Source organism: Rhododendron vialii, chromosome 4a (assembly GCF_030253575.1).
Source record: "Rhododendron vialii isolate Sample 1 chromosome 4a, ASM3025357v1".
Taxonomy (NCBI): Eukaryota; Viridiplantae; Streptophyta; class Magnoliopsida; order Ericales; family Ericaceae; genus Rhododendron; species Rhododendron vialii.
In genome coordinates, this window is record NC_080560.1 from 33174876 (window position 1) to 33317648 (window position 142773).

At 37.5% G+C, this 142773-nt stretch overlaps 11 protein-coding genes and 2 non-coding genes across 22 annotated transcripts; 8 read left to right on the plus strand and 5 right to left on the minus strand.

Annotated features, from left to right (window-relative positions):
* Positions 1-4925: 4925 nt before the first annotated feature.
* On the minus strand, positions 4926-5789 carry LOC131322779 (transcriptional regulator SUPERMAN-like). Its single transcript, XM_058354236.1, has one exon. The coding sequence runs from the start codon at positions 5725-5727 to the stop codon at positions 4951-4953; it is 777 nt and encodes a 258-aa protein (XP_058210219.1). The 5' UTR covers positions 5728-5789; the 3' UTR covers positions 4926-4950.
* A 9179-nt stretch (positions 5790-14968) lies between these two features.
* LOC131323127 (NADPH-dependent aldo-keto reductase, chloroplastic-like) lies at positions 14969-25478 on the plus strand. Its single transcript, XM_058354766.1, has 7 exons — positions 14969-15202; positions 20494-20544; positions 22649-22725; positions 22947-23034; positions 23721-23996; positions 24170-24418; positions 25150-25478. Exons 1-7 carry the CDS (start codon positions 15083-15085, stop codon positions 25234-25236), a joined length of 948 nt encoding a protein of 315 aa, XP_058210749.1. The 5' UTR covers positions 14969-15082; the 3' UTR covers positions 25237-25478.
* Positions 25479-27126: 1648 nt separating this feature from the next.
* LOC131323924 (NADPH-dependent aldo-keto reductase, chloroplastic-like) lies at positions 27127-30331 on the plus strand. The gene is made up of 7 exons (XM_058355759.1): positions 27127-27258; positions 27562-27612; positions 27888-27964; positions 28195-28282; positions 28792-29067; positions 29310-29555; positions 30100-30331. Exons 1-7 carry the CDS (start codon positions 27127-27129, stop codon positions 30184-30186), a joined length of 957 nt encoding a protein of 318 aa, XP_058211742.1. The 3' UTR covers positions 30187-30331.
* Positions 30332-31864: 1533 nt separating this feature from the next.
* LOC131323269 (delta-1-pyrroline-5-carboxylate synthase-like) lies at positions 31865-42436 on the minus strand. Its single transcript, XM_058354975.1, has 20 exons — positions 42234-42436; positions 40233-40304; positions 40011-40114; positions 39270-39372; positions 38964-39125; positions 37840-38117; positions 37540-37690; positions 37122-37286; positions 36799-36876; positions 36359-36448; positions 35776-35862; positions 35563-35649; positions 35395-35491; positions 35185-35288; positions 34969-35044; positions 33124-33274; positions 32970-33038; positions 32693-32759; positions 32502-32572; positions 31865-32180 (listed from the first exon to the last, which is right to left on the minus strand). The coding sequence occupies exons 1-20, from the start codon at positions 42282-42284 to the stop codon at positions 32102-32104; spliced, it is 2142 nt and encodes a 713-aa protein (XP_058210958.1). The 5' UTR covers positions 42285-42436; the 3' UTR covers positions 31865-32101.
* A 13962-nt stretch (positions 42437-56398) lies between these two features.
* Positions 56399-64094, plus strand: LOC131324485 (uracil phosphoribosyltransferase). 3 transcript variants are annotated; one of them, XR_009199363.1, is made up of 12 exons: positions 56399-56596; positions 56692-56787; positions 58421-58499; positions 59509-59567; positions 60299-60376; positions 60536-60617; positions 60949-60997; positions 62455-62516; positions 62950-63017; positions 63489-63555; positions 63634-63681; positions 63776-63953. XR_009199363.1 is itself a non-coding variant. In XM_058356463.1 (12 exons), exons 1-12 carry the CDS (start codon positions 56462-56464, stop codon positions 63825-63827), a joined length of 858 nt encoding a protein of 285 aa, XP_058212446.1. In that variant the 5' UTR covers positions 56400-56461; the 3' UTR covers positions 63828-64094. The 3 variants fall into 3 exon arrangements, 2 of the variants coding, with proteins under 2 accessions (XP_058212446.1, XP_058212445.1); XM_058356463.1 differs by having other exon boundaries at positions 56400-56590; positions 63489-63544; positions 63776-64094; XM_058356462.1 differs by having other exon boundaries at positions 56401-56596; positions 63489-63544; positions 63776-64094.
* Positions 61875-61982, plus strand: LOC131324948 (small nucleolar RNA snoR100). Its single transcript, XR_009199529.1, has one exon. It is a non-coding gene; the product is annotated as a small nucleolar RNA snoR100 (small nucleolar RNA).
* Positions 64095-73133: 9039 nt separating the features above from the next.
* LOC131324487 (pentatricopeptide repeat-containing protein At1g12775, mitochondrial-like) lies at positions 73134-79790 on the plus strand. 7 transcript variants are annotated; one of them, XR_009199366.1, is made up of 2 exons: positions 73134-78226; positions 79343-79790. XR_009199366.1 is itself a non-coding variant. In XM_058356465.1 (2 exons), exon 1 carries the CDS (start codon positions 74082-74084, stop codon positions 74871-74873), a length of 792 nt encoding a protein of 263 aa, XP_058212448.1. In that variant the 5' UTR covers positions 73140-74081; the 3' UTR covers positions 74874-76895; positions 79343-79790. The 7 variants fall into 7 exon arrangements, 2 of the variants coding, with proteins under 2 accessions (XP_058212448.1, XP_058212447.1); XR_009199365.1 differs by having other exon boundaries at positions 73134-77836; XR_009199367.1 differs by having other exon boundaries at positions 73134-76895; positions 77681-79790.
* A 4499-nt stretch (positions 79791-84289) lies between these two features.
* On the minus strand, positions 84290-91290 carry LOC131322701 (PRA1 family protein A1-like). The gene is made up of 8 exons (XM_058354120.1): positions 90951-91290; positions 88793-88833; positions 88627-88705; positions 86302-86388; positions 86144-86232; positions 85968-86039; positions 85739-85866; positions 84290-84657 (listed from the first exon to the last, which is right to left on the minus strand). Exons 1-7 carry the CDS (start codon positions 91106-91108, stop codon positions 85763-85765), a joined length of 630 nt encoding a protein of 209 aa, XP_058210103.1. The 5' UTR covers positions 91109-91290; the 3' UTR covers positions 84290-84657; positions 85739-85762.
* Positions 91291-91338: 48 nt separating this feature from the next.
* On the minus strand, positions 91339-91412 carry TRNAV-CAC (transfer RNA valine (anticodon CAC)). Its single transcript has one exon. It is a non-coding gene; the product is annotated as a tRNA-Val (tRNA).
* Positions 91413-104648: 13236 nt separating this feature from the next.
* Positions 104649-116102, plus strand: LOC131324788 (serine/threonine-protein kinase ATG1c-like). 2 transcript variants are annotated; one of them, XM_058356906.1, is made up of 13 exons: positions 104649-105319; positions 107623-107743; positions 107830-107888; positions 108580-108644; positions 110419-110512; positions 110588-110668; positions 110865-110973; positions 112166-112238; positions 112330-112706; positions 112807-113162; positions 113921-114164; positions 114734-114804; positions 115574-116102. In XM_058356906.1, exons 1-13 carry the CDS (start codon positions 105092-105094, stop codon positions 115838-115840), a joined length of 2145 nt encoding a protein of 714 aa, XP_058212889.1. In that variant the 5' UTR covers positions 104649-105091; the 3' UTR covers positions 115841-116102. The 2 variants fall into 2 exon arrangements, with proteins under 2 accessions (XP_058212889.1, XP_058212890.1); XM_058356907.1 differs by lacking the exon at positions 104649-105319 and adding an exon at positions 106988-107433.
* A 6993-nt stretch (positions 116103-123095) lies between these two features.
* LOC131324789 (protein RETICULATA, chloroplastic-like) lies at positions 123096-129426 on the plus strand. The gene is made up of 7 exons (XM_058356908.1): positions 123096-124058; positions 124300-124398; positions 124901-125121; positions 125319-125388; positions 125605-125684; positions 127247-127311; positions 129005-129426. Exons 1-7 carry the CDS (start codon positions 123516-123518, stop codon positions 129196-129198), a joined length of 1272 nt encoding a protein of 423 aa, XP_058212891.1. The 5' UTR covers positions 123096-123515; the 3' UTR covers positions 129199-129426.
* A 1250-nt stretch (positions 129427-130676) lies between these two features.
* LOC131324791 (uncharacterized) lies at positions 130677-132327 on the plus strand. Its single transcript, XM_058356910.1, has 2 exons — positions 130677-131030; positions 131827-132327. The coding sequence occupies exons 1-2, from the start codon at positions 130893-130895 to the stop codon at positions 132028-132030; spliced, it is 342 nt and encodes a 113-aa protein (XP_058212893.1). The 5' UTR covers positions 130677-130892; the 3' UTR covers positions 132031-132327.
* Positions 132328-132859: 532 nt separating this feature from the next.
* Positions 132860-138299, minus strand: LOC131324790 (uncharacterized). The gene is made up of 7 exons (XM_058356909.1): positions 137877-138299; positions 136012-136188; positions 135768-135917; positions 134749-134850; positions 134593-134663; positions 134411-134478; positions 132860-133441 (listed from the first exon to the last, which is right to left on the minus strand). The coding sequence occupies exons 1-7, from the start codon at positions 138096-138098 to the stop codon at positions 133200-133202; spliced, it is 1032 nt and encodes a 343-aa protein (XP_058212892.1). The 5' UTR covers positions 138099-138299; the 3' UTR covers positions 132860-133199.
* Between the last annotated feature and the right edge of the window lie 4474 nt (positions 138300-142773).

Here is a 142773-nt window from a genome sequence, read left to right on the forward strand (position 1 = left end):
ATAAATTTGTATTGAGAATCCAAAAAGTTTCTCCAGATTTAACTTCTAGATTCTCAATTCTCCAATTCATCTCTCATTTAATCAAGATTCTTACATCTCACTAGAAGGTTATGAGTACGAATCCCCCCACACACACGTCGGTATTCTTCCCATAGACAAGCTTTTCCTTTCTTCTTTTGGGTATTCTTCCCTATGATGGACTTATTTCTGATATTGGTTGAGTTATTGGGTTTGATTATCTCGCGACACAATTGAAGTAGAGTCCCAGACTCGTACTTTGTACTTCATACATGATATAAATGATCTCTTCTATCGATTTGACTAAAAATTCATCTCTCATTTAATGGACTAATTGCCTACTTTAAAATGAAAAAACCATGGCTCCCATGTTGGGATCTACCCATGGTGGGGTTTGTGAAAGATATCCATAGTGTTGGGTGTCTTGTGTGCTTTACCCATAGTTCCACACGGTGATTTCAAGGAAAAACTCCCTTTGTATATATTCACACAATATAAATAAAGATGAAAAATCCAACACCTGTTAAAATCCAACCATGCATGATTGCGTCTAGTATCCATTCCGGTCTACTACACAATTCTTGCTTTCTCATGTTTGTCTATCTTTCACTAGTTTTCTTTTCCATTTTACAGTTGTGCTAGCTGCCATTGTCCATTTTTTATTTGCTTTTCAACACGTTAAGTCAATGATTTCAATTTCTCACTTGACCGTTCCTATTGACATCTTAGGAATAATACTACATTCACACTCATGATGACTCTTTATTTATTTCTACGGAAAAACCTCATCCTCGAGTGGTATCAAGCTCTTTTACTACACTATTTATAGTACTCCATCCGTGTTTGATGGTCTCTATAGATCTCTGTCGCTATCGAGGTCAAGAAGATGACTGGACCACTTGAAATCCGAAAGGAGTACAAAATTAGACGGGGTACTCGATCGTTTTGGCGAAAACCTCTTCTTTTCACATTGGCGCCAACTTAGGAAGACTGGGCTCATTCCCAGTTCCGTATGGCCCAGTCTCGTTTTAGTTTGAAGCTTCTGTGAGGCTATTTCGAGTCTTTAAAAAAAAGGGAAAATGACGGTCAATAACGTGTTTTGATAATTAATACTTGTCAAGGACATTTCAGCAATAACAAATATTCTCAGCATATCCTTAGCGGGTATTAATTATCAAAACACGTCATGGGCTCTCATTTTCCCTTTAAAAAAAAAAAAAGTCGAAACCATTTCAGTTTGTAAACTTTGCTAAGAAGATTATCGTCCGCTACAGAACAAATGGGCTGCCAAATTTCTTTTGAAAAAAGTGGGCTAGTTTGAAACTTTAACACGCTATATTTTCTTGCACAACTAGTTTCATACCAAACTGATTTCTGGCATGCATTAATATTGGTCTTTTTTTTTTTTTTTTTTTTTTTTTTGAACAGCAATTTTTTTTATTAATCATTGAAATTGTTGCAAAGACTAACAAGAACGAGGAGAACGGCATCATATTCCTACACTAAACTAAGAACAATCATGTGCCCAGTCCGAGACCTAATCCCTCAAATATTGGTCTTTTCTTATTCTTTTGAACTTAACTTAAACATGAAAGTTGTCCTTATTTGATTTTTTTTTGCATTTGTTAGTTTTGCGCCAAATTTTTGTGAGTTATTGATTTGTCTTGACAAGAGGAATAGGAAAAGTAAAATTTTGGCACTTTTACCCAAGTATTTTGACAAATAACCACTTTTAGCCAAAAAAAAATGATATTTTTTCACTAAAAAATAGTTATTTCTCAAAATACTTGAGTAAAAGTAAAAAAAAAAATTTACTTTTCCGATTCTTCTTGTTGAGACGAATCAATAACCCACAAAAATTTGGCACAAAATCAACAAATCCAAAAGAAAATTTAAATAAGGATAAAATTCTCAAATTTAAGTTAAGTTCAAAAGAACATGGCCGTAAAGTGTACAAAGTGAATAGTTCGTATAATTTTATTGGGCCTCAGAGAAGCCTACGAAATTCAAAATTGGATAGGACTTGGACCACAAGACACTGCATAAAAGCCCATTCCCAATGCTCTTAAACTTAAAGCTACAGATCCAATGAGTTTTTGTTTTTAATACGTGTAGTGGTTTCAGAGAAGGTTGTTGAAGGCAAAAACCAATGGTAGATTACAATTTTGGATATTTCGATAAATAACCTTTTCAAGGTGTAAAAATTGTCTTTTAGTGTAAAAATTATACATAGCAAAAAACTGAAAGACAAATTTTGGAGGGCCGTTATAAAAAAATTAGAGTGTCAATTATTTTCCAAAGAAAAAACATGCAACAAAGAGTTGAATGACAAATTAATTACTCCGTAATAGATAACTTAGAGCTGCTAAATGAACCAAGCTTAAGATCGTCTTGTGTTTGGCTTAGTTAAAGCTCATTTGAGATTGACTCGTCTCATAAACAAGTTAAACTTAAATATATTTTTGAAATTCGTTATATTTTCAAACCAAGCTTAATCAATCATCTGCTCAGCTCGTTTGGCTCTATTATCACCCTACTTGCACTACTCTTACCTATCGTTTTCCGTCTTCTCACTTTCAAAAGCATCATTAAATTGAAATACCCTCATCGAAAATGACCTCAAATCGATCATTCAGACAATCTTCAAATTCACCTTTCCTCGAGAGGAAATAAGTGCGCTAGCTAGTAGAATCCAAAATGATAGTTTTGTAACTTGAAAAAGTTCCAGCAACGCAAATTTCCAACAAGATGCTGCCAAGCATCCCCGCTTAGCAGCGTTGTCGAGCGGTCTATCCGGCCGTTCATCTCGATAATCGACGATTTAGATCTTAATTTAAGTAACGAACGGTCTAAATTTATATACACTCGAATTAGATTCAAGCCCTGGATCCGTACCGAGATGAGCGGCCAGATGGGCCGCTCGGCAGCATCTCTCATAGCTACTACTACCTAGCAAGAATACATTAGGTAGAGTTAGGATTAGAAGGGTTTCATTCTTTATTCCCCTCTCTCTTAATTTTGTATTGTTTCATTGTACAGATTAGGATTAGGGTTTGGTAGCTAATTTCTAGTTGCAGAAGGGAAAAAAACAAAAAAGGATGCGTAGTTTAATTGCGCCAATAAGTCATGACACAATATTCTCTTTGAGATTTAAAAAAGTGGAGTGATTCCCTGGCCGGAGTTGGTGGGCAATCTTGGAGGGATATTGAGAAGTAGACAGAAAAGTGATTAAAAACCAAAGGGAAACAGTACACTTTATTGATCATATTAAGCTACGTTGGAGTACTACTAATATTTAAGGTGTGGGACACTGGGAAAATAGACAAATTCACATTCCATATTTGGATGTGGATGAGTAGATGACATGTGCGCCCCACTCGAAACAACGTTGACCGATAAACTTTGATCGATTTTAATTTTGAAAAGTGTTTTTTCCTTAGACGCAACTGCAACTGGTATATGTACGTAAAGAGCCATAAGTATTTTGGGCCTACTTATACATGTGTAGTAGGCTTACACAAAAAATAAGTTAACCTAATATTAGGGCCCCATCTTTTTAACAATTCGGGAAGATGACGGTCTAGGACGTGTTTTGATAATTAATACTCATCAAGGACATACTAAAAATATTTGTTAATGCTAAAAATATCCTTGGCAGGTATAAATTATCATAATACGTTATTGGCCGTCATTTTTCCAAAAATTGTTTTTGCTACCCGAAGCCGCCGCTTCCTTGGCTTGTGCTGTAAGCTCGTAATAGCACTAATCTACTGCAATGCAAGCTTAGGGCCTTGCTCATTTTGGGGTTTCAAAATTCTTGGGCATGATATCTAACAAATTTTTTTAAATCTCCATCAAAATCCAAATCAAACAGGGTCTAGATGTCATTTGTGTGCACTTCCTTTGTCACATATTGAAATTCCTAATATTTGCTTGAAAATTTCTAGCAATTATGAATTCAAGAGGTCTAGCCTTTGGTCCAACGCTGGCAATATTAGGAGTGTAAGAAATGAGGTGAGGAGTTCAACTCCTCTTCCAAATCTGTTATTCTAACAATTCTGACTTTTGAAGATAAAAGAAAAACAATTATGAGTTATAAAAAATAAAAATAAAAACTCACAATTTTCTCAACCCAGTATATATATAACATTGTAATTATATCACAACCCAAAATGATCAATTCGTAGGAGCCGGTATTTATATCCTTTCATATCACTTTCTAATTTCTATAATCTCTTTTGAAATTAAATTAGGAAAAAAAAAAATCTCTCTAGTTCTTAGTTTTCCTTCACTTACATGCCTCTTCATCCCAATGGATTCAATTTATGGCATACAATGAATTGAAAGCCTAACACCAACCAGATATGGTTTTCAATCTTTCTTGTCACATCTGTGAATAACATACTTTTTTGATCGGCCAGAAGTATTTTTATTAATCTTTGGAAGGATTACAAATATTAAAGGAATCACGAGCACACCTGCACACGTCACCGAGAACCAAAACCAAAAGGAGGAAAGATGTTAACCAAAAACACCCCAAGCAAACACCAAAAATCGAACAACCGCTAAAAGCAACCCAGCGACAGGCGACACCAAAACAAACTAAAGCCAAGAGACCAACTCCAAAACCATGACAAACAAACCGAAAGAACAAAACCGAAGAACTGAGAGATTGGAAAAAATCTCTTTTGAAAATAAATCTCTCTACTCCTTAGTTTTCCTCCACTCACATGCCTCATGATCCCAATAGATTCAGTTGATACATACACTTGAAAATTAACATGCATCGATCAGTCGGATATCAGTTTCAATCTTTCTTGTCATCTGTAATAACATAGTATTAAATCAGATACAATTACTCAGAAAGATTTATTTTTTTATTTTTTGTGATAAAAGACAGATCAAATAAGCAGAACTTAAGTTGTTTCTTTTCTACATCACCTCAGGCTGATGATATCCGAGCCTAAGCTCAAGATCTACTTCTTCTTCTTCTTCTTCCTCCGTTGAGGTAGAACTAAGCTGATCAAGTACTTCTGATTGAAGAGGAGTACTATTTCGATCACAACTTGAATTTGAATCAGTAGTTCTCCTTCTCTTGCAACTCATACCCTCCTCCTCCTCCTCTCCGTCACCGGCTGGGCGAATTTGACAAACAACCATCTTCAAATTTGACCGCGATGTAGGAGTGGACTGGATACGAAGATTTTCGATAGTATTCGGAGGAGATACAGTAGGGAGAAAGATCCTTTCATCGCGATTCTCTTGTGTTGCAAGCAGAGCTGGTGAAAAAACCCTAGATGCCAACGAGGGCGATGAAAAGACAACCCGGTCAGGTCCGGGATGATTAGGGTTACAACCTAAGGATGTACATGGGTTTGGAATGTGGTCTTGATCATGGTCTTGGTGTTTATGAAGAGTTTCGTCATTGTGGGGATAGGGAGACTGGTTTAGTCTCACCCTATCCCTCCGGTGGACATTCATGTGCCCGCCCAGGGCCTGAGCTGACCGGAACTCTCGCCTACAAAAGCTGCAAGAATACGAACGCGGAGGCCAAACACACCCTCCAATGAGCCCGCCGGCTGCATCCACTGCGAAAGCCTGTTCTTCCCAAGAATCGCGATAGGAATTAGGGTGGGTTGGAGGTTGAAGATGAGAGATGGAATTATATTTTCGCTTCGACCACGTCCATGAGTCTTTTGTTTTCTCCATTGCGCAGCACTACAGGCAGGGATGTGATTGAAATGATTGAAAGTGATCGAGAGAGAATAGGTGGAGGAGGAAAATATATATGGTTTTGAAGAGAAATGTTTGTAGTTTTTGAAAGATGGTTGTGGAAAGGTGATATGGTGGTGGGAGTGGGTACTGTAGTTTTTTTGTTTCAGTATATATAGCTACTTCATCGAAAAATTATTGTATGCTCCTGGAGTAAATCCACTTGGTGCTCCAAATGTTACGTATACGTGTATCTTGTGGCAGGGCGGGGGGAGGGTAAATGGGGGTGGGGTGGCACGTGCCGCCCCTGTTTCAGAAAACCAATTTTCTTTCACACTAGTGGAAGTCGATTTGATATTTATTGGCACTTGAACAACTTGAATTTTTACGCAGTCAATGAAAAATAGGAATTGATATAATAATCGATGTGGATCATATAAATAATATTTCATTGACTCTTATTTATAGGCCACAAAATAATTGAACCAAAAGCCTTTATTCTTTTTTTAAAAGAAAACTCTAGACAAAGCCTATTGTTACGGTACACTTCCCATTTGTATTTTTACGATAAATATGCATGTTTTGTTTGATTTTCATTTTTGGGTATTTTAGTTTTGGTATTGTGTGAAAAGAAAAATAAAGTAATGATAAGAGAGATGGGTAATGAGTAGAGAGAAAAATAAAAATAATAATTAGAAAAATAGGATAATAATTGAAGAAAAAAATAGGATAATAATTAAAAAATAAAAATAAAACAAAGTTAAAATAAAAAACAAACAAAGCCGCAATAATTATTAGTGTACTTCCATCGAAAAGTGTCACCTCTTTGTCAAATATGTCCTCTCTCTCCTAGTCTTCCTCGGGCCTCAACTTAGATGGGAATTATAACTACAAGGAGGTTCTAGTTGCAAAAAGTTGAGGATGAAGACATGCATTTTTATTACTCCATTTAAGCAGAATCTCTTAAACAGAACAATCTTTCTTCTTTATTTTACTTGAAGAGAGTTAGTATAAAATATATAGCTGGGGAAGAAGGTATGTGTCCTTTTGCATTTGTCTCATCTTTCGGAGCATATGGATTTAGGCCGTGAACGATAATATATGCATGCCAGGGGTTTGTAGGAACCGCAATGCGCTGCTGCTCACCTGGACGTGGTGTCATTAATCTGTTGTTCATGTTCGGCGCCGTTTGTGCTTGAGACTCCGTCTCAAACACATGTGGCCGAAAATGAGTGAATCGACAACACCATATCAACGAGCCACGATGTGTCACCGTTTTACAAAATCCTTCAATCATAGTTGAACAAGATTTTCGATTGAAACTTAAGCCGTAAGAAGTTGGTTTGAATACAAAGAGAAGCTACTTTCTACACCTTCACGAACCCAACATTAATTAGTCTTACTAATGCTGGTTAATTAATCACTTAATGATGGGTAATTAACATTAACAATTAATTAAATAGTTGCTAGTACATTGATAATGATGTCTGCTTAGTTATATAAGCGGGCTTTTCCTAATGGGAATTCACTACGGCCCGTTATTTTGGGCCAAGCAATTTAGATGCAGTCTCTAGCTCACAACGATATATGTTTTCTTTTTTGTTGGTCAACTGCCTGCACTTAAGTACCTGTACGTATATGTGCTCAGGGTTCAAATGCACGCATCTATTCTGAAACTAAAAAAATCACAAAAAACTATCTTCTTACAGCTTAGCTCCAAGAATCGGACGAACACTTGGAGCTTCGTGACCCATGCCTTGCCTAAATAAACTTGAGAAGAGATAAAAGTACCATTCTACCAATTTTTGGCATGAAAATGGTGTCAAAGAATGATTGAAAGGGATGGGAGCAGAACATTCATAAATTGTTCATTGTTTGATTGGCCATGTATAGAACGGTTTTGCTATACTGTGCCCAGGGCGTAGCAATTGTTATTAGTATTAAAGAAAGAAATGAATGTGCTAAGAAAAAGAGAAAACCGAAACCCCCTATCTCATCATTTTTCCTTCTTCCAATTGTCTTCGGGTTGGTGTTGTGCAGTGAGGTGCACACTTTTGGGCCATCGGATCGTGCATCCGACGGCTCGAACCTCATCTCGGCAACCAACAACTGAGAGCCGTTCATTGCCAATATGAGATCCAAACCGTTAGATACATGATCCGACGTCTCAGAAGTGCAACACGATGCTACGCATACCACTGCACAACACCATCCCCCAATTGCCTTACGATACCACATGGTTGAGTTTGGACTAAAAGTAATTGTTAGTAGTATTAAAGACCGTGGGTATTACTTAACCTTTTTTATTTTTTTTTATTTTTATGTCACATATATCATTTGTGTCGACGAAAAGAACTAGTAGAACAATATAAATATAGAAATTGAAAAAAGTTCGTATAATATGATGCTAAAATGCTAAAAGATTCTCTTATTTTTTTATTTATCTTTTTGGAACTTTTTTCTTCATTCGTGAACTTTTTTCAACTTTGGTCTACACATTTACACTGTTATGAGTCCTCACGTCGAGACGAATGACGTAACGTAAAATGTGACTTGAATCTAGTAAAAATTAAGAGAAAACTACTACGAAGACCGAGACAAAAAGACACCAAAATAGATCTAACTGTTACTATTTTCATCCCCCATGCCACGTTACATGTTTCTATCATTTTTAGGTTACTTCTACCAAATAGAGTTGTTTTTTCTTAGTTTTTTTTGTGTGCCTAGCAAATTAGACTTTTCCTTGTATCAATTGATGTTGCATCTATTGCTAAGGGGACAGTTTTAAACTGCGCTATATCCGAAAGGTAAAGTAGAAGAATCACAAAGCTTTTTGGATCAACAGAATCCAAAATAAATGTCTGCTCCGTACGTAAGTTGATTCAAACACCTGAGTCATAAGATACACGCTTGTAAATAGTAACATACAAGTAAATCAGTGTTTCATGAACCAAGTTAACCAACCACTTTAATCATGGCATTAGTGCTGCCCATGATCCAACCACTTCAATCATGGCATTAGTGCTGCCCTTACTCTGCTTGTTAGTCCAAAGGTTTCTATGGAATACCTTATTGATTTTGATGATAACAAAACATATTTTATTGGAATTGAAATATAATTAATATTGTAATATTTGATACTCATTTGAATTATTATTTATTTTATAGGATTTGGTTGAAGTACACATGGGAACATTCTACACCAAATTCCTATGTATCTCCAATAGTCAAGATTGAAATCAAAAGGAAGAAGATTAAAAGGACAAATCTTCTCCTAATTTTTGATTGGCTATAAAGACCCATATGGAAAGCAAATATTAATCAAGGAGGACAATTGAATTAGTATTACTTGAAGCTTTATATTATTTCGGCAAATTGAAGGCTTGATTGTAGTTGATGTTGCTCAAGATGGAAGATGTAAACGTTTGGAAAGGAAAAGGATTGGAGCTCAATATTTCCAACGGCCAGTGGAGCTTCCACATGTCTGAAGTCTTATTCTCCAAGAATAAATACAGTAGAAGAATGAAGACAATACAACACATCTCTGGAGAAAAAATTCAGTGAGCTTTTCTATTGCGAATCTCTCTATCAAACCCTACGCTTACATCTTGAATATCTACAATAGCTTGAGTGTTGTTTCTTGAAGTTTATTGTAAAAGAGATTGTACACCTTTATTCGTATTCTTGAGAGAATTATCTTTTTGTGAGTGGTTTTGGAGAGAAAATCACTTGAGGATTAGGTGTTATTAGCACCGGAGTCAAAACTAGTTGGGTTAGGTGTGACTAGCACCAGAGTCAAAATTAGTCGGAGCAATTGGGGATAATTGTTCGTTGTAAATGTTGTCTAGCACCCGCGAAGCTAGAAGATTGTCACTATTAGAGATGGTGCAGCAAATCTCAAGTTGGACACTTGGAGAGTGGACTAGGCCGTGCAGTTACAGACCGAACCACTATTAATCCTTGTGTTCGATTCTCTCTTCCCTACTCTCTTTACTTTCCGTTTTGCATATCAATATTGCATGAATAAAATAGCATATCATTGAAATTGGAATTGTAGTTGGATAAATTGCAATTAGTTTTTTAAAATTCCGCGTTATATTTGAGCCCTCCTCGGGTTGCTATTTGGACCAACACTGCTGATTACATTTGTTTTTTCCCCTTCTTATGGACTCTACCTCCGTTCCTAAATAAATATTCGGCGTGCAAATTTAGGATTTTTTTTTGTTAGAATATTCAAAAAAATTCACAACTTAAAAGAACTCATTGATATCTATTGATTTTGTGAAAATAATTTGATTCTTTTTACGGAAAAATGCATATTTTTTTTAAACGCCTAGATTTGTGTGCCGAACATTTATTTAGAGACAGATTGAGGGAGTACTGTATATGCTCGAATGGAAATAATAATTGTTTCACTGCAATTATCAAAGCATGATTCATCAAAGTCATTGAATAAAATATACAGAAACAACTTCACTTTCTCATAAGTCACAAAATACAATATTTAAAAAGGAAGAAAGCAACTTTGATGCATGATCAGGACACTGTAGTTTAATTATTTAGTACTTGTTCTTAATCAAATGATACATGCCAGATAAATAAGTTGTGATTGGTGTATGCAAAGCTGTGCAGTTTTTCGTTCACCTTCCTTGGAAAAAGCAGAGCCTCGCGTCCTGAGCAGAAAGCGCCTCGCGTCCTGAGCTGAAAGTTAAGATGCGGCTGTTTTAGGCCCCTAAAAATTTAGGCATATATTAAGGGCCCCTCGTAGCTACTTTGATACCCCTCATAGTGTTTAACCAGTTGGTTCAGTTTACAAATGAGTACAGACATGAGGGCCATAGTAAACTTCAGCTAGCGGGGACCAATTTTTTTTTAAAAAAATACTCGTATAATAAAGGGCCAAAACGAAAAAAGTGATCACATGGCAAGTGATCAACTATGAGAACATATATAATAAGTACTACCGGTGAAAATTTCGGACAAGACTCGTTAACAAGACGCGAACAGGAATATTGACACGACCCACCAACACACAAATTAATTAAACGGAACAAATACAGGTTGGACTCCTGCAACATGATAAAGACACGGATGATAATTTTAATTTATTGTGTTAATCGCACGTACATTAACCTAAAAAAGCGACTCGACCGTGACGCACCACAATGCGTCAAGGCGGCAATACCAACTCATAGCCCGCACTTGTGTTTTCTCATAAAGATTAGATTTTATTCCCTTGAATTTTTAGAAGATTTGATCTTCCAAGATCATGCTTGGTCAAGTTGTATCGAAAAACATCAGTGTAGTTTTTCCATGTCTAGTTATGGCTTACGGCATTTTTCAATGCCATAATTTTGTTGTTGCTGACTAATTTTTTGTTTATTTTATAGTTCCAATGTTTATGAGCGTATTGAATATTTGCTCATTTTGTTACTGAATTAAATAAACAAGTTATTCATGCGTAACAGTGATGTGTATACTTTTATGTACATATTAATAACAATTACTTAATGGTCACACTATCAACCCTAACACAATGTGATTTTTAAGCACATCGTGTTAGTGTCTAAGAGCATCCGCAATGGGTGTGTTATATTTGTGTATCAAAATATTTGTTAAAGTATGTGTTAGAATAAAAAATGGGTCCTACAAGTGTTTGTTAACTTAAAAGTGTGTTAGTATATATATGAGTACTTCAATGGGTTAGTTAGGAATGTGTTAACTCTTCAAAATAATGTATCTAAACAATGGCTATAATAAAAACTTTTACAATGACTATATGTCACCAACGTCATTTTTCTGTAATGAAGGAAAAGCCAACGGCCATGTTCCTGCCACTCCACTTCCCATTTAAAAGAATTATGCTTAGAGCATGAAATCCCATTGCCTATTTTGCTTTATTCTTACCTTTAGTGTTCAACGCATATATAAAAAAACAATGAAAAAGGCAATGGTAAATCAAGCTAACGGTAAATTTTCAAAAAAGAAATTAGTGTGGGCATTTATATTTTATGGTTGAAGTTTGAATTTATAGGGATAGGACCCACTTATTGTTTGTTAACTTCTTTGCTAAACTTGATAACCATACTAACACACTACTACATTTAGCACACTCTGGTACACTCTAACACACAAGCATTGTGTCACAAAAAATACAATTTTGTTTGTTAAATCTTAACACACACAATTAACGTACTAGTTAACAAACCCATTGCGGATGCTCTAACATACATGACAGGTTGATTTTGAACATGTAATCATTCAATCTCTCTAGGGCATAACGCGACGATGCTCTTAACTTTTCTCTACCAAACACTTGTGTGGGCTTCATATATTTTTTGTGGGAATCGCACAAATATTTAGGGGAGAAAGAAAGAGTTTAAAACACCATGTGGCAGGGCCCAAACAGCAAGCCGCAAATGAATAATTTTTCGTACGGTTCTAACAAGTGGAATGCGCATTGACGTGGCCCACACGAAGATTAGCCTAGCCGTAGGATCAGTGACAATCTCTCCTAATAGACGGCCCAAATCACGACTCTCAACATCCCATCCCGCCATTCCGGTCACAACGGAGGAAAACAGACTCAGGTGGACTCCTTCTGAGTTTTTTGTCGATTTGTCTAATTTTTGTAAACGAGTTGGACGAATATCCATTTTCTTAAACGTTTTATAAAAATAATTCATCGTGCATTTTCAAAATGCTCTATAGTACACCGCGCATTTCGAAAATACGGCTCCATTTGTTTGGATGTAAAACATTTTTGGGTAAAATATTTTACCTATTTTCCGCTGTTTGGCTAAAAAAAGAAGGACCAAAGGGGTGAAATTGTTTTCCTCTTCTTTTCCCCGTAAGTCATTTTTTTTTTTCGTTGCCGTTTCTCCCGTTCCCAAAACACATAAGCTAGCCCCCCCTTCTTCCAAAACACATACCCATCCCCTTCTCCCAAATCAAATCCAAAACGAGAGAGAGGAAGAGAGAGAGAGAGGGGACACGAGAGCTTCCTCGATCCTGCGATTCTCTACGGCATCTTCGCCGGCGACCGATCACCGGAATTCTCAACGGCAAGTACCTCTGAATTCTTCTTCCATTCTAGTTTTGAAAAACTTTGTCAATTTTTTTCGATCTAATTTGATGCTTCTAATTCATATTTGATCCATGGTTAGTGAATTTTTTTTGTTTGACAGTAGTGATGTAGTCTTCTTCTTATTGATTTTTTTTTTATACGTTGTGTGTCATGTTGTGCTGTTCCCCGCTATCTGTTTGATGTATTTACTCAATGAGCTCCAGCTGTTGGTTTATTCTCAGCTGATAAAACATGTGATCATGATGAGGAGTAGGATATCAAAACAATTTCAAAAAAGCTTGGGCAAGTTGCGGATGCAATTACTAGGCCGACATGGGATAGGCTTGATGTTCAAGCTCTTCACGATGAACTGATGAAGATGGAAGGTTTTGATGAGGCTTTTCTAGGCTCGCCTTTTGATTATTTGGTTGAGCGTGAAAGGCTTGGGAAGGCATTTATGGCGAAGAGCATTAACCTCCAAAGGATTTGGCTTGAAGATTTTAGCAGCCATAAATTTTGAAGTGAATTATATCTAGTGTTCTATGACTTACCAATTCTTGTTGCTAGTAGCATATCTTTTTATTAAAAAATCTTATTTGTTGCAAGGGTTAATTTGTATTTCAATTCCACTAGTAACGATGGATAATTGGGTTATTCAGTTGATGCTTTAGTTATTTGCATGAAATGAATCTTGGGTTATGTTCAAAGATGGATCTGGAGAGCTTATATGAATCGATTGCTTTAATTTGGGAACTGCTCAACTAGTGTATTCATATTTATTTTGAATGTGGTTTTAAAATGCTTGGGAGGTTCTTTATCTAACTTCAAATAATAGGTCAGTGCATAACCTTTGTGTGGAAAACTATTTTGACAACCAAACGATGGAAAATCATTGTTTTGAAAAATATTTTTCATGTACCAACCAAATACCGGAAAATAAAAGTTTGAAATTTGTTTTCTGAAAAAATATTTTACATGAAAAACATTTTACATTGTAAAATATTTTACATCGAAACAAACAGAGCCGTAATGTTGTTTTACAGAGCTTGCGTAACAACAAAATCCACTGCATCGCCCATTTTTAGGGATCCAGATCCTCTCCCCATATTCCTCTCCAACCATCCACCACAACTTTTTAATCCTAAGCTGCCAGCGCATTAATGAACGGATCGGACGGTTGATATGAAGCCAGCATTACCACTCCCCATTGTTTAAACAGCCCAACACCGTTTTGTTTTTCTGTCTAACGGCAGCCTGATGTTGCACTGTTGCAACATTTCCTTCCATATATATATATATATATATAGAAACAAAAAGCAGAGCCCTCATCTTCCCAAATGCAAAATCAACTCTCAAGCTCAAGCCCTCCGTTCAATTAGTTCAAGACTGATGCTAAGGCAAATCTGACTGCTATGATTCAACCCCATCTTCACAGCGGTAAAATATTTGTCTATCTTAAATCTCTGATTGACTTAGTTTTCTTGAGGTGGGTTTGGGAAAAAGATATAGGGGTTTTTGCTTTCATTTTTATACAATTTGAGATTTTGTTCAGATCTTTTGAAAGCATGAAAAAATAAGACTTTGTTTCAATTTCCATGCTGCTAATCGGAAGGATGAGTATTTCCTTCAAATTTAACTGGATGGGAACTGTTTGAAAACCACAAACAACCAAATTAATCACCATAACACGAGCATTTATGTAAAATCAAATAGAGAGAGAGAGAGCTTTGTTTATCTGAGAGAGAATTTGTTTTTTTGGATCGGAAGATTCGGAACAGAGAAAACTTGTGGGCGTAAAAATGGCTAAGAAAAATAATATCAAAGTGGTTGAGAGAGAGAAGTGGGTTCTACTGACGGAAAAATGGTTCAGTGTCAAGTTGTCGTTTGAAGGAAAAACAAAACGGTGTCGTGCTGTTTAAACATTGAAGAGTAGTGATGCTGGCTTCATATCAACCGTCCGATCCGTTCATCAATGCGCTGACAGCTCAGGATTAAAAGTTGGGGTAGATGGTTGGAGAGGAATATGAGGAGAGGATCTGGATCCCATTTTTATGGCGCATTTTACTATTTTTTTTTAAAAACGTTTGGTATTCATTTTACAGAAATTGGACAAATCGGCCAAAACTCAGACTCCCTCTTCTATAAATAGAGTTCTCTCTCCTCTCCTCTTCTATAAATAGAGTTCTCTCTCCTCTCCTCTCCTCTCCTCTCTCTCTCTCTCTCTCTCTCTCTCTCTATAGACTCTCACTATCCTGCAACTTCAACAACTAAAAAAAGGCTTAAAAAATGGCGGAAGGAATCCATTTCTTCCAACTGAACACCGGAGCTAAGATGCCTTCCGTCGGTTTGGGCACGTGGCAGTCGGAACCTGGTCTCGTCGGTGAAGCCGTCCACACCGCCGTCAAGGTTCCCTAATGCACTCCCCTCTCTAAGTTTTTTCACAGTATTAAATTTGTTTTTTTAGTCTCATTTCGTGTCGACTTACTTTAGGATTCCTTTTGTTTGACTTTGAGTGTTATCGGATGTTGCTTTGGCGAGTTGATTTTCGCAGGGCCTGCCCTGGATTTATTGTCCCCTGAACTAACCTGTATGGTGGGGCTCTTATAATTGACAGAAAAATAAAAGACAGAAGTAAGAAGTGAGTAAGACGAGTGCAGCTGAATGAAAATGTTGAGATTGATGTGTGGTAAGACTAGGAGCAAGGCCGGCCCAAGGGATTTGGATGCCCAAGGCTAAATTGTGGGGTGGTGCCCTACGTATTTTAGAATTAAACAACTTTAGACTTTATAATGCATGTTAACTGCTTTGTCACCAATTGCTAAAGTGGTTGGCTTGAATTCTACTTGACTTGGTTTTGAAACCTAGCAATTACAATAGCATTACTTTTGGGAAAAAACATTTCAAAAGAAAAAGCTATCTAGAAAACTCGAACTCGGACACTCCACATGAACTAAAATCAACTTACCATTGAGCTAGCAAAGAAATTTGTGTTATAAAATGAACAAATAATATATATACTAATTTACAAATAATTTTGGAGTCCCCCTAAAATTTGAATTTTGGCTCAGGCCTCTTGGGCCTAGGCCGGCCCTGACTAGGAGAAATAGAATTAGAAACAAAACTATTCATTAGATGGTAGGAGTTGTACCTATAGAAGATATGTTGAGAGAAATAGATTAAGGTTGTTTGGACATATTTACCTTAGACCCGCAAATGTAGTAGTCAAGAAAACTAACACGATAGTAGTGGGTAGTAGGGCTAGGAGAAGAGGAAGAAGACCTAAATTTACTTTGGATGTTGTCATATGGAAGGATTTGGGCATACGAAATACAAGTGAACAGGTAGCCCCTGGACAGAGCTCAATGAAAAATAGGATTCAAGTAGCCAAGCCCAATTGATTGAAAAACATTGGTAGCCAACCCCAATTGATTGGTAAACATTGGTTTGATTAGAGAATCTAGTCTTGCTATTTTTATATTTTGCTCATTTCGGCAAGGGGGCTCTGTTTATATACTACAGTATATTTGCCATACTTATTTGTCCAATTTCTGTAATGGTTTGGGGATCACTCCATGTTTGGTTGCAGCCTTTGCAGCTTTACAATCAGTGTTGCATAATGTTTTGAGATTAACTCTTTTGGAATCAAGAATCATTTTAGGACGACATGGTTTTCTATAATATATAAACGTCCTTTGTATGGTTTTTCATCTCCAACCATGATGTCAAATTTGAAGATGCCAAATTCATTTGAAGGCTAATGTGGTAATACTGACATTTCCAAATTTGACACCAACAAACCACCATCTCCAACCTTGATGTCAAAATCCAAGTACTCAAAAGTAAAAAAAAAACACCTACTTTTTGAATTCCAAAAGGCCGATAATAGTAGATTTGGTGCGAGGAGTCAAATTTGGCATTAGGGGTGGATTAAAGGAGGATGCCAAAAGTTACGGTTTCTACCCTAGGTAGGATTTGAAGCCATGGGTTAGAGATGTTTCCTTTTTAATAATATCTTGGAAAACATGTTGTCAAACTTGTCAACAAAACGAATTGTTTGAAATGTGTTTTGTAAAGCTGATTCTAAACTAGCAATTAAACCTGAATTTACCTTATTTTATTCAAGAGCCATAGAAAAATATCAATTGTATGGGTATAGGGATGGGTTTATTGCAAACTAGCAAAATTTGGGATGCGAAGAGTTAATTTCTGAGATGCATGCAACAGCCTATAAAAAAGTAGGTTTGGTTGTGTTGATTGTTTTTTTTTTTTCGATTGCCGAAGCTTGGGTTAATTAATGCGAAATCTGTGAAATTGTGAATGACCAAACCAAGAAAATCTCATACAGAAACATTAGTGAGGATATACTTTGATCAAATGGTTAAATTCGTACCAAGTGACAAGAAGTCTGATTATCTAATGTTTAGACAGAGTACCTAACAATGGTTAAATTTACCTCTTTGGGATAGCTAAATAGTCGTAAGTGAGGGATATACTTTGACATCTGATGTTTTGCATTGAGGCTTCTTGTAGAAGAACTTTAGATATCAATTGACACAAAATGTTTAGCATTAAAAGTTTGTTATATTGTTTGCTGATTTGATATTCTATATTTTCCGAAGGATATGCTGGTGCCTTCACCTCTTTATTTCTCGTTCTATATGTTTCTGTCTTAAAGTTGCTTGGTTTCACATTCATCTATGTCTAGGATATGCAATTCGTCTTCTATAGGGAGAGGTATTAAACTTGTCCCACATCGCTCATGTAAGCCACCTAAGTTTGGTTAATAAATTCTAGAGGCTACTTCACCTATTGCCAATTGGTTTTAGGTTGGAACCCTCCAAGAAATCTAACAAGCTATCATAGCTAGGTATTGGGTGGCCTCACCTCTCGTGGGAAAGTCTCTATCATCTCTGTCGCCCGAGTCAATCAGTCAGCTCCTGGTCTGTCACCTCCTCGTGCATCCAGGCTGCACGTGAGGGATTTTAGAGGCTACTCCACCTATTGCCAATTGGTTTTAGGTTGGAACCCTCCAAGAAATCTAACAAGAGGATCCTCTCCAATTGGAGAAAAATAACTGTACCATTCCAGTTATCAATTTTCAAGTCCCTCCCATGCCCACTTCCAGAATCTCAACCATGCCAAACATCACGTTACTTGAATATTGACAAACAAATGACCAGAACATGTTTATCTTGAAATGAATGAGGTCCGATGTAGTGTATCAATATATTTTGTTCCAAGATAAATGTGTTCCCAAATCATACTCATCGATGTCCCGTCAACGTAACTTTTAGCATGATTGATCTTCTCGACAAGCCCTATAAATGAGCAGTTCCAATCATCGAAGTGGGCCCAGGATGGGATTGAATATACCAAAATTGGAGTGGTCCAATTATTGCTCGAAACTAGAAAGGATCCTCTTCTGTCTATAGACTGTAGTGTATTGATAGGAGGATGGATCTATTGTATGGATCTTTTAGCATATTGATATTCTCCTCCTTGATTTGAATAGATTTTCTGTTGGATGGCCATATTGTTCCTTATAATTTTATTTGTAGATATTAAACTCGTAATTACCTGTGTTTGATAGTAGACTAAGTACATAAAATGTACAAGCAAAAAAATTGAAATGTTCAAAGTATTGTTTTCAAATCTACTAAGTACAGAAAATGTACAAGCAAAAAAAGGCAAAAGTACATAAACACCCCATAAAATGTACAAGCAAAAAAAGGCAAAAGTACATAAACACCCCATCAACTATCACTTTTTCCCATAGAGATCCCCTTACATTTAAAATCGCCCATACAGACCCCCTCAACTACTAGAAGTGAAAAAAATGCTAACTCCATTAACGGAAGAGTGTTGCTACAGGGACCGAATTGGGGGACCGAATTCGGACCGACGGCCGCCGGCGGGCCGTCTCCGGCCACCGGACGGCCGATCCGAGCCGTCCAAAAATTCTAAAAAAAAAAACCGAGGGGCCCCACGCGGGAATCAACGTCATCCGAGGTGTGTAGGGTGCTTGATCGGAGCACCCCTTTTCGTGTGTATATGTATAAATATACATATACACACGAAAAGGGGTGCTCCGATCAAGCACCCTACACACCTCGGATGACGTTGATTCCCGCGTGGGGCCCCTCGGTTTTTTTTTTTAGAATTTTTGGACGGCTCGGATCGGCCGTCCGGTGGCCGGAGACGGCCCGCCGGCGGCCGTCGGTCCGAATTCGGTCCCCCAATTCGGTCCCTGTAGCATTTCTGTTAACGGAATGGAGGAAATGACTAAGATACCCTTTTTTATAAGGCAAAAGTACATAAACACCCCCTCAACTATCACTTTGTTCCACCGAGACCCCTAACATTTATACTATACCCTTGTTCTATCAATCATTGTTCTAATCGTTTTTTTTTGTTTTATACAATTTCTGTTTTACCTACATCAATTATTTTAAAGAGAACCTTCTGTATATAACCCTAAAATTGCATCTTTCACTTATTTCATCCATAAAAGATTGGATTTCACCAAAAATAGTGTGAAAACCATGGTGCCGCGGTGGTTCTTTTACAGAGAAGAAATGAGAAGGAAAGAAGAGGAGGGAAATGAGAGAGGTGTGGGAGAAGAGAAGTGGAGGAGAATGGCGGCGGCGGCCATGGCGGCTACTGCGTTGCTTTTCTTATCTCCTTTTTTTTGTAACTTGTTTGGGTTCTTTAGAGAGAGAGAGGGGGAGGGAGTATGTATTGCAGGAGAGAGAAAAGGTCGCCGGAGTGGGACAAAACCAGTGGTTAGTCGGTGAGGGTATAGAGAGAGAATAGATTAGATGGAGAGGGAGAGATTACCTGTGGTTGAGAGGGGGGAGGAGAGATTACCTGCGCTGGTTTTGGGTTTTGATTGGAGGCTGTTTGTAGAGGGGAGAAAGAGAAGGGTTAGATGGGGCGTATGTATGTAATGCAACAAGGGTATTTTTGTCCGATTTATGGATGAGGGGGTTCATCACAAACGGTTTTGAGACGGAAGGGTGTCACTTGGGTAACGGAGATTAGTTGAGGGGGTCTGTATGAGCGATTTTAAATGTGAGGAGGTCTCCGTGAGAAAAAGTGATAGTTGAGGGGTGTTTATGTACTTTCGCCGCAAAAAAAATTGAAATGTTCAAAGTATTGTTTTCAAATAATTTTTCATTTAGCATCATTTTCTTCTATTTTTATGCTTCTTTGGTATCAATCAAATTCTGCTTCTTGTGGTGTTGTCTTGATTAGCATTCAGTCTTCTAAGCTTGGAAAAATATTGTTCCTTTTACCTTTTGATGAATGATGATACATTTATACGTTAACTTTGACTGTCTCTCTTCCGTTCTCTTTTTCTCTTTATCGGTACTACTTTATTCTCTGTTATTTCAGCATCCTGCATTAGCTTCATTTCATCCTCTGGTCATTGAAGTTCAGAATTTTGTTGTTTTTTACACAAACGTAGAACACTGATGATTCATTTTCTGTTGCGTTAGTTTCTCTGTATCAATAGATTCCATACTTATGATATCTACTCTTGTTGTGTCACATGATGTTATCATGGAAGTTTAGCCTTGGTCATCTTATACTTTCTTGACAACAATGGGATCTGTCAGTCGTACTATGTAGTTATCTTCACTCGTTTACAAAATAAAACAAATGACACTCAAAGAAACTTTTTTTCTTCATTGCAGGTAGGATATCGCCATGTTGATTGTGCTCAAATTTATGGCAATGAGAAGGAGGTATGTTCAGTATACTTTAGTCAATTGATTGTTGTCTAACATTTTTTATGAAGGTTTTTTCTAAGGGAAGTTTTTTCGATTGAATTGTGGAAAAACTTGAGCAGATGCTATGGTGGTGGTTTTATTCATTCTTATGCATGATAACTAATCAAAAATCAATAACTGTGATCGTTTGAGCCTGGAAAACTTATCAAATGGTTTCTAACAGCTGAAATATTATACATATAGTTTGTCCTGATATGATGGCTAAGTATTGCTCTTAGGTACCAACATGAGAGTTTATGTTGGCAAGATGAAAGATGGGCTGTGAAGTGCTGGGGTTTCGTAGAGTTCCGAGTCTTCAGATTACATGTGTATTAACTCAACTAGGATTTGTTAGCTTGGCAATTGCGTGTTTAGTTATTTTACTTAGTGCAACTTGTTGGGGTCATCAGTTATTTTTGTCTTTTACAGGTAGTATGAATGAGCTATGGTAACTGAGCTTCTATTTTTGCGATGCTTCTTGTAGCTCATACATCGTGAGGGTTCTTTTGGGTGCCTTTGTTGTACTTGTTGCGTAGTTTTTGCCGTGCTAATTTAGAAGTAAAGCCTAATGTTTTCCAATGTCGGTGACTGTTTTGCTTTCACAAGCAAGTCTATGGCATTTGTAGACCCAAAGAACAGAACCTAGCCATCGGTTTAGGGGTACATATAACTTGGTTTTCTATTTCTCAGTGTGAAACTGAAAATTTGAAATCTAACAGTATTCCCGTAAAGTTTAGCTATGGGGTAAAAAAATTCTAGTTAAAATTTAAAAAAGTACAAAAAATTATCCATTGGAGAAGAAGTTGCATGATACATAAATGAGACTGGTAATTTGGAAGTATCTTTCAGATAATAACCTTAGATTTTGATCCTTTTTTTCTCAATTAAGTACTAAAAATTGGTACTTGGGTGATTTTCTCAATTATGTACTAAAGAAACTGATTTTTTGATGTGGTGCTCCAATCACCAGCATTATGTGGCCCAAAGCTCACCTCATGTAGATGGTAAGGACCCGGGGAACCTGCAGGGCAAATCTCTGCCGTCCATGAGTGTTATGAGTGTTTTCAACGGTCTGGATTCAAATGAAACTCTTCCCCGGAAAAGTTTCATTTGAATCTAGACTGTTGACTACACTCACAGGGGGGCTGTGATACGCCCTACACGCCCGGTAGTGCACAGTTCCAGATGGTAAGGATTGTGTTATCAGAACTTCATAGTACTACCAAAAAGAAACTTGAACACCTACCTTATATGATACCTTCATAGGCTTACTAACCCATTTGCTTTGACACCAATGGTGGAAAGAAGATTGCGGGCAGGGGGGCCATACCACACCCCCCACTTTTACCTAATGCCATTTTTGCTACATATATTTTGCTATTTAGGGGGGCCACTGTTTCAGTGGTATTCTGACTTCTGAGAGCAGCCACTTTGTGCATATATTGCCAAAGGTTAGGTCTGTCTCCAATCATCCCCCGCCCATACCCTCAATGATTGGGGATTAGATGGGTTATGTTATGTTGTTGTTGTTGTTGTATATTTTGCTATTTACTCTAATATTTAGTGTTTTGGCCCTTCAACATTTTGTTGATTTTACTTTAACATATACATTTTTACCACAATCCCTCCAAACTCAAATAATTTTGCACTTGGCTCCCTTTTTATAAAATGCCTGTGTCCGCCACTTTTTGACACCTCTTGAAAGATGGTAATTTCCTTCCATTGACAAGAGAGACTATGGGATAGGGCTTGAGAAAGCAATGTTCAGAGTAGGGTGTATTCTCAATATGCAATGCCAGCCATGTTCACTGTAGAACTTTGTTCTTGTATGATGACTTTACTATAGCTATAAGCAAGTTTGAGCCTTCTTGTGTATTCGCCAAACTATTGTGAATGAAAGATTAGGAATTGGGTTGCGGTCTTAGTTCTTCCCTGTTTCGTGATATAGGATTTATATTGGCAACTGCAGTTGTGGTAATTTGTGGTACAATTTCAATATCCTTCTCTCTTCACTGGTAAATATGATTGTGCAGAATGATATAAGCTTTTGGAGGCACTGATTTTTTTTAATGCCTAGCAGATTGGTGTGGTTCTGAAGAAGTTATTTGAAGATGGTATCGTGAAGCGCGAGCATATGTTTATCACCTCGAAACTCTGGTTTGTATCAATCTCTGCTTTAACTGGAATTAGTAATAACAGGCTGAGGAAGGCCATGTATAAAAATTTGTTCATGCTGAACTAGTATTAACAGGCTAAGGAAGGCTATATATACATATTAGGTTATGCTGTTTATTTTTTACGGAGTCTCTAAAGTCTCTCCTTTCTAAAACTTAGAGTTGATTTCAACTTCTGTGATTCAAGACTGAAATGATATGCAGGTGTACTGATCATGGTCCAGAAGATGTACCAAAGGCTCTAGATCGAACTTTGGCAGATTTACAGCTTGACTATGTTGATTTGTACCTCGTACGTATTGCCTCATAAAAGTTCAATTCTCATTCATGCCTACTTTTCTTTTCTTTTTCTTTTTTGTGAAACTTGAAGCTTAACATTACCATCCATGCCTACTAGGATTTGCAGAAGAATAGTTTTTCCCTTCTCTCCCATTTTTCAGAAAAGTCTGCTTTGCACTTTGGCCTGCTAAAAGTATAGAAAGAAATGTTACTGTATTTTGTGCATGTAGATTAAAAAATGAATCCTTACCATAGGGAATGAACATCCTTAAGACTTAGTGAGAAGAGATTATAATTTACGATTTCAGCAATAAGCATCCTTTGAAAGACTGCTTTATTGCTTCTTCAACCTTAAAAGTTGAATCAAACTCATGGCTAGATCATTTGTTTTTCTGGAGTTTGCTGATTCCGTCCCTTCGGCCTACTAAAATGAATTGATTAGATGTTAATATTTTGAACTGGCAGTTGTTTGGTGGAAGTATTTTGTCACTTTTTTGTTGGTGGTGTGCCTAAAGTTTTTAGTGGGAATTTAGGCAAAAGAATGCATTGACAAGGAAGAAATTAAATATATGTTCTAAAATCCGGACTTTCGTTATTGCTCAAAAGAAAATAGGATATGCAAAACTGATTTTAAAAAACACCAGAGAGTACCATGGATGTTTTTTGGGTTTGTATATCTGAAGTGCTTCTTTATTGAAGATCCATTGGCCAGCCAGGATGAAGAAAGGTTCAATTGGATTTAAGCCTGAAAATCTGATTCCAACAGACATCCCTAGTACATGGAAGGCAATGGAGTCTCTATATGATTCTGGCAAAGCTCGAGCACTCGGTGTCAGCAATTTTTCTACGAAGAAATTGGCAGACTTGCTGGAGGTAGCACGTGTTCCCCCTGCTGTCAACCAGGTTGAGTGTCATCCTTGCTGGAGTCAATCCAAGCTACGGGAATTCTGTAATGCTAAGGGAGTTCATCTATCCGTGAGTTGACAATCTTATAGTATTCATTATTTGCATCAATGGTATATGACAGGAAGATTGACCCCTCTTTGATTGGTTAAACGCCAATATGTTATTGTAATTCAGCTTTGCTACAAACTCCAAAACCTTTTATTTTTCTTCGTCTATTTGTCTTTGAATTTTCAATCTTTCAGGGATATTCACCATTGGGTTCTCCCGGCACAACATGGCTCAAGAGCGATGTTCTGCAGCAACCAATATTAACTATGGTTGCTGAAAAAGTGGGGAAGACTCCTGCTCAAGTTGCTATTCGCTGGGGCGTACAGATGGGTAACAGTGTACTTCCTAAGAGCACAAAGGAAGCAAGGATCAAGGAAAACTTGGAAGTTTTTAACTGGTCTATTCCCGAGGACTTGTTTGCCAAGTTCTCTGAAATTCAGCAGGCAAGTTATTTCGTTGTTTGTCTATAGTTCTCAACTCTTGTTCTTCTTCTTATGCTAATAGGCAATTTTCTGTACCAATTGTTTATTCACCGAGACTATAGAAGAACTATACATCTGAGTGTTATTACACTACTTAAGAACTTAAACCAACTGCCCTAGCTCAATTGGTCAATCATGTTATACTCGTTAAAAGCTGGGATTAATATTTCTCTCATGTTCGGCTTTCTTGAGTGATTTTTTTATCGTCTATTATGAGGTTTTTGTATTTGACTTGTGCTTCTTGGGGTTGTAGGTATATCTTCTTGCTTTCTTAAAAAATTGATTGTCCTGGTTGATGTAATTTTCATGATAATTGTATGTAGCCTACTACCGACTGACAAAAAAGTACATTACAAAAGGAACTTGGCATCGAGTACTTTAGAATTCACCCATTGGTGTTGTGCAGTGATGCGCACCTCCGAGCCGTCGGATCTCATCTCGGCAATGAATGGCTCTCTATCATTGGTTGCCGAGATGAGATCCGAACCGTTGGATGCATGATCCGATGGCTCCATGCTGTGCACACCACTGCACAGCACCATCCCTCAATTCCAACTGGGTCTACTCTCTCTCTCTCTCTCATGTGAGCTTCGGATTATGATTATTTTGTTTGCCCAAGAATTTGTTTTTGGATAACTCCTCTGTGTATAAATCTCCAGTTAGTAATTATGCCAAGTTTTCCAACTGTGCAGGCAAGACTTGTCCGAGGGACTTCATATGTTCACGAGACTTTGAGCCAGTACAAGACGGTTGACGAAGTCTGGGATGGTGAGATATGAGAAAACAGATCGTCAATGTCTGTGGCAGCAATAATACACGAAAACAGATCGTCATATCTTTACTTCACTCAGTTATGGCAGCGATGCTTGTAAAATTTCAGAAATTCTGCAACTGAAGATACAAATTTTAAAGACTTATTGATGGGAGTATGCTCCCGAGTCATAATTCTTATTCTCATTTTAGATATCTTTATAAGCCAAATGATTTTGGACCATGGAAATTTACTGGATTTACTTCTTTCTGTTCCGATTCTCGTTGCTGATCTTGTGCTTACTGTTGCGTTTACACAACATGCTTCTGTTTGATTACATTCATTTAGTTCGTTAAGGACGAGGATATATATGTGGGGAATATTTCAGGTATGCCTTGATTGTAATCTAGGTTGTATCAAGTCTGGGCTATGCAACCTGAATTGCAGCCGTCCTCTACATTCTGTCCGCGGGCAGCTTCTAGGTTCGTTAATAATTCTAGGTACCCCAAATAAACCTGTAAAAAATCATCAGAATCAAAGGGCGTTCTGGTTGTGGTTCCGTTCAACATATTTGTTGCACTGAAAGAGAAAAACTTCGAGGTTGTCCAACACACTTGTGGCAATGAAAGAACGAAATCAGAAATTTTCTACGGGTAACCTGAATTTGCCGAAACCAGTTCTGGAGCAGCGAACCAAAGGCCAAAGCTGCCTCTAACGGCTAAACGCCCGTCACTCGTCACCTTCTGTGAAGGAACACACAGAAAAGCCACAGTGAGAATACTGAACCTAGTAAAATACACTAATGGTCTCTAAATAAAAGGCAGAGTGGAAACCCTAGTTTTAATCCGATGCATTGAATTGGATCAACATGAAAATCTTAGTCACCTTGAAAATTTTACTAATGAACTTGACAAAATTGAAACTAGAAGTACTGAAATTGAAATAGTAAAAAAGTTGCTTAGGTTTTTTTTTATTTATTTATTTGACAGACAAGATAATCCCATTCATAAATTCAAAAACAAAATTGCTATGCTGAACTCTAGGATAACATGGCAATGCCAAATACACTTATAAACAGGGGTGGAGAGGTCTATGTTCGGTGGGCGTGGCACATGCCACCCCCGGTTCTGGGAAAAAAAAATTTAATTTTTACATTAAGGTAGTCGATTAGGTACTTATCGGTAGCTAAATAACTTGATTTTTTATTAAGATGATAAAAAACAGCGACAAAATTAAGAAATAAACAGTATCATAAAAATAACATTTCAATGATTTTCATTTAAAGACCACAAGATAATTGAATCAAGCCTTAAATCATTCTAACAAAAAAATAAATCCCAAGACAAAGTCCGGTTTTACGGTTAACTTTTTTCTTTGTATTACGTTTAACTTTTTTGGCCTGAGACTTAGGAGTTTTCTCGTTCTCAAGGTTTCAGGTTCGACTATTCTTGCCAGCAATTCTTAGGGTCACTTCATTCCTACGCGCAAGCATGTGAAACGGCTGTTGGAGAGACTGTAAGGATTAGTTCGAGGTTTACGCAAGTAAGCCCGAAACAACCTGCATTACCAAAAAATACATATATTAGCCAACTCCAATTAAACAGTGTCGCCCCTTCATCAAACATATGAAAGGCCAAAAAGTACCTTCCAGCACCACTGCCACACATTTGGACATGAAATGGTCAGTTGGTCACCATGTTTGCCGTTTTTTAAGCCTATAAATCATCTCTGGAGTGTTGGTTCGAAAATCTCTCTCTCTCTCTCCCTCTCTCTCTCTCTCTCTCTCACACACACACAGAGAGAGTCAAAAACAGAAGGCGCACACAGAGCTAGGGACAATAAGACCGATCATCTCCCATTGAGTACTCCTTTTCGTACGCGTTTCATTGGGTTTTACGTTGATTTGTGTCGTGAAACAATGGAAACAGAGAGTGAAAATGGACCTCTATACTTTGATCTTAACACCGGAGCGAAGATGCCGTCTGTCGGCCTCGGAACGTGGAAAGCCCCTCCTGGTGTCGTCGGTGAAGCTGTCATCACCGCCGTCAAGGTCCTCTCTCTCTCTCTCTCCATGGTTCTAAAAAAAAATGAGGGAGCGTCCGAGGGTGGTTTCCTTCTTTTATCGATCCCAAGTCATTGAGACTAATCTTATTTCATGGATCTTAAGTGGTTTAAAACAATGCGCCTGATTTAGTGTGATATATTCACAATGGTGTTGTGGATTTTAAGTTGGTTTGGTGTAATCATTTGCCGAGAGAATGTCACTAGAAATCTTCTCGTCGATCCGAGTTCAAGATAGATCATCTGAATTTCTAATCTTTCTGTTTTGTGATTGGATTACCAACTTGTGCAGGCTGGTTACAGGCATGTCGATTGCGCGCGAGCATATGATAACGAGAAGGAGGCATGTTTGTGTGACCCTATATACTTCTGTTCATCATGTTACTTCGCAACTCATACACTAAGTTTATTGTGATTTTTGCTCGCATGCGAAACGAGAAATGATTCCCCCCTTTTGTACATATCACTCCTTTTTCCATCCTTATTCTTGTGAATGCCAGTTTTGTAAAGGCAAAAAAAGGATTGTATGGGTATTATGTGAGAGTGTGAAAATCATTTCCCGTTATGTCGCATGTTCGAGTGATTTTGAGTGTGTTAGTACAAATTTGGAATTTGCAGATAGGATTGGCTCTGAAGGGACTATTTTCCTCCGGGGTAGTGAAACGAAACGAGATTTGGATCACATCTAAACTATGGTACGTTTAAGTTGTATCTTCTTTTATTCTCCTCTCTGTCTGATCCCAAGTGAAGAAAAACCTGTGTTAGTAATCGATCTCGATTTGATTTCAATACGTGTTCTTTCATGTTTTCTTTGTTTTCTGATTTTTTGCTTTGGAAATAGAGCAAAGAGATGGTTTATTACAGTCCTTTTTTTCAAGTGTCAAAGACCTGTTTTTGAAATTCTGCAAACGTGGTCTCGGTGCAGGTGCAGCGACCATGCACCCGAGGATGTCTCGAAAGCACTGAGCAGGAGCTTGGAAGACTTGCAGCTTGATTATATTGATCTGTATTTGGTATGCCTCTTTATCAACATTCCTTCAGAATTAAGACGGTTAACATAGGTAGCCACTGCCTCAGCCATGATCTGATGAACACCATAAGGCGAAAACCTGTAGTTCTTAGGTTGTGTTTGGATGGTGGATTTATAGAGGGTTTTAACCCGGAGAGGAAACTGATAGAGGAATCCAAAGCTAAAAATTTAGCATTTTCGCTTCAGCATTTTATTATCTTTTCCATTTTCTTTTCCTTTTACCGCAATATGTCCCTATAGGACTCGCATAAATTCATGATCCAAAGACAACCTTATTGTTGGCTTGGCAATCCCCACCTCACGAATAGGATTGACACTGCAAACTGCTCGTAATTTGGAGTACTATATGTAGCGTAGACATGAGCGTTGAAACAAACAATTCTGTACCTGCATAACAAGTGCGATTGGTACGATTCAAGGGGTATATGCTCAGTAAAATGTGCCAGCTAATACATTGGTGAAGTATTCCGAAACATGAGTTTGGTGTTACAGATACATTGGCCATTTCGGACAAAGCCTGGGTCACGCGGTTGGGATCCTGAAGTTATGGCTCCTCTGTGCCTTCCAGAGACCTGGGCTGCAATGGAGGGATTGTACGCGTCCGGTCAAGCACGTGCCATTGGCGTGAGTAACTTCTCGAGGAAGAAGCTGCAAGACTTGCTCGCTTATGCAAAAGTACCCCCTGCCGTGAACCAGGTCGAATGCCACCCTGTCTGGCAGCAACCGGCACTCCACAACTTGTGCAACTCAACCAGCATTCATCTCTCGGTAACTACAGAATTTCTTTGTATCATCATGCAGTAGTCCTACATCCTATTAGGTGCATTAGGTCTGCTAGTGTTCAAGACGTATCCTCATACGCATATTCTACTCTAGGATTCATAGTCTACATCCCAGGGCTAAGAATTTAGGACTACGACATGTGGACACGTACCCACACTTGACACTTGCATCCGAGTCCATATTCCGTTCACTAAAAGTTAAATTTATGTGATATGGTTGTTGTGCAGGCATACTCCCCTTTAGGTTCTCCAGGGTCATGGGTGAAAGGTGAAATCTTGAAGGACCCAACGTTGGTTGAGATTGCAGACAAACTCAACAAGTCACCTGCACAAGTAGCCCTGAGGTGGGGCATTCAAAGTGGTCACAGTGTTCTCCCAAAGAGTGTTAATGAGTTTAGGATCAAGGAGAATTTCAGTTTATTTGACTGGTGCATCCCTCCAGAGCTCTTCTCAAAACTATCTGGCATCCACCAGGTAAGAATGCCTCAAACAAGCGCGCATACATATGCATGCGAAATCCAGGAAATATCCAAGATTCGTTGTTTAGGGCTGCAAATAAGTCGAGCCGAGTGGTTGTTCAAACTTGACTAAAAAACTAATAAGCTTCAAAAAAAAAAAAAAAGATTTTAACTTAGTTCTCACTTGAACTAATCTTATATGAGCTTTAAACGAATGATCACGAGTCGAGCCCAAGTAGCTTGGTTTTTTTGAAAGCTTATGAGTTTCAAAACATGATTGAGTTTGACTTGTTCAAACAAGCTCTTAATTAGCCAAACACGACTTGAGTTCAAGTAGCTTAGTTCGTATAACAGCCCCACTTTTGTCCCCCTAAAAACTCTATCAACCTATCCTTTCGCACTTTTGGCCGCACAATATGCTGTGAACTTCACATGATTGCACGGCTGGAAGTGTATTTGGAATAGAGGAATGACGATTATGGGAACAAAGGATCTTGCAAAAAGGATTTTGCATACGAAAACAATCGGTTTCACGCCTGTTGTTATGTGTGTGTTTGCAGCAAAGGCTTCTCCGAGGGGATTTCGCTGTCCATGAAAGCCGAAGCCCTTACAAAAGCCTCCAAGAGCTGTGGGACGGCGAAATTTGAGATGAAAAGACAACGCGTCATTTTTCGCTTATTCTGAGAGATAGATCAAGTTCAGGCGATTTTCGGGCTTTATAGTTTGAGTTCTTCGCGAGAATGCCTTCCGTGCATTCTATTTTTCTTAATCTCTTTTTTGTTTTTCCTTTTTTAACCAACTACCTTAAGGGGAAGAGTTATTCTTAATCCTTTTATTGCCTTAAGTTGTAAACATGAATGCAAATTTGTCGTTATTCTTTATTCTGTAAAAGATCATAATAAAGGGTAATTGTCAAGTGATTTTAATCTATGCACATTCTTCATTCGATATAAAATCAATCGAGATCTTCAAAATCAGTCGTTCGGATCGTCAAATGGAAGGAAATAGGTTTAAAAAAATTACATCCCAAGATTTAATAATTGGTCCATTCTAAGCCTCGGTAAAGTCCATCTTCCTGTGATAGAAATGAACTAACAAATACCAAGTTTTTGATACTATAATAAAGGTACTCATTATTATTCCAAAGACTCTTCGCTATCTTTGTGTGCCCTATTTTGTGTTACACGAGAAATCGTCACATGGGGAGAGACTTTCTCGAACCCGTTCGATGTCAGAAGGGGTGTGTATCTTATAAGCCTAATGAAGAGGAATTTAGTGTCTGCCTATATACTCCGCAACTCAAATAGTTAGGGATGGCAATTTCACCTGTCCTGCTTTGCCTATGTCCCGATTGGGACGAGTTCCTGATTTATTTTTGGGGTGTGGGTTTGGGTTAGGAGATGAAATGAAAAACAAATCTCAGGCCGGAGGTCAGGGCGGGTTTAAGAGCATCTCCAGCCTTGATCCATTTTAAAACTCAAATTTAAAAATGGGGCAAAAATCACAAAAATCTCTCTCCAATCTTTGATCCAAACCCTTCCCCATTTTGGGTTTTACCCATTTTTTTGCCCAAATCTGAGACAACTTTAGCCTTAACCCATTTCTCCAACGGCTAGTTAGAGAGAGAGAAAGAGGAAGATATATAAAATTTGGGTTTGATGGTTGGAGATGTGTCTACCCAAAATGAATTTTAACCCAAAATTTGACTCAAATTTGAGGAAAAATATGGGTGAAGGCTGAAGATGCTCTAATACCTCCACCTCAGCATATGGTTCTTTTTAACGCTTGTTGTACTTTTATGTACTACAAATATTAATCTGTAGGGTCGGTCAAAATTTTGACCATTGACTTGAAAAGAATTTTGATTAGCCAACCATAAAGAAACATGCGGAGAGGCCTAGAGGACTGACACGAGGCCAAGGATCTGCGCGGGGACCCGTGCGGCAGGAGAATGGGCCCACAAGGGAGGACATCGGGTCCCGCAGGTCGGGCAATACCCTAGGATCCGCGCGGGACCCCGTGCAGTAGGAGAATGGGCCCACAAGGGAGGACATCGGGTCCCGCGGGTTGGGCAAAACTCTCACGGTACAGTAGTCCGCGGAGACCCCGTGCAGCAGGAGAATGGGCCCACAAGGGAGGACATCGGGTCCCGCGGGTCGGGCAAAACCCTCACGGTACAGTAGTCCACGAGAACCATCGTGGTGGGGTCGTGCGAGTCACAAGACTCCGAAATATTAGAGAGATCTCATTAAAATGTCAAGAGTCAGGGCGGGTTTGTTCTGTTTTTATGTGCTACAAATATCAATCTAAGCTAGACGGAAAAAAGAGAGCGTAAAATTGACGTTCCCCTGAATAAATGAGCAAGAATCACATCAAAGCTGTCTTTATTTCTGCCACAGCCAACTCTTTCAAAGGCTCCAAAAAAACTGCCCTGGCCATCATTTGTTGGCATGGTGAGTAAAAAGAGACATCATGAGGTCAAAAGAAACCAACAGGCTGAGACACCACAATGGACACAAAATGAGAACGCTGTCACGAGCGTGAACTCTTGCTGCAGTAACATCACTCGAGGCTGATGTCCTTGTGGGTGTATATGACCCCTTTATCACCGTCGACAACTTGGCCGCTACCTCTTAGAATCCTATATTGCAACAAAAAGGTAAATAAAGACGAAAGAAACAATGTTTCAAGCATAACCAAAGTAATTTAACCTCCATATATTGTTTGTGAGGGGGAAAATGTTAATTTCAATGACACTGAAGCGGAAATAGAACATTGAACAAAGTGAGAGCATTGGCATCAAAGCTTCCACAGATCATGCAAATGATAACAAACTAATTTCTTGAATTTTCCAAAACTCAGCTCCTACAAGCTTAATCAGCTTAATTGCCTAAATAACCATCAGTCGCGGTTAACATGAATTGCTCTTTGAGACGAAAACCAGATTGGATGAGTAAAATACCATCGTGTTGTTAACAACCCTTCAACTCCTACTGGACCTCGTGCATGAATCCTGCTCGTACTTATCCCAACCTGTCAGCCATTAACAATAGAACCGCCAACAGATGAGAAGAGGAAAATCGATTACGTTTTGAAAACGGATTACATTATTACTACGTATTTATCTTCAGCAGCATGATTGTAGTAAAGTACCTCGGCGCCTAGCCCAAAACGGGCTCCATCACAAAATCGAGTACTTGCATTATGAAAAACTGCAGCGCTGTCAAGATAGAATGTACATACTGATTACCACCATCAAAAATGCAAATTTTATTCAACATAAAAATCATTTAGTACAGAAAACAGAGGAAGTCACCGACAAATCCATTATTTTCTAGGATTAAACCCCCTATAACTAAGCACTTCAATGTAACGAACGCCCCTCAAGACGAGACAACCACAGATGATCTATGTGACAGAATATGCCTACCTGTCCACATTATGTAGGAAAACTTCAGCAACTTCACTGTCGTCTGCAACAATACAATCGGTATGCGCACTGAAATAAAAACAAAAACCTCAATGTTATAAAGCTTCTCAATCAATTTACAAACACCAATGAAAACTGAAAATTGCTGACATGCCTTCCATTTTTATGTATGTGAGCAATGGCAGCACCCACGTCGCTGACAATTTCGACTGTGCAAGCCCTCGAACTGTACTCATGGTGAAACGATGGTGCCTCTTCAATCTCTAATAAGGAACTGGCTTTTGGTCCACCATAAAGGGTAACACCTGCAAGGATAAAACTTAGGGTATTGAATCTGTCACTATATCATTGAACAATTTGCTTTTTTCTCATGTTCTCCGCGATACAGTACAAGACCGTATTTGCCACTTTTACTTGTGCCACACACTAGATAACTGGTGCGAACGGAACATGAAAATTGAAACACATTTATAATAGAGAACGAACCAACCAAAGCTGCAACATCCAACTACGAACGCAAAGGCTATCTCTTGCATTCCGCATTAGGACTTGCCCTTCTTGGTTACACATCTTTACTGGAAAACATGCCTATATTTATCTGTTGTCCCTGTTCTCTTCAATATTTGAGTCGACTAATTTAAGTCTAGCTGAAATAAAATGGACTCAATGATGGCTAAAATACCTTGTTGAATGTTGGAAGAAATTCCATTCCACTAAAAGTAGAATTTTTTCTCCCTTCAACATCGCAAGAAACACAAATAAGTTATACCTTATGTTGGTATTAGGATTGTGCATTAGTTCCCACTACTTCTACTCAACTGAACTTCTGGACAAAGCCTTATGTGACAGACTGCCAGCTTTCATGAAATTGGAAGCTTTTTTTTTTTTTTTTGAAACGGATAAAATTGGAAGCTTGGCAGAGGCTAGAATAAGAACAGAAGGAGATTGCAGAAGGTTCTAGAGCATCAAGAATTTTTGTGGACGTCTGAAAAGTCCACTTTGGTGACAAGACATATAGCTTGCCAAATCTTTTCCTTTTCCAAGTCGATCCAATTCGTTCACTCACTAGAAGAACTATTTACTTGAGCACAGACATTTCTGGAACACCTCTAACCTATGTACTAGCATCTGATAGAAAGATCTACAATGTAGTGGGAGGAATGAACTATGCTGTATACATGGGTGGACAACTTTTGAGGAGGCCTAAGGCGAAGAAGTGTACCCCTTCTTTGTGGGTTTCATAGAGCAGCTCTAGAGCAATTCTATGATAACCTTTCAACAGATCGTCCTTTTTTTTGGGTCGGTTTGGAGGAGGAAGTTTTCTTCCCTAGAATTTTGGACAAGGAATGTTTTAGCGGTTGGGCTTTTAACAACATTTCCCTCAGTGGCCTTTGAAGGCAATAACTGTGGAATATAGCCCTAAAAATGTGGGGCCTTGGAAGGTTTGGAGGCATGAGGACGTTGCCTAAATTGCCAAGAGGTTGGGTCGCACCTGCCTAGATATTTTGTATGAGTTCTCCATAACCTAAATGATAACCCTTGGATCAAGTTGCTTCTGGTCTTCCATTGAAGGGGTAGATCCGCAGATGGCTATATATGGGGATGTGGGCTCATGGGAGGCATGGGGTGCTAAAGTGATAAAGTGACCTTGAGAGCTTGGACACCCTTTTTCTGTATAATAGAACCTCTTTAATCAACTGTCTCTCTTGTGAGTGTGTGTGGGTAGCCTCTCAAAGTCTCAAGCATAAGTGAGTGTGGGGCCAACACGCTAAGACTTTGGTAAGGTTAGTTGACCAGGAAGATGGTTAAATTTGGTATTTGGGAGAGTAATGTATGTGTGATACATGGTCACGCGTGAGCAAAAGTCTTGTTCCATGACACTAAACCAACCATTTGGGTCAATGTGTGATACTTGACAAGCGATCAGAAAGTCATAGCGCAATGATCACAATATTTGATGGATATCATAAAGCAAAACTACTCGGATATTAACTCATACCTTCAAGTTGAAGTTCGTCAACAAGCTTCTGAAGTTCACCATTAGTTGACAAATCATGGTGCACAAGAAGTGTTTCCTGATAGAAAGAAGGTAACCCATGCTAAGGAACAAATGTGTGACAATTAAAAGTGAGAAATGTATGGACCATTAATTAATTATGCAATAATTTATGAGGTGCATAATGAAGAAATTGCTAAGAGTGTTCACTGAAGATACCATTGCATTGCAGGCTGCTGGATAATCTATCTTTGCATCCAAGACAATGCGCTTCGCCATATCCATATTAGCCGACTTGTCAACATAAATATGGCATATTCCATCTGGACACCAAAGAATCCAACATTACCAGAAGCTCTTTTTTCAAAATATTTGCTATGTAAAACCAGTCACATCTTGGGTGTTGATTATATAAGTGGAAAATTTTACCTGCATGACCAAGTACCGGAATTTTTGTCGAATTCTTTATTTCGGAAACAAGTCTGTTACTGCCTCTTGGTATTACGAGGTCTATCACATCGTCAAGCTGAATTATAAAATCAGTTAAAATAATAACCATATAAAAAACAATAAGAAAGCAACAATCTAAATGCCCACCTTGAGCAAATCAGAAATTTCTTCTCTTGAAGTCACGAGTCCAATAAGTTTTGCCCCAACAGTGTCTGGGATTGATGAAGTAATTACCTACAAGAACAATGAAATTTTCTAAGGGTAAATAATCGAGTTTAAAAGGAAACGGAAACTTGAGAAATGAAACAATCACAAAGTTTCTAAAACATTGGAGATAATTGTTGCCTGCCCACATCGGACCTTGTGCAAGATGGTATTTGAGCGCATTGCTTCCTTCCCTCCTTTCAATAAGAGACCATTACCACTTCGAATGGCTAATGAAGCTATCTGTCATTTGATTTCAAAAATGGAAGAATCGGCTGATAAACCATGCTTACATGCCAAGCAAAATGAACTTATCAAGCAAGACATAAGTCGATGGGTAAAGTTTGTAAGCTACTATGACTCTCTACAACTGACAGACCAAGAACAAAACCCAACCTAAGTCAAGATTGAGTCAAATATAGTGTGTGTCCAATCATGACAAATGAAGTATACTTTGCAACCAAAAGAAAAAACATGCAACTAAGTACCAAAAAAGGGACAATGTTGTACCGCATACTTAATTAGATGGCTAGCCAAATGAATGCACATATATCCTTTTAACTTGGATATACACTCAACGAATCAGATTTGGAGTTTAGAGAAATCAATTTGGCCAAAGAAAACTAGTCTCCCAATGACCCCAAAGTAATAATGTAAGAGAAGAAATGTTAAGCAAAACAAAACTTCCAACCAGCAAAGTATATTGCTGGATTTGGCAAGATGAAGTATTATTTGTTACCTGAGCCAGTGCGTCTGGTCGAGACTCAAAAACAACCAATAGTACCCCCAAAGGACAAGACGTCTTCTCTAAGACCAGTCCTTCTGCAAGCTGAATGCAAGAATAGTCAGTGATGAGTAGACAAAACAACAGCAAAGATACCCAAGATATCTGACATTTAAAAGACCAGTTCAATTCAAAATTGAACTCCAATTAGTTGTCTTACAAATTTAACCTTAATCTCCGTATAGAGGGAATGGTAAAATTTTCAGCAAAGCATTATTTACTTCAATTCTCCAACATCTACAGGTGTAAAAATGAGGTCTTGGTGTTCTCAGGATACTTGAGATAGGTATTGTACTTTTCACACCACATTAATAATTACAGTAGTATTTTCTTTAAGAGCCAACACCTATCCTTTGTAAATATCAACAGCATAATTCTACGGAGAATGGTCCCACCTCTGTTCGCTTCAAAACTTGTCCAACAGGTTCGTCCATTTCCGCAAGTGTACGTATAGATTTTGCAAGTCCGGAGATCTGCAAAATATGAGCTCTTTCTTGAGTATGAAATGATTCGTCAAAAGACTCAGAACCGCAACAAGGTAGGTAAACCTCAAAAAACAACAGAACAGTTCCCAAAAGAGAATCATCAAAGAATGAAAATAACATACAAGAGAATCCAGAGCTTCAAAAGGAAATCAAACTAGAAATGAATGGAAACTTATCCTCATAAATTGATGATAATTGATAGCACAGATTTTTACTATTTAGCATCTACTTGCCTTCCAAGGAGTCAAAGCCAAACGAGATATCAATGACCTGTCATATCCAGCACTCTCTGCAGCAGCAACATCAAGATCGTTTTCAACCATGATTAAGCCTTCATTTGCTTCCAATGAAGCAGCTATATCAAACAAAATTTTTGCCCTATCTTCGGAGGATAGACCCTGCAATGCAAAGCCGTCATCGAGATTATTCTGCTGAGTTTTTTGAAAACACAAACTGTAGTATGCATTTTTAGCAAAATTTCATTTCCTTGAGTTCATAATCATTTGATGGTGCTTTTTGGAAACGGGTTCTTGGACACACACACAAAAAAAGAGTTTCAAAATCCGCCAACCAAACAACTTTTCATAGAAAATTTGGGTTCAATAGGTGGTTGTGTAACAGAGAAATTCACCCAACAGACATGATGTCAACCTGAAGTTTTCTCGAACATTCGCGTGCTGCAACTGCCATTTCGCGTGAACCAACATCAGTTAGAGGAAGCCACGAATGTGCATCTTGATGAAAGAGAGTACCAACACGTTCTCCATTTAGTACTTTGGTGATGTTGTCAGCAGTAAAGCCACTTCAAGAAAGATGGAATCAGCTTTAGAGTGTAAACCAGTAAATCTATAGCTCAGAAACCGGCACATTCTACTCCCAAAGCAATAAACACAAGGTACTTATAGAAACTTTGATAATTCAAAAGTGTTGAGACAAGCATGACAAGTTAACCTGGCAATTATAACTGGAGTACCGGAGCAAGCGGTGTTAAGAGCAGCTTTTACTTTAGCATTCATACCCCCTCTTCCCACCCTGGACTTATCTCCGAAGGTAATTGCTCCTTCATGTTTTTCTTTTATGTATGTATTGATTAGCTTCGAACGTGGATCACTTGGAGGGCCACTATACAGACCGTCTACATCACTCAGCAAAACAAGAAGATCAGCTTTCAGTTCAAGAGCCAATAGACCTGCCAAACTGTCGTTATCCCAAAATATTCCAGAAGAATCCTGCAATTAGAACTTATGATCAGAATTGAGTATATAAAATCAATGCCAACATATAAATAAGATGTGTCAGGAAAAGAAATTGTACCAGAAGCAAATATACGTATGTACTTCAACTCAACAGGGTGTAGAGGTGTAATACCTATATTTTCTTCTTTCTTTCTTTCTTTCTTTCTTTTTTTTTTTTTTTTTTGAGGAAGAGTAAGAACTTCATTGATAAAAGAGATTACAACCTACTGTGTACATATAACTATATTTTCTTGAATAGTGACTTACAATCAAATTCGTTTGGGCCCTTCAGGTGGGTATTTTCTTGATTAGTTTTATACTTTTTTTCCCTATATAAGTTATGGGGACAGAGAAGAGTATTTTCATTCTGGAAAGAGGTTCTAGGCCCACATTTGTACTATTAGAGTATATTTTGGGTCCTTCAGGTGGGTATTTTCTTGATTAGTTTTATACTTTTTTTCCCTATATACGTTATGGAGACAGAGAAGAAGTATTTTCATTCTGGAAAGAGGTTCTAGGCCCACATTTGTACTATTAGAGTATATCGACGACTTATTTTATTAGGGAGATATTAGCCATCCATTTATTTTGTATAAAAAGAGGTTAATTGGCCTGCTATTTGTGGATAGCGCTTTAAAAGTTTGGGTGAATGCGCAGGAATGCGTGACAATGTTAGTGCTAGGATTGCCAATTTGCAAACCAAAATATTTGATGAGGAACTGACTAATTTCTTATCCTGTTCCATAAAGGACGTACATAAAAGGAGAAAAAGGAAAAAGAACAAGAACGAAAATCAGTTTAAGTTTGGAGGCACAAGTGAGTATAAAGGAGTGTAAGTACCGCATATGGAGCTCTCCTAGTACTTATTGCATCATTTTCATTGAAGATAGGAATGCTCCTGAGAGCTAACAATGAATTCACAGTTTGAGATAGCTGGACTCTGAAATCTCGAGACTTGAAATCATTATCCGTCACCAAAATTTGGGAAGATGTTATATCCAGCTGCATTCAGAAGGTTGCCACACAAGAACAAACATCAGAAAGGGCAGCATGCTACTTGTAGTTAGGAAACAGAGCAGTTATAGTTTTCCAAAATGCAAAACTGAACACAAGTTCTAGATCTGCTTTGAAATCGATTATTTGCACCTGGCTAAGCAAATTGTCATAAAGTGCCATGAGACCATTCTGTCCAACAGCTGCACAAGCCTTTCCGTCAAGTTCAACTTGTGGTTTTTGGAGATCAGCAAAACTGCAAAAAATTATCGCTTTTCTTCAGGTAATGAAACACTAGTGCTCGACTTAATTGCCGTCCCCAAGTAAAAAACCTTTAAAACGAAGATATGCAACACCCTTATCCCTCTTTGCACACATATCAAGGATTAATAACTTTCTTTTTTTCTTTTTTCTTTCTAAAGGTTTTTAAAAAAAACCTTTAGAAAGAAATATTCTCCCTTTCCTTGGAAAAGCAATTTCAAAGGAGGAGAACACAACATTGCAGTAGAAATGATGGGGACTTGGAAGAGCTGATGATCATTGAACATGATGATTGCCAAGGACAATCAAGTTTCCATGATTGCAAGTAATGGCATGTGTGATGGTTTGGAACATCGTGAGTCCAATTATTTATAATGTTGGTGTGTGATAAAATAAGAATAGACAAAAGATCGAATGTTATATATGTTGCCTTGCATCAACATGTCAAATTGTCAACTCCTCCTGCAAAAAAGGTAGGAACATATCTATGCAAATGCATCGACTCGGAATGAACCTTTGTCAGTGGAGGAAGAAATAGTGATGGATTCCTATGGAGCATATTTAAAGCCATATAGTCATTGATGCATCATATAACTGTGAAACTGATATTGACTACAAGGGAACCATTATAACCTGCTGTTGACTAATCTCCTATACTTGAGCCTCTGACGGCCAGCTCCAACAGCACCTGAAGTCACTAAAATGATTTCAAAGCCTTGAGCATTCAGTCCTTCAAGCTGTAGGAAGACAATTTAGAACATATTGATTAGCACTACCGACCATTATCCACAGGTACAGTAAACAAATTCTTTATCTTCTTGTTATGGAAAAAATTTCCTAATAAGCTGAACATACTTGCTCAAAAATAGCACCAACTCTGCCGACTGCCAATCTTCCATCATCCCTTGTAACAACAGCTGTCCCTACCTACATTACTCCATATACAAGTTAGAAAAAAAAAAAACTGAATCGTAAACAGTTGAAAATTACTTTCATGGCGACAAGGTTCCATATGTAGAACATTTGAATTATAAAAAAGAGAGACAAAAGTACAACAAGGAGGGAAAAAGGGGTTTCTTTTCTGGGTAAATTATTCAGCTGGTAAAACTGACGAAATTCATTCAGACCACCTAGATAATGATTCTGCCGCCCTATCACAATTCACAACTCAAACATGCTACAAAACCATTCCACAAACTCCTAGGGCCAAAATGATGAATGAAACCAGTTTTTTCCATTCTTCACTCCTTCTTGAGGTTGATACCCCATGGCTTAGGCCCAACGTACCCGGTACAAGAGTGACACAAGACTGTATGTACTCAAGAGATTGGTCAATACGAAACCACGAACACCATCATTAGCAGGAAAAAAAAATTGAATCTCAAAACTTCACTTTTAAGTTATGAAACCCAAAAGATGACGAAAAGATTTGAGGCAATTGAAGTACTCACTTGCTTGGATAATAATTACAATCCAACAAAACTACCATATTGTCTAGCACTGCCAAAAATCCTAATTGAACTCAACTAAGGCTTGTGTCATTATTAATTAGGTTGGATATATTTATTTATTTTCCTGCCATTAAGTTGTACTGGTCCTTTTTGGACATATATAACTTTCAATCGAAAACCTATTCTATGCCCTAGAGCACCGCCACGTGGTACCCCAAACTATTTCTCCACCACACATCTGTGTGGTCCCCACCACAAAGTGTGTGGAGCCCACACAAATGTGTGGTAGATAAAAGTTTGGAGACCGCCACGTAATGCCCTAGGGCACTGAATAATTACTCCTTTTAATTCGCCACTAATAAAATGATGTAATTTTCTAAAACAATGATTTCTCCACCAATCAAAAGATCTCAATTAGTTCTTGTAGCAACAATTTTCAAAACAATCTATAAAAGATAAAATAAAAGACAAACGGATTCCAGGATGTTCAGAATAGTAAAATTGGAACAAGAATATGGAACGAATGTATTATTTTCCATAAAGGCAATGACGGAGCTAGGATTTTAATTTGAAGTGGCTCTGTTCAATAGGAGTCCGTGTTATCCGTGAAAGTGTGAAGAATAATGTTACATGCACATGCATGTAATTAAATTTTGTTGTAGGCATTTTCCTTTTTAGAAGGTTTGATTAAACTCTCTTGTGGTACTACTGTGAAAAAAAATTGGCTCAAAATATGGGATACCCCAGCCCCAACAGGTAGCTCCGCCCTTGCACAAATGCCAAATATTCCAAACCTACGAGCCACTAGAGATTTTGCTCGGTTGTTAACTCTAAGCCCCATAATAGTTGAGATGTGCTGAAGCCGGTCCAGATACCCGAGTATAAAAACAAAACATGCGTACCTAGATATTTATTATACGTATACCTATATCTTTCTTTCTTTTTTTAGTTAGTGTGTATACCTATATCTATACTACTACGCAAATATCATTTTCAAAAAATAAAATCAAGCTATATCTATATGCATGTGTATCATTAATCGATATCTATATATCTATAGCAATATATATATATATATATATATATATATATATATGCATGTGTGTATGATACGTACGTATATGTATGTATAATGTATTACACGACTCGAGCACGTATGTACGGATAAACAAACGCATCAAAAGACAAAAACAGCGTACATCGATCTTCAACAATGCGGTCGACCAATGCGAAATCTAATGTCGAAAACTCGATTTGGATCGTACATGCAGAATACAGATGTACACACAACTACTCACCAAATATAAATTAATCAGATGAATCGATACAAAATAAAAACACGTCAAAGAGATTTATAAAAAAAAAAAAACACGAACGCATGCAATAATATTATTATTATCATTACCTTGATCACGACGCGCCTGACATTCTTGACGAAGGCTCGAGTAGGATCCATGGGGGCCGATTCAGAGCTGGGTCGACTCGGTCCAGTCCCAGGGCGACGGAGTATAATAGGTTAACTCGAAACTTTTTGGCTTCTTCTTCTTCTTCGTCGTTTCTGGTTTTTGGTCTTTTGTTTTTTGTTTTTTGTTTTTTGTTTTTTGGGGGGGTTTGGTTACGTCGTCGAGATTTTGGCTCCTGCTTTTTGGTAGAATTTGAGTTCGTTTGGGAGTTTAAAGTGTTAATGAGATATATCTTGATCAAATACTTGCGCAAGAATTGCTGCTGCTCCTTTTTTTTTTTCTTTTTCTTTTTTCAGATAAGGAAGAGAGAGAGAGAGAGAGAGAGAGAGAGAGAGAGAGAGAGAGAATTACGTAACAAAATGATTTTTGCCACTTGGCATGCAACTGAACTTTGAAAGAACGTACTCCTAAATTTTATTACTCAATAAAAGGCCATGTTCCGCTAAGTTTTTTAGATCGGAATCTTCTACGAGGATCCTCTATCTGTGATGACCGTGTGAAGATATTCATCCAAACCGTCCATATCGACAATCAATGATCCAGATGTATTTGGGTTTTTTGGCATTTTATCTCTATTCAAAACAAAATACGTGTTTGTTAGTTTTCGCGTCAAATTTTTGTGGACTATTAATTCGTCTGGACGAGAGGAATTGTAAAACCCAAATTTGTTTCCTTTTTCTCAAATATTTATAGAAATATCCAAGATAAAGTCTCAAAAGTCGGCTTTTTGGGTTTTTGGCTTTATCTATATATTTTCAAAAAAAATTTGGTAAAAATAAAATTTTCAATTCCTCTCGTCTAAATGAATCAATAATTCAAAAAAAAATTACGCAAAATTAACTAACTTGAATTTTTTGAGTGAGGACATTACTCTTAAAAAGCCCAAAAAGCTTAACAGAGAACAAGGGCACATCCCTCACTGGGACACCAAAGTAAAGGGTTTTTGAGAGATTTTTTTTATATATATTATCCATGTGTTCAGATCATATTACGTGCATTTTGACCGTCCACTTGCAGGTAGTTCAATTAAAGGCACAGCAAAGCTTCGGACCGTCCCTAAAGAAGTTGATAATTCCTCGAAGGTTTTGAACCTGAGACCTTAACTGTAGCAATGAGGGGTTATATTTCCTTAATAATAGCAAACCTCTAAGCCTTCACCAATTATTAAGATTGGCCCAATTGTTATTTATTTTTGTATTATATAGATATCTCTGCTAATTTTGTGTCGAATCTTTTTGGATTGTGTACTGCAGTTGTCTAACTGAGAGGAATTTAAAATATTAAACTATTATGACTAGTTAAAGACAAAAGTAACAAAAAAAAAAAAAACTGTTTTATTATTTTTGTCTTATCTAAACTTTTTTTCAAGTTGACATGTATGTTTTTAAATGTTTTTTTTTTTAACAAATACTGTAAAATAATTTAACAAAAAAATTAAAAAGTTCAGAAAAGACAAAAATAAGTCAAAATAAATAAGTTATGCATACCCCTATCAAATTATACACTTGAGGATGTATAGTGTTTATGAGTATAGTGTTCGGAAAATATTAGATAAAGGCTTCTTTTCTTTTTTTTATTAAGAAGTCTCCTAAGAGCAAGCATTAAACACAGCTAACCATCCCGTTTTCATTGGAAGTAGAAGTAGAATATGCTTTGATGAATATCTCTAGGGTTCTGGCATAAATAAATAAATAAAAGTTAGCTCCAAAATACCCTTTATTGATTTACGGAGTATTTTTTTTCCATCCTTTGTTTTACCTTTTCATCTCCTTGGCCTTGGTAAACCTTCATATTCCACCCCTTAAAAATAGAGCACAGAAACACATTTGTAGACTGTTTTTTCATACTCCAAGTGTCGCATTTGTACATTGTTCCTATGTACGTTAAGAATCAATAATGCGAGGGACACAATAGTACTCAACTACAATACAAACCACAACTGCCTGTTGCATTATAACTTTACTCTTGTCAATTTTAACACATTCCATATATGTGGAATGCTATATAATAACTTGCCTTTTTCTTTTTCTTTTCCTTTTTTATTTTAGTTCCATTTCATGCATGCTTTGCCACCTTTAATTCACTTTCTTTTCGTAATTCAGAGTCGCAAAGTAAGAATAAAATAAGACAACTGCGGAATATAAAAAAGAATGAAGAGGGTACTATTATTTCAGTTGATTTAGAACCTAGCTGTTACTTCAATATATTTTGGATTTTACTTTACACAAGCATGCAGAATTATTTTCAACTACATGTGTTCTAACTTGTGATTTGCTTAATAATTTGGGCAAGAGAATTGCTTCGTTTTTCGATATATCAATATATTTGGTCACCTCTAGCGTAGAGTTAATACGTCATTTGAAGAATAATAATCTGAAAGTCCGAGTATCGTACCCAAGGGAATATCATCATGGCTCGATTGGATTTGTAGAAATAAGATTTGCGGTCTTGAGACGGCTAACTAGGAATAGTTTGAAACAGAGAAAAAGTGCGAATGAAGTGAATTTTTAAAAACAGTTTAACTAAGCGGCTAGGTCTAAGGGATTTCTGTTGGACGTAATCGAATGCAAAAACAGTTATGCGATCTTTATTCAATATTGGAATTGATAACGAAATATTTAAGGATACGAACCGAGACCCATGTTACGCACGGTGCCCTTAAAACAGATTCGCGGCCTCACCGGGGTGCTAGAGGTTGAATTCGACGTCCGTCTCCCAAGGTAGCTTGGTTGAAAGTTAAAGTGTGCACCACGTTTGAACCTGCGGCGGACAGAATTTATGTGTGTAGTACTCTCTCGGATGAGAAAATATTTGAGTTTACAAATAGGAAGAAAAAACTCTGAATTTTGGGATTTTTCCAGCTTTTATCAACTCAAGGGAGGTCTGCCCTTCTATAGGCAAATGGGATAGGAAGAGTCATGCATGACCTCCTTTTTTCTTCAACAAGGTCGACAAATTCAAAGCATACTGAATGCAGTTTGAAAAATTGGATATCAGATGATCCAGCTCTTGCAGCATGCAAAACCATTTTGGTTTTTGCTACTGCAAGCAGCCCACGAGCCCTGTCCCTCTGGTCTGTGGCCCAGTTTTGAGAGTTGAGTTTTGTTCACCTTCCATTTAAGAGGGTGAACATTATCCTCTTTTCTATTGGTTAAAATGATGTGGACCCCACTACAAAGTGATGTCATGCTTACTCAAAAGTGTATTGCATGGTAAGCATGACATCACTTTATGACGCTGTCCACACCATTTCAACCAATGAGAGAGAGGGTAATGTTCACCCTCTTTTAAGGAGGGCAGTTTTGATTGATAATTTCTCATTCAATTCCTATGCATAGGAAATTATAAAGAGAAATGTTAAGTGCAAAGAAAAGACCCTTAAAGTGTACATGAACGGCTCAGATTTACTGTGCAGTAAATCTGAGCTGTTCATGTACACTTTAAGGGTCTTTTCTCAATTATAAATCCACTTGGACCCACCTCTCGAGGTGTCCGGGTCCCACTTAGTTTTGGCTCGAAAATGCCCAAAAAAATGTTGTGTACAAAACCCATTTTTCCAACAATTTCAACACCCACAACTCAAATCAATTAGCTTTTCTCGCAAATTACTCGGGTTGAGATACGTGTCAACGATCTTCCAACCGGGAAGATTTATCATTAAGCCCATTTACTAGAAAATAAGTCGAAACATCAAGAGAGTTCTAGTATTCATCTAGCAAATGCAAGAGATGACATAACTCCAAACATCGATGTGTGGCAAGTAGGCTTGCTCTTGCATACGCATGATCAAAGAAGTTAACACCGCCAAGTTTTGATAGACAAACACGAACTACCTTGATTTTTCAACTAAACATGAGAATTTATTGAGAGAAAAACATGATCAATTCAAGCTATGAAAGGCTAATCACCCCATGACCAAGCCTAATTAACTACTTAGTCATGCTAGAAATTGAATCAACAAAGCTAAATATTGAAAACATGATAGAATTCAAAATAAACTAGAGATTTATATAGATCAAGAGTGCAGCTACAACTTTAATGAAGAGTAAAACAATTAACTACAATTATCTAAGGAAGAAAAGTACAGATTTAACTAAGAAAATGAAGAACAAAGCAAGAATAAGCAGCAAGAAATGTAATCCTATTCTAGATCTAAAAAAGATGTTGTCCTGGGATATTGTGACGTAATGGGGTATTTATACAGGCCCACATTCGCGCACGAAATATCTCGAAAAAAATCCTAAAAATCCGCTGCGAAGGCCCTCGGTATCGATACAAGGGTTTCTTGTATCGATACCGACCATCTTTGAGTAGAATCCACTTGGCCGCCAAAACAACTCGGTATCGATACAGGGAATCCTTGTATCGATACCCTATATTAATTAGCCCTCTGGATTCTACTTGCAAATGAGTATCGATACAACATAACGTTGTATCGATCCCGCCCTCGTTAATTCAGGCTTTTTAGCTTCCAGCCTCTGGATTGGCTTCCAAAGGTCTTGGCCACTCGATGGGTTTTTGACTCTTCGTTCTTGGGTCCCGGTGGCTCTAATTATTGATCATTTTGAGTCTTGGACGCCTCCGGCTAGCTTTAAGCTTTAAAATCATCTTATCAAGTGGTTTTCCTACAAAATGAAAATAACATACCCTACGTGCAATATCAAATAAAAAGCTATATTAACTAAACATAAAATGATATAATTAAGGACTTAAACACCAAGAATATGCATTATTGGGTGCTTATCAAGAATGTGTTGGAGAAAAATGTGTTTACTATTTGTGATGAAACCAATTATATGAGTGCAATAAAATCGGAACTCAAAACATGAAAATTGATGGAAATAAATTGGTGATCAATGCAAGTGTTCATGTGTGACACTCTGTACTTAAGACAGATTTCGCCCCCGCTATGGTACTCACGGTTTGCATTGGACGACTATCTCCCAGCACTACTTGATCGGAATCCCCCCAAAGCAGCACTTCAATTGGAGGGCCTGGTGAACCATCGTGTGTTTGTAACTCTCTCATATGAATGGACTTGAATGAATGAAAAATCAACCCCTAAAAATGAATGAGGAAAATTATATTTATTGGCCAACTCGTAATTCTACGAAAAGTCACCAAGAAAAGAGGCACATCTGTTAGTGAATGACGCGTCTGTCCATAGCGAACAAGTGCCAATGAAAAGATGCAACTCTAAAATTAATCAATTTTCATTCACACTAAAATAAAATATTATATCCTATAATATTTTCCAACAGAATGCTCATCGAAAAAAATGTGGGCAGGAGAAATGGAAGTGGGTATTTTAGTCCAATTATTTGAAGGTTAGAGCCTCAAAACATGAAATTGGTACCATTATACCGTGATATATTACATTTAATATTGACAATGAAAAAAGTAAATGTGTTAACAGAGTTAAATACTCCTTCTTTAGTGATGCCCTGATAAGGGTACCAGCTAACGGGAGTCTTTCATACAACAGAGAAGGGCATTATTGTAAATGTGCAATCTTATGGACTCCAATAATTATAACCACCCAATAAATGGAGGTATCTATCACGTGTGAGACTTAAAGATTGCATGGTTTTTTTTAGACGCCTTTGCATGGTACATTATTGAAAAAATCTAATGTTTTTCATAAGTGAAACTGTGAAAACGGCAGTTGTTGTTGGTGGCTGCTGTTAGAGGTCAGTATTAGAGTTTAGAGGGGGACGACGGTTCTGTTGCTGTTAGTAGGGTTAGGGTTTTGTTCTTTTAGATTTGGGCTCGACCAAATTGGTGTTTTGGGCTTGTTCCAATTTCAAAGATTAATAAATATTTTCTTTTGTTGTTAAAAAAAAAATGCATTAAAGGCAAACAAAAAAAATTCATATTTCATTACAAATTTACAATAATGGGCTCTGGTGGATCCAGAGGCCTATACCAGGCCGTGAAGTTCTTTAAAAAGCTGGTCAGGTTCAACACTTCGACTATTTGTTGAGAAAAACTTGGCATTGGATAATTCTTTGAAACTGCCAATAAAATCTTTGTGAAACGAATTTTAATGTGAACTTTAAGTATGTTATTTACCCAAAAAAAACTTACAACTTTTAATGTGAGCAGTAGTTGTAATGCTGGAGAATGTCCCTTTGAATATTGAATATTGTATACTTGATTTACAAAAATGACATTACATATCAAAAGAAACAGTGTTTAGTGGATGTTTGCGAAAAATTATTTTGATTGATTTTTATATTTTAGCTTCCAAAATTCAGTTTACAATGTTTGTCAAAAAATTTACATAACTAATTTTTAGATTCTAAAAATCTTAAAAAGAAAAAAATTCTCAAAACTCCAAAGTGGGTTTTGGTAGTTTTTGAGATTCTACTACGCACATTCTCAAAAAAGAAATGAAATTCTCATAATATCACAGCTGCACCAACACAGGTTTCTCAACTTCTACTAGAATCATGAATCTAGAATCTGCAACAGAATCTGAAACTAAAATCTAAAACCTGTATTCACAGATATCGCGAAATTTAAAAATGCAAAAAAGAAAAACCTTAAACTTCGGATACCAAAGCTTTAATAAGTTATATAACATGGGGAAATCTCTAATTGTTGGAGGTTCATTTAACTGCCCAAACATCGCTATGAAAAGAGATAAGAACCCTACTATTAATTTTTTGAATTAACACACAATCAAATCGACAAAACACACACACACACACACAAAAACTGAAATCCCACTATTAATTCATAATAATAAGGAAGATGAATACAATGAAGGGCCACATCACGAGCCACAACTATTAAAAATTACACCTGTAAATATTAGAACACCAGTTAAAGCTAGAAAATGAACTTACACGATTGGCATTCCTATTTCCTACAAACAAAAAAAAGTGCGCGACGGGTAAGAAACTATAACACCTCGTCCCACGTTGAAAGTTTATATTGGTAATCTTGTATATGTAAGAAACCATACTTGGATTTAAACATTTTGGACCATGTGGTTAGGCACAGGAGCAAAAGGAGCATAGGACCAGGAGGTCACGTGTCCCCCCTGAATTTTTGGATCATGTCACTATTACCCCTTCAGCTGACATTATCTTTCATTTTACTCCCTAAAGAATTACACTAGTTCCTCTTTATGTATAAAAATTACCAAACAAATCACTCATATGTTTACAAATAATGAAAGCAACCCGTCAATTAATGTGATTTACAACCTCCTCTCTCTTAATTATAGTTATTTGTCACACGACTAGAATAAGATTAAGCTTTTGATTATTTAGTTTTTGTATTTGATCTCTATTAATTAAGTTGTGTTCTTAGATACTTGGGACTTTGATTTATAATTTAATTGTTAGGACCTTTCATTATGCTTTTGATTTCTTCAATTAATGGTAATTGTGTGTTAAAAGTAGGGAGCACGTCTCTATAATTTAAGAAACTAGTATCATGCTTAAGTTGGGTAAATATTTTGAAGATTGTGATCAAGAAGTAGCTTCTCTACACTTAATTCCTGACTCCGCCACTGGTTAGGCACCAACAAGTTACTGGGTCATTAGCGGTCTACATAAGACATTAGAGTTGGTATCAGAGCAACCATTGTAAATGACCATGTGGCTTGAGAAAGTTTAGTGGCCTAACCGCTTAAGTTTGAGGTAAAAGTCCCGGGAAAAGACCCAAGTAAAGCTGTAGTTTCTCTGACTACGAGGAAAAGACCTAGGTAAAGTCGTGGTGATTGTAGTGCCCAACCTCATGAGAATGCGAGGGTATACTGGGGAGCTCGTAACATCCCGTTCCACATCGGAATCTACCTAGGTTGTAACGCCCCGATTTTTGAAAATAAAATCGGAGGTTTTAAATATTGATTTCTAAAAATTTATTGAATTAAAATTCAAAATCCAAACCAGATAATACCCTAAAGTTTCGTCTATTACAAATTATCGTAGAAATACTGAAAATAGTCTTTGTGGTAATGAACTAAACAAAATAACAGAGCCATCTTCTAAGTTTGATACGGATCCCAAGCATATTCTGGCTCAGCTCCCACCTCTGGGTTATCTTCAGCATAAAACTGTTCACCTTCAGGATTTGGTGTCTCTTCTTGATTATCTGCAAAATCTGGCACGGAAGCCAGGCAATCCGTACCTGAGTGAACAAGTTCACCCCGAAGTATAATCCAACCCAACTACCCTTCTTACTTTACAGTTAGCATGCAACAGGATAATAATAGTGCGAAAAAGTAACACAGAGTTTGTTCCACATAATCAGTTTATTACTATCCATTAACTTGTCGTGTAATCTAAGATCTCCTCCGCGGGATCTTTCCTCCCCAACCGCTAGCTATGCCATGTCCCATGAGCTCACTTTCTTTTGTTGTCGCGAATTGCACTTCAGTTATGTACCTAGCGTGTATCCCTCTCATTACAACAAAAGAAAGCTTATCATGCCCGAATCATAACTAGGGTTCGCTTATCTTATATACCACTTCACAATCATCACTGGGCTTACTTTGCCAGTATCAATACATCATTCATCATTGGGCTTACTTTGCCAATCATCATTCATCAATCAACACTGGGCTTACTTTGCCAGTTTCAAACCATTACATTCAACTCATCACATCTCAAAATTCCGCCTGCAGGCATTCTAAAGAAAACAAAACTTTCCAATTCATCCATTACCTAGCATCGTCTAAGTGAACTCTATTCGCATACCAACCCATGTCTCTAGGGTCCAATCTAGTATTCAATTAAACAGTAATGCAATATACAACAAATAAATAACAATTAAAACAATTAATAAACAATGTAATCACGTAACTTATTATGGACGGGCCGTTGCCCTTAATCTTGTATGGTCACAATGTCAACAATAAAGTAAGAGTTTTAAAAGGAATTTAAAAGGAAAATTTTCTAGGCTTTTATTAATTAATTCTAAGATAATAGATTAATTAAAAACTAATAAAATACATTAATTGGATAAAAATATTGAAACATTTATCATGACCTAAATAAGAGTCCTACAGGTCCTATACAACTAGTTGAGTGTCAAAAGTTGGGTCCAGAAGGTCACGGGATTAATTTAAATAAAGACGTTTAAATAAAGTGTCCGAAAGTGAAGTAAATAGATAATAAATAATTTGCAAAATTAAAATATGCTACTGTTAACAAGATTTCATCTTCAGAATATAGAGAGTCTAAATAAAATTATTCGGGCATTTATAATAAGGTTATAAGGTCATAAAGAATTTTTGATTGAAAACGCTATAGAAATAACAATAAATAGTAAATTAAATAAAAAAAATATTATCCTAACAAGATATCATCTTTGAGATGCAAGAAGCTAGAAAAATTAGTTTGGGTGTTAAAACGTTGTTTGGAAGGTCGTAAATATTTTTCGTTTGTAAACTTTGATAGATAACGAACAAATAATTTAATAAATAGATAATTAAATAAAAAAAATATGATCTTAACAAGTTATGATCTTTGGAGTGTGAAAAGTCTAAGAAAAATAGTTCGGGGGTCGAAAACGATGTTCGGAAGGTCGAAAAGTGGATTCGAACCAAAACAATGTACACCGCAAGGTTGGACCAGTCAACCTTGCGGCTGGAGCCTCCACCGCAACATTGGCTCTGGTTCTTGCGGCCCGCAGGTTGCGGCCGCAAGGTTCGTGACAGCTTCGGTTTTTTTTGTTTTTCTCACGGTTTTCGATGCATGGGACCATAAGGGGCATAGGGTTAAGCATAAAAACAATAAATATACTTAGAGGAGTGTTTGGAATAGATTATACTACCTTGGTTCGGGCCGAATTGATTTTAAAACGAATTTTGAAACTTTGGAGAAGACAACTTCGGTTTTGGCGATCGGGGGACCTTGGGCTCGAATTGAATGATGCTTGGGGGTGCGTGGGGTTGAGGAAAGTGTTTGGAGTGGTCAATTCGGGTCTCGGTATGTCGTGGCTATAAAACCCACTTTTCTCTCTCTTTCTTTCTCTCTCTAGGACTCCATGGATTGGAGTTCGGTTTTTCTCCAATTCCTCTCTCTTTCTGGACTAGTGGGGCGTGGAAAATTTCGTGGTATGCCCTAAGGTCAGAATAATGAGGTATATATAAAGGAAAATTTTTAAAGAAGGGTGATAAAATTGTGTTTTAATGGGATTCAAACTCTTGGCCGAATATGGACGAAAAATAGGGTTAGGGAGGAAGTAGAGGTTGAGTAGGAAAGGGAGAGATGGAAGGAAATTCGGAATAATGCATGCATGCAAATAAAAGAAATTATAATAGGTTAATTATAATAGGATAATTATAATAGGAAAATTCTTATTTGTATTTATCTTAAAAAAAATTAATTTCCTTATTAATAACACTAATTAAATGTTATTATTATTGATTAAAATTTTCGGGCTGTTACATAGGTAACCTTGGGTGTTTAAAGAATCATGTAAGCTACTACTAGTATTTTGGGCCTAGCATTTTGGGTAATGTGGCTAGGCACTGATAAGTTATTGGGGTTGGTTTACAAAGGGCATTTCTTGTGGTATCAAAGCAACCCATGCACATGACTGTGTGGGCTCGAGAAAGTTTAGTAGCCCGACCACTACAACAAGTCTAAGGTAAAGTTTAAAAGAAAAGAGGAGGATAAATCTGTAGTGACTCAAGCTAATAGAGAAATGACTAATTTTACCACTAAAAGTTGAAGAGTTTGTAACACTTTGTCCCACGGGCCACACTAGAAGTGTACATTGGTGATTCTATATATAATGAGTAGTGCTATAGGTACCGACACCCGGCATAGGGAAATCGTACCGATGGTCGCGCCGGGCTATCTCTAGTCACCGGACGGCCAATCCGAGTCATTCAAAAATCCTAAAAAAAAAAAAACGAGAGGGCCAAGCACCCTAGACACATCGGATGATGTTGATACACTAAAAAAAAGGTTTTTAGATTAAGCACTCTAGATACATCGGATGCCGTTGATTTCCCCGTTGGGCCAAGCACCCTAGACACATCGGATGATGTTGATACACTAAAAAAAAGGTTTTTAGATTAAGCACTCTAGATACATCGGATGCCGTTGATTCTCCCGTTGGCCCCCTCATTTTTTTTTTTAGAATTTTTGGACGACTCGGATCAGCCGTCCGACGGCTGGAGACGATCCGGCGCGACCATCGGTACGATTTCCTTGCGGGCGCGTCGGTACTCATATCATTTTCAATATATAATGAACCATGTAAATTACTATTGGGCATAAGCATCTCCAAACTTGACTTTAAGTTTGGAGGTGTCAACTTTTTTCCCTGAAAGCTTACATGCAAATCAACACTCTAAATTTGACATACATGTACAACTTCTCCTTCTCCCACCATAACTTCAAATTGGGAGTTGTCATTTTTTTTTATGGGAAGTTTTATTCTTAAATGGTCACTTCTCTAAATAAATAAAGATTTGAAATTGCCTTCATAAATAGCATGTGCAAAGGTCATGTCAAATCCACAAAGGATTTGACCTTTCAAATTTATGGCATTAAATCAGAGCTAGTGTAGGTTTCAAAAATCACCACTAGTCCATCACGTGGGATTTGAAAGCTCCCATCGGAGATGCTCATTTATATTGACAGTGTCAAATTTTTTTGAATTATTGATTCATTTCAACGAAAAATTGAAAAACCAAAAACCAAATTTTTTCCTTTTAAGCAAATAATTTTGGAAATTTCGAAAAATAAAGCTACAAAAACTAGTTTTTTGGGCTTTATTTTGGATATTTTCAAAAACATTTAGGTAAAACTTAAAACTTTTGTAATTTTCAAATTCCTCTCATTGAGACGAATTAAGTAATTCACAAATTTTTGAAGCAAAACTACCGAATGCGATTTTTTTTAGTAAAAGTAATTTTTTTATTTTTACCTAAATATTTTGAGAAATAACCACTTTTTAGAAGAAGGAAAAAAAAGTCTAAAAGGTGGTATTTCTCAAAATACTTGGGTAAAAGTAAAGAAATTTATTTTTTTGATTCCTCTCGTCGAGAAGAATCAATAACCTACAAAAATTTGACACAAAACTAATTAATGCAAAAAAATTAAATAAGGACAAAACTCCCAGATTTAAATTAAAGAGCCCAGAACACCTTCTTAAAAAATAAGTATTTATTTCACATTTTCAAACTCAAAAATAATGTAAATGAAAAATAATTTTTCAATATTTTTGCACCATATTAAAGATCTCAATGAGATCTTTTAAATAAGATTCATTTTGCATATTTTTAAATTTCAATAAGCCTATCATTTTTTAGCTTGAAAACTGTATTTTTTAAAAATAAGTACTGATTTGGCGTTCAGAAATGAGGTAAGTTCAATAGAACTCAACTGGACATCTCTAGCTAGCTTTTTGGGCTTTATTTTGGATATTTTTAAAATGAATGTCCATTACAATTTCACTATCTCTCTCCCACTGTGGATGACCTAACACATACTTGTAGGATCCATTTTTATTCTAATACACCTTTTACATAAATATTTTAACACATAAATATATCATACCCCATTGCGAATAATCAACCTGTGGCACGGTAAATGAGGGAGAGAGAGGAGACAGACAGAGACAAAGGGGAGGAAGTGCTATGTGTGTGTCACGTGAGAGAAGAAGAGTGAGGAGATAGAAAATAAAAAAAGAAAAAAGAAAAGGAAGTGGGAAGCCGGCTGAAAAGTAAAGAAAAATGCTAAGTACAAAGAAAATGGGCAAAGTATTAACCCTTAAAGTGTATATGAATGGCTCAGATGCACTGCACACTGAATCGTCATTCATGTACACTTTAAATGTCATTTTTTTATCTATTTTCTTTGTCGCTTGCACTCCTCAAAAGTAAATGGTGGAGACCATTTTACTCTTGTACTAATGCACTCTAATTCTACCGCTACAACACTATTTTTTCTAAAAATTTATACACTTTTAACAAACAAAAATAGAGGCTCATTTTATACATTTTATGTCACATAACACGTAGTAATTTTTAACGAGAAAGACTTGTTTCTGGATGTGCTATAAACAAATGCTTAGGCCATCCACAGTGGTACAATTAAAAAATGATAACCAAAAGTTGACACATTAGCTTTTGATTATTCACTTAAGATGTTGCTAAGCTTAACAATGTTAAGCTTCACTATGGTCACTTTTAGTTCATAATTAAAATATGGGGTCCACTACAATTTTATTCGCTCCCCCCCCCCCCCCCATGTTTCCCGTCATTCACTTCCCTTCATTTACGTTTTTTATGACTTAAAATATATCGATTCCCTCTCTTAATTTTGAAAAAAAAAATCGGTGACTTCCTTCCCTCCTATTATGAGTTTTTTCTTTTTTTTTTCGGGGGTGGGTAGTACAAACAAGAAAGAAGAGTGAAACACCTTAATCCGGCGACGATGAATTGAATTGTTAATGATTGAGAGATATGAATTTCACTTTTGGAGGAAAAGAAAGAAAAATAATTTGTTGGCGAAGTGAAAAAGATATAGTGTAGCGAAAAAACTTGGCTACATAAAATTCTTATTCTTCAATTTTATTTTTTTAACCAAAAAAAAAAAAAAAAAGTGGGCGAAGAAGAAAAGAAGAAAATACTAGTTGAAACACGTGTGTATACAAATTTTGGAACTAGTTAACTTATGTAGTGTAAAATCCACAAATTTTGATTATTGAAAAAGGTTGTTAGTTTTGGTTATCCAAACTCCAAAATTTGATTATTTCTAAGGATGTTGCTAAGTTTGATTATACGTGAATAATCTTTTACACCAACATTGTTAATTTTAAAAACAATTGGCATTTGATTATACCACTGTGGATGGCCTTACATCACTCAATCGTGATCGTTCAAAAGTATTTTAGATGATCCAGATTTTAATGAAATTTTTTTAAAAAAAAATTAATTGTAACCAATCATAATTGAAAACGAATCTTAGACATTAATTATACGAATAAACCTTTGAAATTAATTAGTGCTGTAAACAACCTATTTACAGCGCAATAAAAAACAAGACAATCTCGCTTTTAACACCACCGCTAAGATGCTAGATGCTCTAAGAGTAACACCGAAGTAACATTTGAGGGGAAGATTGGGTGTGGCTAACCTCTCTGTAACGTCTCTAGTACACTCCAGAGTAGCTCTCTCTCTCTCTCTCTCTCTCAAATGGCGTGCCGCATCAATGCGCCCCTCCGTTGCCCGTCCAATGCGCCGGTTCTCCCGCCTCTAAACTACCGACAAAATTTTCGAAAACACAATCTCATTCCCTCCTCTTTCCATCCTGGTCTCAACAAGGTACTGGTACCAATTTCACACACTTTTACCTTCATCACTCCCCTCCCTCAAACCCTACTTTATCTCTCTAGACTCATTTGATTTCATTTTTCGTTGAATAGATTTCGTGTTCTAGTAATCAGCGGCGCCGTAGCTCTGTGGTGGTCAAGTCCCATACGACTATGCCGGAGAAATCACTCACAGAAAACAGAATGCTGGTCAGTGCTTCTTTCTCACCTTTGCTGAGGAAATGCCTAATTTTTTCTTTTGGTTTGTTTCGGCTGTGTTGGGATGGGTAAAAAAGCCATCTTTTCAGAACCGACAAGTTCAACCGTTTTCCTTCTCTAATTTAAGCTTCAAACAGAAAAGAGTTTTAAATTCCAGCTTTTCTAGCATGAATTCTTTCTCAGAAATGCAAAACCAAAAATCAAACAAACATTAGTTACATAACCCAATCACCAGCCCCAAGGGTTAGTCCTGTTGGTTGGTGGGTTTACTCCCCACCCATTTGACCAGGGTTCTTGGGGTCTGGCTACAAGAAAGTTAGTTTCTTCTGAATTCCGTCTTGGCGTGGGTGGTCTGTTTATGACCGGACCGAAGAAGAGATTAGTTGAGGTGCGTGTATGCTGACCCGGACCATCAAACCCAAAAATAAAACGCGATCACGTGGCACCCAAAAATCAATATCTCCATCTCAAAGAAGAGGAGATTAGTTGAGGTGCGCGTATGCTGACCCGAACACCGACCATCGAGGCGCGCCCCCCCCCCCCCCACCCCCCCCCCCCCCCCCCCCCATCCCCAAAAAAAAAAAAAAATTCACAGCAGCAGGGTGGCACCCAAAAATCAATATTTCCATCTCAAAGAAAATGCCCAATCTGCAAACCGAGAGCTTAAAAAGAATATGTTTTTAGCCGAATGAATTCAAAAATGATTCAAATATTGAATAACTCGTTTATATCTAGTACTTTGTGAAAAAAAAGTTTGGAGATTTTGAACCGAAATGCATTTTGTCAAGTATTCATTTTGCAAACCTAACACTTTTTTTTTTTTTTGGATGGAGAGAGTATTTTATACCAAAAGAATACACGTTTTCATAGGTTAATCATCCATTAGCAATAGTCAAACAACAGCCACTAAAAATTTGGCGGGAAGTTGTAAAGCAAAACTGTGATTTTTTGGTGGGATGTTAGGACCGCGGGTGGCTCATGCCATCCCGCCCTCCTTAAAGGCTCCACCTCTGCCAATGACCTATATATGTGCTTTGTTTTTGCTCCAAAGGACAGAGAAAGCCATTGTCACCAGGGGCAGGGGCCAGAGCCAGAATTTTTTATATGTGGGGTCAAAACTAGAAAACAGTTTATGGCAATTTACAAGCTCTATTATGGGGTCAAAAGAGGAAGTATTTGGTGCAAAATACAATATATCCTTTCAAAAATCAAAGGAAGTGGGTGTCTCTTAGTCACTTCACCTTGGTTGTCACCTTTCCGTTTAGTTGCTGAGACAATGCTGAAGAATTGTTTTTTTTTGGTATATTCTGGCTGTGTTTGGTATGGCTAAAGAAGGCAAGTTGTTTTTTGGGCTATTTGTGGCAGCAGTATTTTTGCCGTATCCTTTCTCTATTCTACCAGAAAGGCGCGAAAAAATGCTTTTTTAGCCTCACTTTTTTCTATAAAAAAAATACGGTTAAAATCAGGTGAAAGCCAGCTCTTTTAGCTTTGTTTTTGCTCCGAAGCCCCGAAAAACAGACTTGTTCATGCATCCCAAATCCATACTGATAGTGGAAGTGCTTTTAGCGATTGATGCATAGAGCATTAGTTTGATTGGGATTGACATAATTGTGTTGAATTTCAGGTGTTTGTTCCTCCACATCCGCTGATTAAGCACTGGGTTTCAGTTCTTAGAAATGAGCAGACTCCTTGCCCCATCTTTAGTGAGTGGCAGTTCATGCTAGTGCAGTTCTGTATAGTGTCCTTTTCATTGCTGTTTTTTTTTTTCCCACTTGTTATCGGAATAGAAAAGAATGAGACCTGAATTATATGCATGCCACAAATCAAGAATGTTACTAAGGGGCAATTGACCTTTCGCAATACTTGACCTGGCTGAGAATTTCGTTGCATTTCCTTGCTAGTTCTTATTTTCTCCATATTCAGTCGTTGAAGGGCTGCTTCTTCATTCAACTGTAAAATTGTTCCTATTCTTGCCTTTTTAGTTGAAAAATTAGAAAGGATGAACTGAGTGGATTTTTATTGTCGCGTAAATTTGGTGAATGGTCCTACTGTGGGATTGCCTCTTCCAAATTCGTAGTAGATGGTTGTCTAAACGATGATGCTAGATTAGGACACCCACTTAGTTCCCCTTTTTGCTCCTTGGTGAGGCTTAAAGAATCGGTGTGAAGTTTACATTTGGTTACTTTGACACTTGCGTTCAAGATGCCAGCCACTAGCCACTGGAGGTAGACAGGCGTGATAGTTATGGAGTTGCATTGATAACTCTAAAGTTAGGTGTGATATGTTTCCTGAGATGTCATGTGGTTGTTTAGCTTGTTTTTGAGTTCAGAATTCAACTAACATTTGTTGCTTCTCCTGTCCAATCAATAGGATTTACCTGATGCCACTTAGGAACTCTACCAATCAAATCTGCTAGTCAGGTTAAATTAGTTTTTGAGCTGTCTCGGAAGACGTTTTCACCTATGTGTGACTGCATTTTTCCGTAACTTTTAGAAGCCCGTAGTTATATTATTTTACTTGTTTGCATTTTGGTAGACCTTCTTGATATTAACTGTTTTGCGTCTGTTTTGGCTTCCAGTTTCCAACATATTTCATGTCCAGGTGTTGCTCTTTAAGGTTTTCATCAGTCTGAAAAATTTGTAATGTTTCCCTTTACTCTTTGGGAATTTTAAATACCGCATGTTCATTTATCTGCTGTTATAATCATTGCAGAAAATGCCATGGCAGAGTTAGGGAGGCTGCTTATCTATGAAGCATCAAGGGATTGTATGGTGAGCTTTATATTATGATGTCTTATTTTCGAGCAATAATAATGGGATGTATGCTGTTAGAAATAGTTCGTTTGGTGAAGCTAATAAGAAGTCAGATAATATTAGAATCATCAACTTATATGGACAAGTCGTAATCTGTTAACATCTTTTTCTATGAAGTCAATCACAGCTTATTTATAACAAGATCCCTCGGAGAATGTTGGGAATAGAGCTGCTAGAAAAATCCATAAATGTTTAATATTCATGACCGGAAGGATTTGGACTATAGCTTTATGGGTCCAAGCGACTCGAATCTTTCTATATATATACACATGCATACATTGTCTTTATTTCTCAACCCTTGGAGGATTTCCTTTATAAGTGATTGTGGCTGTGAGCGATTTTGGGAATCTGACACATCGGGATTTTGTTATTAAAAGGCTTCTTGGGTCGTTAGAAAGAGCTTGTGCATTAAAAGCCGTTTTGGTTTCTTTCGCTTTTTCCTTTCGGGCAGGATGGGTTTAAGCTGGGTGGATTTGGCCTACGCACATGTTTCTGTATTTGTTGTGGATATCTCGTAAGCTTTTGGTGTTTATTTCTGCGATTGCACATGTCTACCTGAAAACTTCAATGTGTTCACACTCCAATCGCTTTTGTGTTAGGTTATGTCATTATGAGAAACTTTTCTTTGCCCTAATGTTTATATATATATTTTGAGTGTTTTCGACTTTTTGTTTGTTTTTTTGTTGCAGCCTACTATAACGGGGGAGATTCAGTCACCAATGGGTGTCGCCTCTGTAGATTTTATTGATCCAAGGGAACCAGTGTCGGTTAGTATTTTAAATCTTCTAATCTTCACCATTTTAGCTCCTTTCTGTGTAATTGGTAGTGTGAATTATTTCTTTTCTTGGTGTTGTGTATTCAATCAATGAAGCTCCCTGCAATAGACTTGTTGCAATATTTTACTCACTATTCCTTTAGTTTTGCAGGTTATTCCTATATTGAGAGCTGGTCTTGCTCTAGCAGAACATGCATCTTCAGTTTTACCAGCATTAAAAACGTACCATCTGGGTAAGGAATGATTTTTTCGCTACAATAGAATGTATGATGTTATTTGGATAAGCTGACTATTATCTGTATCCGTTAAGTTCTTGGTGTGCATCAACATTTGGAAAGTTGATTTGAGTAGTCTGTACTCTTTTATGGGCTTCTGATGGTTATAAAATCTGGTTAATATTCTTGTTTCTTTTAGTCAATGATTTGCTTTTATGATTTTGTCATATCAAACAAATTTAGCTTGTCCAACTTAATGTGTTGTATGTATTGCTACTGCATCTGAAGGTTCATTAAGTTTCAGGTAATTTACCGTGGTTATAATTTGTGCTAATGTTTTGCAATTAAGGGATTAGCAGAGATGAGGAGACACTTCAGCCAACTGTATATTTGAACAAGTAAGAATTCCTGTAGTTGTGGTTTTTCCTTAAGTAGTTCCTTGTGGTTCTGAACACATTGTATTTTTCCTTTTTCCCTTTGCTTCATTATGGTTCGATTCATATGCACAAGAGACCCTTGTGCTTTAATTCTGTTGTCTAGTAACTTTTTCTTCCTTTGCCCAAATTTTTGGTTATTTGGTGCCGGTTAGGCTGTTAGGCTCTGTTTGTATGAATGTAATGATGTATCTTTTCTCGTTAAAAAATCTACCTTCTATTGATTTCCAATGTTCTGGGCCTCTGGCTAAATGTTGCAAAAGAAAAGAAAAAAGTTTACCAGAAAAGGGGAAAAAACCAATGACAGTAGTCAAGCTGACGTCTCCTTTTTCTCCCCCACAGTATTTTTCTCCCAGTGTGCGCGTCGCTTTTAGGTCTCTCTCTCTCTCTCTCTCTCTCTCTCTCTCTCTCTCTCTCTCTCTCTCTCTCTCTCATCAAATGGTGTAGGAACGAACATACCCTGGAATACTCTTATTTCCTTACTGAGATATGCTTTCAAAGAGCAGCCCACTGTCTACCAAATTGGCAGTTAAGAGTCCCTATAAAATTAGAGAGATCGAGAGTGGGCGCGAGTGATATTGAGTATGTAAAATGTCTTAGGTAATCTGTGCCATTAGTTAATTTACATCAATTTGGTGCGAAATTATTTACAATCAGCAACCAAAGTACGAAACAACAAAAATTAGGAAATAATCAAATATTATTGGGGTAGCAAAAAAAAGAGCCTTGGTGTATCGGTTATGTTACCAGATATCAAACCACACCAAGCATGATTAATTTAACCTTGGTGTTCGGTTATATCTTATATGTGTTTTGAGTGCATACCGATGCTCTGGACTATCAATGAAGGAAGCATGATAATGTGCACATAAATTGAATTGGGTCTCTAGGCCTGCCTTCTCTGATGCCATTTGGCTTTCATTTGGGAGCATGGTTCTGCAGTAAAACAGGTTTAGGGGGCCACTATTTCAGTGGTATTCTGAGAGCAACCACTTTGTGCATATTGCCAAAGGTTAGGTCTATCTCCATTCCTCCCTTGCCCATACCCCCAATGATTGGGGACTGCATGGGTTTTGTTGTTGTATGGATCCCCCCAATCCTAATGTGTAGTTATGCTTAAATGTCTTTGTTTATGACAATTTTTTGGTTACAAGTAAACCATTTGTTATAGGAAAGCATCAACATGTTTCGGTATTAATTTATTTTTTCTTGGAGGTTAGTTAACTCATAGCCTGCCGGCCCTGCCCCTTAAAATATATGGGCCAGCAAGCAGTACCTATCCACGCCAGTTTGAAAGGGCGGTCTCAGATGGTGTCTCATTCAACTAGACTAAAGAACTGGCCCACATTTGTACTCTATTTCACATGATGTGAGCTTGATGTTTAGTAACCCTGTTTCTGATATGGTGTCCTGTTCTGTAGGTTACCTGACACATTTCCTGAAGGATCTCGAGTATTTGTGGTAGATCCCATGCTAGCAACAGGTATTCTTGCTAGGCTTGAGCTCATTATCTCATGCTCATTGCATTTTTTTCATTCCAAGTTTCTTGGCCAGACTTGTGTTTCCATTTTTCACCAACTCCCACTGCATGCAATCGTTTGCTACAAAATGTCTTATGGGTTGTGGTTTATGACCATTTGATATTTGCTTTTTGACAAATTCCAGAATTTTTCAACACTCAAATGCAAACAGGAGCTGAATGTGGTTTCCATTTTCTGCTTCTTTGATAATTTTATCTTCCACAATGTTGTTTTCATTATGTATATGTACTGACCTGAAAGAACTTTTCTGTAGCATTAAATGCTTAATTTTTGTGCATGGGAATCTTTCTTTATCTTTTTTGGAAAAATGAAAGTAGCATTGACGTTGTGTCAACATTTAATATTTTATGTTATTGATCTTTGAATACATTTGAGGTGGTACAATTGTTGCGGCTCTTGACCTGATAAAGGAGCGTGGGGTTGACAACAAGCAAATTAAAGTGGTCAGTAAATGATTTACCAACTATCTCTGTCAATTCTTCTACCTGTGTCATCTTTAAGTAAATTTGCCTGAATATTGTCAAGACTCAAGACTAAATGCAACTTCCAGTATGAGTTCCTTTAGTGCACGCACTGCATAGAAAGACTTGAAAAGCAGGTCTCTACCCTTCCTCATCTAGCCCATGAAAAGAGTTTACTTGGGTATTGGTGCTCCTTGTTTCCTACAGAGAGCTCAAAACCCTGGTTTGAAAAATCATGCTGTTTTGCTTATCTTATAGTAAGATATTTGACAGGTTTTCAGGGGCTCAGAGTCGTCTTCTAGGTTAACCTTACAGAGGAGTCTGGAATTTAGGGGATTGTGATGGATTATTCACTGCATTTTCAATAATCTTCAATCTCGAAAATGTTAATTTATTTCCTTTCACTGTTACAATGCACTGACAACAACAATCTAACCTGCCACATGTAAGCAGGTATCTGCTGTTGCTGCTCCTCCAGCCCTTCAAAAGCTCAGTGAGAAGTTCCCTGGGTAACACAATTGTAATTTAAAGTTTGGTATAGTAAATATTCTAGTGAATTTTAATCGTCTTTGTTTTCACCACGCCTTTGATTTTCCAGGCTTCAGGTATATGCTGGAATCATTGATCCAACTGTTAACGAAAAAGGGTAAATACCTCCCTCTGTTATAATTTTGAAAACAATGAATCACCATATTTGTAAGGTTAGTGTCTAAATCTTACATTGTTTTGGCTATTCTCAGGTTTATAATCCCTGGCCTCGGGGATGCTGGAGACCGTAGCTTTGGTACATAAAGCCACCATATTGTAACCTTAGCCATGTCCATTTTTTGTCACTTTTTTCATTACTGTACTCCAGCAATTTTGAAATTTTGATCGTGCCGTTCATGAAGAGGATCTTGTACTTTTCATTCAGACTAAGGATTTTGAGTCGGCAGATTTGCTTTGGCTTGATTTAGTTCATGTACAACTGGTAGAATTGTGCTGAAAAACAAATCTATTGTCTTCTGTCATAAATTCTTGAGATGATTAATTAGATCGATTGTACATTGACGGCTATTACTTCATACTGCTTTTACTTGTCATACCTTTTTTCTTCTTATTTCTTTGCTTTTTTTATAAGCTGGCCCTAGAACTGTTTCGTGGGGCAACAGCATTTGTGGAGAAAGAGCTCACAAGTCGCAAATAGCTCGAACAGGATGCTCCAATCCTTCGGGAAGCTGGAGAGAGACGCATTCCGGGGGACCAATACTAGATGTACATAAGCTCACATCACTGTGGGTGTATGCTAATTGTACATACACATCAACCCTAACACCTTTTGAAGCTTCTTATTTCTTGTCAAGCTTGGCTCGAATTGGGGTTAATAGGTTTAAAATACATTATGAAAAAAACTAAAGAAGTAGAAACTCGTGATTAGCTTAATTAAAGCTCTTTCAAATTCAGTTTGGTAATCCAACCCCACAAAATTACATTCTCTTCATTTGCAGTTCCTATATTTTACTTTCCTTTCTCCTCTTCCCCTACGTACGCAACATCCAGGATTGGCATTGAATTTTTTATACAGGTGCAGCTACAGCTCACCGAACCAGGTTGAATAACAAAACAGGATTACAATATACTCCGTATGTCCTCCAAAACTAGATTACAGGTTGCAGGTTCAGCTCATCGAATAATCCTGTTTTGTCATTTTATAAAGACGCTAAGGCCTTGTTTTCACTAAATTCAAAGTTTAAGTATTACTTTTTTTGTTGTCTTTATAACAGTATAGGTCACCATGTCAAAAAATAAAAATAAAAATAACAGTATATGTCCTCCGAATTTATTGTTTATTTTACCCAACCTGCCTATAAAATTTTAAAAGAGGCTTGGTTTAGGGATTATAAATTAATTTACTCAAAATAAAGAGAAATTGGGTGGAAGAGACGAAAAACTCAGTAGGGCTAAAATTTGCGGTTACATCTGCATATTTCTCAGCAGGGCTAAAATTTCAATTTTGATGAGCAGGGATCAACCAACTACGAAGCCAATTGAGAAAACAAACTTTTTCTGCAAGTTGAGAAAAGAACCCAAAGGAAGGTTGGAATCTAAAAGTCATGCTGACTACTGGGAACTGCCAAGTTGAGAAAAGAACCCAAAGGTAGGTTGGAATCTAAAAGTCATGCTGACTACTGGGAATACATCGTTGTTGCTTATAGCTATAGCTCAAGAACAAGTAGAGGTAGTAAGTACTCAGCATTTACCCATGCTTTATGCTACAGTGTGTGTGTGTGTGTAACACTGCTATCGCTCCATGTCCCAACCTTCAGTTCTGGATTGAAAGTGAATTTAAATAGATGCCCAAAACAAATTAAACTAAATGGTACAACTCAAAAACCGCGACCCCTCCGCTTTATGTTAGGTGGCGTGCCAATGTATGATACAGCGTGTTCCCTGTTCAGTATTTTGACAAGTGATGCAGGATGCTCAAAATTCACTCATACTAAATGGTACGACTCAAACCGTGACTCCTCCGCTTTATGTTAGGTGGCATGCCGATGTTATGAGGTACAATTTGCTACAGAGCAATGTATGATGCAGCATGTTCTCTGATTAGTATTTTGACAAGTGATGCAGGATGCTCAAAATTCAGTCATACATAGGGTTAAACTACCATTTCCGTATTTGCCCCCAAAAAACCTACCATTCCAGCAGGTTTTGTATTCCTCAATCATTAAGCACAAATAACCCACGGTAAGAACCCACACAAACCATCCATGTCCACATATTACACATTATTGTTGATAAGAAGAAAGAGCATCTGAAAAGCAACATTAACGAGTGTTCCCCAAATATGAGCAGATGCATGGGTCTTTATTCAAACCCAAAAGCAATACTCAAGTATATGCAGGCATTACAAACTTCTTGTCACATAACTCACATTACCAACAGATCAAGATGAAATTAATTGTTGCACCCTTCCGTCCTCAAGGGCAGGCTCACAATGAACGGCTACAGAGATTCCTGCAAGAATGAAACAAGTTTTCTTAAAAACTATATTTCTCTTTCCGCACGGGCAGAATCTTTCTAAAGAATAAACTCAATTTTCATAATTAAGGAATGTTTAGAAGTATCTGAGTCAAAGCCACATGCAAATATGCAATCTATCTTGGAGCTAAAGATATTGCCTGGCAACTTAGTTTCTTCTACTTCCAAGGATACCGATGACTGGTACATTCTATTTTCAGAGATAACATATCGAAGTTTGTTATCATGCTACATTCAGATGAAGAATACGGTTCAAGGAATTAATATGATATCATCCCTTGGAAACATACCATCTTCTCAATGGTCTATCAGAGACTGCATTAGGAGAAAAATATAACATTGGTCTTGTATTGAGTTAAGTTTTGCAATACTGATGAGAAAAGAAAACGACTGAAACCAAACTTCATCACAATTGAGTATGGATCTGTTAAAGAAATTCGATCCCACATTGCTTCGGTATGGAATGGTGATTACTTAATATAATATTGGGACCTTTCCACCTAATAACTCAAGCTTTTGGAGTGGATATAAGATTTTCACAAGGTGTCAAAGCAGGGCCATTCCACCCACTTTTTAAAAATTCATAATCCACACCCCAAGATGACACATCCAACAAAAAGGCTGCATGATGATAAACTCACAAAGATGCTACATCTACAAGCTATGGAGCACGGACATGAATACGGACACGGGACACGACAATTCTAAAAAACTGGGGATACGGACACAGCAGGGGACACGCCACGTATAGATATATATTATTTATTTTTCATTTCTTCAAACGTTTAAATTGGAAAATGTAAACAATGAAGTGTTGAACAACTTAAGAGATCAAATTGCCAAATCATCACAAAGGAGCGGAACAACACCGATTGACAACAGTTGGAGAAAAGAACCCTAATAAAAAAACACACACAAACTAAACCATCAAAAGAAACCCTAAAGTAATTCTTTTCTCTTGATTCCTCGCTTGATTTCTCTCATTTTCTTGCTCACTTTGTCTTTATCTTCCGTCCAGCCACTATGGCTGGAACTTAAGACTCCCATTCTCCTATTTTGGAGGGTTCTTTGCACCATTCTTGTCCTAAGGGCGGTGTGTTCTTGGGTTCTCCGTTGGCTACGGTTTCATCTCCTAAGGTGGATACTATTGGTTTGCTTGAAAGGGCTTCTCTGCCGAGTTCTGATCATCTGATGGTGGATCCTTCTGAATTCTGATGGTCCTGCTGCGCGACAAATTAAAGAGTAGAATGCCGAAGTGAGGAAACTTGGGAGGAATTTGGAGGACAATGAGCGACTAGTGAATGCAACTAGGGTTTCTTCCCCTGCTGTACATAACGGTATGGTTTCTGGAATTCAAACTGTGTCTTGGGCGTATAAGGTAGCTGGAGGAAGTCCTGCTTCTTTACGCATTCACCTCCAGTACTTTTCTCCTGTTGTGGCTAATAATAGGAAAATTGTGAGCCCTCCTGAGGAGGTCGCTTCTCTAGGTGAAGCTAGATGGAAGGACTGTGTTGTAGGGTACTTTGTTGATAAGAAATTATCCTTTAAGGCTGTTAATTCCATCACTGATAAGATTTGGGGTAAATATGGGCTTATTGATGTTCTGTCTAATGAAGAGGGTTTCTATTTTTTCCAATTTGACAAAACTGGGGCTTATAGGGAGGTCCTCAAGGCTGGCCCATCGCATTTTGGGGGCAGGTTGATAATGCTCAAACAATGGCAGCCCCAAAATGTGTTTACAGAAAGACCAGTTACAAGAAATTCCCCTTTGGGCCCAATTCTATAATGTTCCTTTGGAACTTTGGACAGCTGAGGGATTGAGTTATGTGGCTAGAGCCGTAGGGATTCCTCTATATGCAGATACAATGACTGAAACGTATCAGAGGTTGAATTACGCCAAGATTGGTGTGGAAATAGATGTTAATGCTGAATTGCCTGAGAGCTTTGATGTGGTCCTTGCTAATGGGGCTTGTTATACGATTAAAGTTTGGTATCCCTGGAGATCTCTTAAGTGTGCAAGATGCAAAGTGTTTGGCCACAAGACCTGTCAATATGTTCCAGACTTCCAGTAGTGGTCTGGAGGAGGCCAATAATACGGTTTGGGTTGTTAAGGGTAATGGTCTGCCTTTGAATCCTCCTACTGCTCAGGAAGTGGGTTCTGTGGATCTGCCTGTTACTGGTACTGCTGTGTATTCTGTGGAAACCATCACTTGTCCAGAAGTTTTGGGTTTTCTTGATGGTAATGAGGTTGTAATGGGTAATGATACTATTGAGGGGAAACGTGGGGAGTTTTTCACTGGATCTCCAAGGCCTGTGGGTACTTCTGTTGAGATTGGTTTGGATAATATTCCTGTGGAGAAGGTTTTGGGCAATGCTTCTAGTACAAGTGATGGCAAACTATTATGCTACTAATTGCGTTTCTATTCTTGTAATCCCTCCGTCCCAAATTGTTTGCTCAGTATTCCATTTTGGGCGGCCCCAAAATGTTTGCTCACTTTCTGAAATTAGCAACAAAGACTTGGCAAACTACCAATTTTACCCTTTCTACTCCCTTTTCACTTTTGAATTGAATAAATACTCATTTTCACCTTTGAAGGGTAAGTTTGGAAATTTGTACACTTCCAAAGGCTTTGACTTAGACTCATTAAATTGGAGGATTTCCCGTAGTGAGCAAACAAATTGGGACGGAAGGAGTATCATTTTCGGTAAGCCACGTTATCATTAACTCCAACAGAGATGCACACATTAATCATCTACACCAATGCATAAACCTTTATCTCTAGCATGTTCACCCTAAACACAAGCCATCGTAATCTTGACCTCCGACAATAAATTGAAAGCACATAACCAAGATATAACAGCACCAATTTCAAAATTCAACAAATTCCAAGAATCTGAACCACAGAGCTATCCAAAAAAAACCATTCCCCAATTCCAAGCAATTTGCACACCCGTGCACACACAGAGACACACATGCCTAGCACAACTCTACAGTATAAATAATAGGGTCTGTCTCTACTTATAAAGAAATGTATGTCAAAATATAAAAATGTAAAACTTACAATTTATTTGGAGGTGGAAGTGGAGGTGCCATAGGCATCATCTTGAAGCAGTTCATCGTAGGGATCGCGCCGGCCCGGGGCCTGGCTAATCTGAGGGTCCCAGAACAGCTGCGCGTTGTGGCGATCGAACGTCCAGAAACCGTAGGGACGCAGAGGAAGGCTCCACATCTCCTTGGTTTTGTTGCACCGATCCTTTAGCGTGTACAGATGCTCCCTGAACTTTCGGTCTCTCTCCTTCGGGTCCTCCATCATCCTCAGTATCAAGTTCTCAGCGAACTCCATTATGAACCCCATATCGAATCGCCCTTATATATACAAATATATGTACCTGAAATAGATCAAATTGATGTATATGCACGCACATAAGCCCTAGGTATCAAACTCGAAACCCTAGCTTCGGAATTGAAATCACAAATGTTTCAGGATACAATTGAAATTCAAGTGGAATTTACCAACGGTAGAGGTAAGAGATCGATCGCACAGATATGTTACCCGTTTGGAACTCGCAGTTGGACGTGCACAATGTGAATGGAAGGTAGAATATAGCGTGAGCCTTGGTATTCGCAGGTAAAGATTATCACGCAAGGAAAAATATGTTTTACCTCGTTCCGGATTTCACAAAAATTTTAAAAAATACTCATAAATTTTTTAAATATTATTTTATGGGACTTTATAAAACATCAGTTCTAAGGGACATCGGTAAATATTACTTTTAGATTCATAAGAGAGAACTGAGCAGTTTCGCCCTACGAATCCAAAAGTAATACTTATCGATGTCCGTTAGAGTTGATTTTTTATACGATCCCATAAAATAATATTAAAAAATTTATGTATATTTTTCTAAATTTTTATGGGATCGAGAATGGGTCCAAACGCATTTTTTCTTGCGTGATTCCTTGCAAACATTATTTGCGAAAATCAACTCCAACGGACATCGGTAAGTATTACTTTTGGATTCGTAGGGCGAAATTGCTCAGTTCTCCCTTATGAATTCAAAAGTAATACTTACCAATGTCCGTTGGAGCTGAATTCTTCTAAGACCCCATAAAATAATATTCAAAAACTTATGAGTATTTTTTCTAGATTTTTGTGAGACCCGAAATGAGCCCAAATATATTTTTCCTTGCATAATTCCATGCAAATCTTACATGTGAATACCAAGGCTCAAGATAGTGTTTTGTAAGAACAGTGCTACCTACATAGACATTTTAGAAATAGATCATGCACAGATCAGTGTGTGGGGCCACACAAAGGATCCGAGCCGTTTATTAAATGTAAAATATTTTTTCAAAGACTCCCGTGCAAAATCAGCTGAATCTGATACTTATGGATACTTGATCCAATCATCTAACTTTTCATTAATATTTTAGAATAATGAAAAGTTAGACGGTCGGATCGAGCACTTATAGGTATCGGATTGCGTTGATTTTTGAGAAGGCTCTTGAAAAATGTTTTACATTTAATGAACGATTCAGATTATTTGTGTAAAATCCATAGTGGGCCCCACTCACTGATCTGTGCAAGATTTGTTTCTAAAATGTCTATGTGAACAGACTTATTAGACTTAAAATGGAATGTAAATTTAAGAGACTAAAAAATGGAACATGAATTCAAGCTTTAAGATTTGTAGGGAGAGAACTGAATGAATTGAATTTGCTGGGTAATATGCACCTATTACTAGGAATAACGTATCAGTTCCTATATCTTACTTTGGGTGCAGTTAAATGCAACTGCGAATTTTGCTACATGTAGCCAATTCATAAAAGGAAATATTTGGATTCCTTCTTATGAAATGGCTACATTTAACAAATTCGCAGTTGCAAATAACCTGCCCCTTACTTTTCTTTCCTTTACATCCGGGAGGACAGGATTGACATTGAATTTTTTTGTACAGTTAGCTCACCGAACCAGGTTGGATCACAAAACTGGATTACACGAGTCACTTTGTTTGGTTTTTCTTCGAGAAATATTCTCTTTAAATTTTTTAATTGTTTCGTCATCCGTATTTTTGCCTCTTTAGTGATTTTTTTATCGAATTTTTACTTATTTTTTTACTTTTTGAATATATACAGCGTACCTCAATTCAAAAAGTAAAAGGATTTGTTAAAATATTAAAAAAATGACTAAAGAAGAAAAAATACGCAAATTTATAAATAAAAAAAATTCAAAACTGACAACTAAAAATAAAGTGAGTATATGTCCTCGAAAAGTAGATTACAGGTTCAACTGCAGCTCATTGAAAAATCCTGTTTTGTCATTTTATAAAGATGCTCTTGTTTAGTTGTTTTTTTCACTAAAACTAGGGCACGACTATTTGCAGCACTTTATTTTCTTCCATAGCCTACTATATTTCGGTAAATGGTTGTCGAAAATCATACATAACATTTCGGTAAATAGCTGTTGAAAACAAGATTATATTTCGGTAACTACATGTCAAAAATGTGTTCAACTTTCGGTAAACAACTGCTGAACATACATTTTCAGTAAATAGCTATTGAAAAAAATATTATATTTCGGTAATTGGATGCTGAAAATATATTTTAATTTCGGTAACTAACTGTCGAGTATAATTGAAAATTTTTAACGGTTTATGGGAGAAAATAAAGAGTTGCGAATAGCAGCGCCCTAAAACTAAGGTAAGTACTTACTTTTTCAGTTTTTTGTTGTCTTTATTACAGCATAGGTCCTCCGAATTTGTTGTTTTTTTATCCCACCTGCCCATAAAAGTATAAATAAATTTCAAAAGAGGCTTGTTTTGGGGATTATAATTTAATTTACTCAAAATAAAGAGAAATTGGGTAGAAGACACGTCAGAGAGACGAAGAACTCAGTAGGGACAACTGAATTAAACCAGTTCAATTACGGGTACCGACCAAGGGTGCACGGATCGATATGTGGAATTAAATTTTGGGTCTTACACATATGATACAAGTCATTCATTAATTTAAAAATAACTTTTCGATAGGGGCTTGAAAAAATCAACTTAATCGGATAACTATAAGTATTTGATATAATGTTCTAATTTTTCATTCAGAATTCACGATCTTATATTTTGAATGAAAAATGGAAACTTTGAATCAAACACTTATAGTTGTTGATCGAGCTGATTTTTTTGAGATCACTTGAATAAAATTATTTCAAAAGTTAATGAATTATTTATTTGAATTCTAGGTGGCCCCACATACTGATTTGTACACCTACTAAGGCAGAGTTTTTTAAATTTTTTTGCCTAAAATATTTTCGGTTGTTTTTTACTTTTCGCTACTTTTTGTTGAGTGTTTTTTGGCAATTTTTTGGAATAATCATTTTTCTTGATGAGAGGAATTATAAGAGTATAAAAATATGAACCGATGTTAATAAAAGTTAACGATACTTCAGTTAAAAAACCCAATTGTTTGAACCTTTTTCGTTTTTAGGTGTACATTTTTTTTTTGGGCTTTTGGTAATACAGTAATTTTAAACTTTTTAGATTTCTCTCTCATTGACATGAGTTATTAATCCAAAAAATATTATACGAATCTAACAAAAAATTTAAAAAAACAAAACTGAAAAAAAAGTAAAAAAGTTTAGGAGAACTCAGCCTAAACTACCCGCGTAAGAGCATCTGCACGTGACTCTTTAAACAACTCTCTAAACTAAAGTAAAGAGAAAAATGAGAAAATGGACAAAAAATGCCCCGCACGCCTCTCTTCCTTCCTCTTTCCTTTGCAAAATAAATAACTTTACTACAGTGACTCTTTTGTTTTCACCCTTTTAACTATTAATTGAGTAGAGAAATGTGAGAATAAATGAAAGAAATATAAAATTATGAATATTTAATTGAGTAGAGAGTGAGAGTAAAAGAGTTTGATGCAGTAGACATTTTAAAAATGAATAGTTAAAATAATACAGTTAATTTTTAAAGTGTAATTTAGTCCAAAATTTAAAGAGGCCCGACGCGGATGCCGTAATTAATGCAATTAAAAGGAGAAATTATCTGTTCCCGACAGTGCAATTACATTTTGCCCTTTTCTCTGTAACGATATTATCCCAAAGAGCTATCCGAAACTTGTATCGATACTTGATATTATAGGACATCCAACTCCTCCAAATCCTGAATCTGTGAATTCACTTGCGCAGAGAGAGAGAGAGAGAGAAGAGATGGCTCAGATTAGTGCTTGTTCTCTAATCAGTCCCATGGAATCTGCTAATTACCGGAAAGGTAATCTTCTCTCTCCACCCTACCATTCATCTTTTCCCCTTCATTCTCATTCCCGCACTATAAACCCAAGAAGTTCTACTCCTTCTGCGACCATCATCAGCCAAGCAAAACGCCAACCCAATTTTGAAAGAGAAATGCTTCGGAAAGAAAAACCCAGGTCGAGGGATCTAAGGGTGGAGCAAGGTGTTCCAACCATTGTCAAAATCAGTAAGGCGTTGACGATTACTATGAAAAAGGGTAAGTACAGCACGGCTCTTTCTCGTTTCATCAAGTTGCAGTTACAAGGCATTGAGCTCGATTTGTATACCTTCAGCATTGCAATTAACTGTTACTGTCACGTGAATCGAGTTGGGTTTGGGTTCTCACTTTTAGGCAGCATCTTTAAAAGCGGTTACACGCCAGATGGAGTTATCTTCGGCACCCTGTTAAATGGACTTATTGCGCAAGATAAAGTTGCTGAGGCTCTTTCTCATTTAAACAAGTTGCAGTTACATGACATTGAGCTAAATTTGTATATCTTCAACATGGCAATTAACTGCTACTGTCGCGTGAATCGAGTTGGCTTTGGGTTCTCGCTTCTAGGCAGCATCTTCAAACACGGTTACACGCCTAATGAAGTTATATTCTCCACTCTGTTAAATGGACTTATTGCACAAGATAAAACTGTGGAGGCCGTGGAGTTATTTGAGAAAATAGTCAAAAAGGGTGAAATCAAACCCGATGTGACGATATGGATCGTTAATAAATAGGCTTTGCAAAATGGGAAACACGGGAGCGGCTATTGGTTTTCTGAGGATTGCGGAAGAAGGAGGTTTAAAACCTAACACCATGGCATATAGCATGATCATTGACCGTCTTGGCAAGGATGGGATGGTGGATGCCGCTGTCAACTTGTTAGTAGAAATGAAAAGCAAAGTTATTCATGCAAATGTTGTCACCTATACATCCTTGATTGATGGCCTATGCAAACATGGCAAGTGGAAGGAGGCTACAAGAATGCTAATGGAAATGGCAGATGGTCGTATTTCACCAAATGTTCATACATTAACTGTGTTGGTCAATGCACTTAGCAAGCAAGGGATGACAAAGGAAGCAGAGGAGTTACTTGACAGCATGGAAGGAAGAGGTGTGTATCCTAATGTATTCACATACACTAGACTCATGGAGGGATATAGTCTGCAAGGCCGGATGGACGAAGCAATGAGATTGCTAAATGCCATGGTGGATAAGGGCATTCATCCTAACACTCATTGTTATACCATTTTGATCAACGGAAATTGCAAGAACATGAAATTAGACGAGGCCGTGCAACTCTTCCGAGAAATGCCTCTACTAGGTTTGAAACGTAACGTTGTTACTTTCACAACTATATTGAACGGTATGGTTCAGATAGGTAGATATACTGCTACTCAAGAAATTCTTAATGAGATGAAAGCTGCTTGCCTAACTCCTGATACTAAAACTTGTGGTCTCCTGTTGGACGGCCTTTGTCAAAGTGGGCATATTGATGAAGCAATGTTCTTATTTCACATGATGGAAAAAGGGGTTTAGGGCTCGATATTGTTAAGTACAATGTGCTTGTTGATGCGTATTTCAAGAATAAAACACTTGATAATGCAAGGGATGTTTTCACTATACTGCCTTCCAAAGGGTCATGTCCTGATGATAGGACCTCCTTGATATGATTCAATGTCTTTTGAGGAAGGCCTCCTTGATGAAGGTGCCTGCGGAATGATGTCTCTTACACGTTGGCATTCAGGGATTTCTTAAACATATGAAGTCCTTTGAGGCCTTTTTACTCCCTGAGGAAATGATTGGAAAGTGGGGTTTTGCCAAATGCATCTACTGTTTCCTTGACTGCGGAATTAATCAACTAAAGGACTAGACCGCGCTTAATAAGTGATAAAGAAGTTTGCACCAAGGAGTAGACAATCAGCAAGACTTTGAGTTAAGAAGGTTAAGCGGTGAAGGTACACTTACATCTATATTTAGCAGAAAACATAGCCAGTATTGTGGTTAACTATTAAATGTTTTCCTTACTGATCTCTTATTTAAATGTGAGAAAACCGATGGCTGTTCTCTGTGCACCAGACATGTAGCTTACCGAATCAGTTGTGACACGGATGGGAATGAATGCTACGAAGGCTAGGGTCGAGAGGTGTCAAACCAGAAAGAAAGATACTGGTCATCCCTTAATAGATGCCTAAAGGGCACAAAACCAAAACAAGAGATAGAGCTGGGGTTAAAGATGGCACGGTTTCCGCTTTCCCAGTTTGGTTTGGTCAGATAGTCTACTTCGTTTATCCCGAAGCAAATGAAGCATCCGAGCAAGCATCCCCTACAGGCCGAGATACATAGCGCCTATCTCTATTATCCCATGATGATGCGTATTTCTGCGTAGCAGACTACTTGTACATATATGTACATATGATAAAATAGGACTGTTTTTGAAAATATGTAGAAAATTCATTGGTTTAGATTTAATTTGTCCTAAATTGATGGAGCATATAGATTTTCACATGTCCATCAAGTGTTTTGATTGAGATTCATTTCAACAACGACCAGGATTTACACAACTCAAGTTTTGCCTTCCGATAGGCCGTTGTAAAACCCCCATGTCGATCCCATTCCTATCACAAACCCACCTCTTTGGTCTCTTCCTCTCTCTCTCTCCAAATGAACCTCTTTCTTTCCAGTTGTTTTTCTCTGGATTGCTTTACTCCATGGCTCATTCCATCCCACCCACATTAATTTCTCTCTATAATTGGAGTTTGACCCCCCAATCCCAACATTTCACACCTTCCTTCTGTAAGGATTGAGAATCCCTACAGTATTGTGTAGATTTCTGGCGATGTCCAGCGGCGGTGATTGCTCTTGATAACACGACTTCCTGTACGTAACAACTCATCATCGGCACTCAGACTCAAGCTTTGACAGAAAAATTTAGGCAGTTTCGAATTTGATTTTCTTGCATTCTCATCTGCGCTCTCTTCACCTATGTCCCAATTATAGTTTCAGTTATTGATTGGGTTATTTCCTATTGAATCTAGATTTCGAGTTGCGTCATTTTCTTTGTGTTTTCTTGTTTATTGCTGTGAGGTCGTGGTTATGTTTCAGTTCTGTTTTTGCCTATTTCCAAATTGAAGGACGCACATGAAGTTTTCAAAGTGGCATACTCCAAGCCACCCTCAAATTAAACATTTTTTTTTGTTCCTCTTTAAAAGGAAATGGTGATGCTACTTATTTTTGTTTCCGATTCTGAGAAAATGGTGAAAAGAACTACTCCATATAGATGTTCTACAAATATTTATACATGGAGTATGCATCTCTTTCACAACTTTTGAGAAAAGCAAGGAAAAAACATTTTCTTCCCCTTGATTTCGTCCTTTGGCTATTTCTATTTGTGTATGTGTTTTATTCATTGAAGTTCTGATGTGTACGAGTGAGGGTGATTCTATGCAGACAAAAAGTTGCAACTGTCTATTTCTTGAAGACTTGAACTGATGATCTATCATTTGATGCGTCATAGACGGTACTAGTATGAGCCACCACTAGGCCCATCATACTGGTCAGGTTTGATTCTCACTTTTGGCATCAAGTACACTGTCTTAGGCTTCGATAATTATTTATTTCTATGCTTTATTCCATATAGTGGACTAACGTCTTGAGTCTTTACCCATCCTGTTGGGCATTTAAATAGAAATCGTGGTCTTCAATTTTTATGTATCAAAATAGTGCCCATATTGATAAATGATAATGATACATGACATTTCGCAAATGGAACCTTCATTGCGCCTCTCTGACTCTGTTATATCATAGTAGAATCCTTGCTCTAAAACTTATATAGTTATATCCTTGTTTATCTTTGCATTTACATGAACTATACCATCTATTATTGATTTATAAACTGGTGTACGAAATGATTTATCTATTTACTTTTGAACTTATGCTGATTAAAGAGCATGCGTTTCGGTGCACACCGATTATCTACCCGAACTTGTAATTCCATTCAAGAACATATTGCGCCAATCTAATCGTCCTCTCTCTTTCTTTTTCTTTTTTGTTGACGTGGCTGTTCTGGAACTTACAATTTTTTATAGAAAATATTTGAACTTTATAATTCAGAAGTTTAACTTTTGAAGGTAGAGACTAGAAATTCACAATCGCGTTTGAAGATAATATTCTAAGGGTGTAAAGTGTTTCTTGTCCTTCAAAACTTGAGCAAGCATATCTACCTATCTATCTATACATCTAATAAAAAACAGAACTGTTTGCCTACTTTTTATGGCTGAAAGTTCCCAAGTTATTAGGAGGAGACAACAATATCTAACCTTTGCAAACTGTTGTTTCTGGTTTAGATAGATAGATATGCTGTTGCCCAAAAGATTCTTAATGAGATGCAAGCTGCCAGCCTAATCCCGAACTAAAACTTGTGGTCTCTTGGTGGACGGCCTTTGCCAAGGCGGGTATATCGATGAAGCAATGTTCTTGTTTCACATGACGAAAAAAGTACTGTTAAGTACAATATCCTTTTTGATGCATATTGCAAGAATAAAACACTTGATAATTCAAGGGATCTTTTCACTGTACTGCCTCCCAAAGCGTCATGTCCTGGTGATAGGACCTCATTGCTATGATTCAAAGTCTTTTGTGGAAGTTGTTGCCTGAGGAATGATGTCTCTTAGATAATATCCTTCTGGGAGATTTCATCGACCTTTTGGCTTTTTTAGTCCTTGATATGATTAGAAGGGGGTTATTTTGCCAAATGCATCTACTGTTTCCTTGATTGTGGATTTGACCTTAACAAGAGGACTAGACCGTTCTCTCAAAGCTGTGGAAGAAATTTGTGGAAAAGAATAGACAATTACCGAATGTACTTGAGTGAAAATGGTTAAGCCGTGGAGGTACACCTACAAATATTGCCGTTATAATGTTGAACTCTTATGTGTTTTCCTTATTGGTCTCTTATGTATGTGTGCGTAGCGGAATATATATGTATGGAAGTTTTGACTGATCTCCTAGCATTAACTATTAAGTTTGAAGCCGTAACACTACTTTTCTATGGAAGCCTGTAATGTGTGTTGTTTCTCCTTAGCTTTTTGGGCTTTTTTGGCGTTTTGTCTTATTCAAAAAAAAAAATTGCGTTTATTAGTTTTTCGCCAAAGCCATTACCACTACCCCAAAGGTACACTAGAGAAATGTTGCACTAATGGCATAGAGGTTGTTTTCTAGATAAAACTCGGATCAGAAAAGTTAAATTTTGTTACTTTTACCCAAATATTTTTGGAAATATTCAGGATAAAGGCCAAAAAATAAGAGGAACGGGGTAAGTGAAACCCTTATATAGGTGGGTTTTATTGCTGGAAAATATCCTTCTTCACTAGGTTGCACATTGCTTTTTGCATACAATAGTAGTATAAATCAAAAGCATGTTTGAATGTGTTCATGCATTTGAGGGTCCGATTGATATTTAAAACATTAAGCACAGTCTTGTATGTAAATGTTTCAATCTGTAAGTATGTACAACAACAACAACAGAATCCATGTTGTCCCCAATCATTGGAGGTATGGGCAGGGGAGGATTGGAGACAGACCTAACCTTTGGCAATATGCACAAAGTGGTTGCTCTCAGAATACCACTGAACAGTAGCCCCCCCAATACCTGTTTTGCTGCGAGACCATGCCCACTAATCAAAGCCAAATAGCATCAGAGAGGGCTTGTAAGTATGTAAAATGTATTTTCTCGCTTTAGTTTTTTTAGTAACGTTAATTGTTGTTTACTGGTATATTCATGCGAATGTCTTCCCTGTTTTAGATAATATGGTGCTGGATAGTGTATGAGCTGATTTCTATTGTTTGAATCAACACAATGGAATTTATATGCAAAACACTATCCCTTGAGTGGCTAAGAGTAGAGAGCTGAGAGGCATTTAGCCCAAAGTATGAAATTCAGGAATGAGAAAACAATAGAAGGTTTGTTTTGTGCCTTATGTTGACCAACATACTAATGACTCTTGCAGCACAAGTTTCCTTGTCCGGGCGACCTAGAAACTTGACAATGATCAGACTGCAAAATGGCGATTTCTCTTAGTGTGTCTGAGCTGGTTCCTCCTTGCGAAGTCTTCCCAGTGGTGATGGATATTCAGGAACTCAGTTGACAGGGGAACATCAAGTTGGAATGTGTAAGGAGATCTGCTAACAAGGTGGCTTCTCTAGCAGCAAAAAGGAGGCTTCCTCGGTACTGGGTATCTAATCCCCCCTCCTCTTTAGTCAGTTTAGTACTTTCTGATGTGTCCTTGTCATCTTTGTAGCCCTTTGGACAGTTTTGACCGATCAAAAAAAAAAAGAAAAAGAAAAGACTCTTTGAAGCCTTTTCTCGGAGTATTGTAATTCACATTTTCCAAATGGGAGTCGTTTACTCGTATTTTTCAATGAAGGGGGTTTGACTTCTTGAGAAATCACAACCACCTCATCTTCAGAGATTGTAGTGTTTGTCAAATTGTCTTTGAAGCCGTTTCGGAAACCTTCTTAAAAAATAAGTACTTATTTTGCCACTTCTCATTAAAAAATAAGAAGGGTTATTCCACAAAATTCAAATAAAAAGTTTCTTTTCACATTTTCAAACTCAAAAATAATGCAAATGAAAAAAAAAAGTTCAATTTTTTTTTTGCACCGTATTAAATATCTCAATGAGATCTATCAAACAAGATCCATAGTGGTAGGAAAATTATTTGCGTAAACGCATAATTTTTGAGTTTGAAGTTGCCTTATACAAAAAATAAGACTATTGCTATGATAATGGGCGCCGGCGGAGGGAAATCGTACCAGCGGCTACACCGGGCCGTATCTGACCACCGGACGGCCGATCCGAGCCGTCCAAAAATTCTTTAAAAAAAACGAGGGGACCCCCACGGGAATCAACGGCTTCTGAGGTGTGTAGAGTGCTTGATCCGAGCACCCCTTTTCCGTGTAGAGTGCTTGATTATATATACACGGAAAAGGGGTGCTCGGATCAAGCATCTTACACACCTCGGATGCCGTTGATTCCAGCATGGGCCACCTCATTTTTTTTTTTAGAATTTTTGGACGGCTCGGATCGGCCGTCCGGTGGCCGGAGACGGCCGGGCGCGGCTGCCGGTACAATTTCCCTCCCTGGTCGATTGGTACCTATATAAATTCTTCCAAAATAAGTAGCAGCCTTCTTATTTTCAGGAACAAGCCTTCTTATTACACAAAAAATAAGTTCTTATTTCGTTTCTGGAACGGGCTCTAATTCCTTAAAATGAAGTTCTAGGGGACAAAAGATTATGGTCCTGTTCGACTGTTTAATTGTGGTCTGTTTGGCTCCAACGGTTATTTCCAGCTCTCAAGTGTTATATGGCGTGCTTTGTTGCATATTTCTAAGTCATTTTGAGCTCTAGAGATTTTTCTCCTAAAAGCTATACAGAATGAAGCTGTGACTGTGGAGGCTTGATGAGTTCAAGAAAAGGATTTTAAAGTGCTTCTCGTTATTTCTAAACCTCTTTACCGCAATTCACTTCTCTCTGAATCTTTAGATCAAAAGCAACTCATTAGAACTTAAAAGCCACGGGACCAGCAAGCCCCCCTTACGGGTCGAGATGCATAGCGAAAGACTTGTGTTTTCAGGCTCGTCTATTTCTCTTCAATGGCATGCTAGGGATATGTTGGATTTTGCTGTTATGATGATTTATTAGACTAAAGAAGTTTAGGTATCACGTTGCTCCATTTGAAAGGCCTAAGAAGCACGAACAAAGATACGGATACAGGATACGGACACGACACAGAGACGCCATTTTATAAAAAAAAAAAACTAGCTTGTGGATTACGAAAGGTTGAGAGAAAACAGGATTGTTCACAAAAGGTTCTTTTCTATTTGCCCTTTCTCAGAAAATTGATTGAACAACTTGCTGAAAAATAATAGAAAACAAGAAACAGGATTCGACATTGTATACACAACTGAATTTCCGAATCCAATATTCTTTAATGAAACATAACGAAACTTGTAACAAAAATCCTTCGCAAAAACTCGCACTATTTACAACAAAAATGGCAACCACACCCGCCAAAACTGAAAAAATGAATATGTGAAGGACAATTCAATTGGGACCAACCTTAAATCTAAACCCCGAGGAGTTGGCCTGATCAGGGCTGGAAATTTAGGATCGAACCTCTTTAAGTGCTTTCAATTCTTGTGAGGTCAATTCATACAGGACTTTTCAAACTTTAAATGAGCCCCAACTAGTGAATGTTGAGAATGGTGTCCCAGGTTAATTAACGAGCATGCGCATAAGTAGGTTCGGACACCTTGAGTTATAAGAAAAAACCTTAATGTCCGAACTTATTCAATATCTATCTATAGCTTCTGGCCTTCTGGGTGGTTTATAAGTATCGAGTCCAGAGTACCCAAAAAGAACACAAAAATAATACTAATGAATAAAGAAAAATCAAAATGGTGTTTATGAGGAACAAAGAGATTGATGATGATGATCAAACACCACCAAAGCCACCATCAAAAGAGCAGCCACCGCTACTGCTGGCGGTATCGCCGGGTGGACTAGGTTTGGTGATGAGGCAACAGCACATGAGACCCACCAGTAGCATGAAACCCCAAGCTGATGCGAAGGCTTGTGCCAAACTAAGGTAATTCCCCATCTTCTTCTCCCTTCTGCTGCACTTTCTTTTTTTTTTTGGCCCCTTTTTTTTAAGTGCTCTCATTATCCTCACAGGGCCTTAGGAACCTTCTTGCTGCTCATATCCCCATCCCCAATTATCATGGCATAATGGAAAATTCTCAGGCCACCACGAGAGAGAGAGAGAGAGAGAGAGAGAGAGAGAGTGAGTGGCCGGTTCACATGAGCTGAGCTTAAAAAAGAGACCAAAATAACATGGTACAGCCTGTGTAAACTATTCAAGCAAATGAAGAGTAAAGTTACAGTAGCAGAAGTTTCTGTTCTAAAAGCAACATGAAGAAGTTTATTGTATAGATAGCTATATACATATAATTTTGATGGGTCATCACTCGGAATAAATTAAGCAAAAGGGTATGTTTAGATTGCTCTTGGTGACTTGGAGGCCATTACATTGTGTAGAAAGGCCAGTCAAGTACTAATAGCATCAGCAGTGGAATAAGCAAATGTGAATAATAAAAAACATGCCACATCGGATTTTAATTATCCATTTAGAGGTTGCTAAAGTTAGCAATGTCAAATCTCACATTGGTTATTTTTTGCTCATAATAAAAACCAATGGACCCTCCAAACTTTTTCCCTTCATTTTATGCATATTTTTTGAAGAGAAAAAAATAGACAGTTTATGTTTAAAACAGTTGTATATAAAACAGTTTTTGTAAAATGTTTGCGAAAAAAACAAAAACAAATCTGAAAAATACAGTTTTTTAAAATTATTTTTTTAAAACATTGTTGAGAGAGAGAGAGAGAGAGAGAGAGAGGAGGGAAGAGAGAAAATTTGGTTATTGGCAAAAAATTGCTAGTTTTGATTATAGAGAGAGAGAGAGAGAGAGAGAGAGAGAGAGAGAGAGAGAGGAGGGAAGAGAGAAGATTTGGTTATTGGCAAAAAATTGCTAGTTTTGATTATAGAGAGAGAGAGGAGGGAAGAGAGAAAATTTGATTATTGGCAAAAAATTGCTAGTTTTGATTATTCAAAGACCAAAATTTGATGAATTGCTAAGAGGTTGCTAGGTTTGATTATTCTAATGTGGACACTTTTTTTAGCAAACATTACTAACATTAGCAACATTTTGATTTTGATTATTCCATTGTGGATGCTCTAATCAAACTAATTAAGTTAGTAATAAGCAAACTGTATCGTATTTATATTTATAAACCATCTGGTTTTAAGTAAAATAAACAAACGTACGTCTCTTTCGGCGCTGTAATTGGCACGCACAAAGGGAATCAAACACGTCAGTTTTGATTAAAAAGTTGTAAAACATGATCAGCCATGTCGGTCTCAGGCAATCTATAGCACAATTCAAACAGTCTAAAAGTATTTTTAATGGTCTAGATTTGTTATATGTATCTTATTTATAGAATACTTTTTCAAATGTAAATTATCGATTGTAGAGATGAACAGCTCAAACCGTACACTACACCCTTGTAGTGCGTACCCCTGCATTATAAGGTCCCCGAGTTCGTTCGTGAATCCTACTGTGGTGGATACTTCCATAGAGCCATAACCTACTTTTGTACATTAAAGTATCGGTAAAGCAACTAGAGTGATTAAAGCTAATTAGGTCCACTATTCAAATGTATGATTGATTTCCAAAATTAATCGAGATCCGTGTAAGTTGATTTTTTTCGTCACTTTTCTACTCCCTAATATCTTGTGTAAGTTCTGCATGCTCTATATAACATTGGTCTCTAATCCCTTTGTCATTTTCACGCCCTAATCTGTCCTACGTGAGTCTCTTATCCCTTTGTCATTTTCATGCCCTAATCCATCTTTGGTCACTACCGAGCAAAGGAGAACGCTTCAGACAGAGATGTCCATGTGTGCAGCACTCTATCTCACGTGCATCAAACAATTCTAAACACATCCATGCCCTGAAAGCTATCAGCGACACTCCCATTGTGGCAAGCACATGGGATCAAGCACATGGGATCATCTGGCGGAGTTGTAGTTAATTTGATTATTGAGCCGGTGGTCCTGCATTCAAGGATGAGATTAAACAAGATAAGCAGCTTCCAATCTATCTCAGCTCGAAACTGTTTCCACCACTCCAGTAGCAATATATTCCCTCCATCCCAAATTGTTGGGTCTGTTTCCTTTTTTAGAAAATATAGACAATATTTTGAGAGCTCCCAAGAAAGAAACAGGCACAACAATTTGGGACAGAGGATGTAAACTGATCCAGGTAGTGTTAAGGATGACCCATTCAAAGACGTATCAACAAAACCAACCAAGTGGCCCAAATCACAAAACAAAGGTTATTAACAACACCCGTACTAGTGAAAACAACAATCTTTGTACAGTAGCAAAGGAATTCCGTTAAGACTTCACGAGTGCAGGCCTTTAACCAGGCCAGGAATAATACAGACATCCTTAGCTTACTGGATCTAACTATTCTGAGAAACTTAGACATAACATGAATGATAAATGGCAAGTTTGTTTTGGCTTAAAACAAGAGTTCCAGACAATTTACAACCCATAAGATTTACGCGGATTGGGAGCCTGTCACCACAGCATTTGACTTCGACACCATAGCAAATAAGAAATTAAGCCACTGCAGCAGCGCCAGTGAAGTCCAAATTCAAACGAACAGCATATACTAGCTTTCATGACTAAAACGAATTCCCTAAAAAGAAAAAATGAAAAAAAGAAAAGAAAACAGAGACAGATTAAAACCAGATCAAGACATTATTAAGCTCCTAACTTGTAGAGTTGTAACAACTAACGCATGACGTGCATAAAACCTTCACACCATATGCACCATGCGCACATAAGACAGTTGCAAATGGCCGTGGCTTGACTTTAGCAACACGTACATAAGATACCAAGCTACAAGAGAAACATTAATGTCCTCTTTGAAAATGCACATGGCAGTTTATCATAAGTGCAAGAAAATCAATCAGCAAACTAAATCAATTGTTAAAGCATCCAACTCCAAACCAATTGGCAAAGAGTGGAGAGGCCGCCCAGGCTCATATACTAGTTTTGGAGGAGATAATTAACCGATGTAGGACAAACTCCAACATCGATGATAACATTAAAGAAGCTTGATAGCCGCCGAGAAGACAGCAAAGCAAATTTAGCCCCAAATAACAGTACAAATGTAATTTGCCCCAAATAACAGTACAAATGCACTTTTCTGACAGCTGCTAAAGTCCTCCACTCTTATCGATCAGGCCTCCCCCCTTCAACTTTTTCATTGACTGAACATAGGTAGGAGCATGGATGCTATGTACACATCTACCCACATAAAGACAAGATGCATTGCCCTTTCTCAGCTAGGAAATCAAGAACAAAAAGGTGGCACTACACATTCAAAGGATCTATCACATACCCAAGAAGCAATATAAATGTTCTGAAACAACAACGAAAATGAAGTGCAGACATTCTTAAACAGAAATCTCAAAGGAATGTTTGCGCATGCGTTGTTCCAATCATTTTTTAAAGACCAGCAACTTCTTGTGCCATTACCACCTAAAATGCATACTGATTTTGTCCTGTTAATGAACCTCCAGAAAATGAATTTCATTTACACATGAAAAACTGTTCAAGAAAGCAACATAATGGAGCCATGTTAAACACCCAAGAATCACAAAAGCAGCAGAGGCACACAGCCCATACAGCCCAAACAACATGATACTAAAGATACTTGTACAGCTGATTGAGATCCATATAAGAGACAATGATTAAGAGAATATATAACTCACATCCAATGCTCCCCATGAAGGAAGCTAGAGCTCGCTATAGTTGCGCCAAACAGCACGAAATTCCTCGCGGAACGTGTTCAAACGTGCTTTCAGATTAGGTGTTCTCAAGGTTGCATGAAGAATGGTGGCTGAGGGGAGAGGGACGGAGGGGGATAACATCAGCGATAAAAATATTCAAATCTTGCAAACAAGCTTGACAAAATTACCGCGCAAGGAAGGAGTAACATACCAAGAAGGCCAATGGCAAGCCCCCATGAGAGAGTTAAAAGTCCACATGAAACAAACCAAAGAATGAAGCTCACTGCAGAAAAAGAACATGGGTTAATCAGTTACTTTAGCAAGCATTCCTGCAGTAAAGTGTACCCCTCTAATTTCAGAAACTTATTGCTCGTGAAGTTTCATTACCAACAGAGAATATGAAGACAAAGACCCAACGAGGCCGTCCGCATATGTAAATGGCTCTTTTAGCTGATGGACGTCCGCGAATAACAGGGCTGAAAGTTTTAGACATTAGACAATCGGGGTACCAGAAGCTTGATCCAAAAAACAGACAAGAAACTCACGTAAGAGGGGGCCTCATTTTTGCTGCTAAATGTGGAGAGAACTGCCTCACTGTTCTTGTTACCTTTTCATTAAAAGTACCTGCAAAGCTGTAGTGCCAAGTTTTAGCAAGGATGCCGGAAAACAAATGGGATTCAATCAGAGAGAAAATGAAGCATCATACACATACACTAATGCATAAAAGAAGAGGCAGTCCCTGGTGTATAGCCTTATTTCTGTATCACAGCATCAGCTTTCTTTCCAGTTTAGGGTGCCCGTAACAGAAATTTTGTTACCAATAAAAAACATAAATGTTACTTTCTCAACCAAGCATCTAAGAATCTATAATCCAAGCCGATTTCAGCGAAAGAAGCGTGATCCAAAACCAGCCACTTAGTATCTATTGCACTATAGAAGCCATCTATTCACATGTGCAAGACTGGAAGCCCCTTTTGAAGGAATTAGAAAGCATTACAGGAGTACAAAGAACCAACCACTATAACGACACCACCATAGACCATAAACAGAACTTGAGTCACCAAAGAAACAGCATAGGCGAATATTTAAGTAGTTCATACATGTCAAATAAATTACCTAAGAAGATGATACAAGAGAAAGTCGGGAGACAATAAAAAAGTCGCCGCAGTTAAGAAATGGCTGGCAGACTTAGTATTGCCATGAACCAAATGGTTGGTTCTACAGATATTTGATTGTCCTGAATTTAGATGGACAATCAAATATCAGGCACACACGGTAACCAAGCTTTTACCAGGATAGCCTTTTATCGGCATTTCGGAGTAGCAAAGGGATTTCATGAAACCCAAGCGATGAACTCATCAGAGAGCTGGCAGCTAGCATTGCTCTCTCTCAGTCAATCTCTCCTTAACTCCTTTCAAAATTTACGCTCTGTTCACTGTTGTAACCTGCAGGCACAATATTCTCCTGTACAGCTTCAGGCCCTTAGATCCTACATCTTGTGGGTGATAAGAATATTAAGGAACAAGAGGATCCATTAAGGAAGATCAGATGAGTCCAGACTCCAGATTACAGAATTTGAATGACAAACATAAATGGATGATAACAAGAGTTGGGCAAAGATCAAGATTCGAGAGGACGCAGTCCTTGCACCTCTGGTTATATCCGACTATCCAATCGTCATTCCACAGCCTCTCTTTCATGAACTAGACCACAACCGAGAAAGAAGACTAAAGAACAGAAGCTCTATATCCTGGTAAGCCAGAGGTTGAGCCAAATAATCCTAGCTCTGTCAATTCTATCAATGACTATCTACCCCATTTGCCTCTATTGACTCTTCTAAGTTAGATGACATGCCCACCTTGGAAAAGACCAAAGAAATGAAATGAAAGACCAAAGAAATGATATGAAAAGTATTTTACCTGTTGAATTTTAAAGTTTACAGCAATATTGATTTCATGACGAGGGGGTGTAAAATGAATCTGGTCTCCAGGCTTCCAGCTTTGATTTGGGGACACGCTTTCACGGCATAATGTCCCTCGAGCTCATTGATTTTTGGAGGTATACAGGTATACACGGGCCGCTATTTCAGTCGTACAACATTATGAGAGCAGCCACTTTGTGCATATATTACCAGAGTTTAGGCGTATCTCCAGTCTTTTCCCGCCCATTCCCCAATCGCTTGCAGATTACATGGGTACTGTTGTTATTTGTTTGTTACGAGTAAATTGAGTTGAGTGGAGTGTAAAAACAATATAGTGAATAGGAGATATGAGGGTTGATTGCTAGGTAGTGGTCAGCAGATATAAAGAGAGATGTGAAGAGGGCGAGATGTGATAGTAAAGGGAAGAGAAATTTAGCTAATTAGGGGAGATGCTCTAGATTTTGAAAAGCAAGCAAGGTAATGAGCACATAAATTGAATCGGGTCCCTAGGCCTGCCCTCTCTAAGGCTTTCCAGCTTTGATTGGGAGCATGGTTCCACGGGCATAAAATCCCTTGAGTTCTTAAAATTTCGGAGGAATAGGAGGACAGTTATTTTAGTGGTAAAACTTTTTTACACCAGCCACTTTGTGCATAAATTGTCAATGGTAGGTCCGTCTCCCGTCCATAGCCCCATCGATTTGGGGTTACATGGGTTGCTTTTGTTTTCATTGTAAAATCAAATTTACATATGATGGGTGGAACCAACCATTCAGTGCGTGAAATCAATGTTGCCTAACTAATTATTTTGTTCAAGGATTTTAACAGAAACATGTTTGCATCGTCTAACAATTTTGAGATACAAGCGTTGTGAGGACACATACCATTTTAGAATTACTACCCATTCTGTAAATAACCAAAAACAGAATAGTACAAAATGAATCAAGCATACCTGTCATTCAGAAAAGCAATAGTAACAGCTGTCAATGCAGCAGCAACAATAGCAAGTGGTCTCCTCAGAAAACCTAACCCTGCAAAGTAAAATGCACACACATATATCAATACTAAACAGCAGTATAACAGCATATATGAGGCATGCAAGTCATCTGTTTGCTTACCCAGAATGAATATAATCATGATGAAGTAATTTGTCCGATAGCTGCAAAAGCAATACCAAAACAGTATTCAAAGAAAGTAATTAGCTATTGCCATAACGAAAATCCAACAATTTAAAGAAAATAGATATAGCTGTAACAATAACAACCACCCATCTTACTATTTGCCTGTTTGGCATGCATAAACCCCATGGAAATTTCAGAAAGGAACATATTACGTATTATATCTTCTGTTGTAAATTACTAAGAAACAAAAGGAAAAAAAAAGGTTCTCCGCAGAGGTGATTTGTAGAAGGAAAAACCTGGTTGGTTGATTTATGGTTTACAATTAAGAAATTTGTAGCAAAGGCATCAAGGGGATGTCACCCATGTGCAAAAGAAAACCACAGACAAAAAGGTCTATATATCAAGAAGCTGAAAACCATGAAAGAAAAGACCCATGTTCTCAACTCTAAACTCCAAAAATACTTACTACTATGATATCTAGAAATTGGTCAAGGGTTGGATTGCACTCCCTCAATTCCCAACTATGCAAACTAGAAAGTTAAAACTATTAAGCCTAAACAAAGACCTCTCTGCCTCAGCAAAATATACCACATTAAGCAAAACGGGATCAAAATTCAAAACGTTTGTCTGCATCTACGTCTACCTACTCTAGCCCCTACGTCTACGTCTACCTACTCTAGCCCTAAGCCATTCTTTAATTAGATCTACCACCGAACAAGGAAACACACATGTCCCACCATAAAAGAACCGCTGGCCATAGGTCGCTGCTCCCCGCAACTGGACAGTGAATACAAAAGTACACCACTGATTCCCAATCTCTCAAGCACATACAATATTGATTAACATTAACCTTCCTACACCGAATAAGATTATCTATGGCCAATATCTTGTCCTTAGCCGAACACCATGCGGAGAAAAAAAAAACCTTGACAGGAGCATGACAGCATCATATGGCTTTCAAGGAAAGCATATCTTGTTACCTCCACCCAAAGACTTGGTAAAAAGATTTCACCTGGAAAGAACCATTTGCAGCCAGAATCCACCTCAAATAGTCCTCCCCCACCCTCAAGCCCCGCATAATTTGTCCTAAAGGGCTAACTCCTCATCCATCTCTCAATCCAGCACCTACATGCGAGAGAAATAACCCATATCGCCGTCTTCCCATGATCCCATCCATCTTGAGATAAACCACCCCTGCTATTCTACCCACTGCCAGTTGAATTGGAATATAGAAAGATGAACATCCATAAATCTCTCATCACCACACTAAACATGCTCCTTCCTCCCCCTCCCCCACCTTCATTCTACTGAACAGGGAGACCTCACCCTGCACTTTCTAGTATCCCTCCCACCCCATACGACAAACAAACTCGTGCGAGGACCACTCACCCCAACCTTCCCGATGCCCAACACAAACCAATGTCCTCCACCAACTATCTCTTTCGCACGCAAATCTCCATAACCACTTCCCCAAGAAACCTTGATTGAAAATTACAAGCCTCCTCATCCCCAATCCCCCTTCCCTAGTTGGTTATTTTATATTTGTGTAACCCCAAAATAAGGGCCTGAAGTAGAGTTCTGAAAAACCGCATTTTTTTTTGGAACCATAAGATGGGTATTCCAAACTTTCTGCCTCCCAGAATTTTCTCAACAACCAAACAGTGCATGGAATTCAAATGGCAATTAGCAATTACCAATCGAGAAATGATTCACACTCCCTTTTTCGATAAAAGCATTCCATTTCTTGTCTTTTAGTGAAGCTTTCGTGTGTATTGTTTCACTAAAAGGCATGAAAAGGAGTGCACTTATCAAAAAAGGGGAATGCGATAATCATTCCCCAACCAATCCTATACGCAACAAAGTTGTTATGCAAGAACAAGACTATCCGATCCACAAACAAAGAAAGCCGAAACAATCACAATTTAACCATAATAGTACACTAATCACAAGACCCCTCACCACATAAAAAAGAGCATATCATCATATAGTAATTTGCATTTAAGGATGAAAAGCAATCACACAACACGAAACCCCAAGATATCGTCAGATAACAGCCTCACAACGAAAGGAAAGGAAATTAATTGTACACGTAACAATCGATATCAACGCATGCGTACACAATTACAGGAGATAGGAGGTGGAGGGAAGATCGTACTAGTAGAGGTTGCACTTGAGGCGGCTGTTCCATTTGGAGTAGGATCGAGGGAAGGTGAATCTGGAGAAGAATTCGGAGACTGGGCGGGGAGGGGACGACCAGTCCACTTCGCGCAGGGCTTCCACCAGATCCTCCGCCGTCACGTTTCCCCAATCCATTTCTATCTCGATTGATTTCTTTAAATCTTACGATGGTGGTGAAATGCGATGATGCGAAACCCTAGAAAACGGAAACAGTTGAGAACGAGGGGAGGGAAGGGTACGAGGGACGAAAAGATATTAGCTGAGTCGGAGAGAGGGAGAGAGAGAGAGAGAGAGACGCTTGGAGAGTTTTGCTACACGTTACGGTTTCTATAAGACAGAAACCAAAAAGGCTCTCAAAAGGAAATTGTCTGAGCCCGGGTTCGAACCGGGGACCTCTAGTGTGTGAGACTAGCGTGATAACCGACTACACCACCCAGACATGTTCGGTTGGATTATCTATTTCTAAAAATAAGTCCTACTTAATAAATGAGGAGAGAGATAGAGAGTAAAGAAACAAGGTATAATCACTTTGTTTTGTTGTTAGTTTTGAGATAAAAAAATTCTATAGAATTGTGTATTTTTTCGTCTTTAGTAAAAAAAAAATTTAACATTTTAATAATTTCTTTTACTTTTTGAATAGAAGTACGTTAAATACATCTAAAAAGCAAAAAATGAGTAAAAAAAATCACTAAAGACGAAAAAACACGAATGACGAAACAGTCAAAAATTTTGAAGAGATTATTTCTGAGGTGAACTAAACAAAGTGAATGTTATGTTGTTTCCGAAATTACTATAAGAGGGGGTTTTATGAAGAATTAAAGATGGAAGAGGCACAGTAAACTGTTTTAATACTAACAAATGATTATATGTACATGTATAATTGTGAAAATAGATAATTTATTCATCTATCTCGTTCTACTCGATGAACACAGTCCGCCTCCATGAATTAAATCAACTATCTCTTGAATGAGTTGGTTGTTAGGAGTAGGCCTACAAAGAGATTTCAACTTCTACACGAATTTATGTAAGAAAATAAAAAATAGAAATTGTGTTGTGAAAAGAATATAATAATTTATGAGGTATTAACATTGTATTTAGTGGAATGGATGTCTCCATTTGAAGAGTTCCCCGATAGCATGTAATGAAGAGGATGCACATCCTTATTATTACTATACATGTATATATGTAACAAGTTTACACTAGGAACATGCTCTTCTGTTATGGACCACTTTTTAGTCATTTGGCTTTCATACGTTCTTTGAATTGCTTTTTCTTTGATACATAGTCTCGGAGAGGCAGTTCCTTTAACAAAATGCCACCATTACTGTAAAGATCAATCCTATCCTCAATCACCACAATGTAGGTGTAACACCCTTTACTTATGAGGTGCTTTTATGTTATATTTAATAACCTAAAGGGGTAAAGTGCATTTTTTTTAAGAATTGAGCATGTGTGCCTTGCGTTATGGTGAGGTGAGTGTGTGTGTCCTTAAAAAAAAAAACAGAAACCCAATAGGGTTGGATGTGTTCAACGTAGAGAGAGAGAGAGAAGAGGAAGAACAAGAAGAGGAGGAAAGGGAATTCGTAGCTGTACTTCATGAATTTATTCAAGGTACCTAGAAATCTTCTAAATTTTTGAAATAAATCTCGAATGTTCATCTGTGAGTCTATTGCATCGTGTTAAATTTTCAAAAAATAACTCGAAGTGTTTTGGCCTACAAAATTCGTGGACTGAACTGGTGTCTGGTTTGTGTCTGTGCTGGCAGCACAGACACGTGTTGGAAAAACGGGCATAACTTCTTGCTCGGGTGTCTATTTTTCGAACCGATCTTGATTCAAAAACTAGACTCGTATATCTTTCTGAATATGGATGGGTTGTACCGTGAATCTTTCTAAATTATAGCAATTTTCAATTAAAGTTCAGGTTTTGGGAAGTTTTGGGATTCTAGACAGCTTTTGGCTTGTATTCTTCGTGAAATTCCTCAAGTTTAAGCATGTTGGGTGGACATGAGTTCTTATGAGTCTTAAGTATTGTTAAGTTGGTGATGTTTTGGCATCAGAATCATTGATAGATGCTGAGTATGCGCTTTTTAGTGAATTATTAGGTACGGACTGTCCTATTGAAATCGTAATTTTGTGTTTCTTATTGTGTAATTTCAATTGAGTACATCTTAGTCATTCGAAGTTCAATTTGGGCAAATTTTATTTTTAGATTGATGTACTAGAAGTCTTCTTGCTAGTGGTGGTGGTCTTGTAATATTCTTTTGAACCTATAGAGAAGTATGGCCAAAATACGATCGACTATCTGGCTGAAATTTGGTATTTCCAACACAGAATTGCTGGAAATTGCTGAAAGTGCAGGAAACACATGCTACATGCTGAAACTATTTTTGGAACATGCTGGAACTGTTTGGAACATTGAAAATAAGAGTTGATCACTGTATTTGACTAAATTAGATGTTGTATTGTTGATCTGAGGCAGGATATTCGCTAATACATTTGCTAAGCCTTTCAAGTGTTTATATACTAAAATATTTGGCTTGTGAATAGGTGACGAGTCGGTGAATCAAGGAGCACCGAAACCATAAGTTGTACTTTCTTTTGGAGTACGAGGTGAGTGTTTGATTTATAAATGTTGTTCTATATTGAATTGAACTTGAATGTTGGCTTAGTGCCCAGTGATTGGCTTTATGCCAAAAAGCTTTTATGCCTTAAATTATTGGCTGTGTGCTCTGTGTTGCTTTTAATTGCTTGGTTTACTGTTTGACAAGTTGAGATTATCTTTTAGCTGTACCTTTAATATTGAATTGCATCCATGTCTCATAAACACTCTCGGGTTCCATTTTGGAATCCAGTTTTGCAGGCATTGTAGATATCCACTGCTGATCATCGTATGATTGCACCCTCGCTTAGGGTAGCATGTCGGGAAGGTTAGACGAGTTTTGGTTAAATTTATTAGGTAGGGATGTAGTTGCAGCCTATGTTAATATTTGTACAGTTTAACGTTTTCTTAAGACTTCCGCTGTGTTTGTAAGAACATTGTGTTTTGCGTTATCAATAAAATGACTTTTGATTAACTTAATTGCTAGAACTTGAATGGTAGGATTGGATTGGTGGTTGATATTGCACCCCCACATCGGTTTGGGCTCATTTGAGTGTTGGCCGGAGTGGGGTGTGACATTAGGTACAACGGAATTTTAATCATCTTGTTTTAAAAAAAATAGTATTTACAACTTTGTTTTAAATAAACAAAACAATTAGTTGACCTAAAACTCCAAATGCCCATCTCATGCTACAGCCCTCGCATCGGTTGCCAACCTGCAACATAAACCCCAAGAAGTATATAGTACGACAAGAACAGATATGCTCAATAATAAATGAGACCAACTAATGATAGCTAATTAGTCCATAGAGTCGGTAGTGGAGTCGGCTTTTTGTAAAGTGATAATTTACGGTTGCAATAATAAAATTGAAATGATTTTTTTTAATTGTTTAATTGTGGTGTTATTTGTACTGTTCAAAAATTTTCTTATGATTTAGAATGTTTTGGAGATAATCATTGCTTAGATGGATCAAATGCTATTTGATGTGTTGAAATGGAATCTATGCCTCTTATGCCAATGTTCTGGTTTGCAAGCTTAGTTGCTGCTTGCATTCTGTTGTTAAGAAAAATTGGTTGTTGTTGTTTGCCCTTGGTTGACTGGCAAACTTGGTGGTTGTTTATCTAACTTGGTAGTAGAGACGGCTACTCCACCATTTGAGGGGATTCAAGCAAACCCCCATATTCAGAAAATGCTCTCAAAATTTTTTATTTTTTACATATAAATTAAATTTTCTCTAGCATTGTCGGATTGGATCACTCGTGCAGAGTTAAAATGAACAAAAATTGTCAAATCACACACATATACACAAATACTTGTAATGCATACCCCCACAATGTGAGTGTGTGTTTAAATGTGTTGCGTCCGCACTATGAATTTGTGTAAGTGTTTTGTGTGTGTTAGTGACTAAATATTGCAAGTGCTTGTAGATGTGTGGTGGTAATAAAGTTGTAAAATATTTGAAAGTCTAATTAAATTTTAATAATTAGATAATATAGCCTAACAAACCAAAATAAACTCAATAAATTCTGGAACATAAAAAATATATTGGTAAGCAAATTATAAACGAATCTCTATATCCATTTTTATTTTGCTTATAATATATCTCACCAAGTTAAAGTTTATTTTTTGTATAGAGCTTTTCTTCATACCAAACTTTATATTTATATCGCCGTTGAATAAAAATCCTATAGCCAATCCAGATTGGTGGCACCACTGTAAGCTCCATAGGTCGAGCTCCTTTTTGGTTGGCACTTTCATGACCAAAACTCACGTTTGATTGTGTCATGTTTATCGAGTTGTAATTTCTTTTAATTCATTTTTAAAGTGTCTGTTTAGGAAAGTGGAAGGAAATCAATAATATTTTGTAATCTAGTGTTCGAGTCTTTAGGAAGCTGTAGTGGAAGATTATTAAGGCAATCAAGGGATTTGATATTCAATGGCAGGAAGGACATATGGGAAGCTTGAATCGTGGGAAAATATATTGGAGATGTGCAATCAATTGATTTGATTATTAAGGAAATAGGGAAACAACAATATTGAAGTCTGCCTATAAATATCGACCTATTAGGTCATATTATATAGTAGCCACAAGATAAAAAGGCTGAGATCATATTCTTCATATTCCATCTCTTTTGGTGGCTAGGGTTTCTGCACCTCGAAGACTAGTGAAGGTATATCATCACCTATGTTCTAAAGGATCATCTTCGAGGGGTTTTGTTCTACAACAACATCGATCAATCAATCTCTAAGTAAAGTCCTTCGGTGGATTCTGGGAGGCAAACGGAAGGGTTGTGGATTCAAGGCAACAACGGTCAAGCATTCAGAGAGGTATACGTGGATTCGGCAAGAGCGTCTAGGTTTAGGTTTGTGGAGTTCAAACTTATAGTAAGAGTTCTTGTAACCTCGTGTTTAGTAGTGCTTGATTCCTTCCTGTAGTTTTTTCTCGTTTAGGGTTTTCCACGTATATCCTAGTATTATCTTTTGATTGTTTTTCGTTCCTACATTTAGATTGATTAGTGGTTTATTTATTAAAGAATTCATTCATAGCAATTTTTTAAAAACCTAGGCGATCTAGGGTTTTTCAATCATTGTGATAAAGAATGACCCTCGTTAGTACCACTATATGTGAGCCTGTGAATGAGGTTACAATATCTTCTTAACTCCTAGTCATGAGGTAGACAACTCGTTGGCACATTTGATAAATTAGTTCGATTTGCTTTAGGGTAGAGATGAATACGTGGTTTTTATCTGCAATGCTTACAGAATAAGCTATTTAATTGAGTTTGCGGATGGAGAAGGGTTGTTGAAGTGTTAGAAATATTTTCTTTGGTGGTTTAGTTAGCTTATTATTAATTTTGTTCAGTTTGCTATTAGATCTCAATCCATCCAAACACTTTTTAAATATTGTTTTATGATGTTGCTAATGCACATTTTCCTATAACTTTTTTGATTGCAGTGCGAGCTAGAGTTCGGTCCACTATAATATTGGTCAGGTGTTAATAGAGCTTGCTCTTGTAAAAGTTGTTAATTAGATGCCACTATGTAAATATTGACTTGTGAGCTTGGTGTTATGGAATAAGGGCAAAGTATCCTAGCTAGTTTGTGTGTGATTGGAAGGAGTTGTAAATATCAAGTTTGTACAATGTTGTAGGTTTGATATAATATAATTCGTTTTGGGCCTCCTTTGCGAGTTGCAGTTTATCTTTATTTATTTTGATGAGCTAGTCCCAATAGTTGCACAAGTTGTAACAGGTGTCATGCCACTTACCTTTCTGTTGTCTCACAAACATTCTAAACATCAACCAAGAGTCCATGCGGTCGTATTTCTCGTTTTCCTTATCCTCTAAACAGAGGAAAAAATATTCACCCCCAACAATTATCTTTCGATAAATAGAAATCTCCAAATTCAAATCCTCGACATGAAACGATGGGCTTATTAGTTTCTGAGTACGCATTAATTCCACCAACAAATCAAAATTATATAGAGTCCACGACAATTTTTCGCTTTTACCTCCATTCTTTGGGTCATAATTATATGGACTAAATGAAATTGATTCACTCAAGAATCTGATATCAGCTTTAATTGTCATGCAGTTGTTCAAAATAAACGCCAACTCGAGATGCAAAAGGATTTCAGTTTTTGCAAAATCTGAATTATATCATATACCCTTCTTCTTGGTGAACCTATTGAAAATGACAAATATGGCCGGTTTGATGCAAATCATTAGCTTCTTGATTGGGGTTACATGTGCACAGATGGGATATTTTCACTCAATGAGGAGGGGGTGTTCACGCTATTGTTTGATACAATTAAGGAACAAAGTGGGTATTGTAAGGCTCCTTTAGCCCTCCTTCTTCTTTTTTTGGTCAAACGGTATAGATTCCATTAGCCTTTTTAAGGTCTAGTGAAGATGATGGGTACGTACCACATGCATTTCCTTGAAAGTGCAATCGTATATTGTTTGTGCAAACTTCCTCAAAAGGGGTTGCAGCGTCTAATTCTATGGTGGTAATCCCATTTCATCCATCGCAACACAATTTCTTACTCAGTTTGATAATTAATCTAAGTGAATCAATTAATTTGATGGAGAGTTTTAGCATCCAACTTTACGGTTGCAAATTCCACGATTTTCACGGAAACATTTGAATAACTTGTCTCAGTGTCAAAAAAACAATTTCAAAGTCCATCGAGCTCATACCGGAGATTAGAGGAACTTCACTCACTAATATCTGCTTTAAGCCAATAAAATGCGTAGAGCATCTCCATTGTAATAAGCAAATGGGTGTGGATAAGCAAATTTAACAATAATGCTCAAAAAACACCACACATTGTAATAAGCAAAGTTCCAAGTTTTTTAAGCAAATAACCAAATTCTAACCATTCCATAATTAAACTTAACAACTTACCAATAACCAAACTCAAAACTCAATAACTCAAAAACACCCCACATTGGAATCGTCTCATCGAGACGAATAATTTGGTGTGCTCAAGTGCGTGATTGAAACTCATTTGCGATTGGACAAATATGCATTGTGTATTGTGGGGGGTTTTTTGGTTAGGGATGCAAAAATAACCAATGTACAGGTAGAAGTAGTTAAGTTTGATTATTAACTAAATGAATAATCAAATACTGACATGGCACATTTTGGTTATTGGTTTTTATTATTACCATTGCAAATGTTCTTAGTGCGATAAAAAACTGAAACAAAAGGCAAATAACAAATCCTCAATCCAAACCCTCTAATTTATAGGTAATTAAAAATTTTCAAACTTTTAAGATGCAATACCCAAATTTCTAGAGTTTACAAAATGTTGGACAGATAGTTGGTTGTTGAAAGTGGGGTGTTATGATTTTAAGGTATATAGGGTAGTAGGTCGAAAATATTTTGGAGTTCTACTGTATTTTTTTTAAACCAAATTTTTTATATAAGGACCAAGCCTAAAACCTCAAGGCCAAGAGACGACCTTGACGAACACTACACAAGGACAGGCCCTAGCAGTAGCAAAACAAGACTCTGATCAATAAAGACAAAAAAACAAAGAAATCAAATTAGGCTTTAATCTAGAATGAATCCTAGGTTCTTAGAAGTCCTAGTCACCAACCTCCATGAACTCTCATACAACCTTTAACTTCCTCCACAATTAACTAAGCCCACTAACGGTTTAATATTCAAAAGGGACATTGTAAAATTGGACCCAATTTTGTTAGTCTGAAATTTCTCTTTAATCAAAGCCATATGGGGTTGCGAATACTTAAGCACAAACATCTTCCCACCCAAACACCATGGACCTACTTCCAAAACCTTACCCAACGCAGCATCATGAGCAAAAGAAAGAAGAAGAACCCATGATCATTAGCAAGAACCTCACTAATGTTGAAAGTTAATCTTGCACATGGTAGTGGGCCATTTGTGTGTGAGAGGTGCAAGGCATAGAGGGAGTTGAGAGTTAATAGAAGGGCCAAGTTTGGGGCTGTATAATCGGCGAGTTTATGACTGGGAAGTGAGAGTTGCAAGTAGCCATGTGAAGCATTTACTTTGTTTGTTGTGTAGTCATTAAGTAATCTGTCAAATAGTTACTTTGTTTGTTGTGTAGTCATTAAGTAGTCTGTCAAATAGTATATAAGTAGGTTGTGAGGTAGTGTATAAAGTAGTGTGCATGGGTATTATATTAGAGAGAGAGAGAGAGAGAAAGAGAGAGAAGTCTGTGTGTGTGTGAGAGAAAAAGTGTTGTAAGAAGTCAAAAAAGAGAGAGTTGTGTGTGTGAGCATATTGTGTTTGTTTTATGCTTGTGATTAATTCAATAAAAGTAAGTTGAGTATTGTGTGTGATATCTCTCCATTATTCCTTGTTATTAAATTCCTACCACCCAACAATTAAGACCAAACTTCTGCTAAATTTTCATAGTAATATTCTGCACAACCTTGAAGGGAAGCTTTTTGTTCAGGAAGTGGCCAACCAACAGTTCTGCCATCTCTCTTTACAAAGCTCTTCCATTTCAGCGGGAGGGGATAACACAATCCTATCATTCACCATCTCAGGTGGAACAAATTGCAAATTCATTTTCCCCTGAGATCCAACTACTGTGTCTCTCTAAGAGGGTGAACCACCACCCAAAGAACTAGAGTTACGAGAACACTCCATAACTTGCTTTCCAATGCATAATTCTCAACACGCATAAACTTCTTCGGACTAACTATAGGCCTAGTAGTTCCAACAGAGTTCACAATAGGAATCGTAATAGAATTAGCTATCTCAGAAGTAGAATTAACCAACACAGAGCTCAAAAGTACTGATTTAGGGCTATAATTCTTCAAACCAAACAACACAGCCTTAGTTCCAACAAATAATGGGGGAAACTCGATCGAATCCATGAATAAAATCACAACGAAGCACTAAATAGTAATAGAAAACCTAGAAAAGTAGAATTATCACACCAAAGCAAAACATCATCAGAGTAGTTAAATTTTCAGTAAAAGAAGAGACACAACGACGAAGAAGAGAACCAGATACTAACCAAAACACGAGAGCACTAACAGAAAGAGCAAAATCAAAAGAAAACAATGATCAAAACAGTGGAGAGAGAAAATTGCAAATCGCCAAATGAGACTTTCTTTCTATATAATTGTCATTTTCAGTTTTGGGTTCTATTGTGTTGTTCGAAGATAACATCCCAAAGCGGGTTTCTCTGACTAGGTTTTGTTGCATTGAAAGGTTAGTCACCAAGGACAGATTAATAGATTGGGGTATGGTGATTGAACTAGTCTACAAGTTATGTAATGTGCAAAATGAAAGCCACAAGCATCTCTTCTTCAAATGTGGCTACTTTTTAGTAGTTTGGGTAAGTATTCAAACCAATACCTTGTTTTAAACCAATACCTTTTAACAACGCCATTAGTCTTGCTGCACCCTGAATCATCAGAACCCCTTTCGCTAGGTGCCTTAGCCAAACTAGGCGCATCTAATTTTTCAAAACCCGCCTGGGGAATTGATGGGCGAAAAATAATTGAAACAACCAAATGGTGAGCAAATTATAGAAAGAACAAATCAAATAACTGAAGTCAAGGATCACAGGAAAAAGATGAGACAAAAGTTTCAAACTAAACAAATAATAATCTGAAACCTGCAAATGGTACCTCAGAACCCGTAGACAAAATCACACCCAGAGTTCCATTAGAAAGCCAATTTAGCCATTCATCGTCCAAGCTTGAGCTGCTCGGAGATGGGGGCCAAATTTGGATAGAGGGAACCAATGTGTACTTGACAACTTCTTTTGTCCGACTAAACACATCTACACAAGACCAAAAAAATTAAAAGAATCCAAAAAAAAAAAAACAATACAGTATTCTTACTTGTTAATCCAATTCATTGAAGTTCATAGGCGCATTTCAAGATCGATCTAATGAGATACTCGGCCTCTTTGGCCTCCTTGCTTTCACCTCTTTGGCCTCCTTGCTTTCGGGTGATGTCATCTTTGGACGTCTATGATTTTTGGCCTCTTTATCACCCATTATTTTTTTAATGCCTTCCTCAGACGTATCAACGAGTCAAAAACAGTTTCACCATCATTCATTAACACTACCAAATCCTACAGGTGTAGGACAAGAGTACGAATTAACCAACACAGAGCTCAAAAGTACAGATTTAGGGCTAGAATTCTTCGTACCAAACAACACAAGGGGAAACTCCAGCGAATCCATGAATTCACAACGAAGCACTAAACAATAATAGGAAACCTAGAAAAGTAGAATTATTGCACCAAAGCAAAACATCACCAGAGTAGTTGAATTTTCCGTAAAAGAAGAGACACAACGACGAAGAAGACAACCAGATACTAACCAGTAGACGAAAGCACTAGCAGAAAGAGCAAAATTATAAGAAAACAATGATCGGAACAGTGGAGAGAGGAAGATTGCAAATCGCCAAAGGAGACTTTCTCTCTCTATAATCGCCATTTTTAGTTTTGGGTTCTACTGTGTTGTTTTGTTCGAAGATAACGTCCCAGAGCGGGTTTCTTTAACTAGGTTTTGTTGCATTGAAAGGTTAGTTACCAATGACAGAACAATAATAGATTGGGGTATGGTGATTGAACTAATCTACAAGTTATGTAATGTGTGCAAAATAAAAGCCACAAGCATCTCTTCTTCAAATGTGGCTACTCTTTAGTAGTTTGGGTAAGTAAACTAGATAAAATACAAATATTCAAAAATTATGATTGTTGGTCTTCTGATACGCATTGGGCTATCCTTCATATGAAATGTAAAAACCTTTTAACCTAATGAGTTCTCATATTCTATTTTGAGCAAATGAAGTTTATCCATAACAATTACTATAGAATAATTCTAGAAGTTTTCGAAGAAGCCTAAAAAACTACATTTACCTTCCATAAGTTTCTGAAAAGTTCAAGTATGCACCAGAACATTCTAACAAAGTTTGAAAACTTCTATTAGAATCCTCATATTCTAGATGATTTTAATCCCGAACCATTTGGATAAGAATTGTATATATTTCTTTACGTTGAAAACTTATAAATATTGAGGTTATTAGACTTGCACACTTTATGTTGTTCAGTTGTTACAACTCATGTAAATTAGAATGCTCTGGTATTTGTAAATTGTGAAACATGATTGGTATCAATAGTTTTGAAAATGAAGGTTGTTTTATGCAGAGACCTTATGAGAATGTTAATCCCCTGGCTAATCACATGTTATAGCCCATCATTGGGTTGGATAGTGACAAAATGACCATCAAGCTAGAAATTTAACATTTTCACTTACTCTTAACTTAAGATCTTTTGAACAATGAAAAAAGTCAACAATTATTTTGTGAAGTAGATTATTTTCTAAAGTAAAAAATAAAATTGTCTCCCACTAGGATGACAATCCCACTCGAACCAATGGTTAATTGAGCCAAGCTAAAACGATCGTGAAGATTTATAATTGATTTTTAAATTGCAGTTTTGATTTTAAGATTTTCAAATTGTTGTTTTGATTTTGATTTTTTATTGCAGTTTTGATTTTTAAATTGCAGTTTTGGTTTTTCAGTTAGGGTTAAGGGTTTGCGCCTCTCTCTCTTACATCACCGATTTTGATCTACTATGATAAGTTGAATGAAGAATTTAGCTCAGTTCGATTCCATCTATAACAGTTTCATCTATTGTGATTTTATCTTTGTGTTTGGAAGATTTTTGTGTTAATTGCACTAATTATTATTATTTACATTGTTCGTAGTTTTTCCTAGAGGTGTCAAATGGGCCGTGCTAGCACGGGCACGGGGCGGCACAACACGTTACTAGCACGGTCTTGGCCTGGCATGGCTCGATCTTAGTGGGCCCGGGGGCACGACACGGGCACAGAAGTGGGTGGCACAGCACGGGCACAACATGAATGTTGGCCTGGCACGGCACGGCACGGCACAGTCGTAGACGAGCACGATACGGGCACGCGCACGGGAAGTGGACAGGAATGGCACGGCACGACACGGTTCTAGCTGGGCATGGGCACGGGCACGAAAGGGCACGGAAAACAAAAAAAAATTAAATAAGCCAAATGGCTTTTTTTTAAATTTAAAAAAGTATACAATTTCTATTCGGTAAAAAATATTTTGATTACCTTTAAAAAAAAATTTAAAGGTAAACAACTAAGCTATTTAATTTTAAAAAATCATTTTTTTACCTTTAAAAAATTATCAATTTTTATTTGGTAAAAAAATTGGTTTTATTTTTGTTAGTGAATAGGTTTTGGACCTTTGGTTTGTAAATTTTACATTACAAGATAAAATGTAAAATTAAAAAACTTATCAAAATATATATGGTGCAAGAGTAATTTAATACTAAAGGAAATGTGCAAGAGTCGTATATTATTTACCCCAAATCTAACGAGAAATAAGAAAAAAAGTCTCAAACAAAAAAAAAAGAGAAAAAAATACATAGTATAAATAAGGGAATACAAAAACAAAAAAGGGTTTGCTAGACTAGGACTTGAACCTAGGTCCCTAGGTTTTTTCATACACAAATAAACCACTATGCCACCAATTAACTTGTATTATAGATTTGAAAAATTAGTATATAATATGTAGCTCTATTATTATAAAAACGAGGCCAACGGCACGAAACATCTTTTGTATCATTTCATTTTCGTTTTGTCCTACTTTAAACATGATTTGGATGAAAAATTGTTGGCGGTGTGCCGGCACGACACGACTTAAAATGGCATGATCCGACCCGACACAATTAAGTAAACAGGCCGGCACGGCTTGACATGATTGAAAATGGTACGGCACGACACGATTGGCAAATGGGCCGGCACGACACGATCTAAGAAAACGGGCCGGCATGGCACGACACGATTGGCAAACGGCATGGCATGACACGATTTAAGCAAACGGGGCCGGCATGACACGACATGACACAATTTGAGTAAATACTGTAAATGGGCCGGCACGGCACGGCACGAAGCACGGAGTTAAACGGGTCGTGCCGGCACTGCACGGGCCATTTGACACCTCTAGTTTTCCCTGCTCCTTTCCAGTTGATTAAGATTGGGTGATTAAAAACGTTGACCACCGATTTTGGAGAAAAACCGAACCAAAACGGTAACCAACGATTTTGGTTATGGTTTAGATAAAAATCGTTTGTTTCAATTACGATTCTACTAATACTCAAACTTAATCGAACCGTTGCCATCTCTATCTCCCACAAGAAGCAAAAGCTCCTACGGTACACTATAGTGAATAAAAAACCTAGCCCGAAGGGTTAGTCCTATTGGTTGGTGGGTTTGCTCCCACACAATTGATCAGGAGTTCCGTTCTTGTAAATTCTCTAGTCCTGGCGTAGATGGCCTACCTTGACTGGATCGATGAGAAGATTAGTTGAGGTGCACGTATGCTAGCCCAAACACTCCGACGCGATGGTCAAACCAAAAAGGATAAAAAAAATAAATAAAACAAACAAGGAGCTATGTGATAAATTTCTAACGCAAGGAGATAATCCTGTAAATCCCCATAACCCACGGGAGCAAAACTGAAAAGTGAAAATTCTCCTTTTCTCCTTCGGTTCCACTTTCTCTGACATTTGAACCACCAGTCTCTCACTTGTGATAATCTCAGAAACCATCGAAGGTCGAAGTCTTTTCTATAGGATTTTTAAATTTTGAAAATATTTCTTTTAAGGGCTTGTTTGGTGTTTAGCTAATCCCATCATCTCTCTTTAACTCTCATCTGGTCATCGTCGTCTTCCTTGAGAACTAAGCCAACCTCCCACTAATCTCTCAAACCCGTCTCGGTACATTCACTCCACTCCGAACGCCCCAAAAAAATCCAACCCCAAAACCCTATAAAACCACAATCCCAACTCACTCACACTTTCCCCTTCTCTAATTCCAACTTTTTCCATCGGTTTTGGAGCTTTCAAATTCACAGGATTTTTAAATTTTGAATTTTTTCAACCTTTTTTTTTCCCGAAATTTACAGGGGTTTTGGGGATTTGTGGTAAGGGCGTGTTTGGTGATTGGGTAAGAATGGCCAGTAGGTTTATCGGAGATTACGAGGTGGGGGAGCAGATAGGGGCGGGATCGTTCTCGGTGGTGTGGCACGGGTGGCACAGGGTCGACGGGACGGAGGTGGCGATCAAGGAGATTGTGACCGAACGGCTGAGCAAGAAACTGCAGGAGTCTCTCATGTATGAGATTGTTATACTGAAGCAGATTGATCATCCCAATATCATCCGGTTGCACGATATCATCAAGGTCAGTGTGTACGTTTGTAATAATAATACGTGTGTTTGTAGCTAAAGTCACATAATTCGCGTGCGCAAGCGGGAGCTCGAGCGTATCTGAAACGCATCCCGAACTGTTAAAATTCGTGACAGCGAGGATTGAGAGTGCGAGCACGATTGAGAGCTGTTAGCATATGGCTTTTTGAAGGATTATGCGGTCAGTGTGTACGTTTGTAATAATAACATGTGTGTTTGTAGCTAAAGTCACATAATTCGCGTGCGCAAGCGGGAGCTCGAGCGTATCTGAAACGCATCCCGAACTGTTAAAATTCGTGACAGCGAGGATTGAAGTGCGAGCACAATTGAGAGCTGTTAGCATATGGCTTTTTGAAGGATTATGCGACTAAGGTTTGTAGCTAAGTCACATACTTCACGTGCGGGAGCGGGAGCGCGAGGGTGGCAAGCGTCTCCAAAACACATCCCGACCTATTAAAATCCGCAAGTGCGAGGACTGCGAGCACGAGGATTGAGAGCGAGTGCGCAGAGCTTTTTGAAGGATTATTTGACTAAGGTTTGTAGCTAAGTCACATAATTCATGTGCGTGAATGCGAACGTGAAACCGTCTTTGAAATACATCCCGACATATTGAAATCCGCGAGTGCGAGCGCAGTGTGACGATTGAAACTGGGAGCGCAGGGCTTTTTTTTTTGAAGGATTGTGTGACTAAGGTTTGTAGACCGTGTGTGTGGATGTATGGCTGGTTGTGTCTTTGTCGTTGTAGCAGTAAAGTGGTTTGGTTTTGATACTGTGTTTTGGTGCTGACAAATTAGTGAAATTACTAGTCCCGCCTTTCCTTTCAAGTCCCGAATGCGAAAGTTGTGTAGTTTTTAGATTAAAGATAAAGTGCTCCCGTGCAATTTTTTTTTTTCACTTTCTTCGTACCAAATTAAAGATCTCAACTAGTTGGCCAAAAAAGTGTTTTGATTAGAAAGTTGCACGACATTGGGTGGTGGACACTGAAAAAAGGATGGAGCAAGAGTAGTACTTTTGGCTTTTTGTTTTTTTGATACGAATATTACATTGATATCATGGGAGTTCTTCGATGTTGAATTAGTGAGGTAGTGTGAGGCAGTGATTTTATGTTGATTGTGTCTCTATAAAGCTGAGAAAGTAAGCCAACGAAAATTTCTTCCTCATGTTAGCTATTGAGTTTCTACTTTCCAACAAAGAAAACCTGCATGTGTGTGTGTTTGTTTGTAATTTTATGTTGATTGTGTCTCTATAAAGCTGAGAAAGAAAGCCAAGGAAAATTTCCTCCTTATGTTAGCTATTTGAGTTTAGAAAAACATGTGTGCGTGTATCTGCCTGTGAGTGAGAGAGAAAACCTGCGTCGGGGGGTTGTTGGGTGGGTGTTGTCCTCTTCACCAATTCCTTCGCCTGCCCTTTTGCCCCTTTAATTCTTGCAAGAGATATCTAATAAAGTGACAGGAAACGAAAGATGTATATAAACGAGGATATTTTTTGTCCTTTGGAAATGGAAAATCTCTTCTCTTCTCAATGTTTGGCAGTGGTTAAAAGGAGTAGAGGTTGAGGTGGCTACTTTCAAGGATGGATATGAGAAGAGAAGAATATTAGTTCTACAGCGGGACTCTGTTTCGATGTAAAATATTTCCACTTTAATTTTATGTAAAGCTCCACTTGTAGAATAACTTAATCTATTATTTTATTTTGGTTGGCTGCACACCCAAGACAAATTGGGTCAGATTCATGGTTCCAGATTGGTGTTGCCAAAGACATCAACAACAAAGAAGTGAAGTTGCTGTTGTGGGCCTCAGGAAGGTTTTTAGATGGGATAGCTAGGTCATTTTTGAGATCGTAGGACGTATGGTATACGAGATTTGCATCCATCAGTTTGGAAAAACATTTAGAGGAAGACGTCCCTGACATGGTGGCTGAACTGAACACCTTGTTTAAAGCTATAGAGAATGGAGCTGGTGTCGCTGGTATGCTGCAGTTATTATTAAGTTATGTTTGCGTCACTTGATAGGGGCAGCAAATTGGTTAGATTGTGACTTGGGTACTTATATGTTATAGTTACATTTATGCAACCTGAAAGCTACGCTTACGTTATGCTTTTCTTACAAGGTATTAATTTTGTCTATTTTGTTTGGTGTGGCTTTCTATTTTTGTCTAATTTAGTTCTGTTATTTTGTCTAAGTATTCTAGCTTACATAACAAACTTTGGGCTCTTTCAAGGGACCATTTGAATGTTATCTATCAAGTTTACCCTTTTTTAATTTTTGCTAATTAATTGCTGATATATGTGTCAATCAGGAAACCGGAAGATTACATCTTATATTGGAGTATTGCAGAGGGGGTGATCTTTCTATGTATATTCAACAACGCCAAGGAAGAGTTCCAGAGGCCAAGACGAAGCACTTTATGCAGCAGCTGGGTATAATAAATATTTGTCATTCGTTTTCTAGTTTTCACATCTTCGACGACCCATTTGTAATGTTTATTGGATTGTGACCTATGCAGCGGTTGGTCTACAGATCCTCCGTAAGAATAATCTGATACATCGAGATTTAAAGCCACAGGTATGCTTTCCTGCTGTGTCATTCGTTTCATTTATTAATCTTATGAAGATGATAGTAGTGGAACTGTTTGTATGCTGGTGTTCATCTCACAAGATTGGAAAAATAAGAATAATTTCCAAGGGCTGACCCAAAATACTAGACTGATGAATGCTCCCCTTTTAGGTTGCCCTTTTAGTTTTCACTATGTTGAACTTGTGAATCAATTCTGATTATGATTTGGGAGAACGTTTGAAAAAAATCTAGGACATGCAGAACATGTGTTGATGTGCTGCCAAGGAGAACGAGAGTCGAGGGGCCTTGAGGCTATTTTGTCAGCCGGGCATCTGATGTAGTGGCATTATTTATTATGCTTATGGTTGTTAAATGGTCTCTCTTCATTCTCAAAAATGAAAAAGAAAAATTGTTCTCTCTTCATTGGGCTTTGCTTATAGGGTCTAAACTCTAAAGTGAGTTAGATGGAAAGAAATGATTTTCAGCTCGTCAAAGAACCATTAAATTGCTGAATAATAAGTTGGAGTTCTATGAGAAATAGTTGCTAATGTCTTCCAGTTCTTCAAAGAACGAAGAGGGGGGTTTGGTGTGGGGGTGCTGTGGTAGGAGACACTCTGATTGCAAAGTATTTTCAGCACATATTATCTTATATGGACGTCCTGTTGATATTTCACTTCGATGGTTAACCTTTCTGCTACAGAATCTCCTCCTCTCTTCAAAAGATGACAACGCTGTCCTGAAAATAGCAGATTTTGGATTTGCAAGGTGAAATCATCATCTCTATCATATATAGTCTCTTGGCTATAAAGACCTTCCTTTCTTTATCTTTCCCTTTGAATATACGTTTTCTCATTGTCTTCTTGGATACAAGCTTTATTAGTCGCTTAATGTTTGAATTTGATGGTCACCACTGACCTATTTGCAGACATCTGTTCCTCTAAGGGATTTAAAAGTCCTCTAATTTTAAGTTGTTGGATAGTTGAAGGCCATGCGAAGAGTTCAGGAAAATGAATTAGTGTTGTATAAAAAACTTCCATTCGCTTAGATTTTTACATGTTTTTGATTAGTTGTGAATACTCACTGTATAACGCTTTCTGTTTTCTAGGAAGGGTGCTTGCCTGTCACATTAAGTTGCTTATACTTTGTTTTTTGGCGACTATTATTGTTTCCTTCTTTTTTTTTTTCTTTGTTTTTTTTGGGGTTGATGGAGCCTAATGATGGCGTAAGTCATAGTTGTCAAATCGTGAATCGAATTGAGAATCGGATTGACTTTTTTCGGAATCGTGAATCTAATCGAATCGTGAATTGATTCGGTCCAAATTTAAAAAATACATTGAAAAATGTATCTACGCACCTACATAATAAAGATACATTGTAAAATTAAAATATATAAGCTTAAATCTATAGTGAAGTTTGTTTTTTATTATTAATAATTGATGATCACATGGTCTAATAGGGTTAATAGGAAAGACTCTTGTACATAATAGGAAAATAAATACTATAGCGTCCTAGCAATATATAAATACCAAGAGAATACAAGAATTTAAAGAAAAACTAAGGCAAAATTATTTTATATTCTTGCAAGGGAATAAGAATTTTCGTTCTTTATAATATATTATTTTATATTCTTGCTTTCCTAAAAGAAAAACTAAGGCAAAATTGCAAATGTGGTTTCATATCAGTCAAATGCAACAATTGTGATAAACCTTGATTCACCTATAGATTTGTATCGTTTTTGCGTGAATTGTGAATCGAATCATGAATTGAATCGTGAATCGTACGATTCACCATTGATTCTATATAAACCTTGATTCACCTATAGATTTGTATCATTTTTACGTGAATCGTGAATCTAATCGCGAATCGAATTGTGAATCATACGATTCTGACAACTACGTGTAACTCTATTCAAAAATAGTGTAAATCTTGGCAATTCCTAGAGTCCTAGAATAATGGTGATTGGATCCAGAATATTTTTTTTCCTATTTGAAAATTGCGCTATAGTTATCCTTCCCAAATTGAAATTTTCAAACAAAGGTTAGTCTCAGAACCAATTGACAATGAATGGAAAGACCGCCTAGGTTCAGTTATTAGTTTTGGAGGTTATTATTAACCAATGTGGGACATTCGAACTCTCCCCCTCACATGCGACCCCTGACCCGCATGTGGAGAGGTAAACAACGGATCCACAATATAGGGATCACAAACAACGAAACAAGGTGCACTCAACGGGGCAATCAATCATGAGAGTCTTCTCCAAACAACTCCGAAAGCATGGCTCTGACTCGGAACTAATTGGCAATGAGTGGAGAGGCCGCCCAAGCTCATTTATTAGTTTTGGAGGTTATAATTAACCAATATGGGACAAGCTCTATCAGTCTCCATTAGCCAGACCAGTTCGCATACATTTTTTCCTTACTGCAGATCCCTTAAGTATTTCCTTCCCTACCAAATGGCTGTCTTGGAGGTTTTCAATAAATTTCTTGCATTTGAGTGTCAACTTTCAAAGTTTGATGATTGAAATGTATTGCTTTGGCAGATCTCTTGAACCTAAAGTCCTTGCCGAAACCCTTTGCGGCTCACCTCTGTACATGGCTCCAGAAATAATGCAACTTCAGAAGTATGATGCAAAGGTGACATTCACGCTTTACTAGCACTTCAGTAACTTTTTGTTTAGATTACCCTTCTAAACTTGAATTGCTACACAGGCAGATCTCTGGAGTGTTGGTGCCATTCTGTTTCAGCTTGCGACAGGAAAAACCCCATTTACCGGAAACAACCAAATGCAGGTGTATTTGTCTTTAGTATTAGCATTTAGCACGTCTAAGTGATTTGGTGTAGGCTCAGGGTGTTATTTATTGTTTGGTTTGTAATGTCCACTTGTATGTACACTTGTTTGAATTGATGACTTCAGTTTTATCAGAACTTGCAAGTATTTATCAGTGTCAGTTTGGGCTAAATGTTCTTATTTTACGTGTTGTGCAGTTGCTCAGGAATATCATGAAATCAACTGAATTGCATTTTCCTCCTCAGAGAAAGAATTTGAGTTCTGACTGCATGGATTTGTGCCAAAAGTTGCTACGCGCTAACCCTGGTATTCCTATACTATACATCCCGGTTTTGGCAGCATATGAGTTCCTACTTGCCTGAGTTATTATGTTCTAAACCAGATATGCTTTTGTTGCTTTATGGATCCATGGCACGAAAGAACCAAAAGTTGTCGGATAGTTGCTTTGCATACCAAGAAGTAACTTATTCCTATACAAGTAGCATTTTAGCTTCTTTTGTTCTTCATTACCTTTTTTGTTTTCTATCAGCGTAAGGCACTGTAACATGCACAAGATGGGCCAACTCCTTTAGTCAACTGTAGTTGATCTGCATCGTGTTGTCTCAATTACACAATGTACTAAAATCTTCTATTATGTTATCCTATGAAGCACCGACACCTACCTCTAGAGGTCGACGTATTGCAGTGTCGGACACGGGGACACGGCGGGGACACATATGAGTGTCCCCCCATGTCCCCCTCAAAAATTTAAATTAAATTATGCGACACGGTGGGGGTCAAAGTGTAATTTTTTTAAAAAAAAATTGGGGGTCAAATTGTAATTTTTTTTTAAAAATTTAGGGGTCAAACTGTAATTTTTCAATAGGGTTGTATTGAACTTATGGATGTCTTGTTTTGTTTGAATGGTATTGGAACTATGGATTTTTCGTTTTGTCCACATTTTGTCATTTAAATTTGGAAAAAAATTGAAAAAATATATAAACAAATAAATAAATATACACGTGGTGTGTCCCCCACTGTGTCCGTGTCCCCATTTTTATAGAATTCCCGTGTCCGTGTCAGTGTCCGTATCCGTGCATCATAGATGTTATCCATGTGTGTCTAACAAATTTCAACAAAATCTTATTTTTGGATTGCTGATGATGGCCAACTCATCTGACTTCTCACCAAAACCAAAAATAAGAAGATATCTGACTTCATATTTCAGAGTTGTTATTTGAAATGCCTGCTTGGTGACACAAAAATTTGAAGTGCTAAATTTCACACCCGAGGGCAAACTGTCTCATATTAGTGCTCCTCTTGGCCTCTTGTGTTGTATATTCGATGACATTCAGGACGAAGTATAAAATTTTGAAGGGAAGGTCGTAGATCGGGTGAGGAATGAAACCAGAGAGTCATGAAAGTTCAGCTTATCTTGAAATGGGTTTGGTAGCTTAACTACAATTTGACCATATCTCCTCCCCTTCTTTCTAATATTTTTCCTTATATGAATATACAGTGGAGCGCTTGACATTTGAAGAGTTTTTTAATCACCCTTTTCTGTCCCAGGGGCAACCAGGTGAATTGTTGAGGTAAATGAGGCAAGAATTGCAGATTCATTATGGAAATATACAATAGTTTCCCTTCGGTGCTTTAATAAACTTCGTTTATTTCGCTATGCAGAAATGTGAGTTCACCAATAGTAAGAGATGGGTTTCCTCTAGCTGAACGCAATCCTGTGATGAATGTAGAAGAAAATTCTCAAAAAGATTTTTTACCTTTTAGTCTTGACGATGATTCCAGCGGCCATGATGGGAGTCAACCCTTTGGTAGGAGGCCCCCAATGAATTCTAGTTATGGATTTTCTCTTGATTCAAAAATTGACAGGAAGGTAGTATCTAACACTTTAAGTAACATGGATCCTACTTCCAAGTATGGTACTATTCTGCATGCACCAGAAGACACTGGTTTTAGTCTTGACAGCGACACACCTTTGGAAGGAAATGTATATAAATCTTTCCAATCCTTTGGGCAAAGACCAATGAACATTCGCTCAAGAGGTACCTTCATTGCCCAGAATGTTCCAGACATCTTATCCTCAGGTCTTGATCTAGATCCATTATCTGTCTTTGCTAACTATCTTGTGCATGGTTTCTACAGTCGTGGATTCATGGGTGTTGATTGATCAGGATTATGGTTTTGTATCTCGACCCTCTATGGATGCATCTTCTTCTTCGGCTAGTGCTTCCAAGCTAAGCCATATGCCATGCAAGTTAGAGAGTCCCCATCAAGCATTTGCAAGTGTTAACTCCACATCAAGTTCTTCAATGCCAATTGTTAGTTTGACAGGTAGCAGAGTTGGTTGCATTGGAGCCTTGGACAGTCACAGTGCTGCTCCTTCTGGGACTCCTCATGATATAGGAGATGCTTTAGAGCAGCCAATAACTCACTGCATGACCAGGATTCGGTCATTACAGCAGTTTGCATCTGCCATCAGAGAATTAGTCAATGAAAAGGTATTTCCTAGCAGCCTCTGTGTGCATTCTAACTTTGTGCCTGTTTTGGACTAGTTCTCGTTTGTCCCTTCTTGTGTTATTTGTGATGAGCATTTGTAGAATAGATTCAGTATGCTCATTGGTTACCAATCAGCAGTATGTAAAAGGATTATGTATCTCATTGATATCAGAGCAATTTATTTCTGTTTTACGATGGCAAGGCTATCCTAGACATAGTAAAATCATCTGCCTCGCTGAGGATTAAAAAATATTGACGCTGCAGCAGTTACAAAATTGCACATGGTGTCACCTGAAATAAAAACCTACTAATCAGACTTAGTGGGACATACAGGTCTCCCACTTACCCAACCATTTTGTAGTCCCTCCACTCTCTGAGATTTCCATTGGGTGGCGATACCATTACCACCATGTGGTATCAAATTACACCCAACATTATGGGTTGATTGGGACTGAGCCTGTGGGGTCTGATATTTTTTGATAGTGCTACTATGGAAAGTTTGTTAAACCCTTTTGTGGCTGGCTTAAAACTCTACCGAGTGGATCATAAATTGTATCTAGTTCTGACGCTATTGCAGTGCTGAGTCTCAGTTAAATAACCATCTCGACCCTAATTCGTATATGGAATGTGCACTACAAGCAGTTACTAAAATCTCCGTCTGGTAGATTTTTCAGTACCATCTGCTACTTTCTTTTGTCTTCCATTTGTTGCTGGTATTTTCAAAGTCCCAACTAATTACATTTTTGTGTTTGCTGAATAGATTGCGGCAGGCAATCAACTAGAAGCATTCTCAATTGAGCTTGTAATTCTTGCAATATGGAAGCAAGCTCTTCACATTTGCCATACCCAAGCCGTGTCAACTATTGAAGGAAGCCCAGCGCAAGAGCACGGTAGTCCTGATGTTGACAACTCTCCAACACCACAGGATATGTCTTCTCTTATGGAGAGAGAATTTCTTCTTGAGATTGGAAATGCTGAGGAACTTGCCAAGGTTATTGAGCCTGGTATGGAATTGAAGTATTTGTAAATGAAAGGCATGTATGGTTATCGCATGTCTTTATTGCAGCGATGATAATGATATATATGCCCCCACGTACTTTTATCCTGTTTACCCAGCATTATCGTTTTTAGTCTTCTTTCTAACACGTTTGAGTTCAAGTACTTATTTCTCTTGCTTGTGTTTCAAACTATAAGAGTGGAAAATCTTCTTTATGTCATATTCCGAAGGCATTGTGCACATAAATGGGTGGGTCATGCTAACTACCGCACGTGCACTTAAATGTGTTGGTCATGCATCACCTCTTTTGCTTCTGGTAGAGGACAAGTTTGGGATTTAATATCAGCAGATTTGGTTGATGTAATTTTCGGGAAAGGGAAGCTTTATTTCCATTTTTTCTTTTCATTCTACTTCCAGAGGATTTATGTGTATTGGCAGGGATAATTTAATGTTACATGTATCCATGCATGCATTGGACTTCTAAATGCATTTCAGAATTTAAAAGCTAGACTCATGGTTCAGTTGTGTGAGGAACTAGATATTAACTCTTAAACAACTTTTGTTTGGTCATTTCAGGAAATTCGGAGATGCCTGATGCGATGGAGACCATATATCAGTCAGCCCTTGCTTGGGGAAGACGTGGCGCTGTAAGTGTTTGTTTTGCATCCTCAGACTGGCAATAGCTTATCTTGCAAGACATTGTGCTGGTAAATTCAATTAACTAGGAATTTGCAAAACAGTTTTCATGCCATTGTTGTTATCTTGAATGACTGAATAATTCAGGAGGCCAGTTACCTCTTACCGCATGTCTGAGGTGAATGGCTGGAAACAATAAAGCTGTTTGTTGTTTTGGCACAGCTAAAGCACAAGAGAGATTAAAAAACCCGATTTCCTGCGCTTGTTTGAAAATGTCATTCATGTTTTGTATGCTCGTCTTTCATCATATTGGATGGATCAAAATGTATCTTCTTGCATAACAGTATCTATAATGTGCTGAAAAACAATCCTAAAAACTGCTATGGATACAATTAAAGAAAGAAAAGCAGAAATTGAACTTGGAGACAGAACACATTAATTAATACACACTTTACTCTGTGATTTATATGTTTCTTTCACTTGGACACGAAAGCAAAAGGCGTTTTATGATTCTAAACAATTATGTTTCTACTGTTAGTTTTGAAGCTTGTTTTTGTAATCTTTAATCTCCTTATCATTCTCCTTTTCAAGGTTATTACAGTATGTTTCTATTGTTGGTTGGCTGCGTTTTTCCATTGGTATTTCCTTTCTCATTACACCTTCTGACACAGCAAGAAAGCAGTACTTTTACCCGGAAATCATCCTAGATGGGTGAGAACGACTTTCCATACTTCAAACGAAATGCAATACATCTGAGGATTGCTATCTCCTATTTGGCAGGTTGATGAGTACATGGGTGATGCTGAAAATGCAGCAGTTTATTATTCGAAAGCAGTGCAGTTGTTGGTCTTCCTTCTAGTCGAAGCACCATCCCTCATTCTAATTCCTCCATTCTCCCTTACGAACTCGGACCGTTATAGACTCCAAACTTACATTGATGTCCTCAGTAACAGGCAAAGTCGCTCAAGCTCTCAAAGGATGGCTCTTCTTAAATGTGAGGATCAAAAATGCATAACTCAAGGAATGGGGGGAGGTTTTAACACATGATGGCAGCACTATTTTACTATGTACAGTAATTTATTTGTACAGCTATTCGGAAGAGTGACTGGGAGATGGTGGAGTTGACCTGTCTTTTTTTTTCCCGCACGACAGGAGAAACTAATCTACTCTAACGCCAACTCAACCGATCAAGATGGTTATGGAACTCGTGTCTATAGGATTTCAACCCGTAACCTTGTAACACCATTGCTACTACACGGCTGTTAGGCCAACCGCCTCCTATATGTGAATCTGTTGTTTTTGTACAGAATTTTAACTGGTCATTTCATCTCAGTGCATGCTTTCGTTTGAGGTATTTGTTTCGGTGGTTGTTCGTTATTCATAATGTAACTACACTGCAGATGGCTCTGTTGGTGGAACCTGAAAAATTGGATAAGCGTTTAATAGCAATGGGTAATGGTCCTGCAAAGAAAGGTACTAACAAGCTGGTTAAATGGCCCTTATTGGCTGGGTACTGTTTTTAGACGATTAGATCACTACTCCCTAATGTGAAATACTCCTTTTGTCCTTAAATAAATATCCGGTCTGCAAATTTAGGCTTTTAAATATTAGCATCCTTTTCGTTCAAAAAATTGGGAAAAATACTTTCGGGGCCAAGGTATTTTTTTCCAATTTTTTCAAATTTTTTGGACCAAATAAATAAATATTTTTAAAGGTTTAGATTTGTTGGACGGGACATTTATTTAGAGACGGAGGGAGTATTATATTAAGGATACAAGGATACAGACCCTTCCAGTCCCATTTTGGATTAGAACATTATTCCCTCAAGTGAAATGTTGTGTTAAGGATACAGATCCTCTCCATTCCCATTTTCCATTTTGGGACTACATTGTCTAGTTTGGACTCCTTGGGGCCCTTTTCTGGTTCATTTTGATGATCAAAACATATAGTATTGTTTGATATGTTTATGGGATACATTTATGTTTTCTAAAAATAAGCCGTTCAAAAAAAATGTTTTCTAAAAATAAACGGTTTTAATTTTCTAAATGGATCCGGAAAGCGTCCAGAAAGTGCCTCACAGGACCGTCGGGTCCCAAATAGGATTTGAGAGAATCCTTTCCCTTACGTTGAAAGGCTTGTTTAAGGGTGAGTTTGCACTAAATTTTTTGTTTTTAGTAGTCAAATTAGTTTTACTAAATGATATTTTAGCTGGTAGAAAGACTTGCGTAAAAATTTACGAAAACATAGAGCTATAATCAACTTATTAGTCCCTTCAGTGAACAGGGGAAACTGCTGGGAAATGTGGAAGACAAGACAGAAAAGCAAATTTTCAACGGGGTGGAATGAAAGATAGAAAAAGGCAAGGAAAAGTAGACAAGACTGAAAGCATCAGAGATTTGTTTGCTTGGAATGGGAATTTGAGTGGGAAAAAATAGGCTCATGCTTATAATTATATGTATGTTTTAATTTGGTACTTGTATTTTTAACTGTTTCAATTTTGTCCTTAAGAGCATGTACACCAATATTAGGTAAAAGAGGGACTTAAAGAATCGTCCTCCTGCGTCACTCCTCGTAAGTTTTCATCCTTTGACTTTTTTCCACTTATGATTTCATCCTTCCTCTTTTTTAATACCAATAGTACCCATATATATATATATATATATTCACAGAAAAATGGGACGAAAAGATAACTCCGGAAGTCCCTGTAATTCAACTTATATATTCGATCATCCAATCCCATAAATCACTTCCAAAAATCTCGACCACCACCTCCCCAGTACAAAACCATTTCATCCTCAACCATTTTGTCAAAATGGGATGGTCGCACCCCCACCAATCAAGATCACTGCGGCATGAACAACTCATCCGGCGCATCGTCACCGATAAGCAAATCGTCGCCGACTGACCAGGTCACAACGGGATGGTTGCAACCGTCAAGGTGACGGAATCGGCAGCGCTCAACAGATGCTTGTCGTCTTCCTCCACCGCCGCTGCCCGGAGCGTTTAGCGTAGACGAATTCGTCACCTTTTTTTCCCACTTTGTTGCCGGAAAGGGAAAAAGAAGCTATCGGTGGGTTTTTCAAATCGGGGCTCCTTTCAAATCTTACATACATGATATTGTAGTACTGTCCTAGTTTGTTAATTAAGTAGTAGTTGTATAATCCCCAATCCTTCTTATTTCGTCATGATTTGAAACATTCAAATATGGCTGCCGCTAGCTTCTTCTTCTTCTTCTTCTTTTCTGGCCAAACATGATTAGTCCTATTTTTCAGATTGGAGTTGTTGAACGATATTTTATTCATGAACATGAAATCATGATTTATAGGTCATGAAAACATGAACATCACCTATTTTGTGGAAACCCAGTAAGTTGTCATGTTTAGAACATTATTTTAGAAATCATAATTTATAGGTCATGTTCGGCCAATAAGGTTTTCGTTTCAGATTAGAGTCCTATTTTTCGGATTGGAGTTTCTGGACGATATTCCATTCGTGAACATGAAATCATGATTCATAGGTCATGAAATTAAACATAAATGATTCAAAAATAAACATGGCCTATTTGAATGATTCAAAAATAAATGATGATTATTGTTTTATTCATGGTTTATTTGAATAACCGTGAAATTTGTTGGACTTAAATCAGGGTGTATTCATGAAAAAGATTATCAATTTTTTGGTATAAGATTTGGAAGTCATGTTTTCATGAAATCATGAAAACGTTCTAACTATGCCATGTTCTAAACCAAATATGCCATGTTCTACATACAGGGCAACCTAAAAAACATGATCAGACAACTCAATATGCCATGTTCTAAACAAAAAATGATCCCTAAAAAAATGATCAGATTAGTCTCACTAATTGCATTATATATGGAATGCAATCATCCCACTAATCTTGCCCCCACTACAAATTTCAAAAACTTCTTTAATTATCGAAAATGCTCAATCAGTTACAAATGGGCCTAAAATCATGGACTCTCATTTTGGAATCCCCATCAAATCAGTTATATATGGAAATAAAATCATCATCCCCAAATTCAAAAAACTTGACGTATATATATAATAATAAGGGTAAATATGGTAAAGCACACACAAAGGGGATGAAAACATAACCCCCAAAATTACTAGGGATGGAAACTTACATAGTGCCCCAAAAAAGGATGATTAATTAAAAACTCCTAGGTAAAATACCTACTCAAAAAGTACAATTTCTATTTTACCTACCACCTTTTTTACATCCACACCACAACAGCCTCTCTAAACTTTCCTCTCTATCTAGTATTAAATATTAAAACATATGGAATAATACAAACTGCTGTAGAAAGAAGGAGAGAAAGGAAGGAGGAGAGAGAAAAAGAAACAATAAAAAAAAATTGCATGTGAACAGTGCCTCTCTAAAAGTGGAGAGGTTTTTTCACAAATGTATTTTACCTTGCAAATCTCTTTGCGCGCCCCCTGACACACCCCCCGCCCAACCCCAACCCCCCGGACCAAACTACCCCGGCAATATTCAACCCACTCAACCCACGCCATTTTCTTATTTTTTATTTATTTACTTAATAACTTTTATAACTTTTTTCATTTTTATTTATTTAATATTATTTAAGTGTTCCAAATTTCAATCCGGTTGAATCAATGCAAAGATCTTGTTTTTTTTTATCATTTTGTCTTTAATGATCATAATGAATTTTTGGCTCGAAGGCCTTTCAACAAGTACCGTAAGACTTATTATTTAGTTTCAGGTTTCTCTTAGGGTGCTAATTGAAAGGTCTTAGAGCCAAAAATTCATTACGACCATTTAGGATGAAATGATAAGAAAAATAAGATCTTCGCACCGGTTCAAACGAATTAAAAATCGGAACACTTATTTTTTTACTCTTTATATGTATTTTTAAATTATTTAATATTATACCCGGCAATAATTCAACCCACGGCATTTTTTTATTTCTTATTTATTTACTTAATAACTTTTATATCTTTTTTCATTTTTATTTATTTAATATTATTTAAGTGTTCCAATTTTCAATCCGGTTGAATCGATGCAAAGATCTTGTTTTTTTTATCATTTTGTCTTCAATGATCATAATGAATTTTTGGCTCGAAAGCCTTTCAACAAGTACCCTAAGACTGAGTATTATTTAGTTTCAGGTCTCTCTTAGGGTGTTCATTGAAAGGCCTTAGAGCCAAAAATTCATTACGACCATTTAGGATGAAATGATAAGAAAAATAAGATATTCGCACCGGTTCAAACGAATTAAAAATTGAAACACTTATTTTTTTACGCTTTATATGTATTTTTAAATTATTTAATATTATATATGTGAGTAAATTTCTTTATGTTATTGAAATTTCTTTATAGTAAGAAGTCTTTTAAAAGTAAAACAAAAAAAAGTTAGTAAAAGTTTAAAAAAAAAACAATAAAAGTAATTAAAGTTTTTTATAAGTAAACAAAAAAAATTAGGAAAAATTAAAAAAAGTTAAAACAGTAATTAAAGTCTTTTAAAAGTATAAAAAAATTAGTAAAAATAAAATAGTAATTATTTACTTTTAAAAGTAAAATAAAAAAAAACTAGTCAAAGTGGAAAAAAAAAAAATCGAAAAAGAAGGGGCAAGGGGGGAAAGACAGTGGGGCCGGGGAAGGGGGGTGGTGTCAGGGGGGTGCGAGAAGAGGGCCTCTTTACCTTCCATTTTACCTCTTCTGGTACATGCCTGTTTTTGTTCTTTTCCTCTCCAAACTAGAGAAAAAGCTTTTTTACCTCATCTCATGTACATGCTCTAAGGCTTTTGTGTTTTTCATACCAATATTGTATGCTCCCTCCGTCCCAATTTATTTGTCCCAGTTCTATTCTAACTGGATAAAAAAACTAGTTATATCTTTAAATTGGTAATGAATTTTATATCAAATATGGATCTTGTTTGATAAATCTCGATTTGTTCTATAATACAATATTTTCAAAATCACCTAAAACATTATAAATTACAAGATATAATCAATTGAAAAGTGGCACGAACCCTCAAAAGTGACAATTAAATTGGGACGGAGGTAGTACATCAAAGTCATCAGTGGAGGGTTAAAGAAGAATTAGTAGGTTAACAATCAAAGGGGATTCGACGTCTCTCCATTGACTTGAATCCTAAGCCTCTTCCTTGAAAGTTAAGGGGTACATATAACCTTTAACTTTGGAGGCATAATATATATGTACTCAAGAAAGTCAAGAAGCTACATTAATTTAATTATATACACTTGAAAGACAACTTAATAATCAGAAAAATACCCGATTGAAACAAACCAAAAATCTTAAGGACGAAATTAAAACATTTGAAAATATAAGGATCAAATTGAAACATGCATATAACCATAAGAATGAAAATGAGACATTTTGAAATATAAGGACCAAATTGATAATTATTTATGACTAGAGCCTAGAGGGTCTAAAAAGCTAGATAAGCAAAAAATTTAAGTAAGCATTTATGAGAAATTCAACATTTGTTCTACTAAAGGAGGGTAGCTATAATTCTTTAGGATCTTTTTAACAATAACTTAAGTATTCATGTATCAATAATTCTTTAGTTTTGTACTTATTAACGTTTAAGTTTTTCAGGCATCATATCTTTTCTTTTCTTTTATTTTATTTTTGACAATTTTATCCAATCATAGTAAAACATCAACAATTTGTCTTTTGAGTTTGCGTTGATCGTATTGCCTTCGCGAAATTTTGAGAATTCTATAGTGTAAGTGCCAAAATATTACACTAGAGTGAGAATTTCATAGTTGAAGTACACAAATTTTGTAATGGAAGAGTGAAAAATTTGTAGTGAAAATGTGAGAGTTTTATATTAAAAGTGTGATGAAATCAACGAACATTGTGAAATCAAAGCTGAAAGTTATGTTCATCTAAGTTGGACCTAGACATGAGAGTTATGGTTATAATATGGGAACTATGAGTAACTTTCCCAAATAAAAATAGCTTTTTAAATTCTTCGTGTTTAGCTTTTCATTTGTGGAAATGAAAAAAAAAAGATGTTAGAAAAAAGAACGAAGGGTAAAGTATCATCAAAACCACCCTTAGGTTTTTGTAAATTACAAATTGCCCTTTTACTTTTGAAAATTTATAAAATACCCCTGTCTCATTACAAATTACACTTTGTAATGATTTAGATGTTAGGAAATTCAATAAAATTTGTCTAACATTATCAAATCTTAATTACAGTGGACTAATTTGTCTTTTTTAGCCTATGAAAGGCTATTTCACATCTCTGCAACTAGGGCTATAAATGAGTTGAGCTTTGTCGAGTTCAAGTTCGGCTCGTTTACTAAACAAGCAAAATACTTTGAGCTCGAGCTTGGCTCAAGTCTTAACGAGCTGAGCTTAATTATTTACTAAATGAGTCCCTTTAATCTAGCTGAGCTTTCCTTAATGAGCCGAGCTTTTGTCGAACGAGCCGAGCTCCACTTAAGCTCCATTCGACTCATTTACTAAATGAGCCAAAAACTCGAGCTCAAGCTCGAGTTGTTTACTAAACAAGCTGACCCGAGCTCGGGTCATTTACTAAACGAGCCGCCCTGAGCTCGTGAGCTACTCGGTTCATTTACAGTCATATTTGCAGCCTTTCGCAAGCTTTAAAAAAGGGAAACTTATAGAAATGATACTTCTAGTTTCATCCGAGTCTCATTTTTGTCATCCAAGTATCAATTATAACTCTTTTGACCTTTAAGTTTGATTTTTGTACCAAATTGGTCCAATTGATAACTTTTTTCAACCAAACTGAAAGGAAAAAATTAGATTGATGGTAGTTTAGACATTGCAGTTCGTACCAAGTTGGTCCAATTGATGACGTCTGCACTCAATTTGATTTTTTCCGTCCAATTTGGCTGACAGATGTTATCAATTGGATCAACTTGGTACGAAAACTAAACTTGAAAGTTAAAAAAGTTGCAATTAATAATTGGAGAACGAATATGAGACTTGAGTGAAATTAGGATGACACAATTTCTATAGATTTTTCTTTAAAAAACCAGTATGGTCCATTCTAATTAGAACTTCATCATGTCTGACATATTCTGTCGAGCTATATCACGACAAGAGATTGATTTGTTTATGGCACACGGGGTACATATAATTTCCCAAGCGTGAGGAGGTAATCTATAGTAATTCACAGACACCTCAGGGGTAGTTTTGATTTTTCCCAAAATGTAAATATAAAAACAAAAAGAACGGCACACACAGCAGGGCGGGCTTGACCTTTTCTTTGGGTCTAGAAACCCTAGACCCGCACACGCTTGAATTCCCACCCTCGTGCGGGGGTACACAAATGAAGACCAAGATACCGCCACTTTCTTCGCTCCAGGAGAGAGAGAGAGAGAGAGAGAGAGAGAGAAATCTCACTTTGATACTAGCTTAAACTAGCAACTTCTCCCTCCCTCTCTCCTCTCGTATAAACCCCATACGTATATTCGCTTTCGCAATCGAATCATCTCTCAATAATTTATAATCCCCCACTAGGAAAAAACCAACGTCGAGTCCCGTCATTTTCAGTTTTTTCCTTTTCTCGTAGCTTTTACATTCTCATCAAAATGGGTTCTTGATGTTTTCTAGTACTTGTATATGAATCCTAGAACTTGTTTAGTTTCAGTCATTTCGACCATTTGATCTGCATTTCTCTTTTGCTAGCTTTTTTCTTTTCAAAGTCAGCATCTTTAGCTGATACTTGTGGGGTAATGGAGGTTTATTCATCATCGAGTATTGGGCTTCAGAAAATGATGATTGCTAACATTCAAAAAACCCTAGCTTGTTATCCAAAGGGAAGTAGAAATTTGACTTATAGTAATAAAAGGGAACAAAGCCTTGTGGTTGTTAACACCTTGAAAAATTCGGGAGCTGAGCCCCAATCTGGTGTGGTAGTGACCATTGTTATGAAAGAAGGTGACGGAGGGTATGCGGGGAAGGATTTGGGTGTGTTGGAAGGTAGTTATGGGCCGGGAACCGATTGTGGAAACGGCGGTGGGGATGTGTTTGGGGGTAATAATAGAAATGGGTCTAATGGGAAATGGTTAGGTGGAGGTGGTGGTGGTGATGATAATAGTGAAGGGGGTGATGATGAAGAAGAAGAAGATGATGATGAGTTTGGGCCAATAATGAAGTTTGAGGATGTGATGAAAGAGACTGAGGCTCGAGGGGCTAGTCTTCCGCTAGACATGTTAGAGGCCGCGAAGAGTGGTGGACTTCGTGAGTTGCTTCTTCTTAGATACTTGGAATTGCAGGTATAGGGTTTTGTTGCGTGTCGATAGGGTTAAAATTTGGTTGCATTCGCGTGTGGTGTTTGGTTTGCCAAAGAAAATAGAAGGATGTACATGAATGGAAATCATCTATTGAATGGTTGTCCATTCGGAGGCCAAGGAATGAGCACATTCCATTCCTTCCCCAAATCATTCTAGCGAACCAACACCATTTGATATTTCTGTTCTGTAGTTTCTGTAAGAAATGGTAGTATTCTTTATGCAGGCGTCTGGATGGCCTCTGAGCTTTATAATGACGTCTTGTTCTATGCTCCGGAATCGAATGCTGGCTGATCCGTCATTTCTTTTTAAAGTTGGCACGGAGGTTTGTTAAGATCCGTTGGTATGATTATTTTTTGCGTGTAAATCTGGCTAGATAGTCAGGTGGATCGTTGTGCTTGGTTTGCTGAGTCAAAGGAATAAGTTAGTGTGTATGAACCCTTGTGTACGAGTGATCACTCTTGCAGAATTTTTTTTCCATTTTAGCAACAAGCCACCCTTCCTTGGAATTTACAAATGCCGTTCACATAAACTAGGTACCATGTGACTTGCATCAATGAGATTGTACAAGCAATGGAAGAGAAATTAATATATGAAGTTGGAGTTGGGGTTGATATGATTTGGATCACCTTCCTTAAAGTCTCAATCTAGATTTTTTTTTTTGGTACTACGGAAATAAAACTGTCGTTCTAGATACCATTTGTGCAAGTTACCTCTATGGTCTACATTAATTGGTTGTCATAATCCCCTTGATCTTTCTAATCCTTTTGTTTGCACAATTCTTGATATGGGTTCAAACTTAGTATTACTCCTTTAACATGATGCAGATTGTTATAGATTCTTGTTGTGCTACATTAGCAGAGGTTCAAAAGAGGGGCAAGGACTTCTGGGCAGAATTTGAGCTGTATCTTGCGGATCTCTTGGTTGGGGTGGTCGTTAATGTCGCATTAGTTGGTATGTTAGCCCCTTATGCTCGTATTGGGCAACCATCTCTGTCTAAAGGGGGTTTTGGACGAATGCAACATGCTTATGCTGCTCTTCCTAGCAGGTTGATTTTTCCCACCAAGAACTATACAGAATTAGAGGATATTGACTTATATAAGAGCGATAAATATTTTATTCCGTATCGGGATCATGATAGCCTTGAAACATGATAAGAAACTAGTCATTCATTATCTTCTTCGTTCAATAGCACAGCTTTAGTTGTCAATCTATCCATTCCATTGATATGTTCATCTTATTCAGTGTATTTGAAGCTGAAAGGCCAGGCTGTAGATTTTCTGTGAAGCAAAGGATAGCTACTTACTTTTTCAAGGTACTGTAACCACTAAGATTCTGATATTTTAGCTGTCATTTGACCATAAGCCAAAGGGAGGAGTTTCGGTTTCTCATAAAAATGATTAACTTTCGATCTCAAAGTTTTGTTAGATCCTTTTCTCCTTAGTCACCTAGATTCTGGTAGAAGTTGGTTGTGTTTGCCTGCATTTTTTCATTTTTGCAGCATATAGTTGACCGCTGGCGGTATTTTCAGGGTGTTATGTATGGAGCAGTCGGGTTTGCATGTGGTATTATAGGTCAAGGCATAGCGAATTTGATCATGACTGCAAAGAGGTATGCTCCTGAATAGATCCATGACGTATACGTGCTTATTCTTGCTTCAACATTACTTGTTTTATTGGCCCTTAAAATTATGTATACGTCTTGATTCTCGGCAGGAGTTAGTGCTTGAGGATTTGCTTGGCTTCAAAATGGATAATTGAGTTGTGGGCCAGTGACAATATTATGAGGTGTCATACGTAGTTAACAGATAATTAAAACCCGGAGTCATTGCAGATTTTGCCTAGAGGGGGGTAAATAGGAAAATCTTTAAACATTGTCATCAATTATCTAGCAATAGAATTTCAAGGCATTATGTAACCTAAATCTTCAAGTCATAAGAGTAAAGAACAAGTTCAATAAGATTTTTACTGGTAATCCCTGTGAGATCTCTCATTAGATGAAAACCACAGACCAATCAACATATAATGTTGGCTATTGACACCTCATTCTCCTCATCCCGGAATGCCTTTTCCATAGACTAGGCTGGTGGTGGGGAAGAAAGCGTGAAGGAAGGTTTTTGAAGTATCAAGAATAACCTAGCTGATAAACCAAGTTTACGAAAATGAGAATAACTTAGCTGAATGTGGGGATCTAATACCTAATTAGGATTTATTATCTTTCCCCCTTTGCTAAAGCCCTAGGTGAGGAAGAGATATTGGGAATTGTGTTAAAACCAAAATCTATACACCCTGCACTGTCTAGCAGGTATCACACACCATCACAAAGGTATAGGACCTTTGTTGTATATTATGATCAAGCAAGTAGCAAGTCCGAGTAGCATGAAATCTGTCACTCTGTAGAACACCTTCTACAACCCCAAGTTACAGACTCCAGCAATCTTCTCCTACAGAAATCACCAATCGCCCCAAAACTTATAGATTTAGTGAATTGAAGAATGGACTCCCGCTTTTATATTTCCTTTGGTGGACTGCTGGCCTCTTTCTTCCTGTACCTCATTTTTGTATTTTTAATAATATCTTTTTTGTTGAACCCTGACAGCTATCTACACCAATAAAATATTTTTAATCTGCCCATTCTCTCCTCTTTACTTTTTGGCCTCCTCTGTCTGCTTAAGCTATCTGATCATGTCTTGACAATTTTGTTGGACAAGTTTAAGAATAGAGATAGTCAAGATAAGAAAGTGATTCCACCTTTTCTGAGAAAGGAAGATGGAATTTTTGAAAATTAGGAACATTGTTATCTTTCCCCTGTCAGCCATGAAGCAATGCCGAGTTACACTTCAACTTGATTCACTGCAACTTTGTTCACCTGGAGCTCAAACTGTTGGCATCCAGTGATTACGATCCTGTCAGTTTTCTCCATTAAATTATTTAATCACGAGTGCAGATAGCTTCTCATAGCTTTTTATGTTGTTTATTTGTCACTTTTTATTCTTATTTTTTTAATCCAAGCAGGCATTGTGCACAGGTAAAATTTTGGTAGTGCCTTGTTTGATTGCAAGAAGTATTATTTGGGGATATTGAACAGTTCAGTTTTTTGTTCTATTTTTTGAACAGTGAATGACAACATATTGTGTTTGATTATTTCTCATGATTTTTTCTTTTCCATATCAGGAGCATTAGGAAATCAGAAGAGGACATACCTGTCCCACCTCTTGTGAAAAGTGCAGCTCTTTGGGGTATGCCTTTGATTCATCAATCACAATCCTCTTTATGGCTCTTAAACTCATTCTCTGATATGCTCTCAAAATAAGCACTGGATAGGAAAATCTAATGGAACTTTTAAATATTATTTCTGGACAATAGCTTTGGCTTGAGTTTATACAGACATGATGTGGTTTATAATCTGGTAATTATCCTATTCATATTTACCTAGTTCTTCTCAGTTATCCTCCACTATATTTTACGATATGGATGACTTCTCAAAGTTTATAAGACATCAAATTAAAATACCTCACTAAGATTATACTCATACAACTAAAATGCTCTTCTTTCTCAAACCCAACTTTGCATTAGAGGAGGGGCGACCCCCTGAGGAAGGACACTTGTTAAGCTTGTGGCTATGTAAACTAAATTGTCATCTTATGGAGCTTGTATCCCTGTTGTTCCCTAACTAATGTGGGCATTTATGCCTTTGATTTTGAGTTTTGGTTTCAGAGTTGTCCATCCAGGAATGGATGATGTGATAGTGGTATCAGGTGTTGTTATGCAAATTAATAATCGTAGAAGTGTGGTAGCACCTGCCTTTCATGATGATTGAATGTTAATATTATGCCTTATATGATGGTGTTTAATGTTTTCATGCAGTTTGTGCAGTTTAAATAGTTATCATTTCTTTCAGAAACATAGTGATGATATCCCTCCTGCCCGTACATGGCAGGGGTTCCCAGACTCCTAGTTTATGGATGTAGTGTTGTCTGTTTCCCTAGAACTCCCTTACGTTTCTGTTTCCTAGGAGACCGAAATGCAACAGTGGAATCCTGTAATCCAGTGTTTTGACTAGCACATATCGAAATGCTCCCAACACTTCAAAATTCTATGAAACATTTTAATGTTTCGACACGTATTAGACATGCAACAATGACATCGTTATTCATTCCAAATTCTTTTGATTTCCACTATATTCCGACAACATTTTCGAGATGTTTCTACAGCCTTTCCTTTTCCTAGTTAACTGAAAAAACATACTGCATAAGATTGTGATCCTTGAAGGCACATACTACTCTCTAATTGGATAAGGACACGTAACCCTGTGTCTCTTAGGACTTGAGCAACGCAAATCTGATCCATTATCAAGTAATGCTAATATTATATTCACCGTTTGAATTGTTTTCACCAGTTCAATTCATCTGTTTATGAGATGTTGATCTCTATATCACGGGGAAAAAAAATGATGAGGAATCTCCCAAGACGTTATCCCTTTCCTCTTCTGTTGCAACTTTGCAAGTTTATTGCAGAACCATGTCAAAGCTTCTTGGTTCATACTTCATATGCAATGGCCAAAAATTCATCAAGGTTCAAACTTCGTTAAGTGACTAGTGTAGTATCCTGGTGTCCTATTATGATATGATTTCTTGTTTCTATTCTCAGCCCAAATATAGACAGGAATTTATGGTTTTCTCGTGCCTTTTGCAAGTATGATTTCTTTGTTTGACAGCTTCACGATGCAAGTGTGTGTGTATATACACGGGGCGGTTCCGGGGACCCTTAATAAAACCTCTAAAAAGAACCCCCCAAGTTCCCAATCGAATTTTTATGATTCGAGCCGCTTAATGTAATCAAAACGTGATTTTATAGTTCCCGATCAAATTTTTATTATCCGAATCGTTCAATGTGTGTGTGAAGAAGTTATGACTGGAATCTATTTCGCAGGTGTTTTCCTAGCAGTTTCTTCCAACACCCGATATCAGATTATCAATGGATTAGAACGGTTGGTAGAATCATCTCCTTTGGCAAAGAAGGTCCCACCCGTGGCAATGGCTTTTACTATTGGTGTGCGATTTGGCAACAATATCTATGGCGGGATGCAATTTGTGGACTGGGCCAGATTGAGTGGGGTGCAATAACTGTACATCTTTCTTATGTTTAAATGAAGCATCCCCTCGTTCTGTGACACTGTCCCAAAAGAATCAACTATGATGCTTAGAGTCCTTGAATGAGGTTAAAAAGCATTTATGGAGGGCAGTATATGGAGTAGTTTTCAATTGCAGTTAGCACTTTTCTTGGGAGTAATGTAGCTATTTTGGCAACCACCACTTTTTCCTCTGAGCAGAAATTCAGATTAGTCTTGATTACATGGTCTTTCACTTTTGGTTCTCAAATAGTTTTTTTTTTAACTTGAAAAGTTCTCAAATAGTTGGTGACCAAAGAATACTAGCATATAACAGCAAAAAGAAAAAAAGAATACTAACATATAGTCTAGTTCTCAGTCTTTGCTGCTGCTTCTTAAAAGCAAGAGCCGAGAGGTACGTTAAGTGGAAAAGTGTGTGAGGGAGAGAGCACCAAATGTACAGCTTTGGTTCTCATTCTGTTATGCTTTACTTTCGTATCTTGTCTTTGGTCATGGTTATTTTCGCACCATTCCCAGTTCACTCACAAGACAATTTGCATTTTCATTTGATAATGGTTGAGGTGTTGCTACTCTGTTCGAGTCTTTATCTTGAGTTTCTTGTTCTGTAGCTGCACGATGATCATCTTGCTCTACGTTTCTACTAGTCTGGCTTGTGTCCGTTGCTTTGATGATTGTGATTCTGTTATGTATTAACGCGGCAATTACAAATAGTAACCGAAAGTGCCCAACATTTCGGCAGAATGTCATTTGGAAGAACCTCATTATCCAATTATTATAGCTTAAATCTTTTTTGAATGAAATTGAAATGATTCTGACACTACATCTGAAAGCTTTACCAGGATAGACTTGAAGTACTACTTAACTGGACTGGACATAGCTAATCCTGTACAATCCATCTTATTCCATTTCAAATTCATCTCTCTTTTGAAGCCTGAAAGTTGCAGAAATAGCTACTGCAGATGATTAGCACGTCTCAGAGACATTTTTTTCCTTGTTCCAAGACCTTATGAAAGTGTATATCAGGCAGAGGATGCTCTATGAAAATTTATGTGTCCCCCTTCTTATCCCTAGCCTCTTTCAATCGTGTGAGTTTTTTGCCGTATCAAGCCGCTGAGAGAGACTAGAGACAAGGAAACACATAATCCTTAGAGGTCGGTCGAGAGAGTATGGCAGCAACTCAGCAAGTAGGGTTACACAACAAACTTGCACGTTCTACTCCTTCCGTCATCAAAAAACTATTGGGACAACGGATATTTTCCAGGTGGTAACTTCAGACCTGACATTACTTGACATGCATGTTAGTTGGTTTGAACACCCGGTTATTGACTAGGAGGGAGAGAGAGAGAGAGAGAGAGAGAGAGAGAGAGAGAGAGAGAGAGAGAGAGAGAGAGAGAGCATTCTCATGACACAGGATCTTGACTCATTGCTAATGCATACAAAACTTCAATTTCATACGAAGGGATAAGATGAAAAAAGCTTAGACCCACGATTGAAAATATCCCAATTCAGCTCTCAATAGCGGCCACCAATTCTCCATTCTATCTTGTATACTTCTCTTTTGCCCTGCATTATTTATATGTGGTGATACTAGCTAGTGTCGTGTGCGAACAACATCCTGTCTATTGAACTGGATACCGAGTTATCAAAAGAAGTGTGTGGACGGGATTCGGATATTACTCAAAATTCAAGATGTTGGAGGGAAAAGCAGTGGTGCGCGAGACAGACATGCCGGAGGCATTGCAGAGCCATGGCATGGAGTTAGCTTACCAGGCTCTTGATCTTCATGAAGTCTCTGACTGTCAATCCATTGCTCATTTCATTAAACAGGTTTTCTTTTTCACTCTGAGTCTTTTTCCGATTACACGAATTTTCATAAGCAACAGTCAATATAACGCGAAGAACAAGACAATTTCAATCCATAGAGGCAATCAAATTTGCAGACACGAAGTGGGTACAAACACAAAGTAGGTTAGGATCAAAAGAGTGAGAGAACACAAGACATAGGATATATTATTAAAGAACACTGAACTCTGGCTTCGATATTACACTGGGGTAAGTCCTTTTATAGGCCTAAGGAGACTGATTACGTCATCAAACAGTACCTATACATAATTGGTCATTACTGTTTTGCCACACATAATTGGTACATGTCATTTATTGCCGTAAACTTTCCTACTGCCTAATTCAAACTAAAGTACATACAACTTTACACATCACCTAATAAACAGTACACCCCAATTATTCTCCTTCTCCGGAAAAGAGGACAACACTACCATACTTTAGATTACAGACACAAAAGTAAATATATACCACAAAAGAGACAGCTGGCATGAACATAGGGATGTTATTCGGGATTATCTGAACTACTGCTTCCAGAAGAGTCTTCAGTTCTGTCGGTCAAGTAATACTGTTCCAAAAGATAACGAATATTTTGGCGCTATTTTTCAGTAGAATTGCGACGAAGTGCTATCTTCTTCCAACACTATTTCACGGGTTTGAATCGCTAGAATCGGCCCCTCTACAGTCTAGGGTGCTCAACTGTTTCGTGTAGTTACTATGATGGCAGATCGATGTTTCGATGAAAGAGTTTTTATCTAAACAGAAATTTAACATGTTTCCGCAGAAATTTGATGAAGATTATGGACCAGCATGGCATTGTGTAGTTGGGAGAGACTTCGGATCTTGCATTACTCATTTACGTGGAAGTTTCATGTTCTTCGGAGTGGGGATGATGGAGTTCCTTATTTTCAAAGATGGCAAGGAGTTGAGTGAAAGCAAGGATGAAGCCATAGGAGTTCAACAGAAAGCTGAACAAGTTGATTTTTAGGAAACCACTCCTTTGTTATCGTATCGCGTGCTGTTCCGTAGCTAAGGGCGAAGCCGGAAATGTAATCCCTAGGAAATATAGTTCAACCATTCATATCTAGTGTAGACAGTCGCATATGTCGTTGGGTAAGCTTTAGTTGCCTCTCTGGGATTGATTACAAAGTTATTTATGTGTGTCGGGTGCATGCCCTTTGTTGTTTAAGTATACTAAATCTCTGTAATTTGATCCTTGGATCCTCTTTCAATATCAATGACATCGATCCTTATTTCAAAAAAAAAAAAAATTTACTTTGTCAAATAAGATCTTTCTGGAGAAATGAGTCGATGAAACTGTCAGATTATATCAATTGATTTTGCAGTTTGAACATTTTTTTGAAACGATTCAAGCTTCTCTAGTGGATTAATGTCAACTACACAGATATATTCCAACCAAGGGCTGGGCCCAATGGCCATTATATGAGACTTAAAAAGTTTGCTCCCTTCAAATCTCAATTTCAAACCTTCTCTATCAACTCTTGTAATGCCAGCCTATACGGACTGTCCTTGCTTTAAATGGGTTCTCGTTTGTGGACCATAAATTGGTCCCTCAAGGATGAATTGAGATGCACATAAGCCGATCTGAACAACCTGTGCCATGAGAAACAAAACAATAATAAGACAATAGTCTGAGTATGTGGATTCCCATGAGCCTCATATCTATGCTCCAATCCTTTGATTTTTAATCACTAGCATGTAGATCAATTTCACACACAAAAGAAAAGGTCAGTAGCATGTAGGCCATCCAGGAACTTCTGCTTCATAAAAAATTGAACAATGAAAGAAAGAAAGAATAGACAAGAAGTCACTCTCTTTTGACTACTATTACATCTCAACTTCAACATGATACAATGTGTAATACAATCCAAGACGAAATGTAATGGAAGCAGGCACACTTGCAGTAACAATCTATACATTGAAAAATAGGTTTGATGGCAGCAGGGGCAAAATTGACCACCAAGCAATTTCTCAGCAAATACCAGCAGGGAAAGGCAAAATTTACTACCACCAAGCAAATTCTAAAGGCCATTCTAATACCTACTACTTTTTTCTCATAATCCAATTTTTGTCTTTTCCTTCGATAATTGAGGCAAAACTCAGGGTAGAAAGGTGGTTATAAGGATGAGCCAAATATTAACTATCGAAAGGTCCATGTGATAGAAGCTTCTTCAATGTCTCGTAGGTCAAGAAGACTATTCCTACTCCAGGAACAACTTTGTAGTATTCAGGCAGAATCCCCCTATATAAGCCGCGAAGTCCTTCTGTTCGCATTATATGCTTGAATGTCCCGAATATGCCTGTTTTATACACCCGGGCTTGACCAGCAACCCCTTCCAACTGCTTTCTTCGCCTCACAAGGTCCAAAGGGAATGTCGCTGGAATAATCAACAAATCAACAGATAAGAATAATTGCTAATGCGTGCATATTTAAATTGGATTATCGATTTAGTCAGGTCTGGCCACTCTAAAAATCTTTCTGCCAATTGACAACACACATAGATATGTAAGTAAGTTCGCTAGACCTATATTTATGAATCATAACATGTTCAAATTACCAATTAAACTTTGACAAAATAAACCTATTTTCCTTGATCATATTCAACAAGATACATGCTTGGCCTCATATGGATGATACAACTGCTTGTCTTTGAAGTATTGTTTAATTCCAGCGATGAATCAATTTCATCTCTCCCCATTAAAAATGGCTATTAAACTAACTAAATCATAAATAACACGATAACATTAATCTAGCAACTAAGACACAAGCTGATGAACAAAAGTGAGCAATTATCCAAGGGGGCTATGTCTTAGTCCTCAGAATGGTAATGGCAGCTGTATCCACGAAGTCTTCTAAATGAACACCAACCTTTACGCAAATGGATTACTTAAGGAACATAAAGAACTTATTGCTGATGACCATGTATTACTTATCCAACATATCAGTCGAATTACAACTGCTCTGGAAAGTATCTACGTGCATAAAACCATTAGAAAAATCATAATCGCACGAGAAGGGGAAGAACCAAAGCCTACTTGTCTCTTGCCTGTACCTTCAGCTCATGGAAAGGAATGGTTCATAAAAACCTGCATATGTCAGAGCTAAAGAGGATTTGATGCTAAATAAGTGTTTACCTACACCTAAAACTTCATTAGTTACGGAAAGACAAGGTTCTGAAAGCAATGTTGAAATGTATTAATTATAAGGCAGCATCAGTTCTGCAATTCAAGAAACACTAGTAAAACTGGAAATAATGATACAGAATCAACATTATGCAAGGCCATAGTCCAACTTTTACTCAGATAAAAAAACCACTTCAACTTTTAGTAGATCACATAGCACACACCTGTTGATGATGCAACGCCAGAAAGACTGCCACAGGCAAGGCTAACAACGGCAGTAGAATCGTCAGGCCTAATTCAAGGCACTAAAATGTCAGAAATGATACACAGAATACCAAGGAGCAAACTTATGTAGCTAAGCACAATTAATGGTGCCTTGTTGATAGAAAGAACTAGGAGTGCACACCTTTGAGAGTGCCAATAGGATCTCAATGCCTCATAAACAGAAAAGCTTATAGCTATACTGGGTCCAACCCCCTGCATCATGAGAAGTACCTCAATGTGATAAGAGACAAAGCTATCATGGAACACCGATGGGACAGCATCATAGTTGAAATCTTACCAGTAATGTTGCTCCAAGTCCTTTATAGAGGCCAAAAAAACCTTCATCTCTGCAAATAGTATGAAGTGCATGCCACATACCCTGATAATATATCGTGCTTCTCTGCAGAGTTTAAGCACAATGAATTAGTACAAAGCTCAAACAGGTAAGAGGAAAGGCATAAGGCATGGCTTCGCTGTTCAAAAGTGAAACCTTTACCAATGACCCATTTAACCTCCCAGTACATGCCACAATAACCAAGTAAAATGTAGAAAGGGGGAAAAAAGAATACAAAAACAGTGAAAAGAATTGAGAAAGAGACTTTTCTATGGGCCTTAGCACGCATTGATCCTCAAATCAGTTTGCAATTGTAGCATGTTTTGTCTAACACTTACAAAAAAAAAAAATGTTTGTCCACCACTATGAACGCAGACATAATAGCACTCCAGGACAAGATTCCTTCAAGATCGCCCTCATGAAATGAATCCTGTGTAGCGGATACTTATGATCGGACAAAAACTCAACCATTGGATACACATGGCCGCCCAGACAACAAATATTTTCTGTGGGTCAGCTAGTCTTCACCCCTATATCCACTAAACAGCAGTTGATAAATGTAGCCTTAATCCTGCCTAAGGATACAAGTTAAAGCCTCGCTAATTTAAAGCTTCGCTAATTTAAAGCCTCACCAATTATGTATGCATAGAAGAGTAATGATGGGTGGTTCATGTTATAGAGAGAAAAAATGAAAACTTATGCAGTCTTTCGATCAGTAAATTTTAATCACGTTAGAACTGGTGGAGTCAATAGGTTATCAAAGAAATGGATGCTGATTGAAAAGTACATATTACAAACGGCAGCTGTTTGTGATGTTCCTATAACCCACCATGTACCAATGATCCAAGAGAAAGCTGAATAGAAGGTACATGACAAAACTAATGCTTTTGAAAAGTCCAAACAGAGGTATAAGCCTATAACGTTTTAGTTGTGATACTGGAGAGAGTCAGGACAATGATGTGAATTTGCATGCAAAATTTTACCTGTGCAGCAAGTCGTGTCCTGACAAGATCCAATGGATATGTGGAAGAGGCTGCTGTCATACCTGCTAACCCACCACCAACAAAGTGCACAAAAATATCTGCACTTGTGCTTCTCCTGTGACTTTCTAGACCGGGAATTGATTTTAACAACTGACAAGGAAGAAGGGACAAGATTTTCAATATGAACAAGGAAACTGCATTTTAAATGCAAAAGAAGATAGATTCAGAGCATGTTCGTACTAACACTTTTGTAGTGCTCATAAGCATAGAAGTTGACTGAAGAATACGGAAGACGATGAGCAATAGTAACTAGATTCCCTTTCCAAAATGCTCTAAAGCCTTCTTCATTAACAATACGCAAAGCTTCATGCCATATACTAGCCTTGCTCAATGCTGCAGCATCAGAATGCATCCCTTGCACCTACAAAGAGACAGGAAAAAAAAAACCCATAACAGTGAAACCAAACAAACAGTTAGATGGAGGTGCCACAAAATGAATACGCAAGTTAGAGATATAGATAGCTTACAGGTGGACACTTGAGGCTAAAGTAAATAGTTCTGGAATTGAAGTAGTAAGGACATCAAAATGACCAAGCAAAATGAAGATGTTGAAGAACATGTTGAATACAAAGATCGACAACCAATAGAATTTCAAGGATGAAAGAGACTTCCTCGCTAGGGCGGGATTTAACCAAAAGTCAGTCAAGTTAAAGATGAAGACGAGATTTGACTTTTGATCTCCTTTTTGCTAAATAGACTTAAAAGAACAAAAACAAAGAGACAACAAATAAAACACTCTAAGTAACACACTTAATCAGTTGCAACGTATATTTGACACTATTTGAAAGACGTGGCAAGAAGGCGAAGGAAAAACTGATACCAAGTCGACATGTAACCGCCTTTATCAAACTCTAGAAGGTGAAAGAGTAATGGAAATTGGGGTTAGAGCTTATTTGATGGTAGAATACACTTTTGTTGCACATACTAGAATTACTCTTTTTGCAGATTGTGATAAAAATTATAAACCTATTTAACCCCCAAATTCCAAATCCAATCTTATGCTCCTTTGTAGTAAAAATGCTATGGTAACACATTTTTTTCCTGATTTCAGCAAAGAAAAATTTCATTAATCATAAAGATCAACAAATGCTATGGTAACACATTTTCTTACGATCACTACCCATTTCCACAATGATTGGTACACTAGGTCCCACATGAATCTCACTAATATCCAACCATTGCAAATAAGCCAAGTGACATTGTAAAAGTAACATGGTAAACATATATTGCCACCATGGTATTGATGTGTAGGAATCATAAAATCATAAAGTTCACATCCATCTCCAGGTGATGACCAGACGAGGAACCATTGGTGGACCCAGAATTTGCACTCGAGGGAGGTGATACACAAAGAAATTTCCCGTATGGTGATATTAGAAAATTAACTCTGGTTCTCCTCAATTTCATAGAACATTTTTGACAAATAGAATAACTAAATCCCGAAAAATTATTGATACCATGTATCAGGGTGTCAATGACACGTGGTATCATACTGAAACATTAAACCACCATGTCCGCAGACAGAACTCTACAGAATTTAGTATACTATGAGTAAAATTGGTCCGTAGATTTCCATTACCGGTAAAATTTCATGTACTTTTTGTGGGTACGTGATAAATTTGGATCCATGAACAGGCCATGTTGGCCAATTCAAATCCTCATCCAATCTACCTAGTACACCTACTTCTACAAAACATCATAATTCGATGGAGAACCCAAGAAATAACAAAAATTCTACGAAGCCAATTTAGAGCAAAACTCCTTACGCAACTATGTTTGGAGCCACGTGGGCTCATATGCATCTATTGGCTCCGAACACAGTTGCGTCCTGTGTCTTTAAAATTGTGCTCGTAGCATTGCTCGGCCCAGATGAAAGCTAACATCAAATACTTCAATAAACACATAAATGTCCACTAACACATATTGACATATAGATACAAAGTAACTGTATAGATACATACACAATATATACATACATAATATATACATACATAATATATACATACATACATGTATGTATACTATTGAGCTTCAAAGGGAAAAAGAAACCTGAAACAGAATGGTGAGGCGGGCGAGCGGGGCCGTACAGGTCTTGCTGAAGGCGCCGGCGATGCCGCCGGCGAGGAGCTGCGGCACCGTTCCAATCTGGTCCTGCTGGTGCACCGGAGGCTGGTGGTGGTGGTGGTGGTGGTGGTGCGACTGCAAGAACTTCCTGGCGCCGCCGTCGACGACGGCACCGCCGTGGCTAGACACGCCCACGCGAGCTTCCATACCCTGCAGCAGCAGCAGAACGTCACTTCCCTCGACGAGAATAGAAAACCCTAGAACAGGTAAGCGTTCGGTGAAACCCTAGAAATGGAAGCAAAGGAAGTCATTCTTCTTCTTGTCGGAACTGTTGAGAGATGCGAGACGCAGAGAAGAGGGTCTCAAGCTTTGCATAAAGTTATTTTCTACTAGTATTTGTCTTGGAAACTGCTTGTATTTCAAAGTCTTAATTGCAAAAACACCTCCTAAATTATCACTTTTTAGCAACTTCACCCCCTTAAGTTTAAATTCGAGCAACTTCACCCCCCTAACTACCAAATTTGAGCAACTTCACCCCTCCCCCATTTTCCGTTAAAAAAATGGACGGAGAGAAACAAAATTACGTACGTACCCTTTTGTTAAAAAAAATACGTTGACATATATTCTCGCTCTTCCTTCTACAGTATTTTTCATGTTTTCTCTCTCTCTCTCTCTCTCTCTCTCTCTCTCTCTCTCTCTCTCTTCCGCCTCTGTCTCCCTCTTCTCTCAGAAACCCACCCACCCAACGCTCCTCCCTCCAGGCGCAGACGACGGCCTACACGACGCCGACCTGATTCCCCAGTGAACAACGACGACGACGACGACCTGCTTCTTCCCATCCGTAAGTTCTCTGTTTAGTTAAGTTGGTTTAGGGCAAAATAATTAGGAAGCCTGCTGTTTATTGACATGCATAAGGGCTAAAAAATTGTTTATTGTTTTCGAATTTAATAAACCCTAAATCTCTAAGTTGAACATGAGATCTGGAATTCATTTAATGCTTCTGGTTTCTCTTTCGAATATTGAGTGTTTTTGGTTTCCGAGGGTGATTTCTTGTACATAGTTCAGTTGATTCTCGGTTTCCATCTACTTCGGAATCCTTCTATTGCGTCTTGCAGCTTCATGTTGCCCTTGTTTCCTTGGTAGCAGTTAATCATTTTAGGTGGTTGCATGGCAAAACGTTGCTCTGGTATACTAACTGTTGAAAAATGTATGCATTATAATTTGTTGGAAAATTATATGTATCTCTATTAATTATTTTGATGATTAATTCAATGATATTTTTATTCGGCAAATACAAAATTATCGAAAAGTCCTTTCACGGACTAAATATTTTCGTGACCTTGAAAAATAGCATAAAGTCTTGGATTCAATGATTAATAGTCACATAGACTTATTGAGCTCAATACGTGCTTTAACGGATTTATTTAGATGAATTTTTGAGCTACAGGTTGACGAACCGGCTGACAGGCCAGCTGTCAGACCAGAGGAGTGTGTCTACCGGAGGGCACCGGACGACCGGCCGAAGCATATTTCGTCCAGTTGTGCAGATCCAGATCTAAATCCAACGGCTCAAATTAAACTCCAACAACAGAATTTGAAGTACAACGGCTAGAGAACAGAACCAGGGGCATAAAGCACTTGAATTGATTATTGATTCATTACAACAAAAAGCTCTTACACTTTCCAAGCAAAAAGCCATTGCTCTTTTCTCTCCCAGATTCAAGATCAGTTATCTCATTCTCTTACACTGTCATATTTTTCTTTTATGAGAAAAACTTTGATTGTTTGTTGTTAGATTTCATCTTCTCATCATTGTTCTTAAATTGTAACCTAAGTGAGTGATTGAGAGAGATCACTTGTAATCTTAGAAGACCAAAATCTGGTAGGATTTTGGGTGTTTATTTTTGAGAGGTTTTCGGAGAAAACATTTGCGGTTGTGCTAGCTCCTCGGGAAAGCTAGAGGCACATGGTTTTTGTAAGCACCTGCAAGACTTACAAGTTGTAATCTTTCAAAGATTAGTGGAACCTTCAAGTAATTGCTTGAGGAGAAGTGGAGTAGGTCGGACCGTGGACAAATCCGGACCGAACCACTATAAACGGGTTCTATCTCTTTTTCTCTCATTCTATTTGATTGCATACTTATTGTTTGCATATATTGTTAGAGATAATTTTTATCGGTGATTTTTACTAGCAATCCTATTCACCTCCCCCCCCCTCGAGGTTGTATTATTTGGGTAACATTAACAATGTTTGGTGGTTCTCTCTTTGGGTTTTCCATTTACCTTTGCTTAACTTATTAGCATGTGTAGTGGTTTATGGATGAGGTAGTATCATCGGCATCTTTTGGAAAGCCGATTGTGAAGCTTGATTTGGTGTACTGGTGTATCGGAGTTGCATAGAGCATTTTTGGTCTCTTGGGTTGCATTGATTTCTAGTTTTGATTTCTACTTTTCTTATGTCTAAATTTAGGCTCGATGTTGAGTGATGCAATATTGAGGTTGGAAGGTGTATTTATTTTGTGTTAAAGGCAATTTTGAATCTTGTCCTCCCCAGGCTAAGGTCTCCAATGTAAGGAAACAAAAGAAGACAATTTTGTAGGGGTTTTTGTGTGTGTGTGTGTGTGTGTGTATTCGTACATGAGGATATATTCAAGGGGATGGTTCAATGTAATGAGCTATGTAGAGTATGAGAGATGTTAACATTATGACTTTGTTTGCCACTATCAAGGAAAACATGATAATTTTGTTTATTAATTTTTTGTGTCATTTTGTGGTGGAAGTGTTTCTTAGTTTATGTGTTAATATAAGACAGTCCAACGTGCACCAAAATGCTAATGGACGGGGGGAAAAAGTATTGCCTTTCTTGGCACCGTTAGGAATCACTCTTCATAAGGGCTATGTTCCCTCTTGTAGGCAATATTATAAGCCATATTATGAACCTCACATGCAATTATACCTCTCCTGTTATTAATCTAAGTTTTTTGTTGCACAAAAACCATGGTGGAGCTTAGGTGTACATTGTTCATACGCGTCGGTGGTAAACTAGTAAGGGGTTTGGAGTCTAAATACTTGAATGGTGTACATTGTTCATTAGCAGCATCTTGTGGGAGTGATAGTACCACTGGCAGTGCAACAATGCCAAGCACTGGCCCCAGACAGTTATCCCAAGGAGAATCATCAACCCCAGACAGTACCTAGAAGTCTAACACTTGACAACCAAATTTCATAGTATTTTGGAACCATACTGACTTGTTAGTAGAGTTTTTGGAACCTTTATCTTAATTTGGCAACAGTACTTGTAACCTTATATTGACTCATTTGAAAGTACTCATTTCGTATCTGCAAATGGCAGTGTAGAAATTATAGAGCAAACACTGCACTTCATAATGTAATGAATGGATACTGTGTATTGATCTTTTGTGGGTATCTTTTTGTTGAAATTAAAGGCAAACACTGCCCTTTTCCTCTTGATTTTGATGTTGTTTCTTGTTACAACTCTTTGTTTTTTTCACGTTGTTGGTTTGCTTGTTGCAAAACATTGCCAATGCTCAAGAAATCATTGTCTACAGAGCAAGAATGTGCAAGAATTGCTCGTTTAGTGGTCTGTCAACTTTTTACTGTTGAGTTCCTTGAATAGGATGGCTTTGAAATGATGATTAACAAAGGAAAAAGATTGGGTTACTTTGTTAATGATTTGGTTTAACTAGAGCAATTGAGACCCAAGTTCTATTGCTGATTAATTTTGGGAATTTATTCCTGAATTTGGGCTGTAACTTGTATGGTTGCTGACGACAGTGGCATACAGGTCATGTACTTAGTTTTATTTGTGTCGACCGTTTGGGTTTATGTCTGCTTAAAGTTACAGTTCTTGTTTCTTAATCGAATCACGATCATAATTTTTTAGTATGACACTTTTTTGGTTTTGTTGTTAAGTCATGCAATGATTCAAATTCAGGACCACGTTTGCTGGATTTGGTTCAAGTAGTTGTATCCAAATTCCACTTAATCGCTACCCGTAGCCTAAAAAATCTCTACCTGTAGCGAGCGACCAGATTCTATGCGATGTTGTTCGATAAGGACAACTACCCGTAGCCGCTGGAAAATTGAAAATTTTGAACAGGTACCCGTAGCCAAAAAAATCTCTACCCGTAGCTAGTGACCAGAAACTATGCAATGTTGTAGATTTTGGACAACTACCTGTAGCCAAAAAAATGCCCTACCTGTACCCGCTGGACAATTTGGAAAAAAAAATAAAAACCCACGATCCACCCAGGTGGTGAATGGAGGTGGTGCTGGTGGTGTGGGGTGGTGTGATGTGGGAGGGGGTAATTCTGGAGTAGGAGGAGGAGTATAAATGGGTTTTACATTTAGGGTTTTTCTGGTGAGTTTACAATGGTGCGGAGGGGGGAGAGAGAGAGAGAGAGAGAGAGAGAGAGAGAGAGAGAGAGAGAGAGAGAGAGTTTTATTTGGTGTGTAGATGAGAGTTTTTAAAAAGGGTGTAAAGGGCATTTTTGTACATTAATTTACTTTTCCATCCAAATTCATAACAGAATTGGATGGAGAATGGGGGAGGGGGTGAAGTTGCTCAAATTTGGTAGTTAGGGGGGTGAAGTTGCTCGAATTTAAACTTAAGGGGGTGAAGTTGCCAAAAAGTGATAGTTTAGGAGGTGTTTTTACAATTAAGCCTATTTCAAATGTTGAAAACTAATGCCAAACAACCCTCAGTAACACGGGCGCCCTCGTAGGCCCGTTCCAGAAATCTTTCTTAAAAAATAAGCAGTTTATTTCACATTTTTAAACTCAAAAATAAAGTAAATGAAAAATAATTTTTCAATTTTTTTTGCATCGTATTCCAAACAAGATCCATATTACATATTTTTAGA

Bases quoted from the DNA above. Each gene is read 5' to 3' on its own strand.
- LOC131322779 (XM_058354236.1), bottom strand. From the start codon at position 5,727: ATGGAGAAAACAAAAGACTCATGGACGTGGTCGAAGCGAAAATATAAT.
- LOC131323127 (XM_058354766.1), top strand. From the start codon at position 15,083: ATGGCGGAAGGAATCCATTTCTTCCAACTGAACACCGGAGCTAAGATG. The intron at 22,726-22,946 runs GTTTGTATCAAT...AATGATATGCAG, and splicing joins TTTATCACCTCGAAACTCTG to GTGTACTGATCATGGTCCAG. The intron at 23,035-23,720 runs GTACGTATTGCC...TCTTTATTGAAG, and splicing joins ACTATGTTGATTTGTACCTC to ATCCATTGGCCAGCCAGGAT.
- LOC131323924 (XM_058355759.1), top strand. From the start codon at position 27,127: ATGGAAACAGAGAGTGAAAATGGACCTCTATACTTTGATCTTAACACC. The intron at 27,965-28,194 runs GTACGTTTAAGT...GTCTCGGTGCAG, and splicing joins TGGATCACATCTAAACTATG to GTGCAGCGACCATGCACCCG. The intron at 28,283-28,791 runs GTATGCCTCTTT...TTGGTGTTACAG, and splicing joins ATTATATTGATCTGTATTTG to ATACATTGGCCATTTCGGAC.
- LOC131323269 (XM_058354975.1), bottom strand. From the start codon at position 42,284: ATGGATCCTACTCGAGCCTTCGTCAAGAATGTCAGGCGCGTCGTGATC. The intron at 39,126-39,269 runs GTGCAAATAATC...TTCTGAATGCAG, and splicing joins ATGACAATTTGCTTAGCCAG to CTGGATATAACATCTTCCCA. The intron at 35,492-35,562 runs GTGGGCATTTAG...TTTATAATTCAG, and splicing joins AAATTTCTGATTTGCTCAAG to CTTGACGATGTGATAGACCT.
- LOC131324485 (XM_058356462.1), top strand. From the start codon at position 56,462: ATGGCGTGCCGCATCAATGCGCCCCTCCGTTGCCCGTCCAATGCGCCG. The intron at 58,500-59,508 runs GTGAGTGGCAGT...TAATCATTGCAG, and splicing joins GACTCCTTGCCCCATCTTTA to AAAATGCCATGGCAGAGTTA. The intron at 63,018-63,488 runs GTCAGTAAATGA...ACATGTAAGCAG, and splicing joins ACAACAAGCAAATTAAAGTG to GTATCTGCTGTTGCTGCTCC.
- LOC131324487 (XM_058356465.1), top strand. From the start codon at position 74,082: ATGGGAAACACGGGAGCGGCTATTGGTTTTCTGAGGATTGCGGAAGAA.
- LOC131322701 (XM_058354120.1), bottom strand. From the start codon at position 91,108: ATGGATTGGGGAAACGTGACGGCGGAGGATCTGGTGGAAGCCCTGCGC. The intron at 86,389-88,626 runs GTATGCTTGATT...TTGGCACTACAG, and splicing joins ATTGCTTTTCTGAATGACAG to CTTTGCAGGTACTTTTAATG. The intron at 86,040-86,143 runs GTAATGAAACTT...CTTTTTCTGCAG, and splicing joins TGTCTTCATATTCTCTGTTG to TGAGCTTCATTCTTTGGTTT.
- LOC131324788 (XM_058356906.1), top strand. From the start codon at position 105,092: ATGGCCAGTAGGTTTATCGGAGATTACGAGGTGGGGGAGCAGATAGGG. The intron at 110,669-110,864 runs GTGTATTTGTCT...CGTGTTGTGCAG, and splicing joins CCGGAAACAACCAAATGCAG to TTGCTCAGGAATATCATGAA. The intron at 113,163-113,920 runs GTATTTCCTAGC...TTTGCTGAATAG, and splicing joins GAGAATTAGTCAATGAAAAG to ATTGCGGCAGGCAATCAACT.
- LOC131324789 (XM_058356908.1), top strand. From the start codon at position 123,516: ATGGAGGTTTATTCATCATCGAGTATTGGGCTTCAGAAAATGATGATT. The intron at 125,122-125,318 runs GTTGATTTTTCC...CATCTTATTCAG, and splicing joins TATGCTGCTCTTCCTAGCAG to TGTATTTGAAGCTGAAAGGC. The intron at 125,685-127,246 runs GTATGCTCCTGA...TTTCCATATCAG, and splicing joins TTGATCATGACTGCAAAGAG to GAGCATTAGGAAATCAGAAG.
- LOC131324791 (XM_058356910.1), top strand. From the start codon at position 130,893: ATGTTGGAGGGAAAAGCAGTGGTGCGCGAGACAGACATGCCGGAGGCA. The intron at 131,031-131,826 runs GTTTTCTTTTTC...ATGTTTCCGCAG, and splicing joins TTGCTCATTTCATTAAACAG to AAATTTGATGAAGATTATGG.
- LOC131324790 (XM_058356909.1), bottom strand. From the start codon at position 138,098: ATGGAAGCTCGCGTGGGCGTGTCTAGCCACGGCGGTGCCGTCGTCGAC. The intron at 134,851-135,767 runs GTAAAATTTTGC...TAAACTCTGCAG, and splicing joins GGACACGACTTGCTGCACAG to AGAAGCACGATATATTATCA. The intron at 133,442-134,410 runs GTGTGTGCTATG...TGATTATTCCAG, and splicing joins TGGCGTTGCATCATCAACAG to CGACATTCCCTTTGGACCTT.